Genomic DNA, 144,179 nt, shown 5'->3' with positions numbered 1-144,179 from the left:
ATCACGAGCAGCCTATTGTGTAAATAATGTATATAAAGTAGATACTTTGGGAGAACTTTCATTCCTCCTCACCACTATGAGGTGAATAAAGAGCATGAAATCCACTCTCGACTCATGTACTTTTAACCACCTGACTTCTCTGGAAACCGCGAGTGCAGCCCCACTCGTTTGCATCTGCTCCTGTTTTCCCCAGCCTGTTCCCTATGTATAAATCACTCGTGGGGAAATGTTTTGAATATTCCCTACTGTTTTCCGTGAATGAGACAGGATCAAGGAGGCTGCCGTTCAGAAAGGGGCTCAAGGCAGCTGGGGCATGTGCTTAGGCCGGTGGATTTCTGTCAGAGGGGGCCCTTCCAAGACTCTCAAGGCTCTCCCGCTGCACCCTTCCTCTTCAGGCTGCATCCCTCGCTTGTGTGACTTTGCAGCCTCCTTGACTGCTTTAACCTGGCTGGGATGTGCTCCTGAGAATGCCTCTTGCTTGCCACAATGTGTAGAAACTAACCTCCTTGAGAAGGCAAAAATGTACATTTTGCCCTACCCAACTCTGCCTCTGGTCCTGTCCCAAGTCAACGGCAAAGCAGCTAAAACCTTTGTGACCATCTTCCTGCTTTGCTTTGCTATTGCTCCCTCCTGAGGGGGATGGAGAGATGCTGGACCATCCCTGGAGGACCGTGGACCCCCACAGCACTGATCTGCAACAGCTGGTTTTGACACCCGACTTCTAGGTGGGGTGGGCAGGTCAAAGGAGAAAAATGGTTGCTTTGAGGTGAATAGTTGTTGGACATGGGGAAGGTTGTGGTTTTGTTTATGTTTGTTTCTTTGTTAATTAGCGGGTCTGAGTATTATTATTTGAGTATTTTAATGGATGTCATGTTATATGAAATATTAAAGTTTTATATGATTCCCCCACTTTCCTCCCTATGGTAATATGTATTGTATATCTTATTTTTTCTGCTGTTAGTCGCTTGGAGACCTTTGGGTGACAAGCAGCAAATAAGTCTAATAAACAAATGAAAATGACACACACGCACACAGGCCAGAAGTTTGCCCCCAAAGGAATGCAGCCCTCAAATTAAAAACAGCCCCCCCCCCCCGTCCACTACAGACTCTATATCTTCTTGGCCCGTCCACTTAATATTTCAAAGGAAGTCTCCTGCCAAAGGAGCAAAAATCTCACTCGTAGCAACAGACCCTAATAAAGCAGCAGATGGAAACTTAAACGATAATGTTCATAATTCCCACCCACCCCACCTTTCTTTTAAACCAAGCAAGATTCTTTACTCCCAGAACTATTCCAGAATAGCGTTCATTGGATAGTGAGAAATCTTGCCCAAACTCCATGTTTAATATTCTAAATGGACAGCATGTCTTCATTTATGAAAATGAAGCCCATCAAGAAATGGGAGGGGGAAATTTGCAGTGAGGTGAGAGGTTAAAATCATGTTACACTATTGGTTTGAATCTTCAGTGCTGCAGAAGGTAAATTTTTTGTTCCTATTCAGATTCAGAAATTGTCAATGGGGAAGCAGATGGAGAGAGTTAGTTGCAGTGCTTTCATTCAGACTTGTTCAAAAGCCAAGTTTAATCAAAATGGTTGTCTTGGTAAAAATCAATTTGAAAATTGCAGTTATGGGGGTGGGGAGAAACAGCCTACAGTGCATAGATATACAGGCATATATATTATTATGAGTTTGTACGGGGGTGGTGGAGGCAGACTCCCTGTAATACTTGGATTTAGCAAAAGTGGGAATTAATCAAGGTTCGATTAAAAACTGTGCCAAACGCTGAAGCCCAAGGATTAAGTTTCTGCTAACACAGCCAGCTTCCTCATGAGGTAAGTGGCTGAGCGTTTAGCCTAACGAAAGGGAAGCAGATTGGGCGTCAAGAGATTCAGTGTGAGGCAGCAAAAGGGTTGAAATCACCCTGGGCTCTGGTCTTAGCGAATAACACAGAAGGCCGTAGCTTTGGTGCAGGACTGCAGTTTGTCTCAGGTAAACAACAGGGGGGGGGAACCTGTCATTTTACGATACATTTGGGGATTGGAGGAGGCTAGAGTGATGATGGGCGGTGATGTGAATGGAAGTGGGAGTCAGGCAAGGGATTCTGGGAAGAAGAAGCAAGAACTCCAGGCGAGAGAACTCCAGGTGGGCAGAGACAAGGAGGTGAGGTTTGGATGCCCTGGGATTTAATGCTGAGATCCTGCAGGAAGAAAGCCCCTGTTGAGATGTGCATGCTCTGAACTCTCTACAGTAGGCTCAGGTGAAAATATGTGTTAAAAAAACATATTTCATATAGACACTGCAATCTCCACTGTGCCTAATTTCTGAAGGAAACACAACCCTGGCTGAGTGCCAAGACACCTGGGATCTTGCACCACGGGGCAGAGATTGGGGTGGCCCATAACGATGGACAGATAAAGATAGATATATATTCTCCACTTTCGTGACAGTCAAACAGATCTACAGTGGTACCTCGGGTTACAGATGCTTCAGGTTACAGACTCCGCTAACCCAGAAATATTACCTTGGGTTAAGAACTTTGCTTCAGGATGAGAACAGAAATCATGCAGCAGCAGCGCAGCAACAGCAGGAGGCCCCATTAGCTAAAGTGGTGCTTCAGGTTAAGAACAGTTTCAGATTAAGAACAGACCTCCAGAACGAATTAAGTTCTTAACCCGAGGTACCACTGTATTGCCTTGGAGATGTATTCGGCAAAGTCATTCCATTAGTGCAGAGGTTTTCAACCTTTCTGAGTCCATGGCTCTCTTGACCAACTACATTCTTTCTGCTGCTTCCCTGTGGGGCTCAGGAGCCCAGTTATGCAACCCCTTGCCTACAGAGCTGCCAGCCTCTTATCCTTTTTCAAACAGGTGTATAGTGTAACTCATTCTATAAGGATTGGGGATAAATTTGATGCAGTTCACATTTAAGGGCAAATTTACCTAATTCACACTTTTTGAAACAATATGTGAACTGAACCACAACGTATTTGCAAAAATGTGTATAATAGGCAAAATTGCATACCAAAAAAAGTACATATTGGGATAAATTCACACAAAAATGCTGATGAATTTTCAGGAAAGCTTTTTTTAAAAAATGCAAGATGATATGGAAATGTGGAGATGTGAATTGAAGTTTGGAAAAATGAGAAACTCAGAGAAACCAAAACTGACGGATCCACCAAACCCGAAGTCCATACAAATTCCTGGAGTGTGGAGTTTCCCCCACTTCCTGGTTGAAAATGGAATTTAAGGGAGAGATGAGCTTTGCAACTCAATTATTGTGGTATCTTCTGTGTTTGGTGATTCAGCTTTGTTCAGTGGTTGGGGAGGTGATCTTTGTGTGGCAATTCCCGCCCCCTCCCACAGATGGAGTAAATAAAGACACCAGACACCGGAATTTAGGTTAATGGGCGAAAATGGCCACAACTTTATTGATTACAGGTAAGAGTGGTATTGGCTTTAGGCATTGGCCCTAACAGACTATCCAGTCTAACCGGGAAGGGTTAAGCACCAACAGGGAGAGCCCCCGAGATGCACATCCCTACGCGCTCCCCAAGGGGTTACCGCTCGGGAGCACGCTTTAGGCCCTAGCCTCCGTAGGTTTCGGACGAGGCGACGCCCCCCGGAGTCCTTTAACGAACTACCCTTCAAGATTTGGGGGAGGTGATGGCGCTCCTCCCCCCCAACTTCATTTGGATAACAATACCCCTGCCAATGCCTACCACCACACGAGCCAGGCTCGCTGCCAATACCCTCTGACCTGTAACCAATCCCTGATCCCCTGAAAAATGTCAGCCAGCCAAATATCGTTACCAGCATCGGAGAGATGCATGCCATCCCCGTGGTAGAGTGCTTCCTTGCTAAACTAGATGCATGGGTGCTCAATGACCCGGCCACCCGTCGCAGCCACTCTACGCGCCACCAAGCGCTCCAGTATCCTCCTGGCCTTATTCACAGCCACGGGATTTGTGGCGTCCCGCCAACAGCGCCTCTCAAGCAGAGATGACCAGATAATTGTCATATTCGAATAAGAGGCACGCAACTCCTCCAGGTCATTGAAAATATTCCACATTAAGTCCACCCCCTTTCTGTAAGCCAGGTCGTTCTCACCCAGTTGGATGACCAGCGCATCGGGTCGGCCTTCAACTGCAATTCTTTTTGTTACTGCTGGGAATAATTCTACCCAACACATTCCACGACGTGCAATCCAGGTCACTTCTACATTATTTGGGAGTTGCAGATCCCCGCCCCAGCCTCTGTCAACTGCCCGCGCTCTTGCCCAGTGGATGATGCTATGGCCAATGATCCACAGAGGCACGTTTGTGTGGTTTTGTTTTTTTGTTTTTTTGCTCTCTCCGCTCAAAACCACAGCTGCTGTAAGGAAAGAAAGGGGCGAGCCAGGGCTGCCCCGACCTTAAATGCCCTTTGTTAATCCCGCCCCTACCGCCAGCCGATTGGCTGGCGCCGTGGGTAATGAATAATAATCGGAGTGGGGAATCCCTGAGTCCCGCAGGGCTGCAGCCAGCCCCGCGAGAATGTAGACGGGGGCGTGAGCCCGCAACCCCCCCCCTCCTTAGGTCGGGAGTGGCTTTGTACTACCTGGGATGGCACTGATCATCTCTGAACTATTAGCTCTGCTGCTCCATTTAAATCAGGGACAAAATTTATTTTTGCTTGTAGACTGTGATATTGCCGTAGCGTTTATTTGTGTAGGCATAATACAGCGGCAAAACAATGGAAATCTGCAAAGAAAAGAAGTATTTCATTTTCATCATGTCCTTCTAGGAACAAAAGAGTTAAGAGTAAACTCCCCCCAAAATTATTTCAGTTCCAGGGGATGTCAGCAACACAAAAGGAGTTTTTATTGTCTCAGGAATGAGAAAGTCTTAAACAATTAGTCATTAGCACGGCAACACAACCTCTCTGATGCTATGTGTCTAAAATGGAGTGTATAATCGCTTCCAAAAGCAACACAAAATCCATTTGCTACCTGCTCTTGTGCAATCACATACACACAAATATAATTTAATTATCATAAAATCATATGCAATGGTGTGTGGGTGTGTACCAAAACCAAAACCAATAACAAACACTTTACACACAAAACAAGCTTCTCTCCAGTCATATGTGACCACAAAACATGTCCCTATTTGTGATGAAAATATACCCAGCTCTCAGCTCCTGTGACTTGCTGCCGTGTTTCCTCCTTCCAATGAGCTACTTCCAGTGGTGCAGGGGGGCTGGCCGCACCGGGCGCAACATCTGGGGGTTAGGGTTAGGGGGCGCAAATCCACGGGTTAGGGGGCGCAAATTACTTGCCTTGCCCCGGGTGCTGACAACCCACGCTACGCCACTGGCTACTTCTGTTAGACTTTTTTTTAGTGTACCAGCCAAGTGATCTTAGTTGCTACTATCAAATCTGAAACCAATAATGATGCTATAGTTGGTAAACTTGATTCTATATCATTGAATAGTGTGCAGATATTAATTAATGTAAATGGATGAACATTTTTAAATGACCAAATTCCTAGCATGGAGGTTGAGCTAAAAAAGAAAAATGACTATGATGGAGGAGGAGGAGGAGGAGGAGGAGTCAGGCTGACTTTTATACAGTCATACCTCATGTTACGTTTGCTTCAGGTTGTGCATTTTCAGGTTGTGTCCCACAGCAACCCGGAAGTACTGGAAAGGGTTACTTCCAAGTTTCGCCACTCGCATATGTGCAGATGCGGAAAAATGACGTCGTGCGCATGCGCAGAAGTGGTGAATTGTGACCCGTGCATGCGCAGAGGCGGGTTGCGTTCTTTTCAGCTTGTGAACGGGCCTCCGGAACGAATCCCTTTTGCAACCAGAGGTACCACTGTAATGACCTTGATGAAATCATTGTAAAAAGACGGGGGAGGAATGTATGGAAGCCAATTAATAGGTACAGTGGTACCTCGGGTTAAGAACTTAATTCGTTCTGGAGGTCCGTTCTTAACCTGAAACTGTTCTTAACCTGAGGTACCACTTTAGCTAATGGGGCCTCCTGCTGCTGCCGCACGATTTCTGTTCTCATTCTGAAGCAAAGTTCTTAACCCGAGATACTATTTCTGGGTTAGCGGAGTCTGTAACCTGAAGCGTTTGTGACCCGAGGTACCACTGTATCTCCAAAGGGACTGTTATTTTTGTGGCACTCACCCCCTACTTTGTGAATAAATATGAATGTGAAAGCAATAAAGTCCTCAAATATTCTCCAAAAGATAATCTGAGAGACGTCAGCAGGGGCAGCCATGTATCAGGGAGTGGGGAAATATAACAGCACTGCATTCCTTGGGACAGGGGTGGCTTAGGGAAAGACAGCAGCAGCACCTCACAGGTATGTGTACACCTGCAGGCCGCTGCCAACCCCAAGCTGACCTGACCTGGCTGCCTTGCACCATCGCATCCCCATGCCAGCCAAGGAATTGTGGCTGCTGCCGCTCTACCTGTCCCCCATGGCTCCCATCAGAACGCAGGCAGCTCCCAACGGGTACTAGCCAAGATGGTGACGTGTGGCATCAACCACCAGAGGCAGTCTACCCCCGAATGCCCACTGCTCAGAATTGCCAGTGGGCAGAGCACGGCTGAAGGCAGGTTCTGCTTGAGAGCGTCTCATAAGTATCTGGGTGGCCATTGAGAACAGGATGCTGCTGCCCATTTGGCCTCTGGCAGGGTCCAGCAGGGGGGCAAGAGCAGAAGAAGCTTCTGCATCTGTATCAGGAAGACTTGCGAGGGCAAATGTTATGTACTGAGTTGAATAGGATCCAAAATGCAGCAGTCTGATTGGTCCTAGAGCAATAGGATTCAGAATGCAGCAGTCTGATTGGTCCTAGAACAATGCAGCAGTATGATTGGTCTGCAGCAGCCACCCAATCCAGCTCCAGATGGAAGTGAATCCACAACCTGATTGGCCTACAGTAGAATTCCGGAATTAGCCAATCACGTGCAGCCCATTGTGTAAATAATGTATATAAAGCAGATACTTTGGGGAAACATTCATTCCTCCTCACCACTATGAGCTGAATAAAGATCATGAAATCTACTCTCGACTCTGAGTATATTTCAGCAAATCTTCTTCTACCTGGGTGGAGAGGGAGATTTGTTCTATTTATTTCTGGTCACTTATAGTCCCAGCTTTCTTCGGCCCTAGAACTCAAGATGGCGCGTGTACAAGTTCCCATTTGGTGTCCCATCAGACCATGTCTTGACCTCACTCTGACCTTGGTTCTATGACCCTGAGGTGCTCTCACAGGGACCATAGGATTCTGCCCTCAATAAGACTGGGAAAAGAGATCTCTACTGTATTGCGAGATGTACACAAATTCATCCGAGACCGTCGGCATTCACAAGTCCCTGCTGACACATCCCCTGCAATGTTATCCTTTGAAACGCTGCGCATGCAGAGCTGGGTGACGTGACTCACTCCAAGCATTCTGCTCTCAGTGTAATCACACCTGGTGTCACCTCTGCAGTTTTGCTCTTTCCTAGGACTAGGGAGTAATGGGGGGGGGGGACCTGGGTAAGGCCCTTTATGCCCCAGTTGAGAGTGCTGGGCCTAGTCGTCTTGCCAGATCATCCCATATGGACATGGAAAGGAGCAGCCAAGAACTTTCTCGCGACACAGACAGGCTCTGCAGAACACTGGGTGCTTTTCCCAAAGCAATTAGCTGTATCTGGCAAAGGAGGAACTAGACAGCAACCTTCTATAGTGACTTCTGTTCCCTCCCAAATGCAAGAAAAACACAGTTAGAAAACTGACCTCTCCAATTCTGCTCCTCTTCAAAAAGGAGGAACAGGGGATTAGGGAAAACCATATAGTAACCTGATGTCTTTCATGGAACTGAGCTAAAGGTTGTTTGCTAATCTTCAGTGAGTGGCTGATGGAAGAGACTTTCCTTTAGCACCTTAGTGTATGTGCTGGAGCAAAGGGATGGGACAAAGGTGCAAACAATCTGTGCTGGTCCTGGGGGCTAACCGGGAGGCGAGGTCCAAGTCCAGTCTGAGGTCAATGGTGCGGTATGGAGGCTGTCCGTCAAAGCTGTAGCTGGGTCCAAGGCAGGGAGTCGGGTGGGGTCAAGAACTCTGGCAGAAAACCAGGACAGGGTGCAGGCAGGAACAGGCAAGCAACAACGTTGCTCCTGCAACCTGGAACTAGGGCTGACTGGCTTTTATCTGCCCCGAGGCATAGGGCAGCCCCGATCCTCTGGTGGCTCGCCTCTCCTGGCCTGGAGGTAAGCACTCCTCCTGCGGGAACTTAGCTCCCTCCACCTCTCTGCCCTGAGCCTCTGCAGCTCAGGAGAGGCTGGAGGGTTACCGGACCCAGAGGCAACCTCAGCTTCCCCTGACGGGGCTGAGAGTGGAGCACCTGCAAGCAATGGGTCCTCCATCACCTCAGGGGCCAGAGCAGACTCAGCTGGTGCCTGCACCTGAGGATCCAGTATAGGTGAGGATCCTTTAGGCTCAAGCCCCAGCCCCGGCTCAGCTGGTTCTGGAGGCGGGGAATCCTGTGCAGGCTGGGATTCCTCAGGTTCAGTCTCTGAGTCTGAATCCCAGGCCATCACACAAGCAAGCAAGAGGCAGGCAGGCAGGCAGGCAGGCAGGCAGAGGAAGAGCATGGCAGCAGGAGAGGAGAGGAGGGAAGCATGAGACACAGTGGTCCCCCTACTACCACGACATCACTGCTGCTGGGCTCCTTGCTCCCTGCCTGTGTGGGGTGGAGCTGCCCTCTCCTGCCTTCCTCCTCCTGCTTGGTCCCGAGTGACTAGAGGGGAGGCTAAAGGGGCTCCACCTTCTCCCTTGTGGTGACCCAAAATGCAGCTCACAGCTACTCCTTTTCAGAGTTAACATTAATGTTGGCCAGCTGCAGTCTCAGCTACAGACTGGAACCCCAAGGCTTGTCTCTCTAATGTCCCTGGGAGCCCCAGTTGTAAAACATGGCTTCTGGCCCAGGGGCACTACTGGAGAAGCATGATGAGCAGTGGGGGGCTTGGAGACTGAGGGCTGTCCATTGTTGTTGTTGTTAAGTCGTGTTTGACTCTTCGTGACCCCATGGACCAGAGCACACCTGGCACTCCTGTCTTCCACTGCCTCCCGCAGTTTGGTCAAACTCATGCTGGTAGCTTCAAGAACACTGTCCAACCATCTCGTCCTTTGTCATCCCCTTCTCCTTCTGCCCTCCATCTTCCCCAACATCAGGGTCTTTTCCAGGGAGTCTTCTCTTCTCATGAGGTGGCCAAAGTATTGGAGCCTCAGCTTCAGGATCTGTCCTTCCAGTGAGCACTTAGGGCTGATTTCCTTCAGAATGGATGTGTTTGATCTTCTTGCAGTCCATGGGACTCTCAAGAGTCTCCTCCAGCACCAGAATTCATAAGCATCCATTCTTCGGCGATCAGCCTTCTTTATGGTCCAGCTCTCACTTCCATGCATCACTACTGGGAAAACCAGAGCTTGAACTATACGGACCTTTGGAGGGGTGTCCATACCTTGGCTTAATGTGGATGATGAACCCCTTGTGTCTCGTACAGGTGGTGCGTTATCCTACTCCTGAAACCCAAAGATTCTCTATGCTTTAGAAATCTGAATAGGAGATCTACATTGATTGTACAGGGAGGCACAAGGGGTTCACAGGAGGCACAAGGGGTTCACAGTCCACATTAAGGAAAGGTATGGACAAGCTCCTGGTTGATTCTTCTGGTCTGGATTGCATCCCAGAGATGGACAAATAGCTTGGCTGGGTATAAGACAGACAGCTCCCTGTGCTTTCCCACTCTTTGCAAGGTTGACAGCAAGGGGTTAGAATATGCCAGCTTCCATGTTTCTTCTGCAGATGTCTGTACAGGACTCGGTCTGGACTTTGTCCCATCTCTGTGTGTGTTCACCTGTGAGCACAATATACCTTTAAAGCCCATCTGAGGCACATTTCCCCCCTCAAAAAAATCTGGGCACTGTAACAGACCTCTCACCGAGTTACAGTTCCCAGAAACCCTTAAGAAACTTTTTTGTTTCGTTTAGCTATTTAGTCGTGTCCGTCTCTTCGTGACCCCATGGAGCAGAGCACGCCAGGCACTCCTGTCTTTCACTGCCTTCCACAGTTTGGTCAAACTCATGCCGGTAGCTTCAAGAACACTATCCAACCATCTCGTCCTCTGTCACCCCCTTCTCCTTGTGCCCTCCATCTTTCCCAACATCAGGGTCTTTTCCAGGGAGTCTTCTCTTCTCATGAGGTGGCCAAAGTACTGGAGCCTCAGCTTCAGGATCTGTCCTTCCAGTGAGCACTTAGGGCTGATTTCCTTAAGAATGGATAGGTTTGATCTTCTTGCAGTCCATGGGACTCTCAAGAGTCTCCTCCAGCACCAGAATTCAAAAGCATCCATTCTTCGGCGATCAGCCTTCTTTATGGTCCAGCTCTCACTTCCATACATCACTACTGGGAAAACCATGGCTTGAACTATACGGACCTTTGTTGGCAAGGTGATGTCTCTGCTTTTTAAGATGCTGCCTAGGTTTGTCATTGCTTTTCTCTCAAGAAGCAGGCGTCTTTTAATTTCATGACTGCTGTCACCATCTGCAGTGATCACGGAGCCCAAGAAAGTAAAATCTCTCACTGCCTCCATTTCTTCCCCTTCTATTTGCCAGGAGGTGAAACAGTTTCAGGCAACTGTGAGAGATATGAACTACAATGCCTGGGATTTTTTGAGTGAAAGATTGTGTCCAAAAGTATCGTGTGAACACGTGTGGGGTGGAGAGGGAAAGAGAAAGAGATGGCAGGGGCTCGTGGCTGCTACTGCTTTACCACTTCCTAATATTAGATCTGGCTAATTTCTTCAGCTATCGTCAAATGAAAACAAGCCCACAACTGGCAGGAGGGTTAAAAAACTGCTTCTCAGGCCCCAAGGCGAGCTCAGCTGATGAAGCATTCCCTCCTAGTATTACAGCTGATAATGAATATGATAAGGCAAGCAGGGTAGAAACAATTAAAGTTTTGGTCAGCCGCAGGGGGGCTTAAATCTAATGTAATTTACATGTAGTTGTGTGTGTGTGACTGTAAAAATTAAACTACTGGAAGTTTTAGGGCTTGGGGAATTTGCATTTTTGTTGCTTTATTACTCAGTGATTATAAATGCTGAGATGAAAATGTTGGGAGAAACGCCCTTGTCTTTGGTGACAGATGGTTTAAATCGCAATTATACTTTGTGATGATAGTGGCTTGAAACAAGTGCAGCCCCATGAGACAGGTGGAGCTCTGCATCGATAAAAGCGTGACAGAGATCTTTCCCACTGCAAAGTCTTTACAGCACAGATACAAGACAACAGGAAGGCACAGGGTAGGAACAAGGTAGGTCCAAGGAACTGCAGGATGGCACATAACCCAGTTCCACAGCTGATATATTATCGTGGGCTGCTTCACCATCTGATTTGTTGCCTTGTCTGTCCACAGATGGACAACTAAGATGACAGACGGGTAAATGATTAGGACAGTGATGATGGTAGGCAATAGAGCAGAGGATAAAAGGTAAAGGGACACCTGACCATTAGGTCCAGTCGTGACCAACTCTGGGGTTGCGGCGCTCATCTCACTTTATTGGCCGAGGGAACCGGTGTACAGCTTCCGGGTCATGTGGCCAGCATGACCAAGCTGCTTCTGGCGAACCAGAACAGCACACAAAAATGCTGTTTACCTTCCCACCAGAGCGGTACCTATTTATCTACTTGCACTTTGATGTGCTTTCGAACTGCTAGGTTGGCAGGAGCAGGGACCGAGCAACGGGAGCTCACCCCGTCACGGGATTCGAACCACCAACCTTCTGATCGGCAAGTCCTAGGCTCTGTGGTTTAACCCACAGCGCCACCCGTGTCCCAGAACAGAGGATAGGACCGTTCAGTGTTCTGAATGGTGGATAGGGACCTTACCTGCTCAATTTCACTATAGCCTGCCTTATTTCATCATTCTCTCCCACTCCCCACAGTTACAATCACATGTGAGGAGGAAGGGAATAAAACTGCTGCTCCTGCCTCCTCCTGCATATCACCATCCTAATTCCTCTGCTTTCCTCACTGGCAGCAAAGAGACTTTTCTGATGAGTCAGCGCCATTAGATTTCTAAGGTGGATTGAGAGATCGTTCAGGAACAGCGGACTCCACACCACAGGACTGCAGGGTGACGTAGGAGCACAGGAGCCAACAACTAGGGGCTGGGATCCTTTCACCCCCCCTAAAATATTTGTAGGGGCTGCTCCCCCCAAGTTGATGGATGTTGCCATTCAAATGGTGGGTGGGTGGGTGTATCATGCCTTGTGATCGTTTATGCAGGGCAGGGCATACCCACCTCCCCAATACAGTGGTACCTCGGGTTACATACGCTTCAGGTTACATACGCTTCGGGTTACAGACTCTGCTAACCCAGAAATAGTACCTCAGATTAATAACTTTGCTTCAGGATGAGAACAGAAATCGTGCCCCGGCGGCGTGGCAGCAGCGGGAGGCCCCATCAGCTAAAGTGGTGCTTCAGGTTAAGAACAGTTTCAGGTAAAGTACAGACCTTCGGAGCGAATTAAGTACTTAACCTGAAGTACCACTGTATTTTATTCAAGTTGGCTCCCCTGTCTGGGAGCGGTGTCCCCGCTCTCTGTGGAGGCATGGGGGTGGCCAGATGTGTGCACTAAACATGGGGTTCAGTAGATGACCTCCAAGGCCCCTTCCAGCTCTAAGTTTTCAAAATTTGCTGCGTTTCTGGCCTAGTCAAAGTGTTGGTGCTGACCTTTAAAGCCCTAAATGGCCTCAGTCCTGTATACCTGAAGGAGCGTCTCCACCCCCATCATTCTGCCCGGACGCTGAGGTCCAGCACCAAGGGCCTTCTAGCAGTTCCCTCATTGCGAGAAGCAAAGCTACAGGGAACCAGGCAGAGGGCCTTCTTAGTAGTGGCGCCCACCCTGTGGAACGCCCTTCCAGCAGATGTCAAAGCGATAAACAACTACCTGACATTCAAAAGACATCTTAAGGCAGCCCTGTTCAGGGAAGTTTTTAACGTGTGATATTTTACTGTATTTTTGGTTTTTATGGAAGCCGCCCAGAGTGGCTGGGGAGGCCCAGCCAGATGGGCGGGGTATAAATAATATATTATTATTATTATTATTATTATTATTATTATTATTATTATTGTCGAAGCATGCTAGCTTTCTCTGTGTGTCCTTTTGATGTGGGGCAGATCTGTGGGGCAGAAGAGTAAAAGGGGATGAATGGGATTGATTGAATTAGTCTGTAGGCAGCATTAAGGAGCCTACAAAATGATCGAAACAAAACATATTTAAAAGACCACATAAAAATAGACACAATAGAGAAGATTTTATATTGCGCTTATAAAAACAAAACTAGGACTAATCTGAGAAGCACATGTTAGAATAAGTGTGCAGCCTCGAAAATCAGAATCAGCACAGCGGATTCCCAACATCTTATCCTGTAGCTGGGAGCCTTTGCAACAAAAGGAGCTGCCCCCCAAGCCACATATTAATTAGTCACAGAAAGCTTAATTTTTCTCCTCCCCCAATCCTTCATTTCCTTTAAACAGGATTCTAAATAGTTTTCACTAATATTAGGATAAAGAAGACTCTCTGTGATCTATCCTCCACTGCTGCTGCCCCACAAATACAGAATCTGTTTTGAACTGGCAGTCTCCCCAGTTGAACCACTCGCAGTTGCTAGGAGAGGCATATGCTTCTATCTGACACCTCTGTGACAGAGGAAACCTTTCGTTGCTTTTGGATAACCCCAGCAAGCTATAATTTAAAATATGTTCAGTATGAGAATATTCAAAATTGACTAGTCATGTACCAGAAAATGGTAGCAGTGTTAGGGAACAGTCTCACTTTTATTTTCCCTTCAAACACAATACTGTCTGCCTGGTTCCCTGGTTCTTCTCAGTAGTGGTCCCCACCCTGTGGAACGCCCTCCCTTCAGATGTCAAGGAAATAAACAATTATCTGACTTTTAGAAGACATCTGAAGGCAGCCCTGTATAGGCCAGTTTTTAATATTTGGTATTGTATTGTGTTGTTACTATTTTATTGGGAGCCACCCAGAGTGGCTGGGGCAACCCAGTCAGATGGGTGGCTTGTTGTTGTTGTTGTTGTTGTTGTTGTTGTTGTTGTATTTTGTGTTTGTATATGTTGGAAGCAGCCTTCTGAGGACTTGACCCTATAAATATCTTAAATAAATAAATGCAAAAGGACAGGGCCTTTGGAATGGTGCCGTTAGACATTGCAGTGCCCCCATGGGGAAGTGGGACGAATTCCATTATGGCTTGTTTTTCATAGGTCAGTCAACACTGGTTTGTTTCACCAGACATGCCACTTATGTGTTTCATGTTGCCCTGTTTTTCTTGTAGACAGTGGCGTAGTGTGGGTTGTCAGCACCCGGGGCAAGGCAAGTAATTTGCGCCCCCTAACCCGTGGATTTGCACCCCCTAACCCGTGGATTTGCACCCCCTAACCCTAACCCCCAGATGTTGCGCCCGGTGCGGCCGGCCCCCCCTACACCCCCCACGCTACGCCACTGGTTGTAGAATAAGCAACAGCAACATTTGCTGCAGTATGTAGTATTGTATTTTGTAACTGGCTTTTAATATCTCCTTTAGAAAAGCAGGGCAATGAATTGGCCAAATAAATAAATAAATGAAGAGGAGCATCCAGAGTCTCTTAGAACAGAGATAGCCAAAGTGGTGCCATCCAAATGTTGTTGGAGTCCAGTTCCCATGAGCTTCAGCCAGCATAGGCCATGGTCAGGAAGGCCAGGAGCTGCAGTCTAGCGATCTCTGTTGGCTACCTTTGCTTTAGAACCTAAAGTCCTGGCTGACCCATTCTGACATCCTCTCTCTCCTCCTCCCAGAATGGCAGCTGTGTCCTGAACCTGTCATGTTGATTTTATGATGTTGGGAGTCAACAAAACATCCTTTTCTCTGGACCTGACGCATCTTTGACAAGTTTCCCTTTGAAACACTCCTCTACAGTGCGGAAGGTCCTTAAGGCAGCCTAGCTCCAAATATGTGCTCTGAGAAAACCACAATCTAGAGTTGGTTTGCAGTTTGCCCCAGTTCAGGAAGCTGGTTCAGGTTATAGCAATCCCATCCCAGGCCTTGCACATAGAGCAGCCTGGCATTCCTGCTTCTGGTGTTATGCCAACGCATCCATGTGGGGACGGCATGTCCACATTATGCTCATAAAATCCTTTGCATGTGGGCTAAACAATGCAGCCAATTCATTGGATTGTATCTGGTACTGGACTGTGTAATTTTGGCTTGAGCACGTAAGATTTTGTGTACAAAGGCCAATATTGGAGCATGTTCTTCTTGTGTGGGAATAGTGGGGGTGCGCTGGGGTGGGTGGGTGGACTGCAGAGGGAGTCGACTATCCTTCCATGCAGTGGCTGGATTGGTATCCATCCAAGCTATCTCTGTCAAAATAGAGTCTGACCTGAACTTTGCACTTGTTTAGTGGGATAAAAACATCCCTTGCAGGTGAACTACGAGGAAGAAGAAATGATCAGATCTTATTATCTACCCCCACACACTGTGTGGGTTAGAGCTAAATAGCATGTTAAGATCAACTTCTTACCACAATATTGTGAAGGCATCAGTTCTTCCCATGCCTTGTGGAGGTGGCGGAAGGAAACATTTTCTCTACAACGTGCCAGTTGCTTCAGATCAGAAACTCTGTTGAAGCCTCACCCAGTCACCTTCCTCTTGGTAACACTGTGGCCACCTGCCAGAAGAAGAATCTTCTTGCCCACTTCTCCTGCCCTGAGATTCTTTTGCTACAGGTGACTCAAGAGCAGCACTCTTGGCGCCAGATCCAGGGAGACGAGGCTCTTTGGGCCCCCTCAATACTTTTTTTTGAGGGGGCTGGGACCCCCCCCCCATTGTTGAGGCTGAACATGGAGCCAGCCTCAGAGCGACGTCTGGATGTCAGGCCCCCTCAGTGTTCCTCAGAAGATGGTGCCTCTGGATGACAAAGGGGACAGCAGAACTCCACTAGTTGAGGGATGGGGGACCTATGGTTGTCCAGATATTGTTTAAATGTTTGGTTTTATAAAATATGTGTATTTGGGGGGTTGGACTACTTTTGTGGGATCTCATTCTTTAAATAAATGAATCATCAGCCTGACTGTTCACCAGCCCAACTGTACATCTGCTTTGCTTCACCTCGACCACCAACCCTCACATCTTCACGCAACTGGTTGAGTCTTATGAACAAACCCCTTTTATTACTTATTTGCAATAAGCAAACCTCTTCATTGCTTACTTGCACTGCATTCCTCTTAACATCCAAGGATTAAAGATAAAGTATTAAAGGACCCCTTGGTCAAAGGCGACTATGGGGTTGCGGCGCTCATCTCACTTCAGGCTGAGGGAGCTGGCAGATTTCCGGGTCATGTGGCCACCATGACTAAACTGCTTCTGGTGCAACGGGACACTTTGACGAGCACCATAGCACATGGAAACACCATTTACCTTCCTGCCGCAGCAGTATCTATTTTTCTTCTCACGCTGGTCTGCTTTTGAAGTGCTAGGTTGGCAGAAGCTGGGACAGAGCAACGGGAGCTCACCCCGTCCCATGGAGTCAAACCCAAGAGGCACAGTGGTTTAGACCACAGCACCACCCACATCCCTATCCAAGGATTAACAGGTACTGAACCAAAATGTAAGGTCGCTTTCCCTGCATCTAAGCGTACGGGGATCAATATTTCACTCTTGTCATACCTACTAGCATACCCCCTATCATTTCTATGATGAAAATAGGGACATCCTAAGGAAAAGTGGGACATTCTGGGATCAAATCAGAAACCAGGATGGCTTTTTGAAATCAGGGACATCCCTAGCAAATAGAAATACTTGGGGGGGGGGGTCCTGGAAGCTTTTAATAAAATACCATCCAGTTATCTCCTCCTGTTCCAAAATGTTAATTGGAATAAAACTTATTATCTTCTCTACCCCAGATCAACATCAGAACAGGAAGCAGAGATGGCACACTGGTATTTCTTAACATTGAAAAGACAAGAAAATTTTAAAGTGTTTTCATCTCTAAAACTCAGGCAACTCAGGCAACTCAGGCAACAGGCAGGAATCCACAAGCATTCAATACATGAGAAGAAAAACAACCCCTTGATGTCTGGGGAGCCCTCCAATGCTGGAAGCAGTGCCTTTAGGATGAGATTCAAAATGGAGGCCCGGCTTACCAGGGATAGGAAGAATCTCTCCAGACAATCCTTTTATAGTCAACCGGTACACAGCTGTTGTTTATTCGTGGTATAATAATATAATATAATATAATATAATATAATAATAATAATAATTTATTATTTATACCCCGCCCATCTGGCTGGGTCCCCCCAGCCACTCTGGGCGGCTTTCAACAAAACACTAAAATACAATAACCTATTAAACATTAAAAGCTTCCCTAAACTGGGCTGCCTTTAGATGTCTTCTAAAAGTTTGGTAGTTATTTTTCTCTTTGACATCTGGTGGGAGGGCGTTCCACAGGGCGGGTGCCACTACCGAGAAGGCCCTCTGCCTGGTTCCCTGTAACTTGGCTTCTCACAGCAAGGGAACCACCAGAAGGCCCTCGGAGCTGGACCTCAGTGTCCGGGCAGAACGATGGAGGTGGAGACGCTCCTTCAGGTATACAGGACTGAGGCCATTTAGGGCTTTAAAGGTCAGCACCAACACTTTGAATTGTGCTCCGAAACATACTGGGAGCCAGTGTAGGTCTTTCAAGACCGGTGTTATATGGTCTCGGCGGCCGCTCCCGGTCACCAGTCTAGCTGCCGCATTCTGGATTAGTTGTAGTTTCCGGGTCACCTTCAAAGGTAGCCCCACATAGAGCGCATTGCAGTAGTCCAAGCGAGAGATAACCAGAGCATGCACCACTCTGGCGAGACAGTCCGCGGGCAGGTAGGATCTCAGCCTGCGTACCAGATGGAGCTGATAAACAGCTGCCCTGGACACAGAATTGACCTGCGCCTCCATGGACAGCTGTGAGTCCAGAATGACTCCCAGGCTGCGCACCTGGTCCTTCAGGGGCACACTTACCCCATTCAGGACCAAGGAGTCTTCCACACCTGCCCACCTCCTGTCTCCCAAAAACAGTACTTCTGTCTTGTCAGGATTCAACCTCAATCTGTTAGCCGCCATCCATCCTCCAACCGCCTCCAGACACTCACACAGGACCTTCACCACCTTCACTGGTTCCGATTTGAAAGAGAGGTAGAGTGGGTATCATCCGCATACTGATGAACACCCAGCCCAAACCCCCTGATGCTCTCTTCCAGCATCTGCATGTAGATTTTGAAAAGCATGGGGACAGAACCCCACAAGTGAGAGCCCAGGGGTCTGAATACTTATCCCCCACACCACTTTCTGAACACAGCCCAGGAGGAAGGAGCGGAACCACTGTATAACAGTGCCCCCAGCTCCCAGCCCCTCTAGACGGTCCAAAAGGATGTTATGGTCGATGGTGTCAAAAGCCACTGAGAGATCCAGCAGAACTAGGAAACAGCTCTCACCTTTGTCCCTAGCCCGCCAGAGATCATCGACCAGTGCGACCAAGGCAGTTTCAGTCCCATGATGAGGCCTGAATCCTGACTGGAAGGGATCCAAGTGGTCCGCTTCTTCCAGGTGTGCCTGGAGTTGTTCAGCAACAGTTGTGGTACAGGAGCAAGATACTTTAACTCAAGGAATCACTTCTTTTTCAGGGGCATTGCGTTTCTCAGCATTCAGATGCAACGTAATATTGCTGGAGAAATGTGATTCCCTCCCCAGGCATTTCATCTTGTGTGCTGGAGCACATTATCATTATCACATTATCATTCTAATCTAAGATGGAAGGAGGGCCCAGAAGCATATTGATCCTCTCTTACTACAAGACCCCTTAGCCCATTTGCTGCATGTGGACTCCATATCAAAGTGTTGCCTTTCAAGCTGCAGTGCTCTTGTGCCAAGTCCAAACTGTGGGACAGCCATGATTTGAACTCAGTTTCCTAATATGCCCAAATACATGCTTTCGTATTTTAACAAGATTTCTTCCACTGTTTTAGCCAGTATCACAATGTTTGCAAGTTGTATTTGACATTTTCTATTTTCCACAAAAAAAAGTTTTCTTAACTTTTATGAGTTATTGCTAAAGAGAATATTGGTTGATATATAAAAACCCTCACACATATGAAAGTGCTTGAGAATCCATAGGGGATTGAGTGAAAGTTTAAATACCATGCTAGAACACATTTTTCTCAGAAATTTGTGATGTCTTGTTCTGGTGATAAAAGAAGGAACAACCCTTTTATTACTTGAAAGGAAATGGCATTCCCTTTGGGGTGAAAGTGAAGTCTCAATGTGGTTTGCCATTTGCAATGCAGCTAGAGATTTCTAGATGCAGGGAACAAGTTGGTGTCAACCTGTCAGCCTGCAGTAGCTCAAATATACCCTCTGTCATTCAGCAGTTTTTGTGTAGGAGGGGCACCTCAATGCATAATAGTAACTCACACAGCTCCATCTACCCAGAAAATATCCCAATTTTGTCTGAACTAGTCCCCAGAGAAAGATATTTCTAGTGCTCTTTAATATTTTCCTAAAATAAATAAAAATAAAACTAGAGTTTTAGAAAAAATCCTCTTAATCGATCAACTGCTCCTGTACTAAACACTTCTCCAGCTTATATCGTTCTTTATCTCCCTACTAAGAATATCAAAGAGGTTCTGCATCGAGAGAGTTCAACTAATTTGGCTGCTCTGAAATGTATAGTTTAACATAGACAGATGGCTAGGGCCAGTCTATAAATTAAGGGTTTTAGGAAGAAGTCATGGCCCTGACCGACTCCAGGTACAAAAGCTCAGGCTGCTGATCAGATTCTTGGGTTGGGGCATTGTTTAGGGGTTGTTGCTGGGGAAAGGGGCTGTGCTATTGCTGTTTTTGATGTTACTTTTTTGTATCTTTATTTTCGATCTTATCAGGATTTATGTGGAAATCGTCTAATTTGGCTGTGTACTTTTTGATGTTTTATTTATTGACTACTTTTGTTATGTTTGTAATCACGTAATATTTTCGTGTCGTAAGCTGCCTTGAGCATAGTCCTAGCTTTGGAAAGGCAGCATGCAAATAAAATTATGTATGTATGTATGTGTGTGTTCCGTAAACAAACAGAGAGAAACTGTTGACCTCCAACACATCTGCCCCTGCCAGCCCCCACCCCTTGGAGGTCCAATGTGTGTGTATACATAGAGATCCCAGATGTGTACAGCTGTATTTTCATATGCTGTGTGAATACTAGCATGTCAGAGGTGGAGCTCGCAGGTGCAACAATGCTGGGTTGGGGTCTATGCCAAAGGCACAGTAAGTATAATGGTCTGTTAACTAAGCCTACAAGATTCAATGGCCTAATTGGTGAAATTAATTGAACTACCGTATTTTTCGCTCCATAAGAAGCACTTTCCCCCTCCTAAAAAGTAAGGGAAAATGTGTGTGCGTCTTATGGAGCGAATGCAGGCTGGAGGCTCTGCTCAGCGCTCCCTTTAAAGAGCCACGTGGAGCGTGTGTGCAGCTCTTTAAAGGGAGCGCGGCTCTTGGAGAGCCTTAGCCGCACACAGCCTCTCCTGGGCAGGGGATGAAGGCTCTCCTTGCCTGAGAGAGGCTGCGCGGCTAAGCAAGAAGCCAGGACAGTGAGCGGGATTGATCCCGCTGGCTGTCTTGGCTTATGGGATAGCTGCGCGAAGCCTCCGCAGGGCAGCAGGGAGCCTTCATCCCGCTGCCCTGCGGAGGCTTTGTGCGGCTATCCCTGGCTTTTGCGGGAGGTGGGGGAAGGGACAGAGCGTGGCTCTCTCACTTTCCCCACCTCCCACAAAAGCCCCGAGAGCCACACTCCCTTTAAAGAGCCGCATGGAGTGTGTGTGTGGCTCTTGGGGGCTTTTCCCCGAGCAAGGAGAAGGGCAGCCCGTCACTGATGGGCTGCCCTTCTCCCTCCTCGGGGAAAAGCCCCCAAGAGCCACAGATACTCTCCGCATGGCTGCTCAGTGCTCCCTTTAAATAATTATTTTTTCTTGCATTCCCCCTCTAAAAACTAGGTGTGCCTTATGGAGCGAAAAATACGGTAACCATTAATTACCCATTTTTTTAAAAGGATGGTAGGAATCCCTCCAAAGAACTGGCTCTCTATGTTCCAGTTGCCTAAAGCAAGGAATACGAAAACTGGATACAGCCCCCATTTGGGTCCTCCATTAGCCACAGCTAGCGTGGTCAGAATTTAGGGCTGATGGGAGCTGCAGTCCAACTGCATGAGGGCCACAGTTTAGCCACAGTATCCATGGAGGGGGCACCAAGTACAGAAGTCGCCACCCCACCCCCCATCCACATTGTGTTGAGCATCCACTGAGCTCTCCAAACATGAGTTTCTTTGCTCAAATAACCAGGCACAATGCATGGATGCTAGAGGGAGTTGTGCAATATTGAAAGAGGAGCCAGCAGTGCAGGATCACTCCCCCTTCTATGGATGGATGGAATATATATAATATATATTCTATGAATATATGAACTCATGAAGGAACTCAGGGTATGGATTGTGCATCTAGCCATATCGTTACACCATAAAAGGAAGTTGCTAGTCTGGTTCAGCAGCTGCAGGTGTTTCCTGGTGTCTCATTTTAACATAGTCGTGACTGAATAACTTTCTTGGGAGAATGAAATTTGGTTGTCTGAAGAACCATCGTGTGGATCCATAAATCTAAAAGTGGCAAGAGGAACCCCTTCAGCTGATCCTGGCCTATGTGGGTGCTCAGTATCAAAACAAAGCTGCTTGTGGAAAGGGGAAAACCTAAGCAAACACTTACCTTTTTCTTCTCTGGAGCTGCAGCTTCTAAAAGCGTCTACGTATTATTACAGTGTGTTTGCACCAAAGTTGTGTACCTGTCACGTTATGATGCAATAGAAGTAATGGATATGTTTATCATTCCATCCCCCACAACTATGCACGAAGGCATAGCAGACCCTTCTCTCACAATGTTTGCATAACTGCTGCCCTGAAGAGGACTTCACAATATGGCTTCCATTGAAATGTCCTCTCTGACTACTGCCAGAATTAAATTTGTTTCATTAAAACTACAAGCAAGGTAAATGTCATTGAGTAAATGCTCACCTCACAACTAAGTACAGTGGTACCTCGGCTTACGAACTTAATCCATTCCGGAAGTCCATTCTTAAACCAAAACCGTTCTTAAACTGAGGCATACTTTCCCTAATGAGACCTTCCACTGCCGGTGCCCTTCCACTGTTTTGGATTCCTTTCTTAGACCGAGGTAAAGTTCTCAAACCAAGACACTATTTCCAGTTTTGCAGAGTAAACCAAATCGTTCTTAAACCGGACTGTTCTTAAACCGAGGTACCACTGTACTGCAATGTCTTTTTTAAAAGCTTCTTGGAATGATGTAACTACTTTTACATGGAGCAAAGTTTGCAACTGGCCCTCATAGTGAGATCTGCATGAAACTATCTTGCAAAAGGTTAATCATTTAGCACTCGGGTCAGGATCCATTTTTGGATACCCAGATTTCTATTCCTTTGTCCACCGTGTGTCGGCTTTCAAAAGCCCACACAGATCTTACCACTGGGATGTTTGACTGGAAAAAACACCATGCAACTGGATAAGGGAACTTATGAGTTTATTCTTACTCAAACTGTAAAATATGAGAGATTTCTTCACAGACATTAAGTGAATACAAGCTCACTATGTTCAAGTAAAGATTTAGGGTGGTATATATACAGCCACATGTCAAGCCAATCAGATGATCATCCTTCCAACTGGTGATGGCAATTGTGCCAATTCCTTGGTTCCCAAATTCTTCTCACTGCTCAGAGGGCTGATGCAAATGGCTTGCCAAATAGTTACACACAGCTTGCCACGTAGTTATATGCGCACAGTGGTGATACCACATGGTAAATGATCATTGGTATTGACCAGGGATAGGGAATTTGCTGAACACCCTCATCTACCAACCCCAGCCAGCATGAGCAACAGTCAGGAATGATGGGAGTTGTAGTCCAACAACATCTGGAGGGCCACAGTTTCCCCATCACTGGCATTCAGCACACCTAATGGCAGAGCAAGGTTCCAAGATCCAGTCCATTGCCTGAACTTTCTGACCGTTCTTTACCCTTTCTTGCCTAGATTTCCATGTGAACACCTTTCAAAGGTTTCCAGCCAGCACAAGATACGAATGATATTAGTGGAGCAAATTTGCTCGGCAATAAAGGCACCATTTCACACACTCCCTTTTCAGTCTGAAAGCACACTTTAATTATTAGGTATGAACTGAAAATTTATTTGACACAGTGAAAAGATAATAATGCATTGAAATTAACTGTTTCACTAAGTAAACCAATATCTTTGTAGTTTTCCTAAGAAATGAAGTAGATGGATTTAATCAAATGGGCCAACATCAGATATTATTTAAAAATCTTTTGATTAAACTCTCTTTTTTGCATTTATTTTATCACGGAATATGACACTATATGTCAGAGAATATTCAATAGAATAATGTTGATTTTTTTGTATCATTATATTAAAACATACAAGAGAACAGTATGTTTGCTTTGTATCAGGCAAAATAAAATAAATCTGGGGCATTCCATTACTTCCCAAGGAGACGCAGAAATGAATGAACAAGAAAGAAGAAAACCTGAAGCAATGAACTTTCTGCAACCAGTTTAATGGCCAGAATTGCTTCAGAACTGAAATGGTAGATGTTGGTTCTGCCAGTAGTTACTCTTACAAGATGCCAGGGGAAAGTACAACAGCAGCTCTGAAAACTATTCCAGCACCAAACTTCCCGTCTGTCTGGAAACAGATTATTTAGTACTTCTTTCTGCTGCAGACAGACAGACCCAGTCCTTTCCCAACACCATATTGGCAGATTCTGCAACTCTGTGACATCAGGAAACGACGGTCCTTTTGCTAGAGAGAAAAGGAAAAAAAGAGTCAGAAAATGAACAATGCAACCCACACTGGAACTGACTGTGATGAGCGTAGGAAGAAAAGAGGTCCATCAAGACCCAAAGCCAGAATTTGTTAAGAACAATAGAAGAGAAATGTAGAGGAGACCCCAACAAGAGCTAGATGGGTGGCTTAAGGAATTTAAGAAGAAAGACGGAGGCACAGGAACCAAAAGGAAGGCCAAAAGAAGCGAGTTCTCCAAAGTGCCAGCTATTAATGTTTATTGTAGCTCTACATGTTTCAGAACTGAAGTTTCTTCTTGAGGAGCAACCCAAGACTTTCCAAAGGAGCTGACACAAATGCTGCCGCCTTTCTGGCAAAGGAAGTCTTCCATATGGTGCCAGATACACAGCAACATTCAGTTCCAAAACGTGTTGAGCTACAATAAACATTAATAGCTGGCACTTTGGAGAACCACTTTCTCCTTTTCTTTTTCATTATTTTTGTACTAAGGCTTTCCCTCCTGGTGATGTTGTTTCACATGCAAGTTTTTCTCACCCTGGCAGAACTAAATCACAACAAATGGCATTTTTATTATTCCTGGCCACTCTGCTTTGCCTGTACTAATTTCTAGGAAAATACATTCTGGGGACTGTTTTCTGTACCCATCTTTATTTTTCTCACTGAATACTAGGTTTGGTGTCACGAAGAGTTGCGTGCAGGGCTGGTGTTTTTTCTCTCTCTTTTTTTCCAAACCCTGACAGGCATGTTTAATAATTAACCTCACTTAAAATCTTTTGTCAGGAACTACTATTTTATATCAAATCTTTATTATTCACATTAGCACTGCTTGTCTTACATCAATCTTCAGCTGAAATGAGAGTTCTTTCTTTAAAGGTTATTTTTTCTAGGTGAAGAATGATATCACATTTTAAAACGAAGACTGTAATTATGGTGTCATGTATCAGCAATGACAAATAAGGCAACCCTGAATTGAAAATCAAACACCTTGAACTGAAATATAAATGTTATCTTGTAATTTCAGTGCCCAATCAGTGTAGTGAGCCCAGGCCTCTTTGGCTGATTTGACTCCCCACCATAATAACCAGAAGTCCAAAGTTCAAAGCTCCTTCAGCAGTTTTAAATCAGATATATAATGCATTTTATTTCTGTAGAATTGAACACAATTTTTAAAAAAGTAATTGTATTTATTACTTTTAAAAATGTGTTCAATTATACAGGAGAAATTGCACTGCATATCTGAAACAAAATAATGTTTGCCTGTTTTTAAAGTTGCTATGCAGCCAGATTCATACACTAGTTAAGATGCAAATTGTGGATTTTAAATTAATTTACACCCCAGACCTAAATATCTGCACTGGCATATTATCTTCCTGTAGGAGTGCCAGCAGAGTGTCCTCACCATGCTACTACACCAACAGCATGTTCTGTGATGTTTTAAAATGACTCACTAAATCGCTTATTGCATCTGACATTAAATGCTGTGGGCACTTGTGGCTCCCAAGACAAACAGAATCAGGAAGCAGAGTCACAGGACAAATTATCTCTGCAGTTAGGGACAGCGCAGGAAAGGACTCAAGACACCAACAGTGGCCCATAATGAAGCCAGACTCTGATGCCAGTGCAGATGGTGTGGATCAGTCTCATGCTGGCACGCATCTGAGATCAAGCCTGGTGAAGCAGATATTTTTCACACGAGGAGATCTAGTGCTACTGAATCACTGGTCTTCCTCAGTTAGCTGGGAGCAGAATTCACAAAAATTGTTGCTGGCATCCGTCTGTCCTGGAGAAACAATAGTGTTAAACCACTGCATTAGCAGCACCGAAGTGACTTCCCCAGGGCACCAGTCTGGGTGGTGAGTTTCGAGGTTCTGGACTGCCCATAGCTGTCAACTTACAGATTTGAAAATAAGGGACCAGCAGCCTCAAAAATAAGGGATCAGCAGCCAAGATAAGGGATTTTCTGGGCACAGGTATGTTCAACTTCTGAGCCCCTACGAGCCAAAGGCAGAAAGCCCAGTCAGCAACCAAACAAAGCCTCAAGCAGTGGTTCCCACAGCACAGCAACCCGGCAAAGGGGATGCAGCAAGGAAAACCACCGTCACCTCTCCGCTGGGAAGCGCTGAGCAAAGGAGAGTCCCCAGGCAACACGGCTGATTTGATCGGCACAAGGCATGCAAGCTCCACCCCCCAGTCGTTCTTAGACTCCTTATTGGGTGAGCAACGCAGCCAAGCAACACAGTTGGAGCCTCCCTCCTCCCTGGATGGCAGGGAGGGAGGGAGAGGAGCTGCTTCCTTTGAAACCCGGGAAATTTAAGGGACATCATCAATAAGGGACAGCAGCGGGACACGGTGCTGGGATAAGGGAGTTTCCCACCAAATAAGGGACAGTTGACACCTATGGCCCAGACCACCTCACTGATGTGATCCCAAGGAAAGCAGAGCAAGACGTTTGGGCACCAGCTTGGCTGCAGTTGCTGGAATGAAGTGTACAAGGCGCCACCCAACTGGCTTAGGGACTCTGCTCCAGATGTGTGTATCGTTTACTCCTTTTCTTCTCCTGAAGATATCTTCTAAGGCAGCAGATGTTTACAATCAGCGTTTTCCTTCTCCTAGATGGGCTTCCTACCCAGATTGATGAGCCCTATCTGCCCCTCACTTCCCTCTACAGCATGTGCAAAAACCGCCTTCTTGACTGTTATAGCCACTCTCGGTCTCATCTGCTCCAACTGCCAAAGTCTGTGTTTGCCTGCAGTGGAAGCCCTAACTCAATGAGGGTTTGAGATCCATCGGCTCCCCTCACCTGGTTTAGTCGGCCATCGAAGTCGTTCCCGGGATGTGGCCGCTGTTGCATGCTGACAGCTTCTAGGAGCCACAGGTGAGAGTTGAGTGCAGGGTGGGGACCAAAGGTGGACAAACTACCACGGAAGGAGAACAATGTATCCCCCACAAGCAATTACCTCCTCTAACACCCCATAATGTATTAGATTTAAGACAGGGTAGTATCCACCAGAATAATTCTGCAATGCCAGTCAGAAATATACATATTTAAAAATAATATAATACTAAAATCTCCTTTCCTCTGAGTAGTTCACTTTCAATTCTACCCAGTTATTTGCTTGATCAGTTTCTGTGGTTTGCCAGAATGGCCCATGTTTTAGAGACAATATTGCTGTCTTTTCCTTTTGTCTTCCCTGAGCAGAGTGGCCATATTTTTAAGTGGCAGGAAGACTGACTTCTGTTTCTTTGTTAACTGTGCTTCACGGGATATGCTTTTATTCTTTTTAAAGCCACCAACTTTTTTTTTTACCAAAACACAAACTCACCTACAGTAAAGAACACATATGGCAATATTATACTTCATTTCTCAGGCCAGCCCCTAACAGTGTGCTCTGAGTTTTAAAGGACTTTGCTTACAAACATCTACTATGTCAGATTAAAGTTATTAGCAGGCCAATCTGCAAGCATTTCTTTTATTTTCTAGTTTGAGCCTGCATCTATATTTATTTGCATTCCTTAAGTGAAGCAAATCCCTGGATTTGCTAACTATGCTTTTCATTTCCCAAGTCTTATAATGTCACATACAGGATAAGGCTTCAAATACTACTTTAAAGGCAGGAGAAAAAGGAAACCTCAGTAAGGTAAAGGACCCCTGGACGGTTAAGTCCAGTCAAAGGCGACTACGGGGTTGAGGCGCTCATCTCGCTTCAGGCTGAGGTGTCCACAGACAGCTGCCCAGGTCATGTGGCCACCATGACTAAACCGCTTCTGGTGCAACGGGACACCGTGATGGAAACCAGAGCGCACGGAAACACCGTTTACCTTCCTGCCACAGAAATACCTATTTATCTACTTGCAATGGTGTGCTTTTGAACTGCTAGGTTGGCAGGAGCAGGGACAGAGCAACAGGAGCTCACCCTGTCATGGGGGTTCAAACTGCTGACCTTACAACTGGCAAGCCCAAGAGGCTTGATGGTTTAGACCCAGCGCCACCCCAGTATCTGTACTGGGTTTGTGACACTTGCATGTGAAGTAGACTATAATTCCTGTGTTTTACACACACACACACACACACACACACACACACACATATAATTCCTATAATTTCCAAAATAAATTTTATTTTGTAAAAGCAATGTGTATTATCTGAGAAAAGGTTTAACTGTAACATTCAAGTGATCATGAAATTATCGCCTGCCCTCTTAATTTCAAAAGTTAATTGTATGCACTGCTAGAAATTATAACATTTTAATATTAAAGCTTTTATCTCAATTTCTGTTTGCTTTGCTGAAACTACAAACATGAAATTGTTCTTAAAATTTAAATATTTCCTTACCTAGCCTCAAAAGTTCAAGAGAACCACAAAACTGGAAGGAAAACATAGCTATATCCAAAGTTAGCCCTGCTAACCCATAAGCCCTGTTATACCCATTTAAATTAATGGAAATGACTAACTTGTATCTAAATGATTAACTTAGATACAACCATTAATGCTTAAATTCCCTTTATGGTCATGTATTTCCTGTATTGCTGCATTGGTACTAATGATATGAAAGGCTTCTTTTTGCAGTTAAGGGTTTGCACTCAGGTTTACTGAAATGATGAAATAACTTCTCAGCTAAGAGCTACAGCAAGAAAACTGGATTAAGTTGTAGGGCACCTGCATGCAGGCTCAAATCCCAGGTAAGGCAGAAATCCTGGAGAGTGAACAACCCTGAGCTAAATGGAAAAATGGTCTGACACAGTATAAGACCTATGTACATTTTTTTTGAGACCCAGGCACAACTTCCAGGCTTTAAGTACACATTCATTTCCACAGGTGAAATGTCCATTTCCTTGACAGTCTGGTGTGTATTTAATATTCTGCAACTCCTATCGGGTCACTGAGGATCACACATATTTGGTTAGGTGTGATGATGTGGAGAATAGGTTACATATGTATGCACCAAAAATATGCAAAAATAGATTAAAAGACAATGGCAATTCAACTGAAAAAGGACAGGTAGAATCAGAAACTTAGTGGGGAAAATGGCAAAAATATACATATATCCTCATAATTTCAGGAAAAATCTGGTGGGAGTGGGGCAGACTCACTGCCGTTTCCTGAAGGCAACATCTGTGCACCACGTGGAGTGCTGTCCCTATGCAGCTGGTGCTGATCTTCCCAGGCAGAGGAGGCCAGCTCAGCTCCAGGCAGACACTTCTTGGGAGCCTCAGAGTCTGCTTATCTAGTTTTATGCAATGCAGAGAGAAATGCTCCCCCCCCCCACTGCCTTCGTATTTGCTATTGGGGAGTGATGTCCGAGCTTTAAGGGCCAAGGAGATCTAGTGGGAAATCAACAAATGGGGAGATGTCTAGATTGCGTTTTTAGAGGGGAACAGGAATTGAGTCAGATGAGAAGACTGGAGCACAGTATAAAATCAAGGCATCAATAATGCCCCTGTTTACAACTTCTTTATTAAAGAGCTACTCCAGCTTGCTTTCTTTTTTGAGGGCTGTATATTGCAGGAGTATCCAACCGAGGCGAGAAAATTCTGCCAGATTTGGTTAGGACACCAGACTGGTTCCTTGTAGACATGCTGCACTGTGGAGGCTTCTACAGACATGGCGGCTTCTCTTTTTGTGTGGCAGAATGAGTTTTGTATTAGAAGTGTCTATGCACCACTTCAGCACAAAGATGCCCGGGTCTCCTTACACATTAACGCAAACCTCTACTGTGTAAGCCAATGGCCAAGGGTCTTGGCTGGGCTTCTTCTCAGGTGTTTGCCACACAATATCACACCCTCGGAGTCCAAGTTTTCAGATCTGGAACAGCTCCCCACTTGGGGACCTCCACCCACAATCAATAGGAAACACAGTGGGACCTTGGTTCTTGAACTTGATCTGTTCTGGGAGTCTGTTCGACTCCCAAAACCATTCAAAAACCAAGATGCAGCTTCCAATTGGCTGCAGGAGCTTCCCGCACTCAAGTGGAAGCCATGTTGGATGTTCGGCTTCCGAAAAATGTTTGGAAACCAGAACACTCACTTCCGGGGTTGCGGCATTTGGGAGCCGATTTGTTCGGCAACTAAGGTGTTGGGGAACCAAGGTACCGCTGTCCATGTCCCCCCCCCCGAGGGTTTCTTTGCTGGGGCCTCTTTCGGGAGGGGGCCCTTTGCCAGGGCCACAGGAGGAAGCTCATGGGGAGCTGCAAGGGCTCCTCTGGGCCTGGGAGGAGCCCCCCTCTGGGCTGGCCAGGGAGGCTGGCAGGGGCAGCGGGGCCTATGGAAGCTGGGGCCCGTCTCCTGCCCCGGCTGCCCAAGGGACATAGCTGTCAACCTTTCCTTTTTTTTTGCGTGAAATTCCCTTATTCCAGTGCCGTTTCCCGCTGCTATCCCGGATTGTTAGATATCCTGTAGACTATCCCCGGGACAGGTGAGGCTCCTGATCCCTTATTTTCAAATCTGAAAGTTGACAGCTATGATCACAAGGTGCAGCCAGGATATGCTAAGGGGGCAGAACCTCCCTTAGTTAAGCAAATTTTATTTCCTCGATGGCAGCTGCCTCTCTTGGCTACGCCCATGCATCTGATATTGGAGCACCTGGTTCTTCCTGCCTAAGCGTGCAACCCGGCATTTGTCCCATGGTATTATCCCATTATTTCGTGGTAGCCGAGCAGTTTTTGATAACAGGAAGCCCCAAATTCAGACTGGAAACTTTCCATAGCTGTCAACCTTCCCTTTTTGTGTAGGAAATTCCCTTATTCTAGCGCCGTTTCCCGCTGCTACCCCGGATTGTTAGATATCTTGTAGACTGTCCCCGGGACAGGTATGGCTGCTGATCCCTTATTTTCAAATCTGAAAGTTGACAGCTATGTCGAGGGGGGGGGGCCTTCCCGAAGAGAACCCTTCTTCACTGCAGATCCCAGAGACCTCTCTCCGCCGGGGACCCTCCTCTCCCCCCCCCTGGCGGGGTCCCAGAGGCCTCTCACCCCGTTCCTTCGACCGGGGGCCTCTTGCCATGGGGGGTGGAGAGGGGAGAAGGCCGCTCTCCGCTCCGCCCCCCCCCCCGGCCAGGCCGGCCTTCTTCCCTCAGAGGGAAGCGCCAGGCGCCCCCTCCGCCCCACCTGGAAGGGGCTCCGTCCTCTCCCCCCCCCCAAGTCCCCAAGGGAGCGCGCGCGGGCGGAGCGGCGAGGCGCGAACTTGGCGCTTCTCCTCCTCCTGCCGGCCGGGCGCCTCCCGCCTCAGCCGCGCCGCCGCACATCCGGGCCCCGCCGCCGCCCTGGCCTCGCTCTTGCCTCCTCCCGAGCCCCCCTGGGCCGGAAGTGACGACGGCCAGGTTTCCCCCACGCGGGCGGGAGCGAGGCGTCGCGTGCCCCTCCCTGCTCGCGCGCTCGGAGAGGGAGGGGGGGGAGAGTGTGGGGCGTCCGCGCGCGCTGAGGAGAAGGCGGCCGGGCGGACCGAGTGCGCCAAACGCGGCGCGGGCCAACGGTCTCCCGTCGGGTGCCTGTCTCGCGCACGCGCGGTGATGCGCCGGCCGAACCCCCTCCCCCGCGCGCGTCTCTGGCCCGGGAGTGGGCGGCGGGCTGTCCGTCAAGGTCTTGGCGCCGCCCCTTCCGGCGCGCGAGGCTGGGCCGGCGCCTGCTGGTCTCCTCCCTCTCTGTGTCTCTCTCCCTTTTGTGAGTTATAGCAACGGTTGCCTTGAGAGCCAGGCGCCATAGTCACCGTAGTCCTGGCGACTGTTACCCACCAACAACAACGGCTCCGCTCCGACTCCGCCGCCGCCGCCGCCGCCTCCTCCTCCTCCCGCCGCGGCTCCTCCTCACCCCCGTCCTCCTCCTCCTCCTCCTCGCCCCGCGGCGCCTCAGCCTCGCCCACCACCACCGCCACCACCACCACAGCCAGCGGCCACAGCAGCGGCGGCGCCCCGGCAGCCCCCCTCAGCCCAGGTGAATATGCCGCTCGCGCCCCCCCTCCCTCTCCCCCTCCCTTTCCCGACCTGGCTCTGTCCGGGGGGGGGGGGGAAGCGAAGGCCGGCTGCCCCGCGAGAGCGACGCGCGCGTGGAAGAGAAATCCCCGCGGCGCCCCCCCCCCCAGCCCGGCCTGCTTGGCGTCCTCCTCGCGGCGGCGCCCCCTCCCCCCGCGGAGGAGTTTGAAGGAGGGAAGGGAGGGGGCGCCGGGGGGGGATAGAGTTTTTTGTTTGCTTCGACCTGCCGGTTTGGTGTGGGTTTTTTTTTTGGGGGGGGAGTAAGGTCACAAACTAAACAACTCTGCGTGGGGTTTGCAAATAAAAATAATCATCATCATTGGCGGCAATGCAGAAAAAGCCCCCTTTTGGTACTTGCCTGCTGTTTGCCCTGCCGAGATCCTCGGGAGCTGCGATGGTGGTGTGGCGGGGGGAGTCAGGTGCAGCGGCGGGCGGTCCGCATCTCCCTCCGGGTCTCGCTGCGCTCTCGCTTCGGATTCAGCAGCCCGGATCCCCCTCTCTCTCGGAACTCGCGTGCGGGCCTCTGGCTCCTGTCGGGGTTGCGAGGCTCTGGGTGAACTTTTCTCTCCTGATCCTCCTCCTCCTCCCCTCGCTGCCTCTTTAACCTCTTCTGGGCTTTAGGGGGAGCAGGTTGCTCCTGTCCCTTGGTCATTGGCATGCAAACAACCCTCCTTGTGCTGCAAATCACTCTCCTGCTTTAAACACCTCGCTACATAAACACAGGTTTAGTGGGAGAAATCTTGCAGAAATTCAGTTTTTGCATGCTCAAGTTTTAATCCAAATTGGCTGCCTGTGCGTAACTTGGCTATACTGTAGCTTGCCCACCTGGAGTGTGCCTGTGGCTGGTAGAGAATCTGCATTTTATGTTTTATTAACTGGTGCTTTGGGATTAGAGGGCACTCACGTAAAGAAATTAAATTTCATTTTATTTATGAGACTTATTAAACATGGGCATGAATTAAAGAGGGGGGAAGACATGTACCTAGAAATTTTATTTATTAATTAATGTAGTTTTTATCTTACTGGTATCTTACTGTTTTTACTTGCGACTTTTTAATTCCCCCAAATTCTGAAACTGATCAACCATAAAGAATTATGAATCTTCTGAACTTGAAATATCTGTGTATTTAATCATTTTCTTGTTGTTAGTTAAGCTCTGCAGATTAGTACTTAGAGCATATGGTAATCACTTTGTCTTTATGGACAAAAGGTAACATTTGTGATGCCTCTTCCTCAGTGGGACTGCTTGTTGATATTCAGTTACTTTGCACCTGACCCCACTCCCTTTTAATATAGCCCCAAATCACCTTTCAATGAGTAGTCATTGGAGTCAATGTATTATTTAGACTATAAGCGTCTGTACCTGCGTGTATGCTCAATTTAACTCAGTTAAATAGGACTTACTTCTGTGTAAACATGCATAGGATTGATCTGCATGGATACTAATGACATGAAAAGTCTTGTTACTTCACTGCTTTTAATTATTATGATTTTTGGAGAGGTGCTAATGTTTCCTAACTGGAGTCCTGTAAATTTTGTTGATTCTTTATAAAGAAGCCTAATTTAATTGTTAATAATTGTTATTCCTCACATTTGTGAAACCTGCATGGAACTGGTTGTTGTTTGGAGCAGTGCCAACAGAAAGATATTGATTTATTTGACAGAGCAACCCCTGAAGAATGTGGCAGTGTCTATTATTCCTTGAATTGTCAAGTGCAGAGCAGATTAGGTTAGATAATTGATGCTTTGGTAAAGCTGGGACTATTTTCTGAATTGAGATTTGTGTGCCACATAGTTTTATTCCATAAACATATCTTACACCTTCTATACTAAAGGTACATGATAATTCAATGAAGATTGAACAGGAGAAGCAATACATCATTCTCCTATTACACATTAACATGTGAATATTGAATACAGTTATTTTGTTTGTGCAGAAGATAAAGCCACTTCAGAATATAGTTTACCTGTTTATAGTCTTTTAGGGTGACAGTGATTTTCTTCATTCCTCCTATTGGTTGTATCCACCTGTTGTCTTATTTTAGATGTTTATAGCTAGGAAACGGATCTGATGATTGTCTTCTCTCCAGCACATTTAATACAACAGTGCAGTCCTTGATCAGCGAGATTAGTCTTCCAAAGGCAGAAAGCAATAGGGTAGGATATTTGTCTAGTCTGGAAAGTTTAGTAAGATACCTTATGATCTGATAGTTCAAGGAGGGAACCCTTTCCCCACCCACTACAATTCCCCAGCTAATCAGATTAGGGTTGTTTTTTGGGGGGAGGGGGAGGGAATGGAATATTTGTGTCTTCTAATGACAGGTTCAGTAGCCATTCTTGTTACTGATACTTCGGTTCACAAATGTTGCTAAATTACTCTTAGCCATATATAATTCCTGTGGTATCACTGCTAGGTATAAGATACCAGAATTGGTGCTCTGATACTTACTGAGTTGATCCCTAGGAGGCAGAGTAGATTTCTTTGCCTGCTCAAGACACAAATCTATGGCATTGTGAATCAGAAATGCCCTTTCCTCCTATGATTTTTTAAAAGGGAACCTTCTTCCTTGACACCCCCCCATGACCAGCATACCCCTGAGTGTGTATCAATTTTAATTTATTTAACTTGTGTATTTATAAAACAAATTAGTTTTTGTTCTATCTGTGCTTCTTGAGATACTGTGTACAGTTTTTGTTCTATCCTATCCCAAGAGCTAAGGGCATTTCATGAGATGATAGTTCAAAAGACAAACATCTGAACATACATTAAATCCATGTTTTTGTTCTTATTCCAATTTCCCAATTTCCTAACTAAAGAGAGCTGCAGCTTCCAACCAACCTATTTGAGGGTATAAATACCCCCCCTTTCCAAGAGAAGTGTAATGTTTACCCACTATTATAGCAAAGATCCATGTTTTTATTTACTGCCGTGTTTGTATACTACATGGTTGTGATATGGATGTCTACATATTATTAAGTAGAACTGAAAATGAAGGAGTTTCAGCACCCCCATCATTCAGCCTGGACACTGAGGTCCACCGCGGAGGGCCTTCTGGTGGTTCCCTCACTGCGAGAAGCCAAGTTACAGAGAACCAGGCAGAGGGCCTTCTCGGTAGTGGCACCCGCCCTGTGGAATGCCCTCCCACCAAGTGTCAAAGAGAATAACAACTACCAGACTTTTAGAAGACATCTGAAAGCACCCCTGTTTAGGGAAGCTTTTAATATTTAACAGACCACTGTATTTTAATATTTTGTTGGAAGCCACCCAGAGTGGCTGGGGAAACCCAGCCAGATGAGTGGGGTATAAATAATAAATTATTAATATTATTATTAAACTGGAGAAACTCTTCTGGGGCTGCATAGCCAATGTTCAGTTACTAGGAATTGCACATAAGGATGCATTTGTATAGTCTCACATGTAGGCATATCCCCTACCCCCTCTTACATATATATTATACATACATGCACACAAGTACATTCCCTCTCTTTTGTACTCTTTATCATGTGTATACATCTGACATGCAAACAGTTCTTGCCCTTTCTTTAGCATTGCTTAGCACCTGATTTTCGCATACAGTTAACACTGTATTCAAGTAATCCTTGGCTTGCTGTGGAATTCTGTGGAGGGGAGCAGCATCACTTTCCCTTGGTTCAGCTTGAATGGAGAAGGCTGATAGAAAGTGGATAGTTTACGGAAGTGCCTCACACTAAAGAGGAACCACTGCATCCACATGGGTCACCAGCTGTAACTTCAAACCTTGGGGGAAACAGTTGAATCTTGCTTACTCAGAGAGTGATTGCTCTTCCCATGTAAGGAATACTCAACGTTTCCCTCAAACCTCAGCTCTGCAACTGCTGGTTAGGACTTCACTTGGGTGGAAGGGGTGTGCGTGTGCGTGTGTGTGTGTGTGTGCGCGTGTGTGTGCTGCTGCAGCAGCAGCAGAAGCAAAAAGTTGCTTCTCCTTTGTGTAGGCCAAGGTCATTGATCTTCCCATATCTTGTTAGCCTCTTCTTAGCTCTTCACCTGTGCTGGAGCCTGCTGGAAGTGATACAGTCCCCTTCCACAGGATACAAAATAGCTACTCCAATACACATTGTAATTATGATTTGGGTCTTGGTTGTCACCATCTACAAGAAGGAAGCTGCTACTGTAGGGGTGGTGGACTTGTAGCTCTGCCATTATTGGACTCCAGCTGCCTTCAGGCCCAGTCTGTGGCAATAGCTAGGAATGCTGCGTGGTGAAGTCCAGTTAGTAGTATCTGTTGGGCCAGTGAAAGTGGAAGACCTTTCTCCTGGCTTCCTATAGAGTTTTCACTTGCTCCTTCTCCTGGAAGCCTAATGGAGATAAGTTCCCGTGGCATGTAGACCTGTCCTGTGGTGAGGAAGAAAGAGCCATAAAACAACTGTGGGGTGGGAATGCACCATGGGACATCTGCAATAGGACAAAATAAGTGGGGTCTGGTTTTTATGGGACAGTCACTTCTGAATAATTTAAGAGACAAGTCATACATTCATTGCAGGAATGTGACAGCCCTTGTGTAAGTCGCTTAAAATCACTTTTACGATTTAAATAAATAATTTTGATTAAATAATAATATTCATTAGATTAGCATTCTGAAAAGAAATAGGATAAACTATACTTTGAGCATTTCAAAAATAAAAATGTCCAACTTAGAAATCTCCAAGAGGATTGTTTAAGCTATCCAAGTATCTTACTCCATCGTTGAATAGTTTTTGATGTTTTTATCCAGACGCCTAACTTAAATTTATCTTGCTGTAGTCTTGTTATTTCTTTGTTAATGTTTATATTGTGAATGTGCTATTTGTGAGATCATGCATCTAGAAAGGCAGCAAGTTGCAGGTACATTTCTGATACGATCATGGTGTCTGTAAAGAAACCCTTTAGCATAATTGGGGAGCGGCAGTATTTAAAACTCTGTTCTAGGGGTGAGAAATGCTCTGTGTGCAGTTGCGTACATCAGGGGTATAGTATTTTGTCTTTATGGACGAGAATGGAAAATTCCTCTCTGTGTGAAGCTCTGTACCACTGCCATGATGCATAAAGGTACATTGGACCGCAGACTGGTTACTGATCTCTCATAAGTGAGTTTGATTTTTGGGAGCTGCTCGTTTGGGCAGGAAAAAGAATGTTAGTAGACATTTTAGGCCTTCTTCTTGAGAAACTATATGAACATTTAGTGCTTGATTATGCTGATTCTGTTATTGCCCCCCCATTTCCTTTGCAAGTACTATTTAACACATTGTTTTCTACTTACTTTTAAAAAATTGTTCCTGTATATTCATTATACTTTTGTATATTCCTAATGACTTATCCAGCAGAATAGCAGATGTTATGCTAGCCGGTCCTGACAAGAACAGTTGGTATTTTTAAAACTACGTGCAGCCTAGAGTACATAGCTGAAAAAGTGTGATTAAGGATGGATTTAAATTCATCTGGTGTTATAACCTCATTAAAACTTTGGATTTTAGGCACTGGTGCTCTCTTCATGTTCACAATATTTTAAATGGATTTTTCCATGTGGTACAAATAAAAAGCAAGGTAGGAGTCTTAAAAGCCTGATCCTAAAGATTTGTTGTAAATTGGAGCATAGGATAGACTAATACTTAATTGTTCCAGCACCACCCAACTAATGTATAATTGGCTTGCAGAACTGCATACTCAAGCACTAAAGTAGGAATATTCTCCTAGACTTTGCTGTGTTTAAATTATCTTTTACTTAACAATGATTATGAGAGAAAGTTTACATTATTATCCTATCTGCTATATCTTTGGATTCACATGGACACTTAATTCTGGAACACTGCTATTTTGTGAAGTCAATACAGTCTAGTGAATAACTGACATGTATTCATGTGAAAAGCCAATGCAAGTTGTGCATGCATACATTTTAAAGTTTGCTGAGCTTACATTGGGCTGAACATGCATCAAACCTATGGTAGAAAAAGTTACTTTATTTGTCACCTAAGATGAGTAGCAATTTTCTGCATGTTGGGGTGCTTTTGTAAATTAGAGTTTTTCCCCAAAATTTATATTTTTCACAGGCGGGAATATGATCGTCATGCTTATTGTAGGTTTCTGTGTGTTTTTTATAATTCTCTTTTTGTTAAATGTGATGGGTTTTAAAATTGTATATGTTAGTTGCCTAGAGACTTTTTGTATTGGGTAACAAATCAGTTATACAATAATTAGTAATAACAGATAAATTTTCTCCCTCAGTGGTCAACCAGCATTCCCAAGGCAGTTTACAAAATCTTCCTCTTAACCACCTCCTACAGCTCTTGGTGTGCATCAAATATTTTGCATGAGTATGTTTGCGTATAGTAAATGTAAGTGTATTTGTGGGCTATGACTTGCAAAGCTAGTGAAATGATTGACAAGGTATGTGGCTCTCGGCTAAAGATGGCTAAAAGTCACCTTGAGCCTGGGGAAAAAGTCGTCATGTAAATGCCAAGTTATACATTTTCAAAAAGGATTAACAGTGTGATTGAATTACCGGAAATGTTAGTGTTTCGTTAAATGCAAGGTACTACTCAAAAAGGTAGAATAAAGTAGAATAATCTTGTATAATATACAAGCCTGAGAGCACTCGTTATAGGTCAGGGAGAGGCATCAAACAGCACCCTACCATTATGAAACCTTAAGGTAACCACTTTAAATCAAGAAGATTCGTCCTAGTCACATTAAATTTGGCATAAATAGTCTATGTGGTGGACTTTATAAGGTTCAAAAAAATCTTTGGAAACTGTTCAGGATGCAACAGTTTAATGTTTATCATCTGAAGTGCTGTCCTGTTTGTTATCATTTTTTGCTCCTGTACCGTGCCGTTTACCATTTCTACTGGATTAAATAGTATAAATAAATAAATAAATCTAGAAAATTGAAGGGATTTTAACTTTTCCTTGTTTGATGAAACAGTCATGGTCATTATAATCCAACATTGTACAAATCTGGAGCAGATATGGGAGGGTGGAAGGAGTTGAAGGGGAAGTACTGTTGTGCTGGCAGAGGTCTATTCTGCTTGTGCAAGGATTCTGCTGGAATACAACCTGTGTTCATAACAATAGGAGATTTTAGTTAAGACTCGAATTTCAGTTTTAAATCAGCCAATTAAGTAAATGCAAGGTATATTGCTACATATGCTTAGGGCCAGATTGACTCTTCTTGAGTAAAATCTGTTCTCAAAAGAACACCGACTGCCACCATACTGAGGAGGTGTAAAGCTAATGAAACTAGGAGGATGTCGAAAGAGGGGGAGTGAGTGGGATTGTATGTGTGCAACAGATTGATTGTGAAGTACTCAGCTCTACGTGTGGGGATTGTGCTAAGTGCCTGTAGGAGGTTGGACCGACAATGAATGGACTCAAACAAGTGCAAGAGATCTTGATAGCTAAATAAAGATACCAACTTGGTCTTCATCTAGTAAATGCTGGTGATGATGATGATGATGATGATGATAATAATAATAATAATAATAGAGTGTGTCATGGCTAAACACAGAACTGAACTGCCATTGTCTGAATAATCACTTTTGGTAGTTCATTGTTAGACCTACCCCTTCCTGCTCCCTGCTTCTTCTTCTTTTTTTAAAAAAAACAAACAAACAATAGAGTTATGGACTCAAAATCAGAAGAAGTAAGAAAGTTAAAAATTTAATCATGCACCAAAAGAAGGAAAAAGAGAAAGAAAGAAATTATTATTTTACGTGCCTAATCTTAACTTCTGCAACATGTAAAGAGTAAACACACTTATTGTGCTTGCTTACAGTTTAGCTTCCCTGCATACATGTTCTGCCTTGGACTTCTATCCTAAATTGTTTTTCTCTGCAGTTGACAAACGTAAAAGGAGCCAGTGCTATATCTGTTCTTAATATGCTTTTAAATTCTAAATTCTGATTATCGTAACTTCTTTCCTAGATACAGAACACAGTTCTGTCAATGTTTCACAACAAATTGTTTTGGTGTATAAATTCCAAATTTTAATTTTGACAGCCAATCCCTTGCAAACCTTATTTTAGTCTCCTAAATGCAGCTTTGTACATGTTTACCTACAAGTTAAACCAGCAAAGTGATTAACTAATTTACTCTTATCAAAACATCAAACTTGTTATGCTTATAAATTCTAAGAATTTATTTATTTTAAACTGAGCCAACTTGTTACATAGTCCAGTCCTGTGCATGTTTGGAATGACATCTGCAAAATCATAACTTAAGGACTTGACCCCTTCTGGAAGGGTCCCCCACTTGACTTTGAAGTCCACCAAGTGGCCCACATCCCATCTCTAATGTTCCTAAACTTTAAGGTAACTTGAATCATTATTCTACTTGGTAAGTTCTAAGCTTTGGAAGGATCGTGCGTAAAAACATGCTAAGAGCAGGTCACCTTTGCCAAACTATCAGCGTCAGCAGCTGAAATTTAGTAAAAGTTTTAATGAATTCTCAGGCTGTTATATAACACCTCTCAATTTTGATATTTGCTGTGGTTTTCATTCCCTTTTCAATCTGCCACCAGAGGGTCAACATTTCACAATGTTACTTTAGAAACTCAAAATAAGGCTGGTAAGATTCACCTGTTCCACTCTTAACTTTTGTGGAATCATGAAAGTATAAAGTCTACTATTCTAGAACTATCTGTGACTGAATTTGAATGTCTTGGAAGTTATATAGGCTGTTTGTGCCGCTTTTCCTGCAAATCTAACAATTCCTGTAGTCTGCTACCATAGACTTGATCTTTAAAAGTTCTCGATTGCTGTATTGTTGCAGTATTTGCTCACAGTCACAAGTGAGTTCTTCTGGTTCATCATTATGAAGTGAAAATTGAATTGTGTGAACTGGGAGAAGTAATTCTGAAGAGGGAAATCATATATACATGTCTCTGAGTTAAAACGCGGAGGCTAGAACTATTTGGATCACTGCTTTGTGGTGGAGCAGAGTGAATGTTAGCTTCCCTCTCTGCCAAAATACAATGAAATATTCTAGATTGTGCGGGAGGGAAAGCTAGTGTGGTATAGAAATAACCTGGGAAATAACATGGGAAATTAGGGTTCAGATCCTCACTCAGGTATGAAGCTCACTGGGTGACAATAGGTCATTCACTGTCTCTTAACCTAATCTACTTCACCTGATTATGAGGATTAAATGGGGAGGGGAAGAGAATCAAATATGCCCCCTTAGCTTCTTGAAGGAAAGGTGGATGAAATAAAAAATAAAATGAAAAAAATCCTGGTCCAAAATAATTTGCTAATATAATACAAACACATTTACATATGGTTATAATCTCTGAAAATTTAAAACATGACCCTCATCAAACACATTGGCTTGGCTGAGCTATAATGATCTTGGGTATCCAACTTCACTGAACCTTTCCTGGTATGTTTTAACCACAGTTTCCTGTGAAGTCTGAACTGGGAAAGTAGACTCTTATTCTCAAGTGTCATGGGTTCAAGCCTCACGTTGCGCAAAAGATTACTGCATTGCAGGGGGGGAGGGTGAAGTAGATGACCCTTGTGGTCCCTTTCAGTTCTACATTTCTATGATTTTATCACATCTTGTGTTCTAATAATTGTGGTGTCTCCCGTTTCAAGTGTTTGTGTCCTGTGTGTGCAGAGAGGGCAAGGTGGAGGAATGAACCCGGACGCCCAAGACCTGATTGCCTACAGTAGGTGTGGGAAACCTCTGACCTTGGGGGCTACATGTGGTCCTCAGCCTCATTTCAAATGGTCCCCAGAGCTATCAGACTCCAGTTCCTTTCTCATCCTTGCATCCCTGTTCTTGTGTTCTGAATTCCACAGCCTTCTATTAAAGGGGGAAGAAATGAAGCCGTCATTTAATTCTGGTGAACAACTAGCAGAACATCTTTTTAATACTGTTTGTTTCAAAAAAAAGTTTTAATTATGAACTAATGGAGTGATTCCTTCAAATAAATCCCACAACTCTGGCTCTGACCAACCACTGGTGTGTTGTCCCCAGAATACCTCCAAGGGAATGTAGCAGAAAAGTTCCCTACATGTTTGAGGATAGGGAAAGAAATATTATCTAAGACCCATAGTACATGTGATAGAAAGCAGACTTTTCAAAATGGAGGAAATGTTAAAATAAGGTCTCTTCTCTGATATGGATAGTTGATAGCTTTGGAGATCATTATTAAAGTTGTTCTTTTTCCACTTTCAATTTGCCATTGCCATATTTTAACTGTGGACTTACGATCAGAAATGAGTTTTAACAGCAGCAGACTGACATGAAACAAACAAAAAGAACAAGCTTTTAAAGTATTTAAGATACTTATTTTCAATGCTAATTTTGAAGGAAATTGTCTTGCATTTAATTTGACAAGTTATAAATTAATCAGAAATATTGATGGAACTAAAACAAACTTTCAAACTGACTATTAAGAAGATAGCATGCTGTTGTTGGTTTTTTTTAAGCTGGGTTCTTTGTCAGAGGAATAAAAGCTTACTTTAAGTACCCCAAAGTGTAATTTTTAGTTATGAATGATGCTATTCATCTTATCTAAGAATAAAGGGAGAAAACTGCATGTTTATGTTCAAAAGTAATGTTTTCCCAACATGTACATTAATCAGTAGATGACATTATTTATAGGATTTAAGCACTGGTGGATGTGAGCAGTATTTGTGCAAGGGTTCCCAGGTGCAGTGTAGCTCGGTATTTTGAAGATCTAAGATTAGGTGGAAAGACTCTGGTTTCTTCAGCTGGTGAGGGACAGATGGTTGCTTGAAACAGGTGTCACTTTTATTTCTCATGTATTGTGTTGGGACTTCCAGTGGCTAACAAAAGGGACTGCCAAAAGCATGTGGCAATGGCATCATCTGCATTTTTAATTAGCAAACTGTAATCTTATGTTTTACTTTTCTTTGGGAAGCATTTTACTTGGCTGAATGTTGTATTAGTCTCACACTTTTCAGAGCACATTCTTATACTTTAAAAAAAGCCCTAATCCTCTTAGGAGGTGGTTGTTTTTAATAAAAAGGAGTGTGCATGTGTGCATTAGAAATGTAATTTAGCAGTGTTTCAGTCTATGCAGGTGGAGGTGATCCTAGTAATTTGCTTTATAAAGCAAGGAACAGTACTACTTTTATTAACATTCATTTTGATATAAAATTAATGACAGCCACTCTGAACATATATTGCTCTGAGTATTGGTTAAAGTCAAACTATAAACTAAATTTACAGGTCGAATTTCCACACAGTGTCTTTTGAAGGGGTGGTTATTCTTCAGTGGGTGGGTGGGTTGTAGATTTTTGGCCTGACAGCAAAATATGTAGGCTAATTTGTTATTGTTACTCTTTCACCATCTAATGTGTGCATCCTATTAAAGTTTATATACTAAAGCACACTTCAATTGTAAGATGGGAAGGTGGAGTGTGTGGCAGGTTCACACCTTTGTAAGCCCGCAGGCTTTTTCGCGGAGTGAAAAGTTTGGTTTTAAAATTACTTTTTGCATAGTGTACGCTGAACCCATTAGACTAGGGTAGGGGACGCTAACTAAATATTAAACAGAATGTGTAAATAGTATTCGTTCTGTGCACATAAAATCAGCAGCTGCAGGACTTTGACTTATTTTTATGCTGTTGTTGATATGCACAATTTGCCCAGAGATTATATTCTTAAATTTGTGTGACTAACGTAACTGTGTCATGTGCTATACTAAGTGATTTTTTTTCCAGTTGTGCTATGTTCCTACATAATTCAGCAAACTACTAATCTGTGGACTATTCTTCTATGTAGTTCTTAAATATGTATACATTTCTGTTAGGAAGATCAATGTCTGTGTTCAATGATTGGTTGTCATAATTTGAAAGGAGAATTGCAGTCCAGTCCTCTTTATGTAAAGTATAACTGTGTAGAATGTGATCTACCCATTAGAAAACATACAATGGATTGTATAAAGGTAAAGGGACCCCTGACCATTAAGTCCAGTCGTGGACAACTCTGGGGTTGCGGCACTCATCTCGCTTTACTGGCCGAGGGAGCCGACATTTGTCCACAGACAGTTTTTCCAGGTCATGTGGCCAGCATGACTAAGCCACTTCTGGCGAAACCAGAGCAGCGCACGGAAATGCTGTTTACCTTCCCGCTGGAGCACTACCTATTTATCTACTTGCACTTTGTCATGCTTTCGAACTGCTAGGTGGGCAGGAGCTGGGAACAAGCAACGGGAGCTCACATTGTCGCGGAGATTCGAACTGCTGACTTTCTGATCAGCAAGCCCTAGACTCTGTGGTTTGGACCACAGCACCACCCGCATCCTAGTCTCTTTAAAATGTAACATTTATCATGTTGATCCCTCACCCCCTCTACTACTACTACTACTACTAATTTTATTATTTGTACCCTGCCCATGTGACTGGGTTGCCCCAGCCATTCTGGGCAGCTTCCAACATATATAAAAACATAATAAAACATTAAACATCGAAAGACTTTCCTCTACTTACTCTCAGTGTTTGTGCTTCAGGCTGCGTCAACTTACTGCTTTATTTCTTTCCTCAAAACTTACTGAAGAAAACAGGTGTGATCTGAAATATCAGCTCTTGTCCTCTGAATTTTGGTTCTTTAAAGCATGCTTCAAATCATAGCCAAATAGTAGGCTGATCTGACGGTGCTGTGATGCCAGCTCTTGTACCAGCGGAATATAGTTGTAAATGATCTTTTGTGTGCTTAGAAGCACAATTGCTCTAGAAGTTCACAGAAGAGCACTAACGGACAATTTCCCTATATCTCTGCAATGGTGCCACCATCCACCCTCAGTTATATTTTATCTGCACAATCAGCATGAATTTCAGGAAGGAAAAAGACATATTGAAAAATACATCTTTCAAGCCATCTGGCCCCAAAATGGCAACTAGGCATTCTGTTTTGGCAACTGTAACCCAGTTTAAGGAGCCATTTTGCATCTAGCTTATATATCTGAGTTTCTAACACCAATCTACATCACATCTTTGGTTGATGTTACATTAAGATGACGTTTACTTTATTTTCACAAAATTAATACACCTCAAAACAGTTTACAACAGAAAAATGAAGAAAAATGTATATGAAGAAAATGTATAAACATGCAAAAATTAAATTACTAAAACTACCTTAGGATTGCACAAGTATGATCTTTGAAGTAGGAGCATAGGATTCTGTTGACACCCCATTGCCACTGCTCCCCATTCTGCCTCCAGCGCCATCTGTATATCTTCCCCAGTGCAAGAAGGCTTTGCAGCAGAGCTTTTCTGTTAAATGAGTCAACGTGCATCTCTAGAGCTACAGACAATTTGGGAGTCTAACGTTTATGGTTTTGCATTGGTTAAGTTAATGTAAGATTTCCATGAGTAGAACTATCAAATCGGCAGTAAATGTTCCAAACACCTTCCAGGTATACTAATATTTTATAGTCATGCTTACACAACACTTCTCTTTCCTATGGCTTTAAAAAGATTTTTAGTTTTTTTAATAACATTTATGGAGCAGATTGATAGAAAGAGGTACAGTTTTATACCCTCTTAAATTTGCTTAATCAGCAGGTGGACATAATGTAGCTGATTCATTGTAACTTGCATAAACGGAAGAAGAAAACATTTTTTAAAAGTTGAATCTTTCTAATTTGCCCAGGTTTCTTGTTTTCTTTCATTTATTTATTTTTCTATGGGTCATCCAGATTGAAAACCAGTATTTTCTACATGAAGAAATTGTTATATCTCAGTACTTCAGAGGCTTTAGACTTGCTAAATTCACAAAATTAGCAGTTGACCCATAAGTCATGGAAATATTTTGGCTTTTGGTTTTCATGTTCAAAGGAAGACTAATCCATCAGTTTGCCTAATTTGTATGAAGTTTGTGGGAGGGACATAATTTATGGAGTTCTTTAAAATAAACATTTGCTACTGCACTTGCTCAGGACACATAACTGTAAAACGTATTTTGGAAACAAGTCCTTCTGGAATATGAATGCTTAGGGAAATTTGGTTTAAATGATGTGCAGGGGAGCAACTTCCCAATCTGACCAGGACTCTTGTCCTGGAGGACAGGCTGATGGGGTCTGGTAGGGCTGGTCTAATAACTAGCAGTCTGGTAATTAGCATCCTTTGTCATAACGAACAAAGATCTGAGAATAGGTAACATTAATATAAGTTACTATGAGTAGATGAATGCTCTTGGAAGGTACTAGAGTAGCAATGGAGACAATTTAGTTGTTGTTTTTTTAATTGAGGTTTTGTTGAGAAAATATAACAATGTAGCAATTAAATGTTTAACCATGATGTTTCCCAGAAAGCTGGTGGGGTGGGGAGAGGAGGGGTGTGTGTTGGCTGATATGTCTGTCAAGTGTGTCTTTTGGCTTTGAAGGGAGGGAGGGGAGCTGCTGTCAACAGAACACTTGGAAATAATAAAAGTTAAAAGTAGGGAAGAAATAATAATAATAATAATAATAATAATAATAATAATAATAATAATAATATATTCATATCCCGCCCTCCTCAGCTGAAGCCGGGCTCAGAGCGGCTAACAACAATAAAATAATACAGCATTCTAAAATCAATTCATTATAAAATTAGTTCAATACTCAACTTCCCCATTTGTGATCTGTCAAGAAAGAAGTTTTGCAGCTTGTGGAGGATGGGTTAGAACTCTGGGGAATCCTGGCCATACAAGGAGTTATAAATCAGAGCAAATAGATGCTTCCAAACACAGGAAAGACGATAGTCTTCCACCAGTTAACAAAAGGTATCATTTGGCTTCTCGTTGGCCTGGTCTAGTGTAAAGTGCCCTTTGCTAATTCAGATTCTCCTAACAAATTTGGTAACTGAGTGATGAGGCCAGATGTCTGGAATAGGGTTGATGCCATACAGTCTCAGGAGGTGACTTTAGCTGAATATCTCCTGGCATCACCCCCTTGTCTAGATCAGTGGAAGTGTTTCTGCACAGAAGCTGGGTGCAGTTACAACCTACTTTGCTTTGTCTGGCCATTTCTTCATGAGGCTCAACTTCCAAATGTAACTCTTCAGAATTGTGTGGAGGAACTAGAAAAATGGTAGCAGAACTTTGTTCTCCTTGCAGCATCACTGGATTCATTATATCCAATTGGAGTATAAACTGTAATCTAGAATTTATGCATGGGCGTTTCCCATTTTCTTAGAGTGAGAGATGCTTGTTTCTAGTATTTATCATGGCCCCAACCCAGCAATTGCCTTGCATGGAAAAATAAAAAAAATAAGAACCTTCTGCAGGTGTAGAGTTTTGCACAGGCATGAATGCTAATCTGTCTTGGCTATGATGTTCAAAAGGTACTTGACAGTTATAACTTGCTGACAAACTAAGCTAACATGATGTGTAAAAAAAAAGAGAGAAGCATGAATTGTGGAAATATAAGACATGGGTTGCTTTTTTGAAATGTGTGTAAAAACATTGTCATTCGTCTCCTTGAAGCATGATTTATTTCTGTGTTAATTTCAAAACTCAGACCTTGTACTTAAGTTCAACAATTCTCAAATCTGTACTAGGTTGCCATGCCAGGCAATGGACTGCTCATATATTAGCTATTGACCACATATTATTTGCCTGTCATATTTTCAAAGAAATCATGATGCTGATAATAATAATAATAATAATAATAATAATAATAATAATAATAATAATAATAAATTTTATTTATATCCCGCCCTCCCCAGCCGAAGCTGGGCTCAGGGTGGCTAACAACAGTCAAAATAGTTCAACATTCTAAAAACATTCATTATAAAATTAATTAAAATCAAATTAATGGCAACCATCAAGGAAAATTCTGTGTAGGTTGCCAGAGGAGGGGGTCAGGCTGCGCCCTGACCAAAGGCCTGGTGGAACAGCTCTGTCTTGCAGGCCCTGCGGAAAGATGACAGGTCCCGCAGAGCCCTAGTCTCTTGTGACAGAGCATTCCACCAGATTGGAGCCGCGGCCGAGAAAGCCCTGGCTCTAGTTGAGGCCAGCCTAACCTCTCTGTGGCCTGGGATCTTTAGGATGTTTTTATTTGCAGACCGTAAATTTCTCTGTGGGGCATATCAGGAGAGGCGGTCCCGTAGGTACGAGGGTCCTAGGCCGTATAGGGCTTTAAAGGTTAAAACCAGCACCTTGAACCTGATCCTGTACTCCACCGGGAGCCAGTGCAGCTTGTATAGTACTGGATGAATATGATCTCGCAGCGAAGACCCCATAAGGAGTCTCGCCGCGGCATTTTGCACCCGCTGGAGTTTCTGGGTCAGTGTCAAGGGCAGCCCCACGTAGAGCGAGTTACAATAATCCAGTCTGGAGGTGACCGTCTCGTGGATGACAGTGGCTAGGTCAGGGCGAGAGAGATAAGGAGCCAACTGCTTAGCTTGGCAGAGATGAAAAAATGCCGCCTTTGTTATAGCTGTAATCTGCGCCTCCATAGAGAGGGAGGTATCGAAGATTACACCCAAACTCTTAACGGACGATGATAATGCTTTAAGAATTGTTATGCTGCCTATTTAGCATGTGCCTTTTAAAATGGCTTTTGTTTTGTAATAGTTGATGTTACTTTCCTTCTTTTTTATTTTAATTTGCTTTAAAAAATGTATCTGTAGACTGACCAGGTCTGTCAAGATAAAAGCCAAATGGAAGAACTGTTCAGCCAATCATTCACATTTATAGGAAACATTTTTAAAAATATATATGCGATTTTAACATAGAAGGGAAGGCGAAGAATATATATGCATTGAATAATACTAATAGTAACCAAGAAACACTATCAGTTCATGTTACGGTTACAGTAACTATCATTACATGCATCTTAAGTTAAATATTTAAGTCCTCAAGATGTCAAAATAGGTATCCATACAAAACTGACATCTGTATGAAATACATTAATAGAAATCTTAACATCCAGTGTTAAGTTAAAGGTAAAGGGGCCCCTGACCATTAGGTCCAGTCGTGACCGACTCTGGGGTTGCATCCTAGGCTCTGTGGTTTAACCCATAGCGCCACCCACGTCCCGAGTGTTAGTTCATTACAATTTTTTTAATTTGAAGTCATTGTTTCACAATAGCAGTAGCTTAATTTTGTTTTTGTAATTAGCATAAGTGCAAAACCCTTTGATTAAAATAAAATAAGTTAATGCTTTAAAAATACTTCAATTCGCATTTGACAATATTTGATTGGTCTGTTGGTCACAGCTTTTTTGGCCTGGTCAGCTGCCCATCCCCTCTTTGTTCATTGATTCTTTAGGTTGACGCAACCTGTAAGATTCATTAAGTATTCATCAACTTAAATAGAGGTGAAATCTCAAGTGCTTCCAGAGTTAAAGAATATAAGCAGGCTGTTAGTAGGCTTTTTTTTATTCTGTCAACTCACCTGATGTTCACTACATTTAATGTGATGTGTTGAATTAGATAACAGGTTCTTCAGAGACAGTATCCTTCTAGATGTTAAATGTATATTGTATGATAGGATCTTAAGTTTTATGGGACTCCTTAACCACTGTGATAACAGATACAAAGTCAACATACCTGTGAATTTTAAAGTTGGGACAAAATGGTGATCAGCAGACCCTAGTTGGGTGCCAGTCATTGCTATGGATTACAGACTTCAAATAGATTTCCTAGTACTTACAACCCATTGCCTGCTGTCCATCTTCAATCGGTGTAATATAGATTACAATTTTGGCTAGGTTTACCAGCCCTTGTACAATATTTCTTTCATTTTGGGGAGGTGTTAATTTGGTGTATATGATATTTATTCAGCCTGTATTGAAAAGTGCATGGAGACATCATGTGAGGTTTATAAAAATGGAATTGAGCCTTATAAACATAAAAGTATTTATAATATCTGGTTTGCAGATGAGTATACCTTTTGCTTCATATGGGACATCTTTATACAACTTAAGACTGTTTCAGAGCTGGTTGCTTGAGAACAACGTAGTTCACTATTCATATCTGGCTCCCAAACTGAGTGGAGAAAATTGAAGGTTTAATAAGAGGGAGTATATAGTGGAAACCATGCCTTTACCATAGATTCAAATGGTTTTAAATATTTAGTAGCCGCCTCCAGTTTGTTAAGAAACATAATTGTCTTACATGTAGCCAATTTAATATCTAGTCTCATAGCTCATACTAGGGAGAAAGGGCCATTAAATGCAATGTGATTTACTTCTGAGTGAACATGCATAGGATTACAGTGTGAATGTTTTGATTTTCACATGTGTTAGTGCCCGTCATAGATACCAATATTTTGTACAGGACAATTTGCAGTAGGGCTTGAACATTTTCTTCTGCCTATGAAATGTATAAAAATGGATCCAGGTGGGGCCATGATTAGGCTGGCAGTCCAAGTTTTTTAAAATGTATTTTACTCCCCCCCCTTCTAAGTATAGCGTTTAGCTTTTTTCAGCTTCAAGTGCAATATAATGAGAAAGTCAGGTTTCTGAACGTAAAGCTAGTATAAGCAATGTGGCTTCACTACCCTGGAATTGGGCCCAATTTAAATGTGATGCTAGGCAGGCTAAAATTGCTTACCTGTGCAGCGTTCCACGTGGCTGGCTTTGTGTTTAAATCAGGCCCTCAGCTGCTACACGGTGTAGCATTAGCACGCCAGGGTTGCTCTTCGTAGCACAAACTTAGTTGAAAAATAACAAGGTAAATTAATGAATTCAGAGGAAAGCTTGATAGACCTGTGTATCAGAAATACACAGTACTCTGCATGCTCCTACAATAAAACAAAATCTTCTCCTAGAGATATTGTTAGTTGCGGCAATGATGGTGGGCATGGAGGCCTTTCTTAAACATGTAATGAAACTGTCTAGGAGAAAGTGGCTAGTGTAAAACAGGAGGTGATGCATGCCAGATGACACCCATGAGTTCCTTCTTAGAATCATAGAATCATAGAGTTGGAAGAGACCACAAGGGCCATCGAGTCCAACCCTCTGCCAGGCAGGAAACACCATCAGAGCACTCCTGACATATGGTTGTCAAGCCTCTGCTTAAAGACCTCCAAAGAAGGAGACTCCACCACACTCCTTGGCAGCAAATTCCATAATTTATCCAGAATTTGCTGTTTTGTTTTTATGCCCTGTTGTAACTAAGCTTAACAGTTCATTTCTACTGAAAAAGAAGCCGACAGAATTCAATGGGACCTACTTTCAAGTAAGTATGTGTATAGGATCGTTGATGTGAATGTTTAACATAAATAATATGCTTATTCTTCAATATTTCTTCTTGCTTCCACTTCTGTACTCCTCCTCCTGTGTTTCTTAGATTGTAAATGCTGGAAAGGGATATGTTCTCCTCTATCCTTGTAAGCGCATTGTTGGTGCTGTATGAAAATAACTAACAAACATTAGATTTTATATATTTCACTCATGCCCACTTTGCTGGCTCTTAGTATAAATTCTAAAGAAATGAGTAAAATGGTCTAACTTGCTATTCTAACTTTTTATTATTCCTGACCACAATTGTTGACTTCTGCAATTTTCTAGCCCAGTATCTTTTCCTAGTTGTGGTGTTTTGAACTACATATATTCAGGTACACAGTTGATAGATATTTATTAGTATCTGCCCCCTGTTTTAAATACAAATAGTGCATTGCTCTAACATGAGAGCTACTATGTTTAATGGATAGTATTGGACTTAGTTGGGCGAAACCCAGTTTAGCCTGGTCCTGCTAAACCAACCTTCTGGGTAGCAGCCTTGGGCATGTTGCAATTCTCAGTCTAATCAACCTCACAGGATTGTTTTTTTGAAGATAAAATAGAATGGCCCACAGATTTCCCACCCCTTAATGATTAATATCTAATTCAAGTTTGTCCAAAATTGGGAATGAAAGCTGAATTTTGTAGGAGCATATAGCATGCTGTTATACAAGGAAGTAGCTTTGTGTGCTGGTGCATTAAAGAGAAACCATTGCTCATTGTGTGTGCTGTGATCTGTTTGTTAAGTCAGTGCAGCTTGTATCTTGTTCCATTCTGAAGTGGAGATCATATAGCAGAAACAAGCAGTCCTATAGACAGCCTCAGGACTATTTAGACAAATGAGATTTCATATTTGGTCATAGCTCCAGCAACAAGTATCTAAGTCATTCCTCATAAGCATAAGCTGACATTTTATAAAACATTATTTTTTTAAAAAAATTAAATTAAAATTAATGTTTTATCAATTTTTCTGCATTAAAAATTGTTTTAGCACTTTCCTTGTTTCTTTTAGTAGCTAGTATGTAGTTTTTATTGCCTATGACTAGCTGAAATTTAACTTGTCAGTTGACATAAAAAAGAGTAAGGACAACTGTTGCATGATTGGTGCATAACAGTTGTTTTGATGTGCAAAAGGAGCTATTTAAATGCTCTGTCCTTGCACCCTTATGCTTATGCTTATGTTTATAGGGATAGGAAGTTGTAGCAAGTCTCAGATTTGCATACTTGCCTCTGGTATGGCTCGAAGGAGGACTTTGGAAGCTTTTGTTTCCATATTTTTATTAATTGCAGTTGGTTGTTTTATCCCAATCCAGTGAACTGGAGTTAATCTTAACAATGGTTTGTTTGAAATAGTTCATCTTCAAACCATGGATTATGAAGCTAGCATGTTTCAGCTAAGTGTAATGCTAAACTACTAAACAAAAATAAACCATGCAATCTCCTCCTCAAAGCCACATCACTGGAAGAAAGTTTTGTTTTGTTTGTGAGGGGAAAGGAAATGAACATGAGGCTTGCTGTGGCCCATTTCCATTGCAAAAACCATGGTTTATCAGAGCCCTCCTTAATCTGGTGACCATCAGATTGTGGACTACAACTTCCATCAGCGTGGACAAGTTCCCGTACTGGCTGGGGTTGATGGGAGTTGGTGGAGGTTGGGGAAGGCTGGCTTATTTTGACGACTGAATGTAGTTTTACTATAGTTGTTTTTCTATTTTATCGTTTTAGTTTTTTTCAGTACTACATGCTTTTCAGCTTTCTGTATACTGAATATGTGGTAGTTTGTTTATTAAAAAAATTCATTTCCACTTGAATACTGAGGTGGCATAAATTAGCAATTCAACATGCATGTATGAAGGAGGAAAACAATTTTAAAGGTTTTTCTGGTGAGTACAGTGGTGCCGAAAGATATGATAACAAAGAGAAAAAGCATTTCAGCATGGCTTAAAAGCTCTCCCTTTCTGTGACTTTGAGACCTACTGAGTTTCCACAGCATGTTTTTGAAATTTTGGGTATTCATGAGATATATTCATATCTTACTTATATATAGAAATGTAAGTGTTGTCATGCGGCAGTTTGCCTAGCTGCTGACAGATGGCGCTGCAAACTACAGCACGACAACAGACTTCTGAGAGCTGCTCCCCTGCTGCTGGGCCCTCACAGCCATGTTGAGGGGCTACCCAGAGGAGTCACGGAGGAGCAGTTGGCCCCAGAGATGGTGGTTTTTCATCTAGAGCTGATGGGCTGCCACTTCTGACTGGCTTCCGCCTCCTCATGCTACATGTGCATGAATCACCTTGCTCGCGTAGCACCAGAAGTCTGTGCCAACCCACAGACCAGGTGTTTCATGCAGCAGCGCAGCACCAAAAGTAGTGTGTATTTTGGTCCCCTGCTGCCCCACAGACCAGTTGACTGGCACGGCATTGCAGCTACACCAGCTAGCCAGCTGGAGATGTTAGGCGCCAAGCCTGGACATCTTGCAAAAGACCAGTTGCCTGTCGCAAAATGCAACTAGCACCGGGCTAATTTTGAACGCTGATCATGTTGATCATCCCACCAAGGGGGCATTTGGAGGAGCTGGGAGGAAGGCAAGTCCTTGAAATGGGTTGTATCTTTAGTGAATAAGGGGAGGCAGAGAGAAGTGTCGGTGTGATAGTTGTATGACTGTTGACACAGGGGTTGGGGGAAGCTTGAGAGGACAAGGATTAGGGAGGCGCAGGTGAAAGTGTCTGGAGTTAAGAGGGGGTTTGAAAGGAAGGGCAAGGGCAGGTGTGCTGTGGGGGAACAAGAGGGGGCATTCGAATAAACAAGGGGGGATATGGGGACAGGTCCCTGAGGAGGTTAAGAGTAATACATATGTGAGAACTGCTGCTGGAAATGTGGGTTCTGGAAGGGCACTGGGAAGGGTTTTCGGTGTTTGCAAAGGATGTATGTGAAAGCAAGGAAGAGATCTGTGTGGCAACCCAGAGGACTGGAGACAGTCAGGGAGGCAGCTAGGATTACACTTGGTTTCTTAAAGGGGTGAAAATGGACATACAAAGTGAATGCAGAATGTAAGAGGAGTAGCTTCAGAAATAGGGTTGAGGAGGTGAAAATGGGGCTTAGTAGTTGCATGAGGTGGAAAGGAGAAGGTCCACGGGGCTACCATGGTGGAGGCAGTGGGGGAGGGTGTTGGCGAGTGGAATGAATGGGAGGGCACCCCCTCGTCAAAATTCAGGAGAAATTTCTACAGAAAAACAACATGTTAACGATTAGAGAATGTTAGAACAAGAAGTATGACTTCCCTTCATTGCTCACACTGGGGTTGGATGTGCTCTTCCCTGTTGTGTACAAATCCCCGCCCCCCGGCTTCAGGGCTAACTGAGCATTGTTAACCAACACTAAAATGAAGCGAGTTACAAGCCTGGGCTTGCTGAGAAGCTAGATCCAGCCATGATACTTGGAGTGCATTTGAAGTATATACTTTAAGCTGGCTTGGCTGCATTTGAGTAAAAAGTGGTGTGGTATATTTGGAGTGGAAAGAAAGGAGGTAGCCGTATTTTATTCTGTGCCTAGATCCCTAAGTGTTACATTTGATGACAAAAGCATTAATATCTATTTGGGACAGATGGGAGTTGGACTCTAACAACCTATTGAGGGCTACAGATGTCCCATTCTTGGTTTAGGAATGAATATCTCAGTAATGCACAGTCCCACTGAATATTTGAAGAACAAAGAACTAGTTGCTCCCATTTACAGAAGTGAAGTCTGGATCCAACTCAGTGCCTTAAAAAAACCAACTTCTGGAAATGGGTATGTTTGAATTAAAAACGACAAAGTTATCCTCCTACATTGCAGTACCAAATCAGCATAGTTACTTTGCAATAAGTTCTAGTGGCAGTGTTACTTTATTTCCAGCTAACTCTTCTGAGGATTAGTATTTTAAGTGCACCTTTTAAAAAATTACCCAAGAGCACTGAATTTTTGGTGAATGTAATCTTGTAGAATGTATTCTATTGATTGAAATAAAGTTACAGTCATGACAAATGTATATTATGCCTTAATGGTTAACAATTTGTGTGTATGTGTATGTGTACACACACAAAGGCATGCACACATACACACACTCACTGCACACACTCACTTAAAATAAAGAAGCAGAGGACAAACGTCCCTGTTTTTTGTTTTGTCTTTTAAATACTTTTAAAAGACAAAATAGTGATGGAGGTAGGATCTTGATTTCTTCGCAAGGAAACAGTTGTCGTCTTAAAATACCCAATCAATCCTACTTTGCTCATGCTGGTTCTGGTGCCTTAGGAACAGAGCTGATTGTTTCTTGGCTAGGTAAGGGCAATTTTCAAGTGTAATAGGATAAATGATTTTGGACTATTTCAGGCCAGAGCTAACTCATTTTGGACCCTGAAAGATTCTCACTGAGCTTGGATTGTACAGTACTGTCATTCAAAGTTGTTTGCAGTAAGATGTGGCGCTATGTGCCTATGTCTTCCTTGAACACTTATTAGGGTCTGTTTTAAAATCACTTTCATATTCACATACAAACACTGAGGTCTATGTACCATTGGTTCCATAAAACTACAGTAGAGAAATACCCAAGACGGAGCAATGAAAACAGTCACTGTCTATGTCAACTATGTGAATGGATGTTATGCCCTATCTAGACAATGTACAGCACAGGCTAGAGTTTCAGAACATTAGTTATTTGGGAAAGACCATTGTTCAGCAGTTGAGAACATACTTTGCAAGCAAAAGGTCCCAGGTTTGAGCACCAGCATCTCCTGGTAGAACAAGAATAGACTCCTGTCTGAAAAGGTGGGGGACCATGGCTAGTAGATGGCACTAGGCAAGATGACTCTGTGGCCTGACAGCTTCCTTTGTTTCTAAGGAGATAACTTGCTTTGAAGTCTGAAGCTCAACTGAGGCTTTTAGTCTTGTTGCAGCCAAATTGTTCCTCTGACTGAAGAGTGAAGATCCTTAAATGGAAAGTTCTTTGGCCTGCAGCCTAGCCCTGCATCTGTTGTCATCTCCCACCTGTGTGTTGCTTGTGCTGGCAAGCAGGTATTGGGAAGTGCAAGGCTCTTGGTTCCTGAGGTCAGTTTGATCCAGGGGCTCTGCCTCTGGGGCTCAGAGTTCGGTCGCCTCTCACTCAGGGGGCTGTTGGTTGACAGGCTCCGAACCTGACTGTTACTGTCTGTGTCTGACTTCATCCTTTGCATGGGTCTTCCTGATGCTGTTGGTTCTCTCACTTGTGTGTCAGAGTTCTAGCTGTTCCTCAAGATCACGGTCATGAGACACAAGGTCTGAAAACATGATATAATGGTTCATAATAGTTGGGTGGTTCTGCTTTAAGACTGTAAGAATTTCTTTTTGAGCTTTTTTTATAGATGAAATAGACATTACAAGCCCACTTTCAAATGTCTAATGTGCCCAGCAAAATTGCTGATCTTGGGATGAACAGATTTTCAGTTGAACGTAACGTCAGTTGTAATAAATAGTCTTTTAATAATCAAGATGCTATTGAGACTTAATCTCTTGATTCAAAGGCAGATGCTTCTTTGTTGATTTAAATCTAATTAAACAATCAAGGCCTGAACTAGAAAATGCATTATACAGAGCCATCATTTTAGTTATATTCAAAACTATTAAAACTGCTTATGTCTGATTTAAGAGGTTTTGTAGAAGGACCCATGTGACTTAGTAAGGTACTTTGCAATAATGCCTTTTGTATAATAGTGTTACCATTCCATGCTGAATAGCTTAAATGCACAGAGAAACATGAAATGATGCCTGAAATGATCCGCTCCTCCTTATGCAGCTCTTTAGCATAAATCATTTTTTCTTCTTATTTCTAGCTTTCGTAATATCCAGACTAAGTGATCCAAATATTATAATTGAGCATAACTTGGACTCTTAAGTGTATTATCCACCAAGGAAACTAAAGAAAATAACATTTCATATAGTTGCCATTTACACCAATCATGAGGAAGATTTTAGTTAAAATAATTTCAAATGGTGACTATAACCACAAATACCTTTGTTTAAGAGAAGTATCTTATTTTTTAAAGAATCCTAAGTATACTTACATGGAAGGAAGTTTTATTGAAATCAAGAACTGTTTGTTTTCTGTTCTTTTTTACACTTAGTAGAAAGAATTCGCAGATTTCAATATGTGTTTGCTTTTTAGGGAGACATGGAAATATAATATCACGGAAGACTTTTTGTTATGAGTGCATGTAACAGACAAAAATGGAAATACTTGTTCTGATAGGTTGTACTTTTTCATCAATAATACGGCTTTGGCACCCTGCAGTGAACAGGACAAGCTGAGGCTTGCATATGTTGATTACCTTTTAAGGTGTTACAGATGATTAAGTAAGTAAAGAAAAACGAAGCAGTGTGCACCCTTTGTGGAGCCACTAGGTTAAGTCGAAACCAATGATTAAGAACAAGAACAAAATAAAAAATTGAATTTTTGTTTAATGTTTAAAGCACTTCTTTTTAAAAATGTAAGACATGCCTTATTGTATGTCAGGCAGAGCTACTATTCTTCATGCATGCCATCTTGAGCATCTGATCTCTGTTTATGACGTACTGCTTCTGAATAAATTGGGGTTGGTAGAGCTGGGGAATGATGGTTTTGACTTTCAGCTTGATGTTGGACTAGGTGGTCTTTTGATACTTTTCATGTTTATGAAAATAAAGATGCAATATAATTTTTATTTTCCAGATATTTTCTTTTAAAATAATATCAAGCCTGTTCTGTAATCTTGTTTGATTCCATTTTGATTCTTTTTGAATTAGCATAGTTTGAGTTTAGAAAGCATGAATTACAACATGATGATAAATGGTTTTAACTCTTTGTCTGACCAGAGAACTGAGTAATAATAACATGTCAGTCTTATGCGACTGCCGTAGCGTGGCCATATGGTGCATGTTGGAGGACATGAAAAGTTACTTACTTGAAAGTGCCATCCTTTCTATTGAGTGTACAGAGCTAACTTGCTCATGGCAAGGTTATTCCCTTAGGGATCTGCCTGCATTGTTAAACTGATCCCTCTGGATTTGACTTTACTTTGAAATTTAAAAAAAGCAATATGATAAACAGTGGCATGATGAAATGTTAGTTAAACATTGCATCTTACTAACAATACATTCTCCTATGTTGGGAATCTGCATTTTTAAAATTAATAACACCTGCTTTTTCCAAATATTTCACATAGTAATTTACCTAAATAAATTGGGCTAATTATACTTACTGCATTGAAGGTATCATTGTAACTGTTGCTTAAAGCAGAAATGTATTAAGTTTTAAGCCCATCACTTGTGACAGCAAGTGAGATTAAATGGCCTCATTGGTGTTGCCAGATGCTAAATGTGGAACTAAGAAGCCTAATTCCATGATTTTTATTTTTATTTTAAGCTGGAATTGATTGAGTTTTTCAAATGTCAGAAGGGAGGGAATTCCAAAGAGAAGGAACTGATAGAGGAAAGGGAGATTATGAAAAGAGAATAACAAAGAATTGGAGAATGTAGCAGATGGTGGGTGTGCGGGTAAAGAAGAGGTGAAAGATAAGAGAGAGCAATATAAACATCTGCAGACAAAAGTGGGGGCTTAACATGAAAAAGAAGTCCATAGGTTGGGGGGGGGGGAGTGGTGTGATTATAATGGAGCAGAACAAGGAACAAACTGAGCAGAGTTGTAAATGGTGAAATAAAATTGTATTAAAACATTCATATACCACTCTTTATCCACTTTGAAGTTCAGGGTGGTGTTCCACAAAAGTTACTGAAAGTTACTAAAGATGGGAAACAGGAAGACTAGGAAGAACGGGGTTAGAGGTATTGGTAAAGGTAAGGTAAAGGACCCCTGGACAGTGAAGTCCAGTCAAAGGAGACTATGGGATGCAGAGTTCATCTCCAATTTCAGGCCAAGGGAGACAGCGTTTGTCCACAGACAGCTTTCCGGCTCATGCGGCCAGTAGGACTAAACTGCTTCTAGCATAACAGAACACCGTGACGGAAACCAGAGTGTACGGAAACGCCATGAAAACAGCCAAATTTTCATAGCAGATCTATAAGAGAGTGCAGCTTGGAGAGATTCAAGAGTTAAAAATGACAAGGGTTGGCAGTTGCCTGAATAAAAGAACAAAAGAAGAATTCTTCATAACACCATGATTATGTACCTGAGAAGAATAGATCAAATCAGAGTCAAACAAGAAAGGAAAAGTTGGAGTAATAATAGAAGAAAGAGCATATGCAAAAAGCTAAGTTTAAGACACTTTTTAAAACTAGAGAAGCATACATTCCCTTGTCAATATTATCAGTAAGGTGGGTGTTCCTGCATGTATCTAGTTCTGCAGGAGAATAGCAGCATAGCTTCCTCTCGGTGGCCTGGGCCAACATGCATATCCTTAAGCTTGAACAGCAGCAGCTCCTCAAGCAAGATGGAAAAAATGCTTTTGAAATAGAAGGGAGTTTGCAGATCAGTTCTGAGCATGGAGTCTGGCAGTTCAGATTAAAAAATGGCTTTAAAAGCCTATAGGTATGCAAAAGCTATTGGGTGTGCCTAGATTAGCTCTTTGGATTCTGGCCAGCATTTGGTATTGTTATACTTTCCATACGGTGCATTCAAAGAGTGTATTGCTTAGGTTTTATAGCTTTCAGGTTGTGATGATGTCTGAGTGGTGAATGTGCACACCCGTCTACCTCCTGTGATCTCGGCCCTTTCTCTTCTTGATTTGTGAGATGTAGCTGCTGTGTGTGTTGGGTCCAATGCTTCCTTCCTTGCAGCAGGGGACTGTTCTTGCCCTCTTCCAAGAGCAGTGGTGCTGCCTTGCCTTAAGGAGCCATCACTGAACCCCAACGTGTAACTGCTGCTGTCCAGTCACAAATAACCCCTTGTTGAGCAAGGTGCTTGGTGTTGGCCATTCCTCTTCAGATGAATTTAGAAGAAGCAGATTATCTCGATACATTTTAATCTACCTTCAGGCCTGATTGTAGCACTGAAATGACTTTTATTACTTTGAGGGAGCTGGAGGCATGTCATTGCCATGTTTTTGCTCCCCCCTAGTAGTGAAAGGCCCCATGGCAGCTGCATCACGGAGACCCACAAAGCATGATTCTGTCTCCTACACTCTGTACATACATACATCCTTTTTTTTTGTATGATGCTTTTCCATAGTTACAACCATGATCAAGGTGCTCTAAAACATGAAGAAAATTACAAACAGAACAAATAGTCACAATAAACACATCCAAAAGTATACAGCCCAAATTGAGTAATTTCCACATAAATCATTATAAGATCTGGAAATAATGATACAAAAGTGATTATCAATAACAGCAACAATGTCCCCCCAAATGATACCCCAATCCAAGAGTTTGTTCAGCAGCCTCAGCTCTTGTAGCTGGAGTCTGTGAGAGCCCTGCCCTCCCAGGCCAGGTGAAAAGGACTAGCAAGGCAGGGAGCACAAGACTATAAAAAAAATCTATAAAAAGTTGTTGTGAGTGGAAATCATGAGATTTGGGCTCAGGGATTGTCCGTATGCAGATGATGGCCACCTCTTTTTCTTTTTACCATCTGAATGAAGTCAAGCCATATAGGTGCTGGATCAGTGCTTGTAGTCAGTAAGGGTTTGAGTGAAGGCTGATAAACTGAAGCTGAGTCCTGACAGGACAGAGGGGCTGTGGGCTGAAGGTTCTTAGGTCCGGTCTGGAAAATAGGAAGGTGGCCTGTTCTAGATGGCGTTATGCTCCCTCTGGAGGATCAGTGTTGTATCTGGGGGCAGAGTTCCCTTTCCCAGCTTTAGCTGGTTTGCCTGCTTTAGCTGTTCCTGGACGTGGGTCGCTGGATCACAGTCATCCTTGCTCTAGTAACCACCTGCTTTGATGACTGCAATTGGCTGCATGTGGGCTGCTGTTGAAGGATGCAACAGCCAGATTGTGAATAGACATAGCTGTATGATCTCAAGGGTCCTCAAAGATCTGTACTGTTTGCTACTGAGCTCTATTCATCGTGCTACTTTTGATAATATAAAGGCACAACCAACTTGTGATCGACTTACCTGAAAGAGCATCTCACTCTGCCTGGGCTTTAAGGTCTATTAGTGAGGCCCTTCTGGTAGTGCCAGCATTACCTGAAGTCAGGAGATTTGTGGCCCTTCTGGACTGTATAGACAGAGGGTTGGGAGTTGGGGGCACTGTTATGCATCCCACAGAATGTAAGCAAATACGTTGTTTTCTCTATTTGTTTCTCAGACTTGATAGTGCAACTTCTCAAGACTTTATCTCATATTTGCTGGTTTGTAATCCTGCTTTTAAGCAGTCATGCTTTTGGACACACGTTCGGCTTCTTTGCCATTTCATAGTAGGCTTGATTGTTATGAAAAAAGATAACTAGTTGGTGATTAGGTATTAGTGATTTATAATCATAATATAAATATATCTAAGTATATGGAGATTATATGAATTGCTAGGAAATTAAAGCCAATCTTCACATTAACATATCTTTGCAATGTGACTTGTGCTTGATTAACAGTGATATTGTATATTTTGTATCTGACCAGTGATAGGTACTGATCTAGGCTTGTGATCTGGTGTAGTGCTGCTAATTCAACATAAATCAGTTTTAATCTTTTGTGCAGCATAGTTTTGATTCATATTGAGGCCACTATTACCCTCAAATCCTTTTGAAAAGTGCTAGAATTTTGTCAGTATTTCTCCATTTTGTATTTATATATTTGCATTTGCTTTCCAATGTGAAATATTTAACATGTGTTGTTAAATTTTGTTTTGTGGCTTACAGCCCAGTGCTCCAATATTGTTAAAGCTGATTTTGAATTATAATCATATCCTTCCAATGTTTGCAATTCTTCCCATTTCTGTGTCTTCTGAAAATTTAATGAGTGTTCTCCAAATCTTTATCAGAGTAATTAATGAAGATGTTGAACAGCATTGGACCTAGGACAGATCCCTGTGAACTGAAGCATCACTTTTTACTTCCTCCCAGCTTGACACTGATTCATTAATTACTCCTCTTGGGCACTGCAGCTTTTCAGCCAGCTGTGTGCCCATCTTATGATAGCACTTTTTAATTACTTTTCTCTAGCATACTTAGGCAACTATCATGTGGAACATTGTCAGATGCCTGTTGAAATCAAGACATAAATCAACTGCATTTTCTGATATCTGTCAAATCATATATTCTTACAGAGAAAGGAAATTGGATTGATTTGGAATTATTCTTTACAATTCTGTGAAGGATGTGAATAATCATTGGCTTTCTTTGACACACAAATAGAATTAAAAAATCATAATGAAGCTACGTTTATCTAGAAGATTATTTCTCTTTGGGTCCTCTCTTCACCTAAAGCTGGCTGAGACACAGCTAGGCAGCAGGAGAGATTATTGTTTCTTCCGAGTGCTTCCCATTGTAGGGTGAGGCACTTTCTTTAGAGAAGTGGCAATTTATTTTACTCACTTCGGTCAACACAGAGAAAGTGAGCTCAGCATGTGGTGAGTGAACAAGCCCATCCTTCCAGAGAGAGGGAGAGAGTGAGAGAGAAATGAAAGGATGGATCAGCCTTTCACTTTACACCAGGTTGAGAGGCATGCCAAAGGATGTTAACCAGGTATGAAGTTATGAAGTTGATTCTGCCCCTCACATGAGCTAAAAGGTAGTTCCCTCCGGTGGCACTTGTCTGGGAGGTGTCAGAAGCTTTGAGAATTTCTGTTGCCATTTCTCAGTATGTCCCAGAAGGTCAGGTGGGCCATGCAAGAGAGATTATAAATAATACAAAATGTTTCTTTGGCTATGTGTGAAGCAAGAGGAAGAACACGCAAGTTATAGGTCCCTTGCATAGAGAAGATGGATACATGCTATTGGGTGGCAGAAGGATATTGATAAGCTGGAATTTGTGCAGAGGATGGTGACCAATATATTAAAGGGTCTGAAACCAAGCGGTTGAGAGAATTGGGTATGTTTAGCTTGGAAAAGAGACTGAGAGGAGATATGATAGCCAGCATCAACTATCTAATGGACTCTCACATGGAAGATGGAGCAAGCTTGTTTTCTCCTGCTCCAGATGCTAGGAGCTGAATCAGTGGATTCAAGTTACAGGAAAGGAGATTCCGACTAAACATCAGAAAGAACTTTCTGACAATAAGAGCTGTTTGACAGTGGAAAGAACTCCCATTAGAGGTGGTGGAATAGAGCCTTCCATGGAGGTTTTGAAGCAGAGGTTGAATAGACATCTGTCATATATTATGTTTTTGAGATTCCTGCATTGCAACTGGTTCGACTAGATGACCCTTCCAATTCTACAATTTTATGATTCTATCCGTATGTGCTGGAGGATCCTGTGATAAGCTGAAATTTCTTCTAGCTTGACATATGCTTGTAATTTCTGAAATATAAGTCCTTTTCTCTCCTATGTCACCCCATATACAAATTTAGTAAGTTAGGAAACCTTACAGTTCCAAGCTAATGTTACTATATCAGTTTCTACATAATCACAAAGTCCATTCAAAATTCACAGCTGAAATAAAAAAGATGAATAATAATGATAATGTGTGTATGTTGCCTTAACCCTAAATAATACTGATAATTGGTCAATGGTAGGTTTTTAGCATATGGACTTTATTATGTGCTTGTTTTGATTCCCAAGATATACATGTATTTGCATGTTATATATTTTCTTTATAGTGTAAAACATTTTGGATAGTTTAATTCTCCTTATGTCAGGGGCTCTGAGTTTGAACTGAGAACACCAAGGTCTGAGACTGTCACCTAGGCTACCACAAGGAAAGTTTGAAGTGAAATAATTTAATGTGCTAATAATTAGTAGATAATAGATACTTTTTTACAGTTGCATTTTAGAATGTAGCATTACTTAAAATTCCAAGAAAATGGTTAATTTGACTTTATGTATAAGTCTTTCTTCCTTCCTTCCTTCCTTCCTTCCTTCCTTCCTTCCTTTTTTAATGTAGTACTTTTTTAAGGTTACAAAATATGTGTCATGTATTATATAACTATATAAATCTCACATCAGGCCTGTGCAGTGGACCACTATTTCCCCCCATTTTTATTTTATTTTATTAAAAAAAAACCTTATTAGAATAGCTTATTTAGAACTCATTGGTCTTGAATACTTCAGAATAGTTTTCCTGTTTTCGTTGTTTTAATTTTGTTAGATTCCATTAATTACCGTTGCTTTGGAAGGAGTACTGACTAGGCAAGAAGCAGTTTCAGGTCTTTGGACATACTGTTTATAACTGTAGACGGAGGCCTACAGGTTTATTAATGCTTCTTAGCCTGAACGCACAACATACCCTTTTAGGTTGCACAGCAACAGATGCCTAGCAACGATAATAGATTGAACTTCCAAGAGTGACCATGCCAGATGTAATAATGAAGCAAGAGTACAAATAGTTGTCATGGTTTTCTTTTTGCAGTAAACTTGTCTCCATTCAGAGATCTTTTGTCATTTCCAAATAAAACGCCCAGTTTTGTGGTAAAAGTACCTAATAGTTCTGGTACCCAAATGCGAAGAGAGACCTTTAAAAAATGTGTTGGGCATTTTTGTTTTAAAGTGCAGCAGCAGGAAAGGTAGCAGAAAAACAAACGAAGGTTAGATAGATTATCAGGAGTGGGCAATGTGCAATTCTAATTCCCTGCTTACTTCAGAAATTAATTCAAACCTGGTTGTTACATAGACCAAAGAAAAATAACCATGGTAAACAAAGTTATGGAGTGAATGTACTGTAAGCAGTAGAACATCAGCCAACTATTAACAGGTTTAAGGAGAAGCTTCCCTAGGCCAGGTACGGTGAGATCAAAAATGTTGTTGTTTCAATCTATGCACAGTCAGTATCTTATTAGCTTTTTGTTTGTTCATTTTAGATTCAATCATTTCTGCAGCGGCTGTTCACTTTTTTTGAGTTTGGAAATGCATTCTTTGCTAAAGTTTTTTTTAAAAAATTAATAAAAAGTGCAAGAAAAGAGAATAATTGAAAACCCTAGAATCACATAATGAAGAGAGAGTATGATAGCTATTAATTGCGCATTCATCTAGAGACAGTGGCTATGAATAAGTTGCCAGTGGCGGCTAGACAAATTTAGTTCAGTGTCATAAGTCTGTCATGCTGTTCTCCTGTCAAGTCTGCAGTGTGAAAAGTGCAGGGACGTGGGTGGGAGGCTGAGGAGGTGGGAGGCTGAGAATGGCAAAAATGATAGAAACTTGGGTATACCTGTCCATGGCTACATTTCCTGACATGGCTAGTTATGCTGAGGATTGAATCGTCTCTTTTGACAGCCATAGGCTGTAAATGCACATTCATACACCATTTGCTCATTATTATTATTTTAGGGAAAATGTAAAATGGTAGTTTAAAGGCTGGCAATTAATTTATAGAGCAAGTGTTACTTTTACCCAATTACATTTCATTCCTTATTAAAATGACACAACTTTCTATGATTAGTTGACAGTTGTCCTAGCAGTATAAACATAAAAGCTTAATTTAGTAATAAACTAATCCACACAAATAACTTCCGATGAGTATTAAATAATTCAAATTGTTTAAAATATTTTTTCAATTTTTAAAATATTGTTTGTCTTTCACTATTAAGCTCCTTCCGTAACTTTCTTGGCATGTGGCATAGAATGAGATCAGGAAAGAGACTTGAAACTTTGCAGAATTGTATTTATATTTATCAGTTGATTGAAATTATAGGCATTCAGTGAGATGAGGCTCTGCTATGTCTTCTTTTTACCCAGGTTCTTTGTTTCAATGATACAAAGGTGAGAACAGTTGGGATGGGAAATTACTGCTCTACCAAATACTATGGGGAGTTTATCTTCTAAAAACTTTGAGGTGGTATCAAATGCACCTGTTCATTTGTGCCAAGCTTTATGTTTGTGCAGTGGAACCTCTTTTTCCCCACTGTGCTCACACCAAATTTGTTTCAAAGGGTTGGGGGGAAACCCAGAAGAAATTGAGGGGGTGGACAGGGAGAGGAGAGCGAAGGACAATTCTGTTCTGCAGCCAGAAGTTCTCGCACTGATGGAATGAATGCATTGAACTCTGTCCTTCAATACTTAGTCTTGTGATAAGTGGTTTTGTTTTTGTGATAACTTTTTAAAAGTTTGATGTCGGCACATTAGTAAACTGAAAATATGAGTCTTCTGCATATTTAAGGATTATGATGAAAATGTGTATAGATGGGCTTAACAACTTTCTTGTGAACTTGGAGTGAAACTGGAAACACCATCCAATTATTTTCTAATACTCCTTTGGTGTCCTGACACTTACCCTCATTCCTTTCCATGCTCACTACTTCTCCCTCTCATTACTGCTTTAATTTATTTGCATTGTCCACAAGTACCACTCCATAAGAATTACATTTTTTTCTTTCTAATACCCTTCTGTTCTAAATTCTTTGCTGCTTCCACCTGTAGTTGTGGTTTTTGATTTGGTCTAGTCTCATTCAACAAACGGCATATTAGCATTACTAAATGTATCTGGAGTATTAGTACAAGTGTATTAATCTTTTAGTGATCTACATAGACAGCATTTCTGCAATTGTCTGCATTATTTTTCTAAGTTGATATGAGCTGTAATAACTCCCCATAGCTCCTTGAATCCTCTCCCAACATGTCTTCCCCACTTCTTTTACATTATCTTTTGCACCTCTATGCTTCCTACTTTTTTGCCTATCACATTCCTGTGGAGCTCAGGATACAGTGGGAAATAGCATGAACTAAATTTCTCTGTTGAAAACTCATTTCTTCCTTGGGTGGCATTGCACAACCCTTGAGCCCCATTCAGTATCAGGGAGTCATAACGGTGGCCCCCCTTTTAAGGGTTGCTGAGGCTGTAGAGATTCTAACGGTGCCTGGAGTAGTTAGTGGATTGGATAAGGGGCATTAAATTGAAGTTAAATCCAAACAGACCAGAAGAACTGCTGGAGTGTCGCTTGTCTCACCTGGGAACTGATGTTTTGCCTTCTCTGAATAGCATTGCGCTTCTACACAATAATTGGGTTCAGACTTTGCAGGTGTTAGGCCCTGTCTTTAGAAGCTCAGGTGGCTTTCCTGGCACCTTTCATCAGTTATGGCTTGTATGCCTGACGTTGGCATCTTCTTCAAGGCAGAGATAACATAGCCAACAGTTAGGCATGTCCTGGTAGCTCAGCTGAAAGTGCTGCTTCTTCCTTAAGCAACATTTGAACCTGCCTGTCTGTGTGGCTCTCCAGCCTGAGCTACAAATGGAGCTGTCCAAGGTGCTACCTACTTTGCTTGGACTTTTTCTTATCAGAAGCTGACTACTGTGTCTCACTGGAACCTAACTCAGACTTGCTTATCTTTCTCTTGCTGGCACACTCTCCCTGCACCGGCTCTGGGAATCAAATCCCATCTGTCTGAGCTAAACTGACATGTTTGCTACCACAAGATTATGTGATGGCCTCCAACTTTAATCTTAAAAGGGGGTTAGATCAGTAGTTTCCAAACTTCCCGATGGGCTCCTTGTTACTTCACTAGAGTATCCAACTGGAGAAAAGCAGCATCCCTTAGACTACAAAATTATAGTATCAATTCAGCTTCATGGTAATTGACTGTAGCAATATGACCTCAAAATTTCAATACTTGGTGTTCGTTTTAAACATAAGTAGCAGAATTCTTAGTTTAGAAAGCCTTTCTGGATAAAAGGGGCCATATCTTCCAAAAACTCCAAACTGCAGTAGAGAGTAGGAATACAGTGGTACCTCGGTTTAAGAACAGCCCTATTTACGAACTATTCAGTTTACGAACTCTGCAAAACCGCAAGTAGTGTCCCGCTTTGCGAACTTGACCTTGGTCTAAGAATGGAAGCCGAACTGTGGAAGGGCACTGGCAGTGGGAGGCCTCATTAGGGAAAGCACGCCTCGGTTTAAGAACGGTTTTGGTTTAAGAATGGACTTCCGTAACAGATTAAGTTTGTAAACTGAGGTACCACTGTAGTCATTTACCTGGTATACATAGAATAATACATGAGGCTGCTTTGGTGAATATGTAGTACAGTTCCTTGTATAGCTATTAGCATGGTAACAAATGAATCATAATCTATCATAAACTTTCAGTCTATGACATTAGTTCTTAGTCTTCTCATGCCCAGGTTTGAAAAAGTTATTAATAAAATAAGATTTACCAGTGGACTAAACTACATCTGATAATATTTTCTCTTATTTTAGATACCTGTGTTTTATAGGCATATGGCTAGGAACACCCCCCCCCCAGTGTCTGAGGAAATAATACCTAATTAGTTTATTTTTATTTACAAGTTGAGCTTACTCTAATTTTCTAACAAAATAATACAAGTCATAATTTTATTATGACTAAGCAAGAACCATAGCTAAGGTGATGTGAAATATTTAATTGTGTTTTAATGCTTGAAATGACATTAGGTTTTCTGTGGAACTTACACATTGATTTGAAATAATGAATTGGAGCTGAGCATAAAGATATTGCAGCACAAACATAGCTAAGCCTATAGTTCTGTGGCATACAAAGCGGTTCATGCAGAATTTCTGATTCATCCCATTCCTTTTTAGTCATGCTATGAAGTTAATGGCTCATGTTGTATTTTCTCTCCGTTTTAAAATCTATTTGAAGGTGGCATTATATGATGCTCTTCATAACACTTCCAGAAAAGCCAAGCTATCTTATGGCAGATTGCCTCACTGTGTTACATGTGGGCTAACGTAGAGTTTGTGTATCAGTTCTTACTATTGTAGTCTCTGGCTTGCCGATTGGAAGGTTGGCAGTTCTGCACTGAATTTCTACCATTTACTACCATTTCTACCATTTACTACCATGAACTACCATTTCTCTGTCGCAGTTCCTGCCAACCTAGCAGTTTGAAAGCACACCAGTGCAAGTAGATAAATAGGTACTACTGCGGCGGGAAGGTAAACGGCATTTCCGTGCGCTCTGGTTTCTGTTACAGTGTTCTGTTGCACCAGAAGCAGTTTAGTCCTGCTGGCCACATGACTTGGAAAGCTGTCTGGACAAACACCAGCTCCCTCGGCCTGAAAATGAGCTGAGCACTGCAACCTCATAGTCGCCTTTAACTGGACTTAAGAGTCCAAGGTTCCTTTACCTTTTTACCTTTTACCTTTAATTAGGAAAGGAGTCTGAGATGGCTTTCTAGGACATGACTGCAATGTGCATTTTGTCATGTCCTAGCTCATCTTCCAAGCCAAACTGTCATGTTTAGGTGAATGAGAGCAGGATGAGGCAGGACTGAGCCTAGGATGCAACATACTTTACAGTCTGTAAACATGGTAGAACGCTGAGAAGCCATCTGAGCAGGACCTCTGGTATCAATGAGAGGAGTGTCCTGCTGCTACAGGATGCTGTCTTCCATTGAAGGAAAATCTAGCCCCTCCTCTTCTGCCATTCTTGTAAAGTGGGTTCTCTTGTTACAGTTACAGCTCTTTTGTTTCATTTCTTTGTGAATTTTGTGTATTTGTTTGTATTTGAAAGTGAATATATATGCTGTTTATTGAAATGCATATCTTTGATTTCTTTTCCTCTTATTTTAGAAATATTTGTTTTGTTTTTCTTCCACAAAGAGAATTCAAAGTAGCTCAAGGCAATAGAATACAAATAATCCATACAACATCAAATAGCATGATAAAACATTTGAATAGAATCAGCAAACAGAACAGTTAGCTTTCCCTAAAGGCCTCTTTAAAGTGCCAGGTATTCTTTGTATATCAGAGGGCACATGGGGGAGAAGGTGGTCTTTAAACTACCCAATTTGCAAGCTGCTTAGGGCTTTAAAATTAAGAAACACCACCTTGATTTGAGCTGGTAACCAATGCAGATCAAATGGGATCAGAGGACATATGGCAACCCTAGCTTAGCCCACATCCAATCCTTAACTTCCTATGTTACTATATATCCATAGATCCTACTTTTCTTCTTCTTTTGCCTAACACTTCTCCACCCTATTATGGCTCATAAGGCCAACTTTCCCCCCACGGCATTCCCCGAGGCTGACCCTGAACCACTTCTTCTTAGTCCCATATTCTGACCCCCCCTGTCTTGCTGTTTCATCCACTCACCTTGCCATCTCCCTTGAATTTTCCCAGGCCCACCCAGTTTTTATTGCTTCTTAATAGAGGGGACTTTGAAGATGAGAAAAAGCTTATTGTTTTATAAAGGGAGAGAGGGTGCTGTAGTTCAGTAACTCAAGTGAGTAAAACCAAATGTGGTGATGCCTTGGCAGCCAAACATTTCTATTTGGGCAACTTGCAGAGGAAGTCACTAGTTTATCCCAGGTTTCATAAAAGCCACCAGTGATCCCGGGAAGCAGAGTGTTCCTGTTTTGTAATGATGGCAAGCTGTTGCACTCAGCGTGATGCGTTGGAGTGGAGGTATAACAGTAAACACACTGCACCTTCTGCTCTTTCCCTATAAAATGATTACACTAGAAAACAGGGAGGGAAAGGTCACAGTGCCTTTGTGGAGCAGGAAGCAAGACAGCTAAGCATCACTGGTTACTGGAAAAAAGGGATGGTTATGAAGTCCAGCCCCAAATATGCAGACCCTAATCAAGCAGTATATCACCTATATGTGATTTTTAGCTTTGCCAATTCCAAAACCCTCCGAACCCAGGTCTCAGGAGAATATTTAATAGGTATGTGCCAGCAATTACTGGGTCCTTCAGCCTTCCTTGTATAAACCCAAGTTTAGGTATCTTTACTACTTCAATTTTCTGATGCCACTAGTTCACTCAGAATACCTTTGAAACCTCCAGGCAAAGTAGGCTTAGGCATGAAGTGGACACCAGCACAAGAGAAAGGATGACAGTTAAACTAAAATGGTTGGTTTATTAAAGGGATACTAACTGTATCGAAAGGTCGGCGGTTCGAATCCCTGCGGCGGGGTGCGCTCCCGCTGCTCGGTCCCAGCACCTGCCAACCTAGCAGTTCGAAAGCACCTCCAGGTGCAAGTAGATAAATAGGGACCGCTTACCAGCGGGAAGGTAAACGGCGTTTCCGTGTGCGGCTCTGGCTCGCCAGAGCAGCGATGTCACGCTGGCCACGTGACCCGGAAGTGTCTCCGGACAGCGCTGGCCCCTGGCCTCTTAAGTGAGATGGGCGCACAACCCCAGAGTCTGTCAAGACTGGCCCGTACGGGCAGGGGTACCTTTACCTTTACCTTAACTGTATTCATAAGGGAATGCTGGTACTTATAGCTAGGTCTTAGATGTGCTCGATGGCTATTTCTAAAAACTCAAGAGACACTGTTGCTGATCCTCACCTCTTTTAGCTCAGACCAGATTGCCTAAACCTCTGCCCCAGCCAGTTACTCCACAGCCAAGTTGAGCTCCTGGGGACACTCTGTCCTGTATCCCAAAACTCCTCTGTTTGTACACCGGCTGCCTGGACCAGAAACCACTGTGTCATCTTCCTCTGGTGGGACCTTTATGCATTTCAGCCTCTCTGACTAACTCTGCCACCAGACACCTTCCCTGATCTTCCACAGACAAATAGCAGTACCGGACTGGATATTAATACATGGGCCTCAGTTTTTCCTTCAGTTGTTCTCTGGTCGTCTTCATTGACCCAGCATCTCAGCTGTTCCCCTCCCAGCTGTCTCTCTGGCTGACTCTTAACTCCCAAGGGACAGTTAGCTTCACACCTGGTGTCTCTGGCCAATCAGAGTCTGCTGTCACCCCGACCAATCAGACTGAATTTACCTGGCTCAGGCACTGCCTGATAAAATCTTAAAGCAATACTCCCTCTCTCTCCCCTGTCAGAACCTGTCACCAAGAACTACTGCTACACAGGCTTGCAGTATTATAACGACACGAGGTTTCAAACTGTCACAGAACGTTTTTCCATTCCAAACAGGAACATAAGCATTTTTCCACGCCATGCTCCACATCATATCTGTTTACCCTCATCTACATCCCTTATATGATGTACGACATCAGATCTCTTTGGGAGGTGAAATTCCACTGTGCTTGTATTTTACAGGTGTTGTAGGCAATTAGCTCAAGGTCAGGTAGGGCAGAATTGGTTGTTGCTGACAATTTTGCTTACCGTTCTTGGGAATCAGAAACCCAAGCTGAAACATGGCAGATCTAGCAGAGATCTTCCAGTAGATCTTGATATTCTGCCCAGCAGTGATGCATGCCATTCCTTTTCTTATTTCTACTCTGATATTATGGTAATAAAGTTTTTTTAAAAAAAAAAAATTTTAAAGAGCACATGTTTGTCCTTAAGAGGTTTTAGTAAGCAGTGCCCTCTTTAAGGAAAACACAATCTTTTAAGAAATATATGTATTTATGTTTCAAACAGAATGATAAACATTTAATTATCTACCCATATTTGACTTGCATGATGTGTAAATGAGGCTATCTTAAACTTTCATGGTTTTGCTATTTTTTTCTTGCTGTCTCTCTTCTGCCACCTGGTGGGCAAATTTATAATTTTACCTCTCTAATAGAATCTTACTGCATTTCTATCGTTTATCAGGGGCTGCTATTAGGTACAGTTTTGTTCTACCGGTAATCAGTTTTATTTTTCCATCTTAAATAAGCGATCACATTTTGTTACCAAACTATCTGCGTCAGTGTGATTGTTTAATATGACTGTATGTTGCCTATGTTATGTGGTTGCAAAACTACCTTGTAATACTCCTGGAAAGTTCTTTTATTAGCATTTCACTGAAGCTGTTAACAATTAGAAGGGTTAAATAACTGTTTCTGATTGAATATGTATAACAATTCTAAATATAGCATTAAAATTATATATCCTCTCTAGATAGGACCAACGTATAAAAAAAAATTATAATAGAATTGCAGTCTAATCTTATAATTTAGTGGAAGACCTGTTTTAAGAAAATCTGATTAAATCTTGTCTCTGTTTTCCACTGAAAATCTACTGCAAAAATGAATTTAATTGCACTAGAAATGGAATATGGCCAGCAGAGTGGTTTTGAGAGTTCTGTAATATTAAGCAATTAAACAAAATCTATCTGATTCACGCACCACCACCCCCAGCTCACATTGGTCATTCTGTATTAATTGAGGGTGATAAGATGATGAAATGTTGGAGCATTCTTATTTTTAGACATTTTTCTTTAAGAATACCTCAAGGTTCATACACATTAGACCTATTGAATTCTTCAAGAAACAATTCCATGACCAGACTAGTTAATATTTTCATTTGAAGCTTTTATAGTAGGAGTGGTTTTGGTGAAACTTAATGGGTTTGCCAACTTTGAGTTGTTACCAACACTGCTGAGGACTGGGGAAATTATCATAAATAAACAGAACGGCTGGGATCCAAAGAGCTATTTTAGGAACACCATGGGATTTAGTGTACACAGTGCTCCTTCAAAAACAAAACACTCCCACACCACAAACTGCTTTTGAAAGGCTGCTTAGTAGAAAAGTAGTTTGAACATAGCCGGTTAGTGGGTATGAATCAAACTGGTATTTGGGAAAAGAGAAGTCCATTCGCCCTTGAATATCTCAAACTAGTTTCATAGTTCTTTAGCTCTCAGCCAGTGACTCCATGGTTTGATCTAGTGGAAATGGGACTAGCGGTGTTGTTTTTAAACCAATCGAACAATTTATTGTTGTAACTAAAATGAGTCCCCACAGCCACAACAAGGATAAAGCAACCTCTTGCAAATGCACTGTTTACAGAATAGGCTTCTATGAACCTGCTCAGTGTTTTGATGGCTACCACAAATACTGTCGCTCATAATGATTGAAAGTCTGTCTTAACCAAATCATCAGATTCTCCTGTAGCTGAGAATTGGGATCCATGATATGGGATTGTCTCCGCCCATCTCGCCACTGGCAGGAACTCTTTTTTTAAAAAAACTTTGAGGATACTTCTGGGGAGAGACAAACCCCTTGCCTCTGTTCCATTTCCGGCCTTCACCAGAAGGGAGGGTTACAGGATAGAGTTGGACCAATTCCCTCCCCCCTCACTTCATTTCCTCCCCACATTCCCCCAAAACACAAAAGCCTTAGCAAAGGTGTCCTTTGGGAGAAGAGTGCTCAAGGAGGAGGTTGGGTCCACAGGGGCTCCCACCCATAGCTGACAACCGTCCCTTATTTGGCGGGAAACTCCCTTATCCCAGCGCCGTGTCCCGCTGCTGTCCCTTATTGATGATGTCCCTTAAATTTCCCGGGTTTCAAAGGAAGCAGCTCCTCTCCCTCCCTCCCTCCCTGCCGGCCAGGGAGGAGGGAGGCTCCAACTGTGTTGCTTGGCTGTGTTGCTCACCCAATAAGGAGTCTAAGAATGACTGGGGGGGGTGGAGCTTGCATGCCTTGTGCCGATCAAATTGGCTGCATTGCCTGGGGACTCGCCTTTGCTCAGTGCTTTCCAGCAGAGAGGTGATGGTGCTTTTCCTTGCTGCATCCCCTTTGCTGGGTTGCTGCGCTGTGGGAACCACTGCTTGAGGCTTCGTTTGGCTGCTGGCTGGGCTTTCTGCCTTTGGCTCGGAGGGGTTCAGAAGTTGAACATACCTGTGCTTGGAAAATCCCTTATTTTGGCTGCTGATCCCTTATTATCAAGGCTGCTGGTCCCTTATTTTCAAATTTGTAAGTTGACAGCTATGCTCCCACCTGACCTGGACATTGCAGAGATACATCCCATATCATAGATCCCACTTACTGTGATAAGTTTCTTCTCTGTAGGGAGAATTGGGATCCGGCCCTCCCAGGTGCGGCTGTGTGCACAGGGGAGGCTATCGGATGCTGCATCTCAGAGGGTTGCCCAGAGTGGCATAAGACTTTGCCCCAAGGTCCGGGGGCCTCCGATCTTTCCTTCCCAGCTTTTCTTCCTCTTCAACCCATATTGGGGTTATTTCCCTTCTCCCCTTCACCTGTGCTAGTTACAGGGGCCAGTAGGAATTTTTCCTCTCATGCAGTGAACAGAGGGGCATGTTCCATTGAAATCACTGTGTTCCTCTCCTGTTCCTTAGTTGTTATTTATGGCTGTACAGTTACTTGCTTAAGCAGGAGTGGAACTGGAACAAGGGGCTTGTCTCTCCCCTGAAATATCCTCATAGCTTTTTTTTTAAGACTTCCTGCCACTGGTGAGATGGACGGAGACAACCCCATATCATGGATCCTAGTTCTCCCTACAGATAAGGAACTTATCACGATAAGTATCAGCGTTCATTTTATCTTGATATAGGATCAGAACAAATAGAGTTGTGAAGTACATAATTTCATACCATGTCAATTTTCCATGTGCCACAAAGACATAGCAAGTATATATCAGAAATTCTGAAATCTTCAGATACAGGAAGGTTTGGAACCTTAAAGGTTGCTATGGTATTTAAAAATTGGGGGGGGGGGGCGTTATACTAGAGCAATGGAAATCAGTCATCACCAGTAAAGGGAACTTCATTGTACAGAGGCAGTATATGTTGAGAAAGGCAAGAGTGGAAGGCTGTAGCCTTTGTGGTAACCCTGTGCTCTTCTGCCAACAAGTCTGGGTGTTGTGCTGCAAAGGAACAAAAGGGACTGAGTTGGGCTCCTGTTTTGCACCCTGAGCTGGAGAATAGTGGACATCCAGTGAAGCCACTAAGCCAGACAACTTTAAAAGAGGATTAGACAGATCCATAGAGGAGAGGGCTGTCTGTGGCTGCTAGCCAAGATGTCTCGGCTCTGTCTCCACAGTTGGCAGCAGCAGAAGGGAAGAGTGCACTTGCACTTGTATCCTGTGTGCAGGTTTCCCACTGGCTTCTGGTTGGCCACGGTGAGAACAGGATGCTGGACTAGATGGGCTGTTGGTCTGATCCAGCCGGCTCGTCTTCCATTCTTGTGTTCTTAATTGTTATGGTCTCCCTTTCCAGTCTTCAGATGTCTCTAATTTAAGTTTGTATTTGTTTGCATTAGAAAACTTCTAATTAAAGGATGTAATCTTGTTTTAGCATCTGAAAATGTGAGGCATGTTTCACATAAATGTGTAACAGTGAAACAAAGCTTATGTTTAGCTTTACACAATAACATTCTATTTTTCAGCAGAAAGCAATCTATCATGGCAAAATATTAGAATGTTTTGCATTGTCCAAACATAATATTGACATATAGGTCATCTTAGTTGACTGCTGAAGGTAATTAGCTTTCTCTGTTTTTTAGAAAAACAGATAAAACATTCATTGCATTTTCAGTCATCACAATAATATAAAATGTGTCTAACTTCTGCAGTTCCTTAAACTGATTTAGTGCCAATTGCTTACAGTACAAGCAATGAAAGTGACAAGCATTTTTGTGCTGCAAAAGCAGGCATGATTGACAGCCAAGCTCTTTTTTTTCATGAGAGGCAGCAATATTGGAGTACTTTAAAATGGCCTAGATATATAAAACTTAAAACTGCCAGGTCCTGGTAATATTTGAATAATGGTTGTCACTTGAACTTTTCTTAGGGGTGAGAACTAATGTCATTTTCCCCTGTCAAAAAACTCCAGGTACAGAAGCCATGTAAATACACTTGTCAGATGTAGCATAACACATCCCCTTGAGTGGCTGTAACACTTCAATCTCTGCTTCCCTGCCTTCTCTCCTCCCATCTTTTATTAAACTCATACATCAGTGGATGTGGTTGCATACCTGCATAGAAGTGGGCCTGAAAGTATGTAATCAGCATAACAGTTTGTGCATGAAGTGACAAAAAGTGTTGTGGCAACTTAAAAATGAGTGAGATAACAAGAATATTTTGTAGGCAATAACCTAGTAAACTAATTTCTCTGCTTTGGAAACTGCTACAAAGCTTAGCAGAGTGGTGACATAGTACAAGGTGATTTGTTTGGTGAAAATTGGAATCTAATAACATGATAGGGCAATGATGCAGTTGCTTCATCCACATGACCGCATGTTCCCCCCTGTGCAGCTGGCAGCAGCTGTCGTTGGCATTTGATGGAAGCTATGTAATGAAGGTGCCAGACACACTTCTGTGCTGACTGAATGTGACAATGTATGGGCTCATCTCTGTCCTAAAGGGGCTATAGATGCCAAACCAGCCATGATTGGGAACAGGCACTCATTGTCACCAAGGCCACCTGAACATCTAGTGACAATGTTGGACCCAGGAGTATCCTGGAGCTATGGACTTCTCCTTCCAGGAGAGGTCCACTCTGTCCAGAACAGGCTCTCTTCCCACCTCCTGTTGGTTGAGAATACATAGCCCCTCTACCTTTTCCGGATTCAGCTTCAATTTACTGGTCCACATCCAGCGCATCACCACCTCCAAGCGGCGGGAAGGTAAACGGCATTTCCGTGCGCTCTGGTTTCCGTCACGGTGTCCTGTTGTGCCAGAAGCAGTTTAGTCCTGCTGGCCACAGGACCCGGAAAGCTGTCTGTGGACAAACACTGGCTCCGTCGGCCTGAAACGAGATGAGCTCTGCACCTCATAGTCACCTCTAACTGGACTTAACCATCCAGGTGTCCTTTACCTTTACCTTTTTACCATTCTTACCTAATAGGACAGCTCACATAATATACAGTGGTCCCTTGGTACTTGAACGGGTTGGTTCCTGAACCAATCGGTTCCCAAACGCTGCAAACCCGGAAGTGAGTGTTCCGGTTTGCAAACATTTTTCAGAAGCCGAACATCCGTTGCAGCTTCCGCGGCTTCTGATTAAGTGCAGGAAGCTCCTGCAGCCAACCAGAAACCATGCCTTGGTTTTCGAACAGTTTTGGGAGTCAAGGTACCACTGTAACTGAAATTGTTTTAGTTGTGCATGAACAATAGGTCATTAACAAATAAATAATATGTAAAACTTTGTAAATAGACTTTTTTTATTGGATAACCCAAACTGATTCCATTGATATTTTTGAAACTGAAGAAAGTGGATGTGGAACTGGAAATTTCTATTATAATATACAGATTTATTTTTGCATCTTATGCAACGGTCTGTAGCTATTTTTGAATACACATCTGCTGATCATAGAATCAGAATCCTGTAACTTCCTAAGAAAGTCACCACTGGAAGAACTGAAACTTCTTTTTCATATAATTTGATCATCACATTAGGCACTCCATTGGCAGCTTAATTGGTGGGGACCCTTGAACAATGTATATTTATCACCTTGCAGAACTGTTCCCACTTCTAGGGGATTAGCATTGGCAATCTAGTATTCTAGAGAGAACTTCCCTTTTTTTAATGTGACCTAATACAGTAAAGCATACTTTCCATCCCAACCCCAACACCCCACCATTTATTGAAGAATAAGAGTATCTTAAGTCAATGAGTAGGGCCTAAACCTGGAGGGCTACAGGTTTCCTGTTCCTGCTTTAGTACCCCTTTCATCAGTGCTTGCTACTCCTTCCTTTAAAAAATGAAGTCTCTCTCTCTTATAATCAGAATTTTTAAAAATTAAGCTTGCAGGTTAAAGAATATTCTAAATCTGTGTCTGTACAGCAATTCTGCAAAAAGAAATATTTTGATCCTTTTTTCTAGGATGGGAAATTCAAAATATTATAAAACCGTTCTCTATTGGGCTTGGTTGGAAGGGACATAAAGTTGCCACCTTGCTGAAGCAAAGCAGGGCTGTTGTTGTCTGATCAGTGCCTGGATGGGAGACAGTTTGGGGGTCCCATGGATGCTACCTTGGTTTACATGACAGAAGGAATGTGGGATAGATTTGTCATAATTTAAATAATGTGGTTTCTGCTGATTCTGTTGTATACTGAATTACCTAATTTGTGTTTTAGCATACACTGTAGTTTAATTGTCCTTTATTTTGATCTCTGTTAGCATCTCATTTAAAACAATTTTTAAAAGAACTGGATTTTAAATAACCTTATGCAGGACAAGTGAGTACAAAATATATTTTCTGTTGAAAGGAGTTATTCAGGCAGCTTCTCATGTTACCAGTACACAGCCAATTACTAATTGCCAGTATTAATTACTACTATCTCTTTTTGTAGAAGGATAACTATGGAAAGTCTACACAATTACTATTCTCCTTTTTGACTCTAAAAATAACTTCAGCACAAGTACTTAAAGGAAATCTTTGCAATTTAAAAACATAATTTTAATGCAGTTTTCTAAGTGTGTTGATGTATTTAACTTTATTTTTTCCCCACTATACAAGGGAACAACCCATGGGTGTAGCTGGGGGGGGCAGGGAGGGGCAGCTGCCCCCTCCTAAATCAATAAAAATACATAGCTAGCTGAGTTTCTGCCCCCCCATCTTGACCAGTCCCCTGTTGCTTGCCCCAGTACACTGAGCCAGTAAGAAGGACCTGGAAGAGGTCCCCTCCTCCCGCCCCTAGCCCAGCTCCCTAGGCTGAGACCAGGCCATTCCCTCTCCCTCCTCAGCCTCCTTTGTACTGCTGAGTTTGGGAGCTATGGGGTCATTCCACGCCAAATCACCCGGTGCCATGTGCTCTGACGACTTAGATCTTCTCCCAAGAAAAATTATGTGTAGATAGTTATGGTAAAGGTAAAGGGACCCCTGACCATTAGGTTCAGTCGTGGCTGACTCTGGGGTTGCGATGCTCATCTCGCTTTATCGGCCGAGGGAGCCAGGCGTACAGCTTCTGGGTCATGTGGCCAGCAGGACTAAGCCGCTTCTGGTGAACCAGAGCACGGAAATGCTGTTTACCTTCCTGCTGGAGCGGGACCTATTTATCTACTTGCACTTTGATGTGCTTTCGAACTGCTAGGTGGGCAGGAGCAGGGACTGAGCAATGGGAGCTCACCCTGACCTTCTGATTGGCAAGTCTTAGGCTCTGTGGTTTAACCCACAGCGCCACCCACGTCCCAAGATGAGATAACTTCAAATCAATTTTTAAGGATTTTTGGGTCCAAAATTGGGCACAGGAGAAATTTTTTATTTCCCCCCCCCAATATTTGCGCAATATAGGCTAATGCAATTTCTGCGTCAGTTTAGAAAAAACCTTCCGTTTCGCTTATTTTTCAACCAATTGGGCTTATTTTGGTATCAAAATAAAGCTAATTGTGGTCTCTTTCAAAAGAAGGCATACAAATGGTATTAAGTGCCACAGAAAAAGGTCATCAACCATTCAAAGTGAATTTTTGTCATTCCTGGTAGGTTTGATAAGCCATTGTGCGCAAACCACAACTAACACGTGTATCATATTTTTGTGTGTGTTTGTGTAGAATGGGCTAACCATGTATTTGTTATGTTTTAAAAATAAGGAGGGTGTTTTTTGTGGTTATAAAATAGATTTCGAAGTAATTTTTTTGATTTTGTACATGTTTAAGGTTTCTTTGAGCCTGAAATAACTCACACATTTGTGAGGATAGTTAAAATTGTACCCTCTTATGTTACGGTGTCATCTGATATATCTTAAAAATTAAGTTTTATTGATTATTTAATAAAACAAAATACGTCTCAGAGCCCTTGTTCATTTTATTGTGTAAAACAGTTCTGCAATGATATGGTCAAAGCTATTTTGTTTCCCATACAAGTAATACGGTCAAGGAATCTGTTTTGACCACTGTATGCAATACGACCTTTCTGAATCAGCAAGAAAAAAAGTATTTGTTTATTTATTTACTTTAAAAACGTCTAACAAGTTTCTTGTGAATGAAACCAAAGGATTCAGTGCAGATTTCTGAGCGGAGGTGTTCTGTGCTTATTGGGTGTCCCTCCTGTCAGCAACCCTGCGGCCGTGCTCTGCACTCGGGCTGTTTCCAGGTCAAGCCCAAAGAAAGTCCCACTCGGAGTGCATTGCAGTAAACCAATCTTGAAATCACGACTGCTTGAACTGCTCTGGTCAAGCTCTCCTGTTCCAGGAATGGCCATCGCTTTCAGGATAGGCACAGCCGGTAAAAGGCACCATTGCCCGGAGTGGCTGGGGGAACTCATATAAATAATAAAATTATTGTTATTATCTAGCTACTGAGACAGACCTGGATCCGCAAGCACTCCCAGGCTGCATACGTGAAACCCATACAGGACAGGCAACAGACCAGTTTCTCTGATACATCTATGAAATGCTAAGCCATTTAGACTATTTATTTCATATTTATAAAATGCTTCCCCAGTTCTCATAAAGGTTTTATTGTCGATCTTAGTACAGTGGTGCCCCGCAAGACGAACGCCTCGCTAGACGAAAGGGTTTTCCGTTTTTGGAGGCGCTTCGCTAAACGAATTTCTCTATGGGGTTGCTTCGCAAGACGAAAAAATCTTGCGAGTTCCCGCGTCCCCCCCCCGCGCTTTTTTCCGCCCTTTCCCTAAGCGCTAAGCCGCTTATCAGCTGTTCCGCTGATAAGCGCTTCTCAGCTGTTCCGCTGATAAGCCGCTTCTCAGCTGATCGCTAAAAGCTGCTAGACCGCTAATAGCCCTAATCCGCTAAGCTGTCAATGGGCTTGCTTCGCAAGACGAAAAAACCGCTAGACGAAGAGAATCGCGGAACGGATTAATTTCGTCTTGCGAGGCACCACTGTAATTCATTTGTTTTATAGAATAGGAACTTAGTGCTTTGTACTGGTGTGTGTGTGTGTGTGTGTGTGTGTGTGTTTGCACGCACTCACTCACTTACACAAAGACACTGTTTAAAATTTTAAGAATTATGCTGTTAAGAAACAAATCCACCATATGAAAATGTGGCCATTCACAGTTACATAGGCAAGTTATTTTTAAAAATCCCTTCCTTCTATAAGATCATTTCCTAGCTAGAGATATTTTTCTTGGGAGGAAAAAAAGAAAAGCAAACTTTTTTAGGGAAGCTTTTAATGTTTAACAGATTACTGTATTTTAATACTTTGTTGGAAGCCGCCCAGAGTGGCTGGGGAAGCCCAGCCAGGTGGGCAGGGAATAAATTATTATTATTATTATTATTATTATTATTATTATTATTATTATTATTATTATTATTATTTGGTGATCCCTCGTAGCCGAGTAAGATTGTCTTCCATGAACACTGTCTTAACAGTAAGTCCGTACTTGACTGTGGAGGCCAATTCTGGATCCACACATCCTTCCACAGTGGGGACATTGGTTTCCGAGTGGGAGTTGATCACGCTGAGGGTTTGTCAAGCATGCCTTCCTCTTAGCACATTTCTCCCTTTTGTCCTGAGATGGAGCGTCTTCAAAGCCCATGACACCTTTGGTCAAGGCTGTTCTCCAGTTGGAGCGCTCGCAGGCCAGTGCTTCCTAGTTGTCAGTGTTCATACTACACTTTTTTACATTTGCCTTGAGACAAGTCTTTAAACCTCTTTTGTTGACTCACCAGCATTACGCTTTCCATTTTTAAGTTTGGAATAGAGTAGTTGCTTTGGAAGACGATAATCAGGCATCCACACAACATGACAAGTCCAACAAAGTTGAGGCTGAAGAATCATTGCTTCAACACTGGTGATCTTTGCTTCTTCCAGTACACTGGCTTTAGTTAATTCACCTGTCTTCGCAAGTGATACGTAAAAATTTTCGGAGACACCGTTGATGGAGTGTTTTGAGGACTTGGAGATGGCCTGATGTCTTGAAAGTAAATTACAGGCATTTATGTTTTTGTACTGAATTGTACTGAATTAAGAACGTGTGACATCATTTTGTGTAGACATGAAAGTAGATGCAGTGTAACAAGATTTCGCAAACTGTAGTGTTTAGAATAGCAAATTAGTTGCTGATGAAAGTGCTTGCTAAAAATAGTTACTATTAAGATGGCATATTTGCACTGTGTGATTTGCTAGGTAATTGATGGATCAGATTGTTAAACCATTCATTCTGGTATGCGCAGCACAGAAGACAGAAGGAGCCCTACTGTGCATCTAGAGCGTATTAAATAACCCTGAACAACTTTTGCAAAGAACATTGGGGGAAGATAAATTTTGTAATAAAAGCTGTGTTCTAAACACCATTTCTTAAATTGAAGAAATGCTAATCTTGTCACAATCAGCAGCTGGGTTACTGCAATATTATTTTCCTCTCTTAGAGGTTAATTAGGCTTCTTTCAAAATGTGCCCTATTTATCTATAGATTCACATGATTCAGCTAGTGCTGGTTGTACAAAGCAGACCCGTTAACAGGCGGGTGTGTCCAACTGCTTAATTAGCCAGAATAAAAAGGTCCTTTGTCAAACAAGCATCTGTTGTTGGTGACACACCTGACAGTCACATTAGGCAAGGATGGCTAGACGGAAGTTGGGCCCGTCTCTCCTTCCGTCATATACAGTTCATTTCCATAGGGGCAGTGTTCTTATGAGGCAGCAGAGGGCTATTTAGCTTTTCAGAAGAGATTAATCTGACTGCCTTTGTTGTGTGCTAAGCAAATCACTTGAAAAGAGCACTGTAAAAGTACTATACTACAATTACTTTGAAGCACGACGTCTCGGTATCCGTTGATGGATCAAGCAGGTATACGGAAAATGTTGAGCATGCCACGTTCTGTCTTCTGCAGTATTACTAGCACACAGAATGTCTTTAACAATCATTGTGATACACACAAAAAGAAAGGTAGCCATGTTAGATCCAGAGAAACACGCACCGAAGGGCCATGCCGGAAGATTATCTTTCTGCTCCTCCCCCTCAATGTTCCTGAGCCCCTCCTCAGCCTCTTCTGGAGGCCAGAGATGGTGACCCTGCCGAATGAGGTGGGCTGCAACATAGGGGCTGAGGAAAAGGAGGGCTTGCTGAAAATTGGCACCTTCCACTCAAAGTTGCCTCAACCTGATTTTTAGCAATCCCTCTCCTCTGTAGCATCCTATACAAAACCCACCCCTTTCAGCAGGTCCCCCAATCCTTAGGATAGACTTTTTACGACGCTAAGGTAACTACCAAGAAGAAGAACTTTCCATCCATCTCCATCCACTGATGTTTTTCTGGATCTATCGCTTTAAAAAAGATCAGTTCATCAAAACAACAAAAAGTGCATGTTGCTATTAGAGTTAAATTTTGTGTTAATAAGAAATAGCAAGAAGGATTTATGGTTTAGTATTTTAATGTACTAAAGAAGCCTTCAAAACAATCCAACAGTTAAAATACTATTCAAAATGTAACTTTTTTTGTTACTACAATCAGTCATTTACTTAATTAAACTCAGTCATTCATTTCATGACTTTTATTTTTCTTGCTGAAAATGTACAAATTAGAGAAATACAGTGGTACTTCTGGTTACGTACTTAATTCGTTCCAGAGGTCCGTTCTTAACCTGAAACTGTTCTTAACCTGAAGCACAACTTTAGCAAATGGGGCCTCCCGCTGCTGCTGCCGCGCGATTTCTGTTCTCATCCTGAAGCAAAGTTCTTAACCCGAGGTATTATTTCTGGGTTAGCAGAGTCTGTAACCTGAAGCGTGTGTAACCCAAGGTACCACTGTATGCCTATATCTGTATTGTCCATGTGCCATCCTTGGCTGGGAGTGAGGTGAAGAATTCCTTTAAACTCCTCATTATTTTTATTTTGGTCTCAGTTTTTAGTCACGAGTGCCCCTGTGAGCCACCCAACTGTACATTTCTTAAACCCTGAGCTATGAATGCTTCTGTGATACCACAGGCCATGGTATTCTTCTGGACCATCTAGGGGAATTCGGAACCCCGTTAGGCAATGGTTTTGCTTCTTCCTCCTGGGTCATGTCCAGAAAATGGTGTTGGGTGGCGAGTGTTCGGCCCCCTGGGCTCCCACTTGTGGAGTGCCTCTGGGCTCTGTCCTCTCCCCCATGCTGTTCAATGTCTATATGAAGCCACTGGGAGAGATCACCAGGGGGGGTTGGGCTGTGTGTTCACCAGGATCCCTACCTCTTCTTTAAATTGGAACCAGCGAAGGTGGTGAAGGTCCTGTGTGAGTGGAGGCAGTTGGAGGAGGAATGGAGGTTAGCAGATTGAGGTTGAATCCTGTCAAGACAGAAGGGCTGTTTCTGGGGGATGGGGTGGGCAGGAGTCCTGAATGGGGAGTGTGTTCCATACTTTAACTGTGTCTTATATGAAAGAGTTCTTTCTTTAGTCTGTCCTGAAGCTTCCAACATTCAGCTTCATTGGATGTCCCCAAATTCTCGTGTTATGAGAGGGGGAGAAAAGCTTACCTCTGCTTTCTTCGCACCATGCATAAGTTGATATACCTCGTATCATCTCCACACCACCACCCCAACACACATCTAAACTCAAAAGCCCCCCAATGTTCTAACCTTTCCTCGCAGGGGAATTGCTCCAATCCTTTGATAATTTTTGTTGCCCTTTTCTGAACCATTTTGAGCTCTACAATATCCTTTTTGAGGCGATGGGACCAGCAATGTACGCAGCGCTCCAAGTGCAGCATTGCCATATATTTATATAGCGGTATTATTTTCAGTTCCTTTCTTAATGATCCCTCATATGGAATTCACCTTTTTTGCAGCTGGCACACTTTGGGTTGATATCTTCATGGAACTATCCATTACAAACCCAAGATCTTACTCCCAGTCACTAACTACCAGTTCAGACCCCATGAATGTTTTTGTGGAGTATAGGGTTGTTGTTGTTGTTGTTATTATTATTATTATTATTATTATTATTATTATTATTCATTTTGTTTTGGCCCAATGTGCATCACTTTACATTTGCTCACGTTGAATTGCATTTGCCATTTTACTGCACATTCACTCAGTTTGGAGAGATCCTTTTGGAGCTCCTTGCAATCCCTTTTTGTTTTAACCACTCTGAACAATTTGGTATCATCAGTTTGGTATCCAGATCACACTAGATCATTAAAGAACAAGTTTAAAAGCCCAGGTTCAAATACGTGTCCTTGGGAGGGTCCCTGTTTTACATTTTCCCATTATTCATCCCTTTTGTTTCTTCACCAGTTACTGCTCTATAGTCGGACCTTTTCTCTTCTTCCATGTCTGATAAGCTTCCTCAGGAGTCTGTGGTGAAGTTCTCACCAGAGGAGGGAGCTACTGGATTATGAAGGGAACGTGGCCATTTGAAGTGGCCAGTCTTTAAAAGAGAGCACAACCCTTAACATGCTTATTTTTCAATTTCATGCAGAAACGACAATGCAGACATCAGAGACTGGTTCGGACACAGGTTCGACAGTGACTTTACAGACTTCTGTAGCTGGCCAAGCAGCCGTGCCCACCCAGGTGGTACAGCAACTACCAGTGCAACAACAGGTAAAGTGATTGCTTGTCAGATATGGATGAAACATGGAAAACAAGTCATTTTCGTGCAAAGCCAAAGTAGTCTCTCTATCCATCCATCTATCTATCTAGATCACCCAAAAAAGTTCTGTGTTTCAGTTTTACTCCAGCTAAAATGGCCCCCTAATAGCCTTTATTCAGGGTGTTGCTGCACCTCTTCTCCCCTCATCCAGGCTGCTCCCTCCCCAAACGCAGCCTCCCTACCGGCCTCCTGTCTTCAGCTGCGGAGTCATGGAGTCCAAGTGCAGGGTTAGAACCATCTGTGTTTATCACAGCTCTGTATGGAGCTCTAGAGGGAGATTCATAATTAGTAGGTAAATGGTGTTAGCTTCATACAAAGGCTGGGTGGGTCAAGGGTTGAAGGAAAATCTTTAAAAAAAATGCACCCTAATTGGCCCCAGCTTCTCCAGTGTTGGTTCATTCGCAAAATGTTTAGAATGAAGAAGGGAAGGACTTGGTTCCCTTACAGTATTCTAATCCGTGTGTACTAAATCTCATTGCGACATGAAAAGGGGGGCTTCATTGATTTATTGTATGTTTGTGGAATATTGTATGGGAAATGCAAAAGGTTTATGTTTAGTATAGGAGACCAAAACAGGCAAAGAAATGAATGAAAATAAGTGAAGGCTTGTGAAGGACCCCACCTTAAAAAACCATTTTATCTTCATGAAGCTTCTCTGAAGGTCTTTCTTGGGTGACACTGGTCTCTGGTTCACTTAAAATCAATAAATCAATCCTCTTTGCTGGAGGGATGTGGGAATCTTGGAACCTTTTTCCATGCTAGGTAGAATACCAGGGTCTTTAATACCATTTCTAAAATACCGTAATTGAACAACAACTCTTGCCAAATCCAGCTTTAGCGTTCTTTCATTGAACATAGATTATGACCTCATTATTTGACATCAAGATTTAGGGTTTTTTTACCCCCTATTGATAACTGCACATTTGGTGAAAGCTTCTGTTTGGCATTCTCAGGCTGAGCTACCCTTTGTGGGATGTGACTGTCTCAGAGCGACTCACTAGTCTTAGAAGAGGGGCAGAAGGTATAATGAAGAGAAATACCTTTGTGGAAATTTGGTCTCCTGTCTTTTCATATGTAATGGGGAAGAAGATAATAATTCTCACCCAGCAACTACTCAGATTTGTCTTATATTAACCATTAATACCTTAAGAATATGCATGAAATGACACTACATGCTCAATGTAATGTTAGTTGTGGAGATTGTATTACATAACTAGACTTGTACCCAGTTTTTGTTGTTAACAGTTTTATTATTCTCTACAAGTTTTTGCTACTTGAAAAAATACAGTATTTAGTCTGCTTTATTTGAAAGTGCTGTAATTAAAATTTCAAATTGGATTTATAAATCTGAGTGAATTGAGCTGGTTTAGCTCCTCTCAGTCTTCTGTTTGAAAAGCATATTGTCTGGAGCAATACCTTCCCTTGTATAATGCTTCATTTTTCTCATTCAAGGTGGCTTTTAATTTTGCGCTGAATGTTTTTATCCACTTTTGATGTTGTTTGTTGACAAACATTGAATAGCAGCATGCTGTATAAATTGATGCTCCATTTGTTCCTGTGAGGCAGCAGATTTTACAGAAGCATGTAATTTGTTTTGGTATGCCTTTCTTCTGCAAATGACAATGAAAATAATGACTAATAAAAGACAGTGTTTTGAGAGGCTTCAGCTACCACATTGCGATATATTTTGCCTCATCCGCCCTTGAGCCCTTGCTGTTCAACTGGATATCTCAGTGCTCAAAGGAAACTCTTACAGTTGTGTGTTGCGTCTTTCTTTACCGTCTTGGAAACCAGCCAGAGGGTCAGGCTTGAAAAGTTGAATGGTGTGCTAACCTTGGTCACCAACTTACATTCTGATATTTCAACCTTTTCATTTTGGTTCATTTGTTCAACATTTTCTATAACCTCATGGAAACGGCTTGTGGTCGTTAAACGGGAATCTAAGACTGAAATGCAGATTAGGTTCCTAAATGTGCTGGATCATTAATTCTGATGTCTCCATTTTAAAAAAGATGGGCTGAATTGGGATGTGTGCCACATCTTTCCTGACCTTGAAAATGGGTGCAGGAGCTTTAACTTGAAACATAGAATGGTGTCCTGCACATATTTACCAGTGGTTACTGTAATACAGGCTTCCTCAACCTCAGCCCTCCAGATGTTTTTGGCGTACAACTCCCATGATCCCTAGCTAGCAGGACCAGTGGTCAGGGATGCTGGGAATTGTAGTCTCAAAACATCTGGTGGGCCGAGGTTGAGGAAGCCTGCTCTAATATCTCCATCTTCAAGGCAGATGTCCCATGAGAATGTATTTTGCATTTTCTTTTCTCCATCCTTTGAAAACATATGAAGACTATGCTGGTATTCAGACTTGAATCATGTATCTGCCCAATTTACTTTTTCTATCTCAATGTTCAACAGAGTTTCCACATTACGTAAGTAGAGACTTTCCGGCTAAGTGGAGAGTGGTCCTCCAAATTGAGTTTCTTTAGAAAATAAAGAACCAGTGAAGATGAGCTAAAGATTTACCTGCAGCACTTCTTACCTTCAGGGATGCTTCTCATATAATACAGGAACCAACCTGCTTGACCCTCTTCTGTTGGGGGGCATCAGTGGGGAGTACACTCACTGTCAGTTTTTGGCACTGGCGTTTCTTGCTCTGTTCAGTTTTCTTGTTTGAAGGGCTGTCTTTTCTTTCGTTTCTCCTCTGCTGTCTTCCATTTTTCAGCTTGCTGCTTTTGAAAACCTGGTGACATTTTTGTCTTAATCAGAGTCCCCCTGCTCAGTTTTTAATTCTCATTCTACTCTCATTTCTATTCCATGTAGGTTTTCCTGCATCGCATCTTCTTGTAGGGGGTCTTTGAACTGTCATTTGGTGTTCAATAAATCTGCAGTTTTTAGGATCTTTTTATTTCAAAACATGTTTCTTTTTGCTGGAAAGAAAGAAGATAACTTGGTTATCTTCTTTTGAAACAGTTACCCCTGCTGCTCTTTCTTTTGGTATTTCTTTTTGACATTCTGCTTTCCCTGACGACTGTGGTGGTGAGGTTGATCTTGTTCTTTCATTATCTTGCCAGTCTTGTAGTGCTCACTTTTTCCTTTGTAAATTCAGGTTATTTATCTTTCCTTGCTGCTGTTTACTGTACCATTGGATGTCTTCCTTTTTTGCTTTGGGTTTTGACCTTAAAAGGCATAGGAAGCTGCATTATACTGATTCTGACCCCCAGTCCATCCCCAGAGGTGCCAACAAGTTTGTTTGGGCCTCATAAACTGTGTGTTGACTGGGTCTCCTGCTGCACTTACAAAACACACATTTGCATAAGATTTAAACACTGTTTATGTTCAGCTGCTTAGGAGTGCCTGGTTGTGCCCAGGAATTCAAAGAAATGGGTTTTTATATGGACAGTGTTTTTGTGAGTTTAGGGCTATGTCCTCTCACACACTATGCCAAGGCTTCAACCTAACGCAGGAAATGCTTGACACAACCCCAATTGGGGGAGATGCTAATGTTTAATTGTGGTCCACCATATTCATTCAACATGGCATCTAGCACCCAAAAGTAGATGGGGACCACCTCATTAACCTTCATGCAGACTTGGGCAGCAATATCTTCAGAACCATCCATATTGGTGCAGATTGGGCCTGTGATGCCAAATTTGTCAAAATCACAACAAATGGGGTAACAGTATCTTCAGAGGTGTCCAAATCAATGCAGTTTGGACCAGTCACGCCAAAAATCAGGCAGAGGCATACCAAACTCATGTTTCAGTCCACCATCGTGGTTCAGAATGGCAGCAGGTGGCCCAGTGTTGATGAAAATCCATGCTCCTGTGTCAGAAATCCCGGTGCCAAGTTTGGCGACAATATCTTGAGAGGCATTAGATTCATAGAGAACACACAGACAAATCAGTTTCAAAAATAAATAGTAGATGCAATTTTGTACCCTCTTTTGTAAATGGGAATGGAGGGCCCAAAAATAAATTGAACCCCACAAACAGGTAATAAGATGTATTGACGCTTAGACTGACAGTAGGTGAAGCTTTCTGTGTAATTGTATTTCTCCGCAATAAAAGTCTTGTCCTGCTTAATTTCCGCCTTCCACACAGCTGTAAAAGGCACAAGAGCACATCTCTCCCCAGTGCCTTAAACAATGTGAAGGACTCAAGTTAGGGTAAGAAGAATAACAGTAACAAAACATTTTGGCAGTTTGATAATAGATTTTAAAGGGAAAATATTTAAAATGACCACCTGTAGCTAAATAAATGTAATGAATCCCCATGATAGGGTGAGCTCCCGTTGCTCGGTCCCTGCTCCTGCCAACCTAACAGTTCGAAAGTATGGCAAAGTGCAAGTAGATAAATAGATACTGCTCTGGCGGGAAGGTAAACAGCGTTCCCGTGCGCTGCTCTGGTTCGCCAGAAGCGGCTTAGTCATGCTGGCCACATGACCCGGAAGCTGTACGCCGGCTCCCTCGGCCTATAGAGCGAGATGAGCACCGCAACCCCAGAGTTGGCCACGACTGGACCTAATGGTCAGGGGTCCCTTTACCTTTACCTAATGTGTGTATATCAGTAGGGAAAGGTAAGGGTCTCCCACCAAACTACCCCGGTCACCCCGACTGAATCAGGAGCATCGTGGGCTTGTCTCCTGCATTCGTCAACCAGCAAGACATGAGGCCAGGATGATCTCGCCCCAGGCCACGCCGTCTGCTGTCTGACTTGTGGTCTTCCTTTATAGGGTTCCTTTATAGGGTTATCCATTGGTGGTGATGTTCTATGAGTGTGTGGTGAATTATGCCACATCCTGTGTTCTGTCATGGCAGCTCTGGCAAATTTTCCAATGCAGAGTGACTACCCTATGTACACTACCCAATTTGCGCAGGACTCCCCCCCCCCCCCCGGAATACCCATGTCACTAGTGGTAGCTTGAGAATTTGAGGTGAAGGGCTTGTTCAAATGAGGTTGCTGGAAGAAGATTGAGATATGCTAGGATGCCCACCTATACCTCATTTACTTTGGTTCTCCAAACTAATTTTGTGAGTTTGATTTCCCCCCCCCCTTCCTCAGATATCTAGAATTGGGTCTTTAAAATTTAATATTTAACTGGTTTGCCCATGAAATATAGCTGAGTGATGTGAGCTAGCTAGATAGGTTCCTTGTTACAATAACAACTACAAGTACAGCTTATTTTGGGTTGCCCCAGCCACTCTGAGCAACTTCCAAGAGAATATGCAAAAGCACAACAGAACATCGCACGTTAAAAGCTTCTCAGTGCAAGGCTGCCTTCAGATGTCTACAGAAGGTTGTGTAATTATTTATCTCCTTGACATCTGATGGGAGGGCATTCCACAGGGTGTAACTACCAAGAAGGCCCTCTGTCAGGTTCACTGTATCTTCACTTCTCGCAGTGAGGGAACCACCATTATACAATTCTTGTTTTAGAAAAGAATCCTAGCATGGCGAATTCTCTTAAATCAGGTCTCTTATTGATATGTAAGTCTAGGTAAAATAAGTTTGGGGTTTTGTAAAGATACTTAGGATATTAGTACTGTAATTCCATTTTGTCTTTTTTCACAAATCTGTTAAAGGCTCGCTCTTTTCCCATTTACTGATTTACAGATTGAAAACCTGTTTACTTGATTCACACAGTTAACAGAATTTTATATTGAAATTGCCCATACAGTCTTGCCATTTATAGACATGTAAACAGAAAACACACCTGTTCAACTCCTTTCATATATTGAGATCTTGTGCATTGTACAGGCAAGCTGGAGATGGAAAATCTTACACTTCTAAGTCTGGCTTGGTTAACTTAAAACCTGTTGATGAGTCATTAGGTTTAATGCAGTCTGAATTGGGAACTATAATGACAGATATATTCATGCCTCATTAAATTACAGCTGCACACATTCACCCGCACGTACAAATGCACAAATTCCCTCACTCTCAGTAGTTACTAGTCCCAACAACCCCTTAGGTACACATATTGTATATATTGTTTATTGTATGTAGCATAAACAATTTGAGGTGTATGAGAGGCTGAATGCATGATATACATAGGTTTTATGCCTTTGAGAGTTATATCCTCTGGGTGTGCAACAGGGTAGAGAAGAGATGGTTTATACCCTGGATAGGGTAGAATGCCCAAAGAATAAATCACAGGGTCTTGGTTTTTTTTTGTTTGTTGTTTTTTTGCTTAAGTGGGTGGTGGGCTTATTTACAGTGAGCCTTCTGTGATCTGACTATTGTGGATTGATGCTGGCCTGGCCTGGTGGTGAGATAAATTGTCTACATAAATTGTATCCATGATGTGTCTTGGGGAAATGAGATTGGGGAGGGGGGTGTTGGATGACTGATCTCAGTGATGGGCGAGAGGAAGAAGTTGCCTTCTGGTTGCCCTCCGTCTCCTGCTGCCTCTCCTGCTCTGACAACGCTGCTTCCTGACTCGTGCTGGCTGCTTGCCCTCGTCTGAGATGGGGAGGACAAATGCCTTGGTACTCTCCCCCCGTTGGCTTGTGCCCTTGCCAAGTTGTAAGTCTTAGATGACCTAGACGGGGAGGAGATCATCATGGATGCCTTAGTTGAGATTCCTGCATTGCAGGGGGTTGGACTAGGTGACCCTCAAGCTCCCTTCCAACTCTACAAATTAGGATTTTATGAAATCAGCCCCAGCTGGAACGAAGTAGTCAAAGCACCTTATAGTTTCCAGAAGCTCAAAACTGCAAGAATGAAAATGGCCTGGTGTTTTTAAAAAGCACATTGTGACAATTCTTAAATCCTCACATAGGTTTGTAAGCAAATGGAAAGACTTTACAGTTGAGAATAATAGAAATAAATTAATATAATTGCACAGAAGTCATCCCCTACAATATCTGGGTTAGTGGATGACAAGGCCTCAGTTTTTCACTAAAAGTATATGATTTGTTTTTAAAGTGAAGGTATTTGTATTGATTCAAATGAAGAATTTGTACTGATGGCTTTTCAAAGATTTATGTGAATAGCAAAAAAAGAAGATATTTAATTTGCTGGTAACAGCTTTACACAGTCCAATTAGAGTAGCAGAGACATATAATTGAAAAGCACTTAAGGACTAGAATATCTTTCATCCTCTCTCAATGTGTGGATAAACAGTACCCCCTGCCAGTCCCCAAAGTAGTGTGAGTAATAGACTACTGGCAGTTCTGCTTCATATTTACTCATTCCATTATCTTCAAGGATAACATCTGAAGATCCACATATAAATCTATAGAATGTATAAATATGGACAATATGGACATAAATTCCAGGGTAATTTTGTTTGAAAACAGATATCATGCAGCAGAGCGGTCAGGATAAAAGATAGCATAAGCTGCATTTTTGTTATGTTATCAAATGTTCAGAATCCAGTTGACAGGAAATAGCATGAATTTGTCCAGACATCTGCAATGCACCTGAAGGAAATAGGCAATTGTTCAAAGGCAGAATTTGCTGTCAGAATTAAGTTCCAACTTGCAGCAAACCATGCTTAGGGAAGTAGAACTGTTGTTTGACACAAACCATGCTATGCAATAGGCTGGCAAAGGAGAATTGGAAAACAAGCTGTGGTTTGTACAAGTTATGGTTTGGTATGTGGTCTGAATAGAAAACCCATAGTTAAGTCCCTTGCTTCCAGAGGCCATTGCATCCAGGGACAAGATTATTGAGCAGGAAAGTAACTCTAAACCATGGTTTGCTTGATTGTGTCAGCACTTAAGATATTGCTGTGTTAGACATAGCAATGAGTGTCGGCCTCAGCAGTGCTTTTTCTTGTGCTACTCAGTGGCACACAGTCCCACCACCGCCACCCCCAGAGACGCTCAGCTGCATGGGGAGCCATGGCATGAACAAAGCCCCTCCGGTGCCTGGGCACCTTCTCCCCGGGGCTGACCGGAGTACCCAAGTCCCACTCCCCAAGGGGTGCAAGAATGGGGGGTGCAGCTTGTGATGTGCTTCCCCGTGTGCCCTGGGCTCAGCTGCTGGCTGGGTGCCCCCTGGTCACCTCACTGGCGGTGCTCACAGTGGCTGTTGCAGGGCAGGGGGAGAAGCTGCCTGTGAATACCGTCACCCTCCCGTCCCCCATCCCCCAAAGGCACTGGGCCTCAGCTTCACCCTCTCTGGTTTTGTACTGTCCTGCTCTTCCATCACAGCCTGAGGAGGAGAGGAGAGGGATTCACTTCCATTTCGGATTAACAGCAGTCTGGTGTTGCATCTGAATCATAAACTGGGGTCATACTATGATTTATTGAAACAAGCCAGCTTCATAAACCACAGTCTGCAGTTGGCTTGTTTCAGCAAACCATACTGAAGACTATCCACGGCTTGCACGGCTTCGGGTTTCCTGCTGAATGGTGCTTTCGTCAAAAAGGCAAACAGAATTCTTTGAGCTGCTTGCAGCCATAATGGAAGCTGAGAGGAGAGGGGAAGATACATGAGCCCAAGGCTTGACTGCACTCATTCCTGTAACAATAAACTTTATTTCATTGTTCTGTCCAAGCACAGCCTATAGTTTTGGTTTAAATTATTATTTTAGCACAAACCATGGTTTGCCATGGCATCTGAACAGTTCACAATATTCTTTCCCCCTTCTTTAAATTTTTTTAGCCATGAAGCTAACATTGCTAAGTCACTTTTTGATAATTCAAGTATATTTACAGAACAAGATTGAATCTCTTCTAAATGTCATGTTATGTTATGTTATGTGGACACCTGCTGAAATGTGACTTTTTAATGTTTCATATTTTACTATGTTTTATATATGCTGCAAGTTGCCCAGAGTGGCTGGGGGAACCCAGTCAGGTGGGCAGGGTATAAATAATAAAGTTATTAGTATTATTACTTTAATATTGTACAGATAAATAAGGCAAGCATGCCATGGGGAGTCTGTCCTCAGTCACCCTACTGTGGGTTTGTTTTGTAACCTGTTTAGGAAGCTTCACTGCTTCACTGTTTGTTTATTGCTCACTAATAATTAGCAACAGTAGAGATTAGGTTCTGAATGGCCGAGAGGGAAACGCATCTCATCATGTGACTGATTTCTTTGCAGGTTCAGCAAGTGCAAACGGTGCAACAGGTCCAGCATGTCTACCCAGCCCAGGTGCAGTATGTGGAGGGAAGTGACACCGTCTACACAAACGGAGCTATGTAAGTCCTTCATCTTGGACATCCCACTCATACATGCAGGTCTTCTACATGCAGGCTGCACATAGGACCGAAGATGGAAAAATGTGTGAGAAAGTGAACATATGAAACTACCCTCACCAATTGTGAATGATGGACCCCCATCATTCATTCTGTGTTTGTTTTGTTTTGTTTTTTAAAGCTCCATCACGGCTGACACCTGGTGGTAGCTAATGATCTTTTGTGGTTGGCGTGGATCTTGAGGGGGTGGTGGGTGTTTCTTTGTCACATGATATAGGTGAAGCCCATGTTGAGATAAAAACCATAGTTGGTATTTTTCTTTTCAGTAGACACAGGAAACATAAATAAGCTAATGCCACAAATAAGCTGAACAGTTCTGATTATGGGAGTGTGTGATAATTACATGGTCTTGGGAGTATGTGATAATTACACAGTCTAGGAATTTTGAAAGAAGAGAGAGAGCGCAAGCAGGCAGTGTCCTTAAAGTGGTGCATACGTCATTACAATACTGGGTGATAAATAAAACTGCCTTATGGTAGAGAATCTTTGCCATGCTCATATGGAAATTTTCAGTGAGGCGGAAGCAGCATTCTAGTCAGTATATTATGCACATCACAGATCTGTGAGTTTTCAGACGGTTGATCTATGAGTAGTGAGGTACAAAGAGTACAGTTTTAAGTGGATGACTCTTGAGGTTGTATTGCCTGTTCTCTACCATTGTAATGTACTTCTCATAGATGAATGTGACCATGATATGTCACCTGCAGTGTGCAGACAGAAAGCGATTTATTTAGCGCCTGAATTTTTATAATTATCATTTTGAGTGGAAGAGTAATCAAGTTTACTACTTCAGTTTTATGTTAGATATCTCTGATTAATTATAGGTCTCTAGTATTGTGACTCTTATGTTCCTTATTTCTCATATAGCCAGCCTTCTAGATGCATTTGTTCATTCCCCGTGTTGCAAAAGCTGCTTCCTAAGGCAGAATTAGACATTTGCCTGGCTTGCACATTACCGTGAACATGCAAGCATGCAGGCTCTGGGAGAGGGGAATGTGGCCGCATTGCCGCTTGGTTCTGCTGCTGTGCTGAGCCAAGCCATGTCATCTAAGCCCAAGGCCATGGTTTAGCTCTCTCTAAACTAGCTCCAAGCTGTAACCATGGTTTGTCCTATGGTTTGGGCAGCACCCTAAATCAAACCACCAGCAGAATAACTGGGGAGGAGCAAGGTGGCTGCCATTTCCCTTTGAGAACTTGCACCCTCATGCATTTGCACGAAGCGCTGGTTTGGCCTAGTTAGTGTGATGTGTGAACCAGACGCTCAGGAAGGACATGTGGTGCTGCCAAAAATGAAAGCCCAGGGTTGTGTTGTTATTCTCCCATCTCCTCTCCATAATAATTCCAAATATATTGTCTTCAAATAACATTGTGGCTAATGTTTTCAACATCTCTGCTTTGCAGGAATAAATAATTTAAAAACCTATAACAACTTGTGTTCGTTCTCATAAATATTGATGGGTGTAAGCAGCTTCCTTAATTTTTAGCTAAGAAATCTTGTCTACTTTCCCCACAGTAATATTAGCTAATATGATTAAATGTATTAATGTTATTAAATTCTATTACTATCACTACATACTGTTGAAATAACAATAATAAATGAACCCTATGTAAATAGATGGCGAAGTTAAACACTACAGTAGTAAGAACAGGTATTTGAATCGAGGTTCTTCTGTGCATTCAAATTTTTATAGCAATTAGGCTGCCTGTAAGGAAAGAACACTTAACTGAGTAGAAAATAATTAATTGCAAGGAAAAGTCTTTTCTTGATGGAGTGAAAAGCACCTGTAAAACAGTACTAAACCTAAGAGCAACTTTTGCATGGAAAGATCAGTGTGCTCCAGGTAAACGAAGCCTATTGAATGAGCAGATGAAAGAAAATTTAGGGTCGCATTCAGCTCAGGTACATGCTGAGGCAAGATGAGGTGGCAGAAGTACTAATTTATAAAAGGTGACAGATCATTGTCATGACATTTCCATAGAACCTAATGGAGTCATCTGGGAATAAATCAATGTGTGGGAGTGTGCCATGTGCACACCACCTTTGAAACTTCAGAAAATATAAAAGATTTACCCTTTCAATGCCATTCTCTTTCATCAGAAATACTGCTACCTGACTTCTTTCCCACAGGGAAATGTCAGAAGGACACAAAACATCTTGAGCACATGAAAATGGTAACTGGCGTTGGACAACTCTATGATTTTATGTTTGTGTCCACAGGGACACACACATACAGAGCCCAGTTCCTGTATACATCGCTTGTGCTTTCCCTTGGACATGCTGATATCTGCAGAATCTGCTTTTGTTTCTTTTTAAAGTTATTGTATAGTTCTCGTGATTTCACACAAGTTTGAATACATATGGGCAAACACGGCAACACACTTTCCGTGCTTGATCAAGTTTTCAGCATCTAAGCTGAGCCATTTTTTTCTGCCCATAAGTGTATGTCATCTTTCTACTGTGAATTAATATTTTGTATTCTGAGCTCAGAAGTACTTGGAGTTGACATCACTGAGAGTGAGCATTTGAAACAGATGGACTTGGTAGTTACACACTTATTGTGTTTTTCTCTTAGCAAAGGGTGTGTCATCTCCACTTCTAAACATTGGGAATAACAGTTTGCTGTGTTGCAACTTTTGTAGTAAATAGTTTATAGTTTTTTTTCCAGGAAAAGAGATTCATCTTAGATTATAAGCTAATAAATTTAAAAGACTTTGTGCAATAGAAAATGTTGTTAGAAATGAGAAATAATATTTAGCTCGATGCAAGCCATTGTGGTGAAACAGTTGTCTTCCTCTAGTAAAAGGATGCATCTAAACAACTTTGTCTTTTCTCTCTTTTTCCCTGAAGACGAACAACCACGTATCCTTACACAGAAACTCAGATGTACAGCCAAAACACTGGAGGGAATTACTTTGATACCCAAGGCAGTTCTGCACAGGTGACTACTGTGGTCTCTTCTCATAGTATGGTGGGCACTGGAGGCATTCAGATGGGTGTCACGGGAGGACAGCTCATCAGCAGCACGGGAGGCACCTACCTGATTGGCAACTCCATGGAGAACTCTGGCCATTCAGTGACGCACACCACGCGCGCCTCCCCAGCCACAGTAAGTAGCGCAGACGCTTCCGTCTCTCTTGTTTGTTTTCAGGAGCAGAAATTCCAGGTTTGCTTAATGAAGGCATGGACTACCTGGCCCTGTTGCCATGCAACCTCTATTCATTTTTGTGTCGCTTCCACAAGGACATTGAAATGAACAAAAGCTTCACAGCAATGGGTCGCAGGGGTTTTTGCCCCAAATAATTGACGCCCACCATGCAAAAAAAGAAAGGGAAAAGTATGAGTCTCATTCTCTTCCATTCTTTTACTCAGATTTATTCAAACAGATTCAGACTTTCCGATGGCTTTCTCTCAAACCTATGTTCAATAAATTTACTTCATGGGGAAATAAAATTGCAGAAATATAGTTAAATATAATGACAGTATCGCAGCTTCTTTCACTGCATTCTTTTCAGTTCTGGATTTCATGTCTCCTGTAGGGGTCGCTCTAGTTAGTTCTCCATGTGGCTGTCATTCATATTTTAGCTTTCTTGATATTGATAGCAGCTTCAGTCACCATTGTAGTTTCCATGTGAGCAGGCATTTGACTGCATTAGAGGTATGTATCACAAAGATTAGCAACTGCATGGAAAGTTGCTAAATGGCAGGTGGATGCAAATGAACTCAATGTTTGAGAACTTCTTATTCCTTAAAAACAACCAATCCTATTCCTGGTTAATATAAATTGTAGCAGTAAATGATGGTTTGTTTTAATCATGGTTTGTTGAATAGTCCAGGGTCCAGTTTACTGATATTCAGCCAAACCATAGCTTGTTGGCTTGCTATTCCTTGAGCTCCTCTACAAATACCCTGCTGCTACGCTGAAGCCCTTTGTAGTATCTGGGGACTGGCAAGGCATCACCTGCTGCCTTAACATCGGCTGGCTACAGAAACTGGGCAGTGAACATAAACACTCGTCTTGGAGATCTTTGGCCTCTCCAGAAAGCTCCTAAGCAGTAAAACATCCTCCTCCCACAATCCTTTTGAAGAAAAAGTCATTTCCTTCTGAAAGTCTTCTGCTTGTACCCAGATTATGTAGACAGCGAGGCTGTCTTTTGCTCCTCTCAGCGGTGATTGTTCAGTGGGGAAGGGAGACATTAAACTTCTCCGTTTCACATTCACCCACCCAGCACACTTGCTCTGACAGCCTCCTCGCCCCGCCCATGCACAACTTGGGTGGTCCAGGTCTCCCACAAAGCGCAATAGTGTAAATTGCTCCAAACAAATCATGATGAGTGATCTTAGTCAGCTTAAGACATACAAACAAACCAGTGTTGAGCTTGACAAACCAAGGTTTAACATTGCATCTGTACAAGGCCATTATGTTATGAGAACCTGTGGTGTTCTAGGTGTTATTGAACTCATATCAGCTCCATCCAGCATGGCTAATGGTCAGGAGTGATGGGAGTTGTGGTCCTGCAATATCTGGAGGACTGTGCAAAATGGAGGAGAACATACAAATTAAATAGACCTGCTTGTAGCAGCCATGTTAAAATACAGAGGCAGTGGGGAAAGGAGAAAAAAAAAACCAAAATAAACAGCATTATGAGATTAATGAGAGAAATATTAAACATTGGGAACGAAACCCAGAAAGCCTTGTAGGGAGCGAAGGTTTCTGAGGTTCCTTTTCTACTCTCTCTGCCTTGCCAGAAAAGCCACTCTGTAAAGTCAGTGGATCTTGTAGATTGGCATTCAAGAGAACTTAAGTTTAAAGAGGAAATCTCATATGGCATTGTGTAGTTACGTCAAGTTCAGATTATAATGTACAGTGGTACCTCGGGTTACAGACGCTTCAGGTTATGCGATTTCGGGTTGCGCACCACGCCAAACAGGGAAGTACTGGAACGGGTTACTTCCCGGTTTTAGTGCTCGCGCATGCGCAAAAACACTAACTCACACTTTGCGCATGCGCAGAAGTGCCGAATTGCGACCCGCACGTGCGCAGGCGTGCACTGTGGGTTGCGAACGGTGCAGGTTGCGAACGTGCCTCCTGCACAGATCACGTTCGCAACCCGAGGTTCCACTGTATATGGATTTTTGGATGCAGACTAGGAAAGGCAAGTTTTAAGAAAGGAAATTTCATACATTTCAAATGTTGACCCCTTGATGTAGAAGGTTCACCAACCATGAATATATTGAAAATCAGATTAATTTTTTTAAATGAGGGTTTTTAATCTCTGTGTGTATTTTCTTTAGGGTTTTTAAAAAATAGTTTACATATAAACTATTAATAGTTTACATATAAATTGTAGGTACATTGCGCTTCCTCTTTACAGCTAGAAACTTTTATTTAAAAATACTTCTAGTTTTGTTTTGTTTTTTTAAATAACTCTTAAATTGTAGGAATTGTAGAGCATACTTTTCAACTGCTGATGCCATACACAGCAATATCCATAATTGTTGCATGTACCATCTGTTTTGGCAAATTAAAAAGAGAGAATTTAAAAAAACTGAGGAGCTTGAAAGAGAAACTTTCAAGCAGCTTGTGTGCTTTTTAATATTATGACTAATTGGTGTTAAAATAGTAAAAGACAAAAGAGTGGCTGGTAAATTCAAATTTTATATTTGTTCTGCAATGTGAAATACTCTCCCTATTTTGAACTGCATAATTACTGTATTCTTCCTCATTATTTTTGCAACAGCAACCCCCCCCCCCCAAAAAAAACCCTATGATGTAGTGGAAAATAAGCTGTTTCAAGATTCCAGAAGTTCTTTGCGTATCTTGTTCTAACAATATGCCATGGAAGCTTACTCTGCTAAGTGTTTTATTATGAGTTTACAAGAAAAAGAAATCCGCCAAACCCTCTGTATGCCACTTTCACTAACTACTTGATGACATCAGTATTATATTTGGAGATTGATGACAGTATTTCTGTCACCTATTACAAGTGCATTTTTTGAAAATCCCAATGTGAAATAGTTACAAAATGGGAAAAGCTGTTGATTTATACATAGAAATGAGTGACAATCAATATGAAAGACAAGGCTTATGTTGAAATCAGATGTTTGAATTCATTGATATTATGATAGTCTTTTATTACATTTTGTCACTGTGAACCAGATTAGAATTGTATTTACTTTAGAAAGGATGGATTTCTCTTCAGATAGTTCTCAGCATTGTATTTCAGTATTGCTTAATGGTGTTAAAAGTACAATATGCAGGTCACAGGGGTGTAGCACGGGGGGGGGGGCTGCCAGGGTGATGGCCCTGGGCACATTTTTCTGGGATGCTCTGCTCACCCCACCCTGCCAGCTCTGCATGGCTTTGTGAGGCTGAGTTTTGAGTTTCGCCGGTCAAATAATTCAGATCAGATCCCAGGCTTGTGAAGTGGAGCAGGGCTGGCAGGGCGGTGTGAGAAGGCTGGGGTGATTCAAGGGTTGCGTCCTTTGGCCTGCCCCCCCCCCGCACAGGCAGGTAGGTGGCACAGCACAGCCCCGCTTGGCTCTGGGGTGTGTGGCGCTCTGACAGTAGCCAGGACTGGGTTGGCGCGGCAGGCTTCGTTCACCCTCTGAGCTTTACTGCCTCCTGGCGTGTGCTTGCTGGCAAACCACGCTATGTCACTGGCAGGTTACACAAGATTTTTCATTGGTGGTTAATTCAAGAATGCTATCCTGAATAAACGGGACGCGGGTGGCGCTGTGGGTTAAACCACAGAGCCTAGGACTTGCTGATCAGAAGGTTGGCGGTTCGAATCCCCACGACGGGGTGAGCTCCCGTTGCTCAGTCCCAGCTCCTGTCAACCTAGCAGTTTGAAAGCACGAAGTGCAAGTAGATAAATAGGTACCGCTCCAGTGGGAAGGTAAACGGAATTTCCATGTGCTGCTCTGGTTTGCCAGAAGCGGCTTAGTCATGCTGGTCACATGACCTGGAAGCTGTACGCCGGCTCCCTTGGCCAATAAAGCGAGATGAGCGCTGCAACTCCAGAGTCGGTCACGACCGGACCTAATGGTCAGGGGTCGCTTTACCTTTATCCTGAATAAACAGACCTTGATTAATCTAGGCAGAGGATTTCAAATTATTAGCAAGATTCCCCTGTTCACTTTGGTCACTCTCAAAATCAGTGTTTCACTTCATTTGCATACCTGAGATAATGATAGTGATATTGAGTGGTAACTGCCCACTGATGGAAGGGAATCCATTTGGTCACACACCCCCTCTGGGGGACTGGGAGCAGATTGGACTGGACAGATTGAGAGAATGCATGGGCCACAGCAGGGCAGAGGGCGACTGCTGAAATTTGCCTCACTTCCTGCTCTGCAGACAGATTCTCATCCATCAGTGAGCAATCACTTGTCACCCAGTGATCACTGATTTAAAACAGGCCAGACAGGAGCCCATATTTATGAAGGTGGGCTTCTAAAAGTATTTCAGCTTTCTTCTCTGCTGATTACGTTTGATCGCAAAAACTAATCAAGGAGTCAAGTAAGACATTGATACATCAGGAATAATTGTGTTTACTATTTTGAGAATTCTGTGTGAATATCGACACAAGCTGACATTTTACCTAAGAGTCTTTTATATATTTGTGTTTTGGAAAGATTCTACGTTGGGTTTCTTTCAGCTTAGGCATGTGGCACTAAATCATGGTTTTGCCTTGTGTGGAAACTGGACAAAAGAGAGGGACCGCTAAGGGCTCCTTCTTAAATTAAACTGGCAGGATGGGAAGGGTAGCTTTGGTGTAAAGCACTAGTTCCCAATTAGCTAAGTGCTGCAGGCCCCTTGTTTTTTCAAAAGCCAAGCCCCAAACCCCCTATTTGTGAAAACCACCCATTGGAAACCACTGGTATAGAGGGAAGCCACAGTTTGGTCTCTTTTTGCATTTCCCAAGACATTTATTGGCATGGGGAAGAGCAAGTATTTTTCAAATACAAATGCTGCAATCACTTCCATGTCACCAGAGTAATGCAAGAAAAGGCCCTTAAAAGAGCAGTGAAATGGTTGCTTAGACATACTAGAAACAAATTATGCAAATTTTCTTAATTTGCATAATTATATGCCAACTCCATAATTATGAGTTACTGTAGCACAACATTTGCCTTTTCAAATGCAAGATATTCCATGTACCACCCAATAACTAAACAACTGTTCTGTTGAGAACATTTTTTTAAAGCAGAAAGCGCACTTTTTTTTGTTCTAAGCAGAAAGCACATTGTACATACTGATAATATAACACACACAGTTTGTAGTGAATTGTTTCCTTAACATGTGGTGGTATGTTGTGCACAAATATTAAATCAATGTCTCTGTGTGGAAAAGAAATATTTGTTCACTCTCCTGTTTGAATAGGCATGCATACTCTCTAAAACAATGTGGGGGGGGGGGATAGGGACTTGATCATTAAAAGACGCAATTAGCACATTCATACAGTTGCATATTCCAATACATTGTTATCCCAACTTTCCCCAAACGTTTGGAAGAGTAATCTTAAAAAGAAGCTGTCTTTTGTGAGAATATGGAAAGTCAACATGACAGACACATTTCAATTGTTTATTTGCCATTATAGCCTTTTATTGGCAAGCAGAAGACTTATTTGTATTTGTGCACATTGCAGGTCTAAACAGATTATTATTATTAGGAGGACATTATTTCTGGAGATCTAAAATGATTTGTACATTCACATTAGTCCTGTGGTAGACTGAAGGTTTGAATATGGACGATTCATGCAATGTTTCATGTGTACTGAGATTTGCAACCATTTTAGTCTGCATGAATTTAGATAAAACTAGGGTGTATAGCTATTAGTCTATTAATACAAGCTTAGTGATATGTTCTTTGTTCTTTGATAAGTCATTTGTTTACTTAAGAGTATTGTACAATACTTTCTGTTACTGTGTTCTCAACTGTTTTAAACATCTCCTCCTTCTCTGCCCAGTACATGACTGGGGCTAAAACACTCCCCATAACAATTAATTTTCCTTTGATATAAAATGCTATTAAGAATACAAGAACATTAGAAGAGCTGTACTGGATCAGGAAAGAGGTTCAAATCTTGAATCATTTGTATTTAAAGGTTCCTTGTATCTTTGGCATTCCAGGTTAGACCACTGTACAATACAGTACTTTACATGTGTCTCCCTATGGTGTATGTTCTGGAAATGGCAGCACATACAGCACCAATTTTGCAATTACATCGTTGGTGGCCAGTTGGCTTCCAGGCTCAGCTTGAAGTGCTGCTTTTGAGCTTTAATGCCCTAAAGTGTCTGGGTCCCTAACGCCATAAGGATGGGGTGGTGGGATCTTCATTGCAGTGAGTTGCAACATGCAGGCAATTTCTTCTCTAAAGCTGCAGAATTCTCTCTAGGGAAGTCCATCTCGCTCCCCTCTTTCTGGTTTTTTTAGACATCATGCCAAAGTGGTCCTCTTCTGGCAGGCTTTTGAGTTGCCCTGATTATCTTTTTCCTGCTTCTGCTTTTCTGATCAACATCGCTGCTAATTTGTTTCTCTGGGGTGTTTTTCAAATTTGACTTGATTTACATGTTTAATATACTTTGTTAGAGACCTTGACGATTCTTCACTGAGATCATGGTTTAAAATAATAAAAATAATAATTAAATAGATTTCCTGGGGAACGTTACACTAAATAAAGTATTTTACAGTTTTCTGTGTCCTATGAGAAGGGCCTGAAGTTCAGTGGAAGGGCGTACAGGCGTAAATGGTCTCATTTCAACCCCTGGCATTTCTAGTTAAAAAGGTAGAGGGTTAGGAAAGACTTCCACTTGTTAGAATAGACAAGAATTGGCTGGATTGAACAATGGTTTGACACAGACAAATACCATCTTCAATTGGTCTCTTCATAATCTGATCAGTGTAGAATGCTCTCTAAAAAGACTCAATTCATAAAGATAAAAACATGTTTATGTTTTTGTCCATTCTGTAGTGTTTTTTCCCTCAACAACTAATTGATTTCATGCTGTTTTTATTTCACTCAGAATCATCACAGTAGCTTATTTGTTACTATCTCTCTGAGCAACTTAAGAGGGAAATGGGAAGTTCTATCAAAATGCTTCTGTTTTTATATATTCCCACATACAGAATTTATTTCTAAGTGCAAATGCAAATATTCCACGTAAGGACATCTACACAAGGCCAGGATGCAAAGAAAGAACAGATGTGCTTGAAGCATATGTTCCATCAGGCACATTGAGAGATTTACCTTGTCTTTCCCCCCATTTCGGAACCCATCACCCTGTTTAAACTGAGCAGCGGCCTACATTTCTGCATTGGGAACTGCTCTTGCAAAAGCATTTCAGCAAAGGACCAGATCTGAGTGTAGTTCTCTCCTGCTCATCTGCATTTGTCTTTGGAAGGCCAAGGTGCTAGCCCAGCGAATAAATTGTGGTGGTTTGGTAGCCATTTAAATCATGAGATTAATTAAAGTTGTTCAATCATTTTTCAAGTATCAGCAGGCAAGAGACACATAATATGAAATTGTAGGTCCAAAGAATAAACCCTCCTGGTGCCATCCTGTTCATGTTTAATTGGAAGTATGTCTCACTAAGGTCAGGGAGACCTGCTCCCAGAACAGAGCAGAGGGTTGCAGGCTCAACCAAGTGCTTCAAGTTCTTTGTACACTTATTTTCTAGGATGCTTATCTGTTTTCTATGGATATTATACCCTGCTCAGGATTCTGAAATGTTTGCATTGTGGCTTAACAATAAACCGTGTTTTTCTTTCTTTCTTTTTATGGAATGAGCAGGAGTGGGGGGCAGCCTTTTTGATAACTTGCTCTTTCAGTTTTGTTGAAGCAGTTGTTGCTGCAAAATTTGCTGGGGTAAAGATTTGAAGACTATGCCCCCAATAAATTGTAATAGCTTTGAACTAAAGTTTTCTTTTGAACTTTGGCAATCTATCAAAATTTCTGTGGTCAGTCTTTTATTACTATCTTGTCTTGAGCCCTTTTTTTAATGACATCTATTATCAGATTGAAATGGCGATTGAGACACTGCAAAAGTCTGATGGTCTGTCCACTCACAGAAGCTCTCTTCTCAACAGCCATGTAAGTTGCCTCTTCTTCATGTAAACTAATCCCTTGCTTGATTTGCATGCCTAGCTTGCCTTCTAAATGCTTGTTTTGGTTGCTGCTTTTTTTCTTTTTCTTTTCTTTCTTTCTTTTTTTTTGCCTCCTGAATCTTCCTTTCTACTTTTAAGCTCTCATAGCAACTCCTCACTATCTTTTTCAGACACAATAACAGTGCAGCAAAATTGTTGAGTTGTTTGATTTCCTCGCCCTTATAGCATTGCTCAAACCACCATGAGCAATTTTTTTTTAAAAAAAATAACCCAGTTTTATTTGGATTGTTAACATAGGCTTCATACTGTTAAACAAGATGTGTATTCTGTTCTCATTTGACAAGGGTAAGATGTCACAGTGGTGACAAGATTTTTTTAAGCAAAGAAATAATTTCACTGCTTTATGCTTCTTCGTTGCCAGTTCCTAATACTCCAGTGTGCTCCAATACGACCAAGATAAGCTATAGATAAGAGCATGACTTTCAGAGCTGACACTACTAGAGGGAGGAAGCAGATTTGGCCCCTGTCACAGCCATGTTCTGAGTATCTCTCTTTATTATTTCCCATGCAATCTCCCTCCCATGCAGCCAAGTGGGGATGCTCTTGTGGTGGAGCAAAAGCCTCCCCTCCAAGCCAGACAGGGGTCACCAGGAATTCCGTAGTGGGACTCCAACATCCCTCTGCAGAGAGTCCTTGCCATGAGGACTGTTTTCATATACAGCCTGCCTCTCAAAATGGCAAGTTTTTTGCCACTTTGTAAAATGGCATTAATTCCCATATATTCATTACACAAAAGCCAGTCTTTTAATCAATTGGCATCTTAAACACTTTCTTTTCATATACAGTGGTACCTCGCAAGACGAAATTAATTCGTTCTGCGAGTTTTTTCGTCTTGCGAATTTTTCGTCTTGCAAGCACGGATTCCCATAGGAATGCACTGAAAAAGAAAAAGGAAACAAACTTGCAAGACGTTTTCGTCTTGCGAAGCAAGCCCATAGGGAAATTCGTTTTGCGAAGCAACTCAAAAAACAAAAAACTCTTTCGTCTTGCGAGGTACTACTGTATACAAAATTGTGCACCCGGAGGAGAGCCATAGATATGGAAAAGGGCATGTCTGGTGTCTCACAGGTACACCAGCTTCTGTTTCTTCAGGAAGAAATGCATTGTTGAGCTTTGGTGACCTAGCCTCAGGTTCTGTACCTCCTGATGCCTCCTCTGAGTGTCGGACTGAGCCCAGAGTGACGTGACCCAGGCTGCCTCTGGGGAACAACCAAGGAGAGCCAAGGGCTTGGTTCATGGGGTCCATATGCTTGCCATTTCTGTATGCTCATAAACCCATGAACTTTTGAGTCGGCCTTACTTATTTTTATCCTGTGCTGTTTTCCTACCCTTGTGTTTTCCCACTCCTCCATCCCACAAGTTGGCCCCACTCAAAAATCTGTAAATATTCTTCAGCTCTCATCGTGCCATCTCATTATTGTTAAATCACAAAGCTTATTTGTTTCAAGTCTTGCAGATGAATGAATGTTTTCTAACATGTGTTTGCATGAAAAAGTATCTTAAAAGAAGCATAACTATGGAAATGAAATTTCCAAATAAGTGATCATCTCAAAATTAACTAATTGTGTATACAGTGGACTCTCGGGTTGCGAACGTGATCCATGCGGGAGGCACGTTCGCAACCTGCAGCAATCGCAACCCGCAGCGCTGTGTCTGCGCACACGTAGGTTGCACTTCTGCGCATGCGCAAAGTGCGATTTAGCACTTTTGCGCATGCGTGAGCGCTAAAACCCGGAAGTAACCTGTTCTGGTACTTCCGGGTTCGGCGCGGTGTGCAACCAGAAAACTCGCAACCCGAAGCGTCTGTAAACCGAGGTATGACTGTATATAAAAAGCTGGTTCAATTCATTCAAGAATTTACCTGCTGGCGTATAAGTAAACTGCTACCACATTTCCTGAAATGTGTTGGTAAATCTGACAAAAATATATTATTTGGTATTTTTCTGTGTTTCCTTGTTTCACAGAATAAGTATGCAGAAAAATAATTATACCCTGTGCCTTGCTGTGCTATTTCCAGGGTAAAGGAAAGCAAAGCTAAGGCATTGTTCCAAAGCAGGGTGTTTTGTGAAGTTCTGTTCTGTAGTAGTGTGGCCCATATAATAGTAAATCTTTCCCTGTAAAATTAACTATTTTCTTACAGTGCCTAGTGATCCCTGACTGAAAATCTCATAGCTTTATGTGAACATATATTTCCAGAAAAATAAAGCAATATACCTAACATTACATTTCATAGTTTACATAATCCATAGAGTTTTCAAAATTCTTTGTTTGAATATTATTTGAATGTTTCCTTTTGGAAATGGACCATTAGGATATATAAAAAGGATGCTATTTTTATTAGTGAAAGAATGGTTGCTTGTCTCAAAAATACAGCATGTATGAAAAAAATACTCCCCCCTCCCAGTTTTAGAACCCCAAAATCCATTGATGTGTCTAGAAACCTGATCCTTAAAATTAAGTTTTGAATGTAGAGATCTTTTAGACTTAGTGGTTATAGTGGGATGACATTCAGTAGATGGGATACCAGCACTTAGTTTAATAGTATTTTAAATCTCTGTTTTTATCTCACCTCACCTCTTTTTATGTGTATGGTAATTACCAGTGTGGCTGAGAATTAGGTGGAAGGGTGAAGGTTGAAATTGGGTGAAGGGAGGTAAATTTATTGGATTAACTTATTTTTGCACATCATAACAATATTTGACTAAAATTTAAATTCAAAACTACTTTGAAACTGACTATCATAATGGTGACTTCTAATGCCAATGCTTAGCACTTTATGGTTGTATGGCATGGTTTTACAACATGGTCTTAATGCTGTTAGCTTGTGTTTTCTTTAAATTATTTGTATGTTGGGCCAAGTATTAATGCTTTCTTATTTTTGTGGCTTTCTCATTATTTTGATGCCCATCCCCTGTTTGTACCCAGCATCAGATATTTGGAGGCATAGGCATCTGAGCATGAAAATTCTGTATAGCTATAATGCTAATGGTCATTGCTAGACCTATTCTGCATGAGTTTGTGTCGGAGTAGTTGCTGGTTACTAGAGGGGCATCATCTCTTACTGTTTCAAAGGCAAGTTTAAGCTTTTTATGCTACATATCGCCCTGTGATCTTCAGATGAAGAGCGGTATATCAAAATAATCATAATAATCCTGCCCACCCACTACTAGCATACATGCAAGAGAGCTGTAGCCTTGCTCATTTTTGGAGGTCCATGCTTCCAAATATGTAGAACTTAAATTTATTATTTCCACTGTAACATTTTATGTGGCCTAAATCATCATCCTCTGCTCCACCCCCAGTTTTATAATCCAAAACAACTGGACCTTTGTCCGTGAAATGTGTGTGTCCTAAAGCAAAAGTCTTTATTCAGAACATTGACTGCACTGCCAGCAATGACTATTGCAAGTAACAGTTATATTTTGTCAAAAGTAAGGTGTTTTTTTTTGTAAAATGTATTTAAAATTAATCATAGTATGTTGTAATTCATCTATGGGGGGGGGGGAAATGTCAAATGTTACATTTATAATTTAATTGGGAAGTGTTCTGTGGTTTTTGCAATCCCATTTCGGTATTTCCCTTTGGGATAAATAGCAATAGAATATCTGCTTTAATCTATGCTGATTAATTCTAATGAGTTAAGTGCAAAGTTTGAAAGCTATGATGGTTCCTGTCCTCAGATATGCTTATGTTAGCTCATTAGTGAAATAAATAAGTGTTTTTAATACACCAAGGTAAAGGTTACCATTTCCCTTGACATACCGTCATAAGTTATATGATCATAATGGTACATCACTAATTTGAAAGAGATTTGTGACAAATGAGATATCTTGAAATAATATTGGGTACATGAACTAAAACAAGGAAGAAAGAACGGGTGGATCCAGAGTTTCCCTCCGCAGAGGCTTGCTTGTGGAGTGCTCCAGGCCATGTCCCCACTTCCCTCTCTGTTTCCTAAAACACTGCTTTAGGAGCACAATCCAGAACAGTGGGGGTGTTGCAGGAGGCTGCAGCAGAAAATGGTAATTGTGGGAAATAGCCTGCCCTCCCTGGGATCTCAGTTCTGTTCGTGAAAGGGACACTGGATCTCTTGTTTGATAGGCTTTGAACAAACAAACAAGCCATATCTCAGTTGCAACCGCGTGGAATTCTCAGGCACAGCATAACTATTTCCATTTTTATATTAGCAAAAACAGCAGCAATAAGAACAGCATCAAGAAATATACAATATATACAGCTTTTTAGAGGGTTCGTAGTGTTTATAACATTCTTTACAACAGCACTGAAACTCAGGTCAATGTTATTATCCTTTGATAATAATGAGTGGCTGAAGCTGAGTGTTGGTGGCATGCCTTAGGTCTAAGATGAAATTTGAACCCAAAAGCAGATTTATGACTAACTTCTGAGGGTCATCTGCCTCTACTTTTTGAGGAAACATCTAATCCAGTCTGACATGGCAACAGGGTGTCAAGGAAATCAGAGGGTGGGTAGCACAGTGGAACACCACTTAGGATAAGAAGTGGACCGGCCAGCATCCTTCATTTTGTTGATGTGTTGTCTGGGAGACAAGATGCCAGGCATGATGGGCCAAAGGGAGAGAGCAGTCCTTCTGGTCGCCCCCAGTACCCCCTGAACCTCTCATCTGCCTGCCCTGTTAACTTGATTTCCACGTGAGAGTCTCGTTCTGGCTGCTGGTGGCCAGAGGAACCTTTCCTTCGCCTGCTGATGCTGATAGCCTTTCCACTGCCTTCATTTACAGCAGCACTGCAGGAAGATTTTAACCTCTGAATAGTTATTACATACATCTGGAGCTAAGGACTGCATCATTGGAGACTGTCATCTGGAAGCGAGTCTTTGGCTACTGGCTGTCCAGCTGGCATAGGCTTCCCGACCATTACCTCTTTCAGTGCCTCTGGCGGGATGACTTTGTTAATCCGTGGGTAGGAAAAATCCATGCCAAACTTCTGAGCATCGGAATTTCCCCAGCAGACTCCTTAAAGATGAACCTACGCTCAGCCAAAAGCCTTATCGAGCAAAGATTAGCAGACATTGAAAATCAACACAACCTCTCCAGGGGTGGGGGTGTCTGCTCCCCCAGGTATCATGGAATAACCCCACCACTTGGCCTTCCATCATATATGTCATCTCTTTCATCTGTACCACACCGACTTGCATTTATTCGTGCAAGGTTCAATGTTTTTCCATCGAACCTGCTGAGCCACAGATTTTCCAAGGGTTTGGTGTCTCCGCTATGCGAGTGTGACGGGAAAACAGTTGAATCTCTTCCACATATAATGTTCAACTGTCCCTTACATAGCATAGCCAGGACTAAATTCCTGGGTCCTGCTTTACTGCGCTTGGTTGGCAGGCCTGTTGAGACACATGCCGCACTGCTTTTGCAGGATACAGATCCTTCTGTAACTCTGCAGGTGGCGAGATTCCTGAATGCGGTTATCTCACACACAAAAACCACCAAAAAACAACATCAACAACAAAAACTAATCGGACAGTTATGATGAGAGTGCATGACGGATCTCGTCTCCAGTTCTCCTTTTTCTGGGAACCGTCCCTTGGATCTTTCCGGGCCCCAAGCTGTTATTTGTCACTGCTCAATGACCCACCCTTGCATCGTGGTGTTCCCCTTCTGTTGTTAGATGTATTGGTTTTTATGTTTCTGTGCTTTTAGGTTTGTACACATTTTATGGGCTAATAGCCGTAAATAAATAAATAAATTTGTTATTACAGGAGGCATTTCTTGGGGGTTGGGGTTCTGCTGAAGGTTTCTGGTGGGGCTTTTGTCATTCAAGCTGGTCTGGTAACTAGAGTGCACTAATAGGGAGATGGCTAACGACAGGGGGCATGTCTTCTGCTTGATTTATAGTTTGTTCAGCAGATGGCCTGGTTACTACAGCCCCCAAACCTTGCTGTCTACACCAGAGGTTTCCCTACACCCTTCTGAGTCCATGACTCCCTTGACCAGCTACATTCTTTTTGCAGCTCTCCTGTGGGGCTCAGGAATCCAGTTATGCCTGCAGGGCTGGCAGCCTCGCGCCCTTTTTCAAACACCTTCCCTTGTGGAGTGTTTCCTCAGCCTCCTCTCCTCTCCCCTCTCCTTGGGAGTCCTCTGGACAGCCACTGCTGCTGCCCCTGGTCTCTGAGCTGCCCCAAAATTCGCCTGTGGAGCTTATAGCAAGGGCTGCTGAAATAAACAGCTGTCTTGGGGAGCCAGAGGCACCAGAGGGCATCAGAGGAGGGAGGGAAGGAAGAGGGACAGAGACCAGTGTTGCCATGGCACCCCTGACCATCCTTCAAGGCACCCCAGGGTGCCACAGCACACTGGTTGAAAATCACTGTTCTAAACCAAACAGCTTGGAACAGCTAATCAATAAGTATACCTAGCCATGTGTACCTCTCCTATTCCTATATATCTTACTAAAAACTACCAATCCTCAAAGACTGGTTGAACATTTCCCCCCTCCACTAGAATGTAAGTGGAGTTTACTTCTAAATAGGAATGTGTAAATTTGTGCTGTAAAAGTTTTTTCCCCATTGAAACTGTAACAAATTGTGGTTTGATTATTTGGAACACGATACTTTGTTTCTGTCTCAGTACTTGCAGTCTTCTCTGCATACATTGTATAATTTTGACATAGCTGCCGTGTTCTCCTCAACAGAAGACCATGAGTGATCCTGTAAATCCCAAATAAAGTAGCCTAAATCAGGGATAGGGAAACCTCTGGCCCTCGGGATGGACTCCCAGCTCCCACCAGGCTCAAGCCAGCAGGGCCAATGGAAAGGGATGGGGGGAGTTGTACATTGGTTGCCCATACTTGATCCAAAGGAAGCCCAACTTCCTCACAAGACCCAGTTTGGTTTTCAGTGAAATTGGACCTCTCTCTCTGCCTTTCCCCCTCTCTCTTTCACTAGTAGGAGCAGGATCTGATCCAGAATCTTCAGCAGTTATAAAAACAAAAGTTATTCAAGTAAATACTGCAATATTTGTTATCTTGGTAATCTAATGATACAGAAGCATGGATAAATGTTACCAGTACTTCATAAGATATTTTTCTTTTTGATTGTGTGACTTATTTTCAGTGTTGCTCTTATTCTCTCAAGTGCTAACACTTTGCCTGAAAGTCTAGGTCAGTGCACACAGAATTAACATGTTGCTACTTAAAGTAATTTATATTGCCTGAGGCCACAAGTCTTAAGAATTCTGCTGTTTCTCTATTTGTAAAGCTATTTTAAGATGATGTAATGCTTTTAAAATTTCTGTGGAGACTTACCTGGAGCTAAAGAAAGATGTGTCCAGCTAAACAGAGAGAATTATTTTTGTTCTTACATTATTTCAACACTAATGAAGGCATAACTGTTCTGCAAAGTTATGTTGAGCTCATTTTTCTTCTTTGTTCCCAATTTGAAATAGCTCCAGTGGCTTTTAGACAACTATGAAACAGCAGAAGGAGTGAGTCTCCCCAGAAGTACCCTCTACAACCACTACTTGAGACACTGTCAGGAGCATAAATTGGACCCAGTCAATGCTGCCTCTTTTGGAAAACTAATAAGGTCAATTTTCATGGGCCTACGAACCAGAAGATTGGGAACAAGGTTAGTGTAAGGAAGCAAAGTTCTGAGTTAATGGGACAGAGTGTACTCCCTCTAATAGCAAATTTAGTGCTCCTGTGACAATAGACATGAAGATAAAACATGATCATTGAGAAACAAAAGGTGGGAATCTGCATGTTCATGAAAACCCCAAATTGCAGAAGTACAAAAAATGTTGGCTTTTTTTGTTTTTTTGTTTTTTTAAAGACCCAAAGCCCCACTTCCCTCCAGTCTCAGTTTGCAGTGACTGGCCAGTGATTGGCAGTCTGGTGGTTAGTCAGAGGAGATGTGATAGAACTTTATACATGAGTGGAGAAAGTGGATGAAGAGATGTTTTTCTTGCCCTCATAATATTAGAGCAAAGGGCAATTCTGTGAACCTTATGGTGGGAGATTCAGGACAGGCAAGGTCTTTTAACATAACACAGAATTAAACCATGGAATTTTCAATCACAGTATCTGTGTTCACCACCACTAATTTGTTCTTGCAGGATAAGGCTATTAATGACTGCTTATTAACTGTATATTAATTGTAATATTACTTATTAGCTATATATTCCTTCTTGCTCAAGGTAGTTTACATGGTTCCCCCTCATCCCTCCTCCTTTTTATCTTCACAGCAACCCTGTGAAGTAGGTTAGACTGAGAGAGAGTCCAAACTAGAACACTGCTGTTTGGAATAAAGTTGTGGTGCAACTTCCACAACAAAGTGCTGTAAAAACAAAGTTTGTGCAATTGTCTAAATATACTGCCCAGTTCATTAAAATGTGTATTAAGCACTTTCTTCTCCCATATTGCTCTTTAAGACATTGCCAAAGCACCAGCTTCTATCAAGCATTCTAAGAGGTACATATATTAATTAGTACATGCAAGCTATGTTATCCATTGCAGCATGTAAGGTTCTTAATTTAACAAAGGGCCTTAGATTAAATACGGACAAAATGCTTCTGTCCATTTTTCCAAATGTTGCACCTCATTTTTCTGAATGAATCAGCCCCCTTTCAAGCAAGCTGTCCTTGGAACAAAGGTGTACGGTTTGCAGATTCAGCCTGTGTGAGAAACGTCAACAGCCCAGATAACATGCATTTCAGAATACAAGAGTACTTTGTGTATTGTCACAGCTGATTGTATGCCTTGAATGCTCTACAGTAAATGTTTCAATTGCTGCCATACGGATGAAACCAGCAGCATGTGGAATGTGAACAAACTTACATAGAATAATAGTGAAGGACTTATGAGCTACTGGTGCCTGTAGTGCCAGATTCAGGCAGGATCATGAACTGAAGAAAGGCAGCCCACAGCTTCTTTGGATACAGCTGGTTGCAGGAAGGCATGGCACACAGGCAGGGATTCTACTTCTGATAATAGGCATGTCCTAAGAAGTGCTTTGCTCAGCCTGCCTGTGGGTAGATGCTGCAGGATGGAAAGCAACAACTGCTGTCCATTTATATGACAGTTGTTGTTATTGTTGTTGTTGTTGTTGTTGTTAATAATAATAATAATAATAATAATAATAATTTTTACCCCGCCCCTCTGGCTGGGTTTCCCCAGCCACTCTGGGCAGCTTCCAACAAAAGATTAAAAATATATTAAAAATCAGTCATTAAAAGCTTCCCTAAACAGGGCTGCCTTCAGATGTCTTCTCAATGTCATATAGTTGTTTACTTCTTTGACATCTGATGGGAGGGCGTTCCATAGGGTGGGCACCACTACTGAGAAGGCCCTCTGCCTGGTTCCCTGTAACCGTTTAGGGCTTGAAAGGTCAGCACCAACTCTTTGAATTGTGCTTGAAGTGGGAGCCAATGTAGGTCTTTCAAGACCGGTGTTATGTGGTCTCGGCAGCCACTCCCAGTCCCTAGTCTAACAGCCACATTCTGGATTAGTTGCAGTTTCCGGGTCACCTTCAAAGGTAGCCCCATGTAGAGCACATTGCAGTAGTCCAAGCGGGAGATAACTAGAGCATGCACCACTCTGGCGAGACAGTCTGTGGGCAGGTAGAGTCTCAGCAAGCGTACCAGATGGAGCTGGTAAACAGCTGCCCTGGACGCAGAATTGACCTGTGCCTCCATGGACAGCTGTGAGTCCAAAATAATTCCCAGGCTGCGCACCTGGTCCTTCAGGGGCACAGTTACCCCATTCAGGACCAGGGAGTCCCCCACCCCCGCCCACCCCCTGTCCCCCCAATACAGTAGTTCTCTCTTGTCAGGATTCAACCTCAGTCTGTTAGCTGCCATCCATCCTCCATCCACCTCCAGGCACTCACACGGGACCTTCATTGCCTTCACTGATTCCAGTTTAAAAGAGAGGTAGAGCTGGGTATCATCCACATATTGATGAACACCCAGCCCAAACCTCCTGATGCTCTATGATTCTATGATCTCTCCTAGCGGCTTCATATAGATGTTAAAAAGAATGGGAGAGAGAACGGAACCCTGAGGCGCCCCACAAGTGAGAGCCCAGGGGTCTGAACACTCACCCCCCCCCCCACTTTCTGGACACAGCCCAGGAGGAAGGAGCGGAACCGCTGTATAAGAGAGCCCCCAGCACTGTAACTGAACACTTGCGGACATGGTACTGGTCTCAGACCAGACCTCTTGACTAAGGTGGCTCTTCTTGAGTTAGAGGGTGGTGTGCTCACCCCACACCTCTTTAAGGGTCCAGGCTGACACCTGGAGATGATGCCCCATATCCAGAACACAGCAACAGTTATGATTATATAGGCAGTGAGTAAATCTCCCTCTGGTCTCCCAGGCTCAGTCCCTTGAACCACCCTCAGAGGAGAGCTGTGCCAATCATATGCAAAGGTGGCTGCTTTTGGGTGGTCACAATATACATAGCATTTGTTCATCCCACTTGGGGGGGGGGGCACAAAGTGGTTCCCCGTGAAAATGGTGTCCTTGCATTATTGCTTGCGAATGTTTTGCCCAGTGTGAGCAACTTCCTTTTTATCTAAAGTTTTTGTTATAAAAGGAAACTTACAATAAATAGTTAAAGACAAAATAATTGCAATTTCTCTCCCCCACCCCTTCTCTTTCACAAATTAGTAACACTGGTTGAAATCCTATACACACTTAGCCTCCTTAAATTCTATTGACATTCTGAGATCAAGCCAACGAACTATGTATAAAGCTAAATACATTCCTTAATCATTAGAGTAATCTACAGTCCCCTGCTGTTTGGGCCATTTTCTATTTGAGTGGTAAAAACCTTGTCAAGAGACCAATATGTGAAATGATTGTGAAATATTTGCAGTTGTAACTAAGTGAATATCTAATACTCAGCTAGCTTTCTATTCTGCTGGGACTAAATTGGCTGCATAGGATTATTTTTGCACAGTTCAGAGGAAAGCAGCCAAATTGAACAACAGTCTGAGATACAATTCAGATCTAAAATATTTAAGAACAACCCAAAGGGATCACATTTGCGTTTAGATTGTGTACATTCCCTTGTTTTTAATATTTGCTTTTTCCCAAAGGGGGAACTCCAAATATCATTACTATGGGATTCGTGTCAAGCCAGACTCCCCTCTAAATCGGCTACAAGAGGACATGCAATATATGGCTATGAGACAGCAACCCATGCAGCAGAAACAAAGGTACAGTCCTGCCAAGCTGACCAGACCCTTTAGAATCCAGCATCTTTTTCTGCATTTCTCTATCGCGGGAGTCAGGGAGCAGTAACCTCTCCTTTTATTAGACCACATAACTTCTCTAGCTGAAAGTTTACCTGCAGTTGCCTCAATCTTCCACCCTTTTAGACACTACGTAAAACCTTACCTTTTGGGTTGGGCTTTTAGATGCTGATGCGTTAAGTCATTTTTGTAATGTTGTTAATTATGTAATTTCTGAGAATTATTTTCATATTTCTGTTTATTTTGTGTTAAGTTTTTATATTACCTTATTTTCAAAAGCTGGATTATGACTATTATTCATGAAGGTTGGTATAAAAACATACAAACCAACCAACCAACCACCCACCTTTTATCTGGACAAAAATAGTTTTGCTAAAGGGCATTATCTCATATTTTTATATCAAAATTGAGTGAGGAGTGGTTAAATGTAAAGGTGTTTGTGTTTCTAGAATCTTCTAAACTTAAGAAGAGAATTTGGCCTTTAATGAGAGGAGATAGAATTATGTGTGCCACCCTATGGCCAAGTTTGGAATGCTATTTTTTTTTTAAAAAAAACCACAAAACTGAGATCCAATGCCATGCCGGCAGACATAACAACATTTCCCTTCCTCCCTGCCCCCCCCCCCCCGCCGGCAAAAAAATCTGTTGTGGAAGGTCTTCCAGTGCTCATTTGCACAAGTGGATGTTCGTTGTGGAAGCAGGATGGGTCGGGAAGGAAGTAAAGTAAACACGACTTTATAAATGCTTTGTGCTGCTCTTAACTTAGAGCATTAATGCACAGTATACAAAATTTGTGATGCACCATTTGAAATTATGAAGGATGAGTGGAATTGCTTGTTGTGTTGTGGAATAAACTGCTTACATCAAAAAGGGAAATGTTATTCAAAACAAGTCCTTTGAACATATTAATTCCAGGTCTGGTCAGAAGTCTCAATGCAGGGTGTGGGAATGAAGGAGAGATTCATGTATACAACCATAATTTTATTTAGCTTTGTAAAAGAGCAGCATGACTCCATCCTACCTAAAGTGGTCACTGGATTCTGGCCAGAATCTCCACTTGAACGCATCTGGTATAGCCGTGGGCGAATCTAGCCAAATTCCTCGCATTATTTCCAAACTGGGTTGATGTACTTCTGAGCCAGTTCCCTCAGTGAGCTGAGGAGCACTTTCTGAACATTTTGCTTTTTTCAAGTAGCACATATCCATTTACTTGTCAAATTATTATTTTTTGAGATACTCTTACAAAGCACCTAGAGACAGCATGTACCATTTGTAGGAAGGCAAATTGTAACATTTGTAGCAAGGCAAATAGGAGGAATGCCATTTTCCGTGTTTTAAAAGCTAGCACCCACTTCTCTCAGCCATACTTGTGCACTTCCACTAGGTTTCTAGAGTGAATAAATATGCAGCAATAACACCAAATAACATTTTCAAGTGTTCCTTCCTGTAACTGGTTTGTCAGAGGAACTAAGAAACAGAACATGCCTAATGGAACAATTGAGTCTAGAGTGTATCGAAACTCAAGTTTCTAAAAACAAGGAGTGCTTAAGACATTAGCCCTTTGCAAATTCCAGTAAGAACTTAGCTGCATCTCCCAGACGAGTAAATATCCTTCAAAGTTTGCACATTTCCCAATTTTGTGATGCAGCTCTCAGCTCAAAAAACATGCAGAAAAAGATTCTAAGATTAATATTTTAAGATAAAATAAGTTTAGAAATGTTGTATTTTATGAGAAAACGTTGTTATTTATTGAATTTATATATTGCCCTAAACCTGAGGGTATTTCATGAGAAAATACATGCAAGTATGTATTTAAATGCATGCACCTTTTTCCGGACAGGTTTCAATTGCTGACTTATGAATCAACACATGCAAATGTGATATTGACTCAAAGTAGGCAAATCTGTCCATCTCTTTTTGCAGGTCTGCCCTGTTCAGCAGATTATGCCATGGCAGTTTTATTGGGCAGTAGATCTTTTCTTTTGGAATGGTATCTCACTGGCCATTGTTAGAAAGGCAATGCTGTAAAGAGCTGGGCGTTTTTAGGCTCTGATGAAACCCCAGTGCATGGATTGACTTTATATTTGCATCTACTTAAGTGCCACAGAGCAGGGACGGAAGGAAGGAAGGAGAGAAAGGTCTTCATTCTTGTGCAAGTGTTGCATTCAGTGTTGCTGCAGATAGGAAGAGGAGTCTGAAGATGGGGGGGGGGTTATGAGGAAGTTGAGAAAAACAAGACCAAGATGCCTAGTGACTGAACGAGCAGAGAAACGTCAGGCCCCAGTCGGAGGTCCAAGGAAGAAAGCCAAGGCACGGTGAAGAAACAAGAGATCCGAGAAAGACCAGCAGAACATCCAGAGAGTGGAAGGAATGGGGAGGCAAACGTTCTTCCATGGGGTTTATGGGGAAATATCGGTGCAATCTGAAAACTCACAGAGGCCAATGGCAGATCAGATCGATTTGCAATGGCCACTTCAGGCAGGGCTCTAGTAACTCTGGAATAGCCATTAAGGTAAAGGTAAAGGGATCACTGACCATTAGGTCCAGTCGTGACCGACTCTGGGGTTGCGGCGCTCATCTCGCTTTACTGGCCGAGGGAACCAGCGTATAGCTTCCGGATCATGTGGCCAGCATGACTAAGCCGCTTCTGGCAAACCAGAACAGCGCACGGAAACACCATTTACCTTCCCACCTATTTATCTACTTGCACTTTGACGTGCTTTCGAACTGCTAGGTTGGCAGGATCAGGGACTGAGCAACGGGAGCTCACCCTGTCGCAGGGTTTCGAACCGCCGACCTTCTGATTGGCAAGTCCTAGGCTCTGTGGTTTAACCCACAGCGCCACTCACGTCCCTTGGAATAGCCATTAGGTGGAAGATAAAAGAAGTGCATCCTAAAGCCAATGATCTGTTTGGGAGAACTTTATTTTTTATTTCTTTCTGCACTGCTGGGAGCAGCATCTTCAGTGGAAAGTGCACATGTTCTTTTGTTTTACTGGAGAAAGCAAGCACAACTAATTTAAATTTGGAACATTTTAACTTTCTTTCTCAGCGACTCTGCAATTAGAGACCACCATAATGTGCATAGGAGACAAATTCCACATGCTTCTTTCCAGCTGTTTCTTAGAAATGTTACTCAAAAAGGCATTTTAAATCTCAGGTGCTTTACTGCTCCCAACTTTTTAAATTGTTGTAGGTAGTCAAAATGCCTGGAAAATAATCTGAACAATAGTTCTTTCGGATTAGTTATATAGAGATCTCTCATTATTCAAATACTGCACTTCCTGATGTTCAGGTGCTACTTTACTGTAATAATAAATCAGTACATATTGAGAGCTAGCATTCAGTAATTAACATCTTAATATCTACGACAACTGCAAATGATGACAAACATTCTTTTGTGCCCTACTTGTGAGAAATAGTTCTGAAATGATGATTCATTGCTAATTTAGTTTGTCTTCCCACAAAGATTCATATTGAGTCAACATTGTTTTATTGATCACTATGCTTCACTCTAATGTTTTTGCTCAGTGTTGCTAAATTACTAAAATTAGCTGCCTGTTTCATATGACGACCACCAGTTTTTATCTGTGTGTGCCTTTAATTTGCAAAGTTCAGAACGTTCCTAACATAGAGAAAGATTTGAGGTGGAAAGAGTGGGATGGGCATGCAAATATAGAAGATTCAGGTGATTGTGATACTGCAAGTCACTTTTATTCCATTATTAAAACCCTTCATTGTGATATATAGTTGTAGCCCTCAGACAGTTTTGTTTTTATTTCATGGTTCCTGTTGCTGAGTTCATGTTCATGGGTTGACTTCCTTATTAGACTAACTACATTAATCAGTAAGTCAGATGATGGAAAGCGGTAAATTGTATAGCACCATCCTTTTAAAATAAACAGCCCAATGATGTTTGTGTTAGAATCAACATGTGCAATTTGGGCGGCTGCCAAAAATCTGGACTCATTCAGTACTATGTTAATTAAGTAATTGTCCATATGTGTGTAATATAGTGCAGAGTTAAGTGAATGCAAACTGTCATGGCTACACACACTTTAAGTTATGTGTGTGTTGCTTCTTCCCAGATTTAATTTACAGGAAATCAAATGCAGTTGCTTAGGTTAAACAGGCTAAGGAAAAGTGGTACAGAAAATGAGTGGAAATTGAGAAAACTGAGATAGTCACCTTTACTTTTGCTGCTAACTTTGTGTACTAAAAAAAAAAGTGAGTCAGAAATACAAATCATCTATGCTTTTTGGGTTTTGTTTTTACTTAATACATAAACAAGTTCAGCATCCAAGTGTTTGGACTGTTACTGAAAAGTTATGTAAGGTGCAGTTCTGTGGATTGATCAGAACATCAAAGTAAGGCTTTAGATAATCATAATTCTCTCCCCTCCCCCAAGCATAAATTTGAGTTTCTCGATAAATTTTTAACCAACGTCTGCCAGCTATGTCGCAAGGTGTTGCTAAAATCAACTTTATAGTCTGAGAGATGGAGAAAGAAAAGGATAATTTTGTCCTTTGTTGCATGTGATATATTCTAGGTACAAGCCTATGCAGAAAGTGGATGGAGTCACAGACGGTTTCACAACAAGTGGTCAACAGACAGGCACATCTGTTGAACAAACTGTAATTGCTCAAAGTCAACATCATCAACAGTTTTTGGGTATGTAGGAAGAACATTGTACTAGTCTCCAAAGAAGAATAACTTGTATAGTTGTTAGTTAAGAATCAGAACAAAGGTTTTCTTGAAGCTGATCCAGAGTTAACTAACTGTGGAGTGTAACCATTTCTATGAGTTTAACATTATGCAAATATTAAGTTTCTAACAAGGGTATTGAGCTTAATTAAAGCTGTCATTCATTCTAGAAACAAAGAAATTCATACCCTTACCATGACTTTGCAGCCAAGTCTCATACAAAGAATCGGTGGGACTGTTGTCTTTGCACATACATACTATTTTGACAATATATGGGATGAAATACTTCAGACTTATTTATCTGTACCCTCAACCCGTGTGGCCTGATCACACCTCTGATAGAGAGCATCTTGGAATCCCTTGCTGAGCAAGGCTAGTGTCACAAGTGCTACTACATGGATATAGACTGGGAATATGTTCCAAAAACTACTACCATACATACATGAAGTATACTTATTTAACGTAATTGTCATTGAATTAAGACACAATGGAATAGTGAAACCACCTATAATTAGGTAAAATCCAGCTATAATTTGCTCATTGTTTTCCCTAAAGAACTTGTATAATATGCCATAATACATAGATATGTCTGGAAATATAACTACATAGGCAAAAGGCATTTTACTAAATTAAAAGAAGCAAAGATCAACTGGTATATTAAAATGTTTGTAATCACTGCATTGGATCCAGGTGCCTTATGTGAGCAGGTAGGAAATCACTTATGGAAGGCAGCCCTTTTGAGTTCTCCCCATTTCCCTATGACGCTGCCGCCTGCCCTTCCCCTGCCCCCTTCTAGAGGGACCCCCCACCCTCCAGAGGGGCTTTTCAGGGGGGGGGACCAGGAAGTCCAATTGAACCCACAGAGTTCTGCTCGTCTGTCTCTAAATTCAGGCCTCTTGTCTATTCACAATTTTAACTAGGTTTTCAGAAAGGTAAGTTATGCACCACTCGATCTTAGTATGATTACAGCTGGTTTAAACATTCAAAGAAGTAAGCTTCTCATTCAGTCAGAAATCCTAGAATTTGTGTAAGTATTTCTTAATTCCTGTGGATCGAGCACATACAATTTAGCAGATCTGGCTCCCTTCGCTTAAGAATTTTAATTTAGAAGAATAAAATTTTGATTCCTTTTTAATTGCAACCTATTAAACATAAAAACCTTACACCTTCTCAATTTTTAGTCCAACACTTTGTGACCTTTCTGATATTTATTTCTGTGTATCATTAAATGTTTCCCTAATTAAAGTGGGATTGACACACTCTACAATATTTTTCTTTCATTGTGTTGCCATGGAAACAGATGCATCTCGAGCACTTCCAGAGTTCGGAGAAGTTGAAATCTCTTCTCTGCCAGATGGTACTACTTTTGAGGATATTAAGTCATTGCAGAGTCTCTATCGAGAGCACTGTGAGGTAAGAAAGAAGGATTTGACAATGGCTTCCTCTCATGCTGTCAAGGGTTCATGATGTGATGATACACAGGAATACATCAGATACAGGAGGCTCTCCATTGCCTGCAAAGCAGAATATTGTGAAGAGAATTAACATTGTGCTTGCTAAATTTTTGTGTGTTTGGAAAACTTTGTTGTGGGCCAAAATACAGAGCATTTTTGTAGGCTTGCTTTCACCTACCTAGGACAGTTGAGAGTAGATCAGCAATATGCCAATGCCAAATGTGTCCGTCTTTGGTTTTGGCTGTTGTGTTAAAATTTTAGTTATGAATATGCTATTAACTAAATTCAAAATACACAATCCTGGACAATTGATACGTCCTTTGATACATCCTAAGCATGTTTACTCAGAAAGAAGTCCCGCCGAATTCAGTAGATCATGCTCCCTTAAGTATTCAGGATTGCAGACAGACTGCTCAATATTTTTCATGCATTCTGTTAAAGAATACCGGTATCTGTGTTGTATTTTTAGGCAATATTGGATGTTGTAGTGAACCTTCAGTTTAGCCTAATAGAAAAATTGTGGCAGACTTTCTGGCGCTATTCTCCCTCAACAACAACCGATGGCACTACCATTACTGAACCAAGGTTGGTAATCTTTTATTCAAAGTTTGTGAATAGTTTTAGTGCTGTTTTCAAATAAAATAGAAATCTAAAATTTACATACTAAATAGGAATGCTATCTCTGCAGTTCGTTACTAGATTAAATTGCCATGTTATGATAACTGCAGTTTATATTTGTACGCATACCATTTTCTTTTATGGGAAGAGGCCCAGTTGTTTTCTCATTAAATAATATCCAATCCAAAGACCATTCTTATCACTGCTGCTCTTTGACTAAAGCTCTGGAGGCCATGTACCAGCCATTATTACAACACTAAGTGCCTCAGGGCAGTTGGATGCGTTTCAGACATTCCTAATGTTTATTTTTAAAAACTTTGAATTCCATTGTTCTTCTTTTTTATCTTCATGTAAATGCATTTTCATTTATTCATTTGATACATTTGTTCACACCAGCAATCTGAGTGAAATAGAAAGTCGACTTCCGAAAGCAAAGCTGATTACTCTGTGCAAAAATGAGTCAATTCTGAAATGGATGTGTAACTGTGACCATGTGATGTACCAGACTTTGGTGGAGATTCTCATTCCTGACGTCCTTAGACCTATTCCTAGTAAGTTGACTATAGATGACGTCTTGTAAGGATTTCTTTTTCTTCTGGTGATCTTGTGACTTCAGTGCCTCCCAAGGAAACCTGTAGGAGTGACTTTAAAGACTTCAGAAGTAGCGTGGGTGTGCTCACTTTATTTACATGTTATAAAGGTTTACCTTAAAATAATAAATACTGCTTAAAATATAACTCTGTGGTTTTGAAAAAAGTAGCTTTCAACATGCTTGTGGTATATATTTATCTGTTTTTGGCTGCCCTGGCAATGCACGCTTTGTCATAACGAAAATCCCCTCATTCCTTTGAGCTATTCTTCTAGTCCGCATGATAACATTAAAACGTTGAAGGCTTGAGTACGTACTGTAGTTCTGTTCAAATGACACACTAAGCTGTAGCTTAAATGTGATGGGAATAAACCACAATGAGCTCTGGGCTTGGGTGCCCAAACTTCCTGCTTTGTGGCCATGGAATTCAGAAGCTTTTGTTTCTTCTTTAGAGTAATTGTAGCTTTCCCTGTCATCCCAACCTGTTGTCAATTGAAAATGGCAAACTTCAAACCATTTGTTCTTAAACGGGTATGGTTTAACAAGCCATAGTTTAGAGTTTGGATGACGTGCTAAATGGAGGTTAGTTGAAATTGGAAATAAAGGCTCCCAAACTCCCCCTCAAAGACACACCAAAGAAGCAGGAGAGAGAGAGTGCTAGCCCAAGGTCCGTTGCCCCTCATTCTCATCAGGAACTATGATCTATGCATGACGGTCTATGTCTATGTCAACTTTTGTTTTACACTGAATTCAGCAAGGTGAAGACCAAGCACATAGTGGCACTTGTGCAGTTGTGTAACATGTCAGGGTAATATGTAATCAGAACTGAAAAGTAGCTTTTCAGTGGCCTGGTTTTACTGACATATAACCTGATTGCACATTTGTATGGTTGGATCAGAGTTTGCCCTGGTGCCTATAGAGGAATACCGTGCTAAACATGTTAGCTGAGCATTTGAATCCACTTGAAGATATTACTTATAAAAGATTTACCGGAATTAGTTGGTTGCAAATCTTATTAGTTAACTGTATCATAAGAAAAGTGAGACTAACATTTTATTTTCCTCATTCATTTCTCTAGTCACTCAATCTTTTATTTTAAAAAGCCAGGAGTGTCTCACAGGGTAGACTCACCATCTAATTGTAAATATTACACTTCAGCTAGACAGCCATTATCAAATAGTTATACTTATGAAAATTTCCCTTTTAGACATAGAATTATTCAGATTGTTGCAGTGTAGTTTGTTCTTGTTTGGTATAGAAAGTGATTTACTTTGGGTTCTAGCAAAGCTGATTTCCATTATAAAACATTATATGTGTTCTGGGCACTGTGATAAATACTTAGGAATTTATTTCCCATTAACAATAAAGGTTAATGGTTTCTGCGGGGGAGGAAATCCACATAACTGCACAAGCATTGTGTTCTTTCTGTGAACAATTATTTTGTAGTTCAGTTAGATGCACTCATGCCTCAAAGAGACCAGGAGCGAACAAAACTATTTTCTCTTGAAGGGATTATAAAAGCTACTGAGTTGTTATAGTTGTTACAAAATGTTCAGAAAAAAATCATATCCAATTTTGCAAGAACATGCTACTGCCCTTCACCTGCAAACAAGACAGAAGGAACCTTACTATTTATATCACTTGTGGCGCAAACCTGAGTGTTCTTATAAAACACAGTCTAAATGTCAATAATGCCTTCTACATTTTTCTGAAATTCAGAGAGTTGATATATGCAGATGTGTGACAATTGCTTAGCTTTTGAAACATGCAGTGAAAGCAACAGGCATGAAAGGAGTTTGTTTGAAATTTGTGTAGTAGCATGGGTTGTGAAACGGAGACTCTTCTGCGTGATAATTCGACCCCCTCAGAACCGTTCTTGAACAAGACAAAGCCAACCAGGTTTAATTCAGATAGCTACCAATAACTCCTCACTGGGGGCGGGGGGGGGGGGCCCTCAATGTTCCTTGGGTATCCTCTCACTGCTTATAGGTGGTTTGCCAACCTTCTGCTTGTTTCCTTTGTAAAATACAAAGCCATTTTCCGGAGTAGGCATGAATGGCAAAGAAGAACAGAGATTGATCCAAGAAAACAATTTCTGGGATATTTGAAAGTTGCATTTTAACTACCATATTTTTCACTCTGTAAGATGCCCTTTTCCCTCCTAAAAAGTAAGGGGAAATGTGTGTGCATCTTATGGAGCGAATGAAGGCTACGCAGCTATCCCATAAGCCAGAACAGCAAGAGGGATCGCTGCGCAGTGAAAGCAGTGATCCCTCTTTCTGTTCTGACTTCTGGGATAGCCCTGCGAAGCCTCTTGAGGGCAACAGGAGGAACGCTCCCCCTGCCCTGAAGAGGCTTGGCCAGAAGCTAGAACAGCAAGAGGGATCACTGCTTTTGCTGCGCAGCGATCCCTCTTGCTGTTTTGACTTCGCTTCGCTGGAGAGGCGCTGCAAATTGGTGCCCTTGTAGGGCAATGGGCTGGTTTGCAAATGGCAGCAGCTTTTCTTCCTGCCTCTAATTGAGTGGTAACAGTGCCAACAGGGGGCGTGGTGGGGGGTGCAGTGCTTTGGCATGGAGCGGAGCAGAGCCCTGACCATTTGCCAGATGGGGCCCCCTTGTGAAAGTGCATGGAGTAGATGGGGAAAGTCAGGCCAAGTTGCCAAGTGGTGGATGGAGGAGGGCAGTTGGTCGCATGTGGGCAGGGAGCTTAGACAGCAGGGCCTGAAGCCATTTTTCAGATGTTAGTGTCCAACTGAGATGGAATTTATGACCCTTTGGTGCTGAACTCAAGTGCAGTTGACTTCTGTGGAAAGAGTACGAATGTGGCCTTTGGGTATTTGCCAGGTGGAGAGTTTGGTCCTACAGTCTATTTGAGTTTCACACTCTTGCATTTGGTCCTTTCAGGAAACTGAAGTCTTGTTAACTGAACCAAAGCTGCCATGATGGAGCATGTTTTTTTAAAAATATGTTGTTTTATTGTTGCTCTACTTCTAAACCATCTCAAAGCGAAGTGACGGCTATTAAATGTTTTAAGTAAATGAGTTTCTGATAGAAAATATTAGATTAGATTTAAAAGTACAGCATAGAAAAATGGAGAATTGTTCAGTATTGAGAGCACAGGATAGAGTGGTCCAAAAATCACTGCCTTTTGACCCTATACTGGTTTTACCCTCAATATGGTTGCCACATTTGATTCACAATAAATTCGCATATGTAACTGAGCCTTGCAAATGCGACAAAATATTGTCGAAAGCCATCACAAACATCTAGTCATTTTCCTAGGCCCCAAATACTGCTCGTTGAACACCAGAGAAGTAACTTTATTTGTTGCCCCGTTAACGTTTTTGAACTTTTTGTTGGTTCTAGCCTTAAGTCCTATTTCTGCATTCCAAAGAAAGCGTGAGAGCTTAAGCTAGAGGGAGGTCAGAGGCACATTGGGAAGGGGGCTTGCAAGCATGTCCAGCTGAAGGTGCTTCAAGGCCCTGCTCAGACTCCCCCCTCACGAGAGATGGCTGGTGCCAAAGGAGGCCTCCCTCTGTAGTTCTGTAGATCTTCCTCTCCTACATTTCTGACCAATTGTCCGTTACCATTGCAGGCAAATCTGTCAGTGTTCCCTGGCTATATTTTTTGAAGAATACATGGCTAAAAACATTAGGGTGTTAGAATGATTAAAAACAACAACAACCCCAAACCCCTCTCAATCAAAACCCAAATCCTGCAAGAGAGGTGGTTGGACCGTTAGACAACAATGGTGTGCAAGGAGGACAGTGAAATTGCACAGAAATGAAGAGGTTGGACCGATAACCATGTCTGAGCAGGTTTTGGGAGAGCACCAGGGCACTAGTTTTCTCATGCAAAGGGGGGGGGGCAAGTCCTGCCCCCCAGCACCCTCCTGTTCCTTCATTGAGAGCCTGCCATAAGTTAGAAGGCAAAGGTTAGCAGCAACAAATCTCCTCTTCTAGAGTCTCCCTGTGCAGTTTTTGACCCTGATTGTGCAGGGTTCTGTAGTCACCCCAGATAAACACTGTGTCCTGCAGAGTTTCTTTCTAATACTTAGCTTCATAAATGCTTAAAAGAAAACAGACCGTTTTTCATATACAGTGGTACCTCGCAAGACGAATGCCTCGAAAGACGAAAAACTCGCAAAACGAAAGAGTTTTTCGTTTTTTGAGTTGCTTCGCAAGACGGATTTCCCTATGGGCTTGCTTCGCAAGATGAAAACGTCTTGCAAGTTTGTTTCCTTTTTCTTAAAACCGTGCAATCACTTCGAGGAGCAACTCATAGCACGCGGTGTGGTAGCCTTTTTTGAAGTTTTTGAAGACTTTGGTGATTTTTGAAGCTTTTCCAAAGTCCGTGCTTCGCAAGACGAAAAAACTAGTGGAATGAATTAATTTCGTCTTGCGAGGCACCACTGTAGTTGTTACCGAAATAAACTTTTATTGTAAAGATTTGGTACAGATCTAGAGGAATTATGAAATTCAAATTGGAACCCCTTCTGAAATCTTCAGAAACCTGGAAATTCAGTTTGTGCTTTTCGTATAGTTTATTTCTGGTAGTTTTGGGGGGGGGGGGACTTCTTTGTGAGTGCTAAAATCTTGATACAAATATTTTCTTGCTTTTTTGGTATCATATGTTAGTACCACTATGCAGGTACAATTTGAAATCACGTTAGAGATATTTTGTTCAGTACTCATATATGTGTGGGGCTTAAATAATCCTCAGCTATCTAACATTACCTGTGTGTTTGCTTATCTTTCTATCGCATAGACAAACACACATCTAAAAAACTATTTATTCCCCTGCAGTGATTGAGGATAGTCATGTCTGCAGATTGTAATTTTGGTTGATTTATTTAAATATTTATATCCTGCTTTTCATCCCCAACACACACACTCCAATTTAAAACATTAGAAAAGAACAGAAGAGCAATGGAATCATGATTCCCTTATATAAGTCTGATATCTCTGTAGAAAGAAATGTGCTGTGTGTTTTAACAGACTGATTATTTCTTAGGTAGGTGTTATGGAGCTGTTCAAGCCTCATTTGTAATTGAACTTCAATATGATTCATTGTATTTTAAAAGAGCACAGAGCTTTTTATGGATAACTACTATGACCGGTTTTAGTACTAGTAATTAATATTTAGCTAGTGTTTCACATTTATTTAGCACCGTGCGCTGAGATGTTGAGGTGTGCAATTGACAGGATGCTGCCATTGGTCATCTACATGAGCCAGAATCTAGAGAACCTCATGCATCTTCAGAGGTGCTGTGTGTGCCTGCTCTTTCGCTGAAATGGCTCTTGTGACTTATGGCGTGTTTATGAGAGCCCCCTCCCCATAGTCTTGGAGGGGGACATGTGGGAAGAAGGATGGAGAAGCCTGCCCTTTCCATTTTAGTCCTAGAAAGTTACACAAGTCAGACATGCAACAAAATAGTGTTCCTGCTCTCTGTGCTAGCGTTAGTGAGCCATGTTGTCCTACAAGAGACCCCTCCCACCTCAGATTCATTTTTTTCACCCTAACAGTCACCATTCAATGGCCCATTCTCATTCAGCTTTTTGCTGCAGGGAGAGAGCTTGGTTTTTTTCCTCAAGCTTTCTTTTTGTGCTTCTACATACACCTGCAGCAGACTGATCCGTCCGCGTTATGCGTGGATGGTGTCATTTGAGCGCATCAGCAATGGCTCTTATACAGGAACATTTGGAAAAGGGGGAATGATCTGCTTACCTTATTCTTTTGACATTGCTTCTTTCAAATGTTAAAACAGTAGTTTTACTAACTCCCATATCAATGAAAGCAAATAAGATAGAGGGAAAGTCAAATTTTAATTACAAATTTCCTATGTCTTTATCCCAGTTCTAGATGTCTCAGCATATATCCTTGTTCCACCACTATTCTTAAGCCAGAAACCTACTGAAAATTTTATAAACTTCCCAGCTCTTTAATTAAGACAGTGTGCATGCTTAATTAGGGCATGACAAACAGCAAGGTAGATTCTAATGGCATTCCATGATGGGAGTTGACTCCCATTTCCATTGGTTGGGTGCATGGTTATAATTTTATAGGCAAACTGCATACTTTATGCTGTTGACTAGTTCTAGTTTATAAATGTGTCCTTAGTTAAAAGTGTCTGAATTGAAATCATGAAATATGTCCCCTTGTAGGTACATAAAGAGGCTCCCTGAATTGTGATGAGACAGAAAGTTTGTGTGTTTTTGTGTGTGTGTGTTCCATAGATATTTAAAGAGTCACTGAATAGGTAGGGTTAGTTTGTGTGTGCTCACTTTAAAAACAGAGTTTTTAATGTGTTTTAAAGCATCAATAAACTCTAAGAAAAGCAGAGACTTTCAGTGAGGTTGACTGACATTCAAGCGACACCCAAAAATCTAACAACTGCCTGAGAATGTTAGGAGTGCTTGGTTTAAAAGAGTGTCAATAAAAATTCAAATTAGAATGCATAACACAGATCTGTATTGAAACAATCAGTGGAAATACTGCATAAAAATCAGTTCGCATAATTGTGTCAGTACCAATCTAAAAGGTTGTACTTTCCCTCTATCAATATTTCAGAGAAGAGTCACTGGCCTGGATCACATGTAACACTCAGCCATGATTTAGCACTGTGTGGATGAGCCATCAGGAGCTCAAGCCAAACACCAAACTCACACATTGTCCTCCTCTCAGCAGCAGGATGACTTCTGCCAAGTTGAGTCCTTTCAAAGAATCTCAGTTTAGATTTACGTACAAACTGGGGATCATAGTTTATGATAAAAGAATGCTTAGTTTCTAAACGGGACAACTTCAAATCACAAGTTACTGTTAGGTGCAAACCCTGCATTGCCATGTTGCACTATAACTGCACAGCAGCAGCAAGATCTAGGCCTTTATGTACTTTATGTACTTACAGTCTAGAGTGGATCTTGCAATGCTTGTTCTCTCCTACCTGCTGTGCAGTTAGGCAGTGATCTGTTGCTTCCCCTTCTTTAGGCCTAGTCTTTAGTGCAAGAGTGAACCTGTGAGAGTGAGCTGTACTGGTGCTGACTCCCATGACGGAGTGTTCCTCCCCCAAAATGGTGCTTTCTTCCCATCTGAAGTGGCACAGTCAAGATAGAGGTTTACTGCCTTGGTGAGAACTGGAACCACGAACATTAGATAGTCATTGTTCGATGGCTGCAGTACTACCTTTAATTCTATGTGGGATTTATACTAATTGTTCCTATCATGGTTATCATTTGCTTCCTTGCTGTTCTCTGTAGTTGTAATAGTCAAGGACGTTGATCTTTAAATACCTACATGCCTTGACTTTTTTTCATTTGTTTTGTATTCTTTTATGCATAGGTGCCTTGACCCAAGCCATTCGCAATTTTGCAAAAAGCCTTGAAGGTTGGCTTTCCAATGCCATGAACAATATTCCACAGAGAATGATTCAAACCAAGGTAAATGCCTTCTAAACAATTTGGAACAAAAATGACATTGCAAAGACACGAATAAAACATAATTGTTAAGAGTTAATGCCAGAAGCATCTCTTTAAAGAAGACCATGCAAAATTTAGCCTTCATTTAATTGCATTATTATTATTATTATTATTATTATTATTATTATTATTAGTGTCCCCCTCCCACGTGTGATCAACTTGCACATGGCCACATATATGAATGGTGCCGGGAAATAAACAAATAATTTGATTCAAACCTGGCAATGGCAGCAGAGAGCTGGAGAGTCCTTTTGGCTCGCAAGGAGACCCTTCCTGGAGCCTGAAGAGGATGTCAGGAAGGGTGGAGGAAGAGACCGGAGGCTCAGCGGGGTTTTGTTTTGGCTGCTCAGCCTCCCTGCTTAACAGCTGGTGTGCAGAGGAGCCCAGCAGCTGCCGCCCCTGCTTTCCCTCTTGTCCTTCAGCCTCCTGCTGGCCCCAGAGCTTCAACTCTCATTGTGGATGTTTCTAAATACAGTGGTACCTCGGGTTAAGTACTTAATTCGTTCCGGAGGTCCGTTCTTAACCTGAAACTGTTCTTAACCTGAAGCACCACTTTAGCTAATGCGGCCTCCTGCTGCTGCCGCACTGCCGGAGCCCGATTTCTGTTCTTATCCTGAAGCAAAGTTCTTAACCTGAAGCACTATTTCTGGGTTAGCGGAGTGTGTAACCTAAAGCGTATGTAACCTGAGGTACCACTGTACAGTATTTTTGGTATGGATTGAAGAGAGAGCGACAGGAAGGGTGTTTAAAAGGTGCTCCCCACTTTACGCATTTCACTTATATGCACAGGTGCCCAGAACATAACCCCCATGTAGGGGGGGGGGCTGTATATATTGATTTATACCCTGCCTTTTTCCCTGACAGGGACTCAAGGCAGCTTCATTATTTCTGACAACATACATAGTTTTTTACAGATGTCAAAAACCAGGCGCATTAAATGACACGGTGTTGAACAATTTATTTGCTTGTGTACTTCTTCATTGTATGCTGAAGGTCCAAGAGAGGGTCTTATGTACTTGTCAGAGAATGGGAGACAATTATATGAATTCTAGTAGAACTATCTCTCCCGGGTCTCTCCAGTTTCCATCTCCTATGCAGAACTCTTGCCTTGCCTTTACCTGCTTCTCTGCCTTATCCCGTGAGCAGGGCAGGGAAAACCTTTTGCGATGTATGGCTGTATTATTCTTGCACTGCTGTATCCCACAAGCAGGAATCTGCCACATTCTCATTAGCTTACTTTCTAAGAAAAGGTTGAGAGACAGGAGTGAACATGGTCTATCTCAGTGAAGATAAGTGAAAATGAAGATGAGTGAAAATAATAATAATAATAATAATAATAATAATAATAATAATAATAATAATTTATTATTTATACCCCGCCCATCTGGCTGAGTTTTCCCAGCCACTCTGGACAGCTCCCAATCAAGTGTTAAAAACAGTACAGCGTTAAATATTAAAAACGTCCCTGAACAGGGCTGCCTTCAGATGTCTTTTAAAGATAGGATAGCTGCTTATTTCCTTCACATCTGAAGGGAGGGCATTCCACAGGGTGGGTGCCACTACCAAGAAGGCCCTCTGCCTGGTTCCCTGTAACCTCACTTCTCGCAATGAGGGAACCGCCAGAAGGCCCTCGGCACTGGATCTCAGTGTCCGGGCAGAACGATGGGGGTGGAGATGCTCCTTCAGGTATACAGGACCGAGGCCGTTTAGGGCTTTAAAGGTCAGCACCAACACTTTGAATTGTGCTCGGAAATGTCCTGGTCTGTCTCATCTCTGTGCGTTTGTGTGCGTGAGGCTCTAGTCTTCCTTCTCCTTAGGTTGCCGCTGTAAGTGCCTTTGCTCAGACTCTGCGAAGATACACATCTCTGAATCATCTGGCTCAGGCAGCACGGGCTGTACTGCAGAACACGTCTCAAATCAACCAGATGCTCAATGACCTCAACCGTGTAGATTTTGCCAATGTCCAGGTAGGCAGAAAGTTTGCAGGAAGCATATATGACTGCTCTTGTTTCCCCTCCTCTTGTGTCTGAGTTTGCAGTGCCAGTTTTATCTACAAAAATGGCTACAAAATGTTTTATTTCTATAGAAAAGGTATACATAACTGAAACATGTCAGCTTATAGCTCAGCCTCCTTGCAAAGAAATCATTGTGAAACATTTCTTCAGCTTGGAATCTTTGAGGTGTTCCAATCTCGTACTTTTAGAAAGCATATGGATCGTTGACAAAGTACTGGGGTGTCTCCCAGTATCAGCATCCATGCATCTGTTGTCTATAGACAAGGATCCTCTAAGCCAAGGTCATAAGAAAATGTTTAGTAGAGCATTTGAAATGATAAGTTACTTAAAATAACCCATACACATGAGATGAGAATCAAGAACAAAAATTAAATGCCCATTTCCACCCCTTCTCTCTTCAGCTGTATCACCCCCAAATCTATCCCTTTCTCACTGGATCTTACATTAGACCTGCCACCACACAGTGATCAGACTTGAGACTTGTGGGGTCATTTTTTTAGTCCTGAGATCAACCAACCAGAGCCCAGTGCAAATGACAAAAAAATAAAATAAAATAATGTTAAGCCAAATAATTGGCTTTGATTGAGAAAAATCCTTCCAATCCTTCCACACACAAAACAATGCCTGGTTACTCCAGGCTTTTTTCATTTCAACAGTATAGGTTTGGGTGAGGGGAAAGTCATTGCCCCCTGCTATTAGTAAAAAATTGGGAATAAGACATCCAAGGTGATATACTGGAAATCTCCCTGAGATTTTCCTGTAGATCAGAGCTGCCATAAGCCCACCGCTAGCAGCTAAGGATGGCAAAGATTAGCATTTGCCTGTGGTTCTTCTGAAGCACTTGATATCAAATGTTAACTAAGATGTGCAGCCTTTTGCACCAGTGAGAATGACAAACTAGAACCACATTGGAATTGCAGTACAAATTTGATAATAAGATTTGGCAAACTTGTCACAAATTGATCCACCCAAAGCCAATTTAGTTCTTAAAGTTCTCACTTGAGAACTTGAGAGCAATCGAAGACAAGTTCAGTCTCAGGCTTAGGCCTGTGGACTGTGGACAACTAAACCTTCCTGGACATTAACATAAAAATAAGTTAGAAAGTCCATTCAGAAAGGAAGAGCACAAGCACTGCAGCCAAGGGAGTGTGCCTGTCGTGGTGGAGGGAGATCTAAAGTACGACATTGCTTTTGTCTAGTGCCCCTTTTCTTCCTTGCTGGTAGGTTTAGGAGGCAGAAAGACAGTTATAGGACTGTGCTGTCTGTTTTGTCCAGGAGGAAGCTGGAGATCATGTAGCTTTATATTTTTTGTACCTATTTCTTGACTTCAAAAATGCTACCCTATAGTAAGAGTTGGAAGAAAAAAGCAGACCTTGGACAAAAAAGGGTGCAAAATGTCACTTCTTAAAATGCAGCCCTTACTTCACTTGCAAGCTCAATGTTGGGTCTCCTTCCTTTGATGCCATCCCTTCTTGAAGCATCATCAGCATTACAAGGGTTGAGGTGCAGGTGAGCAGCTCCTCGGCCTCTGCCTCACTTCCTCCCCTGGCTGCCGCAGCACAGCTGCAGCCGCCAACCTGGCCTTGTCAGCTACACAGCCGTGCTTGGTCCCCACCCTCTTCTCTCTAGCTTCACGGCAGTGATGCTCTTGCTGCTTATCACCTCTGCCTCCTCGCCTGCTTGTGAGGTTGTGTGGTTTGCTGTTTGCAGACACAGCCAGAGCTTGAAGCTGGAAATGAAGAGCAAGTGTGGTGGCAGCAGTTACAGCAGCAGCGCTCTCTTCCAGACTCCCTTTGTTCTGGCACAGCACAAGCTGAGAACCTTCCCTGAGAGATGAACAGCCCTGACAAATCAGCAGCTCTGAGCCTGCTGCCAACCCTGCAGATTAAAAAGCCAAACCTGCTGTCCCTTGATGTGCTCCTGGGCTGCTTTTCTTCTCTGCCATCTCTAAGTTCCCATAACTGGATTCTTCTTGTGCCTTTTTTGTACTGGGACAGGAGCAGGCTTCCTGGGTGTGCCAGTGTGATGACAACATGGTGCAGAGGTTGGAAACAGATTTCAAGATGACTCTTCAGCAGCAGAGCACTCTGGAGCAGTGGGCGGCCTGGCTTGACAACGTCATGATGCAAGCACTGAAACCGTACGAAGGAAGGCCGAGTTTTCCTAAAGCAGCACGGCAGTTTCTCTTAAAGTGGTCTTTCTACAGGTCAGTGCCTTAGGAGACTCTGAACAATTGGTGCTCGGTCACAAGCACCCAGTCTCTTACCTTACTAACAACACAAGTAACCTTTGTGGCATTTACCATATATGCCGCCACCACCTAAAAAATAATGTTTGAGGGGGCTTACCACCTAAAAGTTTTTTTCAGAGGTGGAGGAGAGAAACATGAGCAAGTGCAGTTACATATACTTAGGCTTTGTTGTGTTTGGGTATTATAACTTTGAAGTATTATTAACTTTTATACCTTCCTTCCTTGGAGCTATCTGATGTCTTTGTGGGTCCCCAAAATGAGTCAGTCATTGCTGAGATAATTATTAACCTCATACCTAAGATCAGAACTCAATTTTTGATATAGGTAATGTGATCCTTGTGGTTAATGAATTGGCAGTGTCAATCTAGTTCTAACGTTTGTGGCAGCCACTGTAATGTTTGTGGCAGCCACTGACTTTTTTGCGGGGTGATTTTTCCAGGCTGGGCCTTTCTGTCGACTAAGCTGGCTGTAGGTTGCTTCCGTTAAAAAGGCTGTATATATTAGGCATGGGACTCTATTCTGAGTTGTAATACATGGGGCTTCTAAGCACAGCACTGAGTAACCAAAGCCATGGCTATATATTTGCTGCATCATTTCACCCATATGCCTACGATAAGTGATATTGACCCACACAATGGAAGGGATGCTGCAGGAAAATTCTGGCTTTGTACACAAGCAGTAGAAGACCTCTATCATTATGTACTATATTGCCCTCTGTATCCTGAACGGCGAGCTAAGTATACTCTGGAATTAATGTGTGAGGAGCCTGATGTGGATGACTGAGTGAAAATCGTGTAGTTATTGTCTGGCACGGAGAAGTTTGTGACCAACAACGTTGCGAGATTTGCAGCCCAGAAACAGAAGAATGTTCATTAAAGATATTATGGTGGACTGTAAAGTTTGATTGGCAATGTAATATAGAAACTGATTCGTGTTGGTCTGTATTTTAAGATATATCTGTATACATTGGTTAACTCTGCTTTTTAACGGTGTATTTCTGCACATTCTATATAGTATGTATAGGATGTACAATTCTTTCTGCTGGTGCTTGAAATGACCATGATGGTCATAACAACAAAAATTGAATTTGGCCAAGAAAATGGATATAACAGTACAGTAAATTGTAGTTTATCATTATGCGAATAAGCCTCGTGTTCACACCTTGCCCTTCTCTCTTCCACTCCAGCACAGATAAAATGAGGAAACTTGAACCATCTGTTTCCTAGCTGCAGTTTATTATAATGCCCAAAAAGGACAGACTGTTTTTAGCTTAAACGATGGTTTATTAAAGCACGCTGGGATCAAAGAATGGTTTGTTGTAGTTTAAGTTAACCAGAGTTCCCAGTTTGGGTGTAACAAGAAACTTTGGTTAGCTTAAATCAGGAAGCAGAAACTTCAGATCTCCCTGTGGCTGCTCCAGAGGAGGAGGGGTGAGCATACAAACCCAAAGCTCATTTCTGTTCATTCATGTTGCTCTAAACCATCGTTTACGTTCCACATTAATAGAACTTTCTAAATGCAATGTAAATAAGCATATTTTCCTAAGTGGTTTGATTTTTCAGAATTATTTTGGATAACTTTGGAAATTAAGTCAGAGGTTTCTGAAGTAATTATGGAATGATCATATTTCCCATTTTTATTTTTATACAGCTCAATGGTTATTCGAGATTTAACCTTGCGCAGTGCTGCTAGCTTTGGTTCTTTTCATCTGATCCGTCTATTGTATGACGAATACATGTTTTACTTAGTTGAACATCGTGTTGCTCAAGCCACAGGAGAGACACCTATTGCGGTTATGGGAGAAGTAAGTCCACAGCCAGAACACTTTTCCAGCTGATAAAATTGAATTAGAAATAATTTTCTCTAAAGTGTATTCAGTTAAGAAATAAATGCGTCTTGTGGGGAATACATGGGATAATTTTTGGACTGAAATATCTTTATGTAAGATTTGGGTGTGACAGATGTAAAATCCAATTTTCAGTTGTAGTATCTAATACTTTAGTTCCTGAAACCATGCTGAATTGCTCAGTCTAGTTTGTCAGAATGTATCTGTTCATGCTGAGTTTTTCCATAAGTACCAAACCTCAAAATTTGCTCTTTGAGTCTATAATTTTCCAAGATCCAAAATTCATATTTGAGACCTCCGGGTATAGGGTGGTATATTAATAATAATAATAATAATAATAATAATAATAATAATAATAATAATACAATTTGTGCTGTCACCCTGGCATGGCACATCAGTGAATGAAGTTAGATCATTCATATCCTTCCTTTGCTTCTTCCTAGAGTAAAGAAAGTTCTTGTTTTCCTCTCAAAATTGGTCTTTCTTATCATCCTAATAGTGATCTTCTTATTAGTTAACTCCTAATATCCCTCAGAGATTTTGTATCAAAATTGTGCATGATGAGAACTTGAGAAAATGTGCTGCCTGCCTTTTTAATTGAAAGTAATAATAAGCCTTAAAATAGAACGCCGGCATCCTATTTGCTTACTGTGGCTTTTCTCGACATATCAAAGCTTATCCAAGGAACTTCTTGCTTGTCTTGTACACCACACAATAATTATTTCTATTTCTTGGGCTAAAATCCGCAAGAGTGTCTTGTGAGGAAAGATGCCAAGTAGGCAAAGAGTGTGCCTTGCCTCCATTCACCAAGTGTCACAACCATTGTTGTTGCCTTTTCTGTTGTCAAATGCTTCCTTTTGAATGCTGTCATCCACTTTCTCAGTCTTTCCTCCCGCATGGTCTCAAATACTTTTTATAAGTCAGAGTCAGATTAAAAGACTTTGTGCTTTGTGTTAGTATAAACATTGCCTTACCATCCCTGACATCTTCGAACCTTGGAGAAGCCCAGAGGACTGAGGAATGAAGACCCAAAATCTGAACGTAGGGGTCAATCGCTGCTTGTGTTGTTCCTGTGGAGCCAGGGGGACGACTAGATGGGTCAAAGGATTTGACTGCAAGAGAAAATGTTCAGATAATGCAGTGTGTGTGTGTGTGTGTGTGTGTGAGAGAGAGAGAGAGAGAGAGAGAGAGAGAGAGAGAGAGAGAGAGTGATCCGAGGCCCTTCTTCATGTGCCCTCTCCACAAGAAGTTCAGAGGATCGGAGCCCGAGAAGGGGTCTTTTCCGCAGTGGCTCCTCATTTGTGGAATATTCTGCCTGGCGACATTAGTCTGATGCCTTCAGTAGATATCTTTAGGCGCCAGGCAGAAACATTCCTCTTATCCTCTTAAACAATCTATGGCCTTTTAAATATGCCTGTGGGACATTGGGGGTTTTTTTGTTACTGCATTATGTATTGTTGTGTTTTTATATTGTAAACTGCGCTGTGGTGCTCGGGTGAAGGGCAGTATAGGAATTTTAACAATAATATTTATCTATCTATTTGTTATGCTTTCCTCCTCTGCAGTTTGGTGATTTAAATGCTGTGTCTCCTGGAAATATGGACAAAGGTCAGTAGGAAGTTTGTTCTAGATTTTGGGTTGCATCCAGAGAATTGCAAGTAGAATTTGGCTTGCGCAGTGGTGCTTTCTTAATCTCACCTCCCTGCTACAGCTCTCTTTTCTCTCCAAAAATCCATTTGGAGGGTCAGAGAACCCTCTGGAAATCAACAGGATTGCGGGGGGTGGGGGTGGGACATCTTGCATGAACAGAAATGCATTTCTCCATTGGAGACTAGAACCCCACCAAGTGGGATATTGTTATTCTTGCCTTGTTAGAAAGGCAGAAATAGCAAACTGGTAGTTTTCTAGCATCCCCTTAGAAACACCTCTCAGGGGAGTACCAGCAGTACCTTCTGATCATACAAAGCACCACTGGATCCAGGAACAGGTGAAGTTGTGAAACGTGTGTACCGTGTAATATTTAAAACTGCTCCAGAATAATGGACAAATCAGGCTTAATGAAACCAGTATGACACAATGCTGAACCCTGTTTAAACCAGTTTAAACCCTGGTCAGAGGTTATGAGAATGAGAGATCGGTATACACTGAGATAATATAGTTCTGAAACCGGAAGTACAGTGGTGCCCCGCAAGACGAATGCCTCGCTAGACGAAAAACGCGCAAGACGAAAGGGTTTTCCGTTTTTCGAGGTGCTTCGCAAGACGAATTTCCCTATGGGCTTGCTTCGCAAGACGAAAACGTCTTGCAGGTTTGCTTCCTTTTTCTTAAAGCCGTTAATACCCGGGGAATCCGCGCTCCGCAAGACGAAAAAATCGCAAGACGCAACTCGCGGAACGAATTAATTTCGTCTTGCGAGGCACCACTGTATAATAGGCATGTAGATTATAGGAAATCTTGATTACCATGAAACACGGACAGAATCCACAGGATGATAGTTAGGATGACTGAAAGTAGAATAACAGAATCATAGAATTGTCGAGTTGGGAGGGGCCTGGAGAGTCACCCAGTCCAACCCCCTGCAATGCAGGAATAATTCAACCTGCACCTGCAAATTTAGGAAATAATGAATTATTTGACTAACTGGGTACACAGATGCACCTGCAAATTTGCCTCGTTATTCTTTGCCGGGGTCCCAAACTGGGAACAGTTGATACTTAGGGAAACGGTCGGGTTGCTAAACAATTCCATCTCCCAATCATCTGGCTCTTTCAGATTACAGGATTCATGGTGGTTTTATTTGTGCAGATGAAGGTAGTGAAGTGGAAAGTGAAATGGACGAAGAGCTGGATGACTCCGGAGAGCCGCAAGCCAAGAGAGAGAAGAGTGACCTGAGCCAGGCCTTCCAGGTGGGCTGCCTGCAACCCGTCCTGGAGAGCGGAGTTCAGCAGAGCCTGCTGAGCCCCCTGCACAACGAGCACATTGTGACAGCCACGCAAACGATCAGACAATGCAGTGCCACTGGAAACACGTATACTGCAGTCTAACAGATATTAAAGCTCTTTTTTTTCCAGATTATATTAGCCCTGTTGATGTTGGGCTTATCATGGGGGAGGGGAGGGATGCAAAAAAAGAAGTCTGAAGGTTGACTGTTGTCAAATTTTATCTGTGCTTGAACATTACTTTTACTGGAGTTGTGAAATGAAATGAGTGTATGTATTTCTCCAGGTCTCTTTTGGAAAAGAAAAAAAAAATTGGTAAATACAATCATTTTACACTGGCCGCTTAATATAAAGAGTTTTCTTAGTTTCAAGAGTCAAGAAGCGTTTTTGAGAAGCTTAATGTTAATGTTTTTGTCCTCTTTATAATTAAAAGTAATTTAATTTTTCATAGTTTTTACAAAATATTTTAATGTTAACTGTTAGTCATGGTGATTTCGTATAAATAGGGTTTTAATTAATTGCACTCTGAAATATCAAGAATTTTCCTCTTTGATTTACACTGGAGGCCTGCTCATTTGATAGCAGCTGCATTAAACTTGTTATAGGAAAGGCAGCTTTCATTGGACAGAACTGGAAGATGCTATTTTGATACATTTCAGAGTGTTCAGGGGTTATATTGGAAATTTTATTATGACGCTAGAGAACATAGACTGTCGTCTTTCTCAGAGGAAGAGCGATTCTCACGGTTGCAGGATAAATGAGAGCTCTGATCACATGTGGTAATAATGTGTACTTAATTCATGTGCACAGGACACCATTACAGACAATGCAAGCTTCCTTTTCAAAAAAGAATCAGTTATTTGCGTACCAACTCCTCTCTTTTAAGACTACTGATTTCAGGTGCCGTCTGCCCAAGCGGCCGACTCTGTGCAACCTCCGCTGACTTCAGTTGAGCTTGTACCAGATTTGGAGCCTGTCCTGGGGGGATGATGCACCTCGTATACACAGGGGACCACCACCCAGATGCTTTCTGCTCTTCAGTGGGACTGTCGATGCTAGAGACTGAAGCTAGAAAAAGAAAAGAAAAGCATCTTGATTATTATTTTTTAAGTGTACGTACTACTTATGCTGAACTGGACATGCAGGAAACCATTCCTTTCAGATGACTTTTTTTATTCCATGTCCTTTTCCCCGTGATAGTTCAATCTGCTGCTCTTGTTAAAGATAGTTTATAGGATGCAAGGAATGTAGCAACCTGCATTGTAACTTTGCTCAAAATAATTCCTGGTTCTTAAGTGGATTTCATTTTATACAAAAATGTTTAAAAGGCAGTGAAACTGGCACATGTCACTTGTACTTATTTCCCAATTGCGTAGAATTTGAATAGGTGGCTAGACGGACCATTGCCATTTAAGAATGTACATCAGGGATCATTGTACCTCGGCTATTACATGGTGCCTTAAACAGAACTGAAGCTAAGATTTTCTTGTTAATAACTCTTGCATTGATTCAGCAAAGTGTGCCTGTCTTCTTTCTTTCTCCCCTCCTCCCCCAAGTCCCCAAACAGTAGAAGGGCAGGTTACATAGTTTTCAAAAATCAAGATTTTCTTTATTTATTTATTAGATACACTATCCCGCTTAGAGTGACGGCATATTTCTTCTTTATAGCTGAATTTCACTTTATTACTAATCAGATTTTCTTGGTGGGGAGGGGAGTGTATGAAAAACAAAACTAGCTTTAACAATGTCAAAGGTCAACAAAATAGGTTAGCCAATTTCCAAACAAGAATTTATATATATTTCTAAACCCTTATCTACTTTTAATTTTTAAAAAGTAAAGTAAGCAAAACTTTTTAAAGCAGCATATAGTTACAATTTGTGCACATGTGGGGGGTCAGTCTGCTGTTTCATTTACTGGTTAAATCATACTATATGTGGGGGTTTTTTGTTTTGCTTTTGTCTAATAACCTGTTACAAGTATAATGGATTAAACATGTCATTGGTTGAAAATATACCTGAATTTCCTTAGTTTGATCAAAACAAACCAAAAATGAAGGAAAGCACAAAGAAAATTCACAGACTCTATAGCGCGAGGCCCATGTCAAATATTCAGAGCCTTGTTTGTCATTTGTCTGAAAGACGATATTTAAGGTTAGAGTCACCATATGCTTGAACAGCAAGGAGAAATTGTTGGTATATTTATAGCACACAAGTTTGATCCTAGGTTTTCATGTTTCCAGAATTTCTAAAGATTTACTAATTTTTTAATTTAAACATTTATACTTCTAAACCAAGCTTTATGAATTTTCTTAAAGTTGCAGAATTGGAGGCCCACTGGCAGAGCGGCCAGGCAAGATCTTGTGCCTGGTCATTCCTGCCACATTGTTTAACTT

The 144,179-nt window shown here is 42.1% G+C and overlaps 1 protein-coding gene across 7 annotated transcripts; it reads left to right on the top strand.

Moving 5' to 3' along the window:
* The first annotated feature begins 31,586 nt into the window (after positions 1–31,586).
* Positions 31,587–141,919, top strand: RFX3 (regulatory factor X3). Of its 7 annotated transcripts, none has more exons than XM_083718823.1 (17): positions 31,587–31,933; positions 86,108–86,232; positions 95,339–95,436; positions 98,342–98,600; positions 106,513–106,587; positions 114,088–114,269; positions 117,741–117,860; positions 122,445–122,566; positions 123,900–124,012; positions 124,523–124,638; positions 125,068–125,222; positions 132,599–132,696; positions 134,553–134,702; positions 136,748–136,956; positions 138,652–138,805; positions 140,413–140,455; positions 141,653–141,919. In XM_083718823.1, the coding sequence occupies exons 2-17, from the start codon at positions 86,116–86,118 to the stop codon at positions 141,889–141,891; spliced, it is 2,250 nt and encodes a 749-aa protein (XP_083574949.1). In that variant the 5' UTR covers positions 31,587–31,933; positions 86,108–86,115; the 3' UTR covers positions 141,892–141,919. The 7 variants fall into 7 exon arrangements, with proteins under 7 accessions (XP_083574949.1, XP_083574948.1, XP_083574954.1 ...); XM_083718822.1 differs by having other exon boundaries at positions 141,620–141,919; XM_083718826.1 differs by having other exon boundaries at positions 31,632–31,933; positions 98,342–98,432; positions 141,620–141,919.
* The last annotated feature ends 2,260 nt before the right edge of the window (positions 141,920–144,179 follow it).

The sequence above is a fragment of the Podarcis gaigeae genome (genome assembly GCF_964106915.1).
Source record: "Podarcis gaigeae genome assembly, chromosome: 17".
Taxonomy (NCBI): Eukaryota; Metazoa; Chordata; class Lepidosauria; order Squamata; family Lacertidae; genus Podarcis; species Podarcis gaigeae.
Note: the sequence above shows the minus strand (reverse complement) of the source record. Positions and strands in the feature narration are given on the sequence as shown.

What these genes read in the sequence shown, in the direction of transcription:
- RFX3 (XM_083718822.1), top strand. Translation starts at nt 86,116, where the DNA reads ATGCAGACATCAGAGACTGGTTCGGACACAGGTTCGACAGTGACTTTA. An exon ending in AGAGAATGATTCAAACCAAG is followed by an intron (nt 132,697 to 134,552) that starts GTAAATGCCTTC and finishes CCTTCTCCTTAG; the next exon opens with GTTGCCGCTGTAAGTGCCTT. An exon ending in CTATTGCGGTTATGGGAGAA is followed by an intron (nt 138,806 to 140,412) that starts GTAAGTCCACAG and finishes CCTCCTCTGCAG; the next exon opens with TTTGGTGATTTAAATGCTGT.